At 44.5% G+C, this 135,064-nt stretch overlaps 1 protein-coding gene and 1 non-coding gene across 2 annotated transcripts; one reads left to right on the top strand and one right to left on the bottom strand.

The window, feature by feature from the left end:
- Positions 1 to 19,503: 19,503 nt before the first annotated feature.
- LOC147461806 (uncharacterized) lies at positions 19,504 to 112,344 on the bottom strand. Its single transcript, XM_086509253.1, has 3 exons — positions 112,189 to 112,344; positions 83,437 to 83,736; positions 19,504 to 19,896 (listed from the first exon to the last, which is right to left on the bottom strand). The coding sequence occupies exons 2-3, from the start codon at positions 83,731 to 83,733 to the stop codon at positions 19,711 to 19,713; spliced, it is 483 nt and encodes a 160-aa protein (XP_086365379.1). The 5' UTR covers positions 83,734 to 83,736; positions 112,189 to 112,344; the 3' UTR covers positions 19,504 to 19,710.
- Positions 88,654 to 88,727, top strand: TRNAE-UUC (transfer RNA glutamic acid (anticodon UUC)). Its single transcript has one exon. It is a non-coding gene; the product is annotated as a tRNA-Glu (tRNA).
- Positions 112,345 to 135,064: the final 22,720 nt, after the last annotated feature.

The raw sequence follows: 135,064 nt of genomic DNA, 5'->3' as shown, positions 1-135,064 counted from the left end.
CATTTGTGAGTCTCAGTATCGCATGCTATTGAGTCCTTGGATTTTGATCACCTTAGAACTTGCTTTTCTTGCATTTTCAGCCATGAAATCTCCCTACACACATTCCTCTCCTAATCATGGTGTAAACTCTCAATTGCGATGCTGATTTCCACAATTCTTGAGCATCAAGTCACTTATCATATCCACTCCACACGCACTACATGATATGTTTCTTATGATCTCATAGATTAGATTTGACCTTCAAGGATGATAATGAAAATCTCTCTCTCTCTCTCTCTCTCTCTCTCTCTCTCTCTCTCTCTCTCTCTCTCTCGCTCTCACACACACACACACACACACAAAAGAGATGGGGCTAATTTCTATCACTTAAATAATCCCTTAGAACACCTGACTCTCTACAAGTTGGGTTTGAAGGCTACAACTGGAAAATTTGTATACAACTCACCACATGGCAAAATTGTAAAAATAGGGAAAAAGATTATCCTAAAAAGAGTAAAAAGTACCCTTGCAAGCTAATTAGAGAGAGGATGGAAGTTGCCTTTGAAAGGTAGGAACTTCCATTAAAATCTCACTTAGAAATTGCAGACCATGAGCCAGAACCATAAAACATCCACCATCAGTGATATGAAGTAAGGAACATCTGCAATGGCAGTAGCTTGATGTCAGGCAACGCTCGTCGACTAGTACCATCTCACAACCCAATAATTGATACCATCTGACAACAAAAGCAAGGGAAAAACAGATGAGATCGAGGAGTGTTAAGATATAAAGAAGAAAAGAGCTTGAGCTCTTCCAAGTGCACACACAAAGAGATGGAGGAAAAACCTTCTTCTTTTTCTTCTTCACTAACATAAGGTAAAAGTTTACAATGCATAAAATGGAAAATACATAAGGAAGAACTAGTATAACGGTATAGTGTGAACCAATAATGAGTGAGTTGGATGGATAAGTGTGTCATCACTCTAGTAGGTACACAGTTTTCATAAATAATCTGGTCAACACTCATTATACAGCTGCAGCCATTGCAATAAACATATGAACAATAGCCAAGACAAGGCTAAACATCTCCTCATAATCACATATGTTTGAGCATAACCCCTTTGGTCACAAGCCTTGCTTTGTACCTACACACCTGTGCGCTCCTTGCCGCACTGTCGAAGCAAGGGACTTGCCAATACACCGTGTGCGAGCCACAAACGGCTCCAAGCACACAACAAGCCTAAACTAGCAAGCTCAAGGAAACAAAGGGTGTGTCACTCACCGCTCTACGCTCGCCTTCGTGGTGGATTCCTCGCCGCGATGAAGAAGAAGATGCAGTCGTGCCGCGCTCAACCGCTTCGTCGCCGTCGTGCCTTCGTAATGCTCGATCGCACACACACTCTCCCTCTCTCTCTCTCTCTCACACACACACACACACAAGGAGGTGAAGAAGAAGAAGAAGATGGAGATGGAGCAAGAGCACTCTTCTATTGCACAAATGAGAGAATGAGTAAAAATTAGGTTTAGTTGGCTTTTATAGGAGCTCACCCCATTCACACTTGGGCGCCCATGCTTAACCAACTAATCCCTTGAATGTCCAAGTTAAAGTGCGCCTCTCATCGGCGATCACTCTACCTTTCCCTATTGGTCCGACAAGCCCGGTACCTGACTCTAAATAATACAACGTTTATAGATCATAAGGTGTCCGTGTGCCGTGAGGGTTAACATGCCCCCCTTCCTGATGTAGATTCCGTCCTCGGAAGCTATTAAGTTGAAGCTGGGTCGTCGAGGTGGAAGAGCATTTGAGATGAATGTCCTTAGCCTTCTTCAGTCACTGCAAAATCAAACAACATTGGCACAGTAATTGCATTCTCTTAAAAAGCATATGCAGTTTTAGGTAGAAACATTGATTGGTCAAAGAATTTCAAACAATTTGGTAGCAATGAACATTAAATTGCAATGTAATCAAATGCATAAACAGATGTAAAGGCAAAAAATTAAACAAGTATGGGGTCGCTAATTTGACGGTCGAAAGGTACTAGAGATCGAATATTAATACCATGGGTAAGCTTCTTAATTTTTTGTGGTCAATTAAGTTGTTTAATCGCGAGAGCCAAGTATTGATGTTCGAGGGCTGACTAGAGGCTATATCTAGAAAACCTTGTAGTTAAGCTACCATAAAAGGAATTTCTCATGAAATCATCGCCTGACTGATTACTTTTTCTTTGACCCCCCAAAGTCTTTTCACACTGATTCAATTTTGATGTGTGTGCTTATTTTGTATGCCTTGGGTTTTTTGCTTTTCAAGGAAAAGCGCCCACACTGGGAACCTCTAGGGCTCTAGTACCATAGGCAATACATGTGACTGAAGTACCAAATCAAGCCGAGATTTCTCTTCTAGCTTAAGATTTTACATTGTGGCACTTTGATTTTTTGTTTGTTCATTTTCAGCATTTTAATTTTGTAACTTTGGGGGGTCATATAACACTGTTACCCTCCCCAGGCTCATCACATTAGTAAACTCCCTTTATAATACTTAAGCTAAAGGTCACTAGGGTTAAGCCCACTAGAAAGCCCTAGTACATTTCATACAATGATGCCTAAATCGGATTAAGAACCTAAGTAACCATTGCTTATTAGGAAGGCATTCCCCATGGTATTAAGAAGATTTCTAATACCTAGCTTGGTCAAACTAGCTTAGTCGGACTGCTTGATTTTTACACCTAGACAACTGATTATGACAAAACATTACATTGAATTAAATGTTTGATGGTAAGCAAATGCGCTGAATATTATGCTACCAATCACAATCAAGGCAGACAAACATGGATGCAAAAAGATAAGGGCAATGCTAATGGACAAGAAACACCTGTTTGTGTTGATGGTCGCGCTTGATCTGAAGAGTGAGTCGAGATAAAGATTCCATGAAGGTCCAAATCCTATCAATAGCAACACGCTCCTGTACACACTAGAAAACAAAAAGAATACCTCCAGGAGGCACATTAGTGGAAAAAGAGAACTTTTCTAATCACTCAACTCTAAAACAGAAACACTCTATCGTACTAATCTTACCTACCCTCCATCACTCAAGTGATGAGGATCAAAGGTGTTTTATGGCATAGGTTTGTGTTTCACTGTACCAGATGTGACATGTGTAGGTCTGAGTCAATGTTTTGACTTTTATGTGCATACTCGTTTGCTAATTGCTTTTGCTCTTTATTTTTTTGTTTTTTGTGAGTATAAAGCTTTATATGTACATTCCCTAAGATCGGAGATTGAGAGGTCAGGGAAAAAGGTTGAGAGGGAAACAAATGAATGAGGACTGTCCACAAACACTCCCCCCTTCCTTGGGTAGATCATACCGTTTGAAATGAGCTTGTCACCCTTTGAAACCAATTGTTCCAGTTGGTAATAGGTGAGGATTTTAACCAATAGTTTTCGACCGCCCTATGCGTTTCATCTAGTTGCAAGGGTGGTAAGGTACTCTCCCATGATCGAACTTGAAGTGGTTCATCAGGTGATTTTTGAACACTGGGAGGTGTGGATTCTTTTGTAGCTTCATGGAGGTCCACTACTATAGATGGAGGCTGTGTAGAAGCTTTTACCTCTATGGATGTATTACATGAGGAGCTAGAATCTTCATGGGACTCCCCCCTTCCTGAGCTAGGTGGAACAAATCGTTCTTTCTTTGGTACCCAAACTAGCTCGGGAGCGGGTGTGTAGCATTCCGTGATCTTTTTCTTTCCACGATCATTGATTCGTTTTGGAGCTATGGGATTGGGCTCACTTGGGTCAGGTGATAGGTAAGAGCACAATCTACGTTTTGGCACCCAGATTTGATCATTTCCTTGATAGTAGCCTTGGGCTTCCAATAGTCGTTTAGGGATCCATCGCAACATTTTCTTACTTTTCTTGGAGCAAGTGGTACGTTTCTTACAAGGCTTCTGTCTTTTAGCACTAGCTATGGTCACTAAAGAAGCTTTAGGGACCCACTTGTATGTTTTCTTCGTGACATTAGGATGAGTCTTGTCGGAAGCGATATGCATTGCTTGTAGCATATTTAAGGGTACAGGAATTTCATCCCCCTCAGGTGTGACCCAAGTGGTTCCTCTATTTCCCCAGGTATCTATGGTTGCAGCTAGGTGTACCCAATCCACATTGTCCGACTCAGTCATCCCAGGTAGGATATCCATATAAGGAGAATCTTGGCCAATGTCTGTATCCTTCTTACAAGTGTAACAATATTGTAGTGGGGTCGAGTGAACTGTGGTGTCAGAGCGATGATCAATAATGGTTTTACTCCCTAAGGGGTGTACCTTACCAGTCACCAAATCCACTCTAAGGACAGAGTCTTGGAATTGCAAATAGACATGATTTTTAGACCAATCGTGAACCATTTGTGCTTCCCTCATGAATGGTCGTCCTAAAATCATTTCATATGACATAAGGTGTTTAGAGAAATCCATTACAATGAACGTATGTCGTACCTTGTGTCCTAGAACTTTGATCTTAAGATCCTTGAGCATCCCCATAGCTTTGGCTATGGTACCATTTGCCATCTTTACCACAATGTTAGTAACACTGAGGCGGGGTTTTCCCATGGATTCCCAACAATCTTTTGTAACGATGCTAACTCCCGCACCACCATCAAGAATTCCCTTTATAGTTAATCCCTTGGTAGTGATGGGTAGGGTCGCATTAGACTCGTCGCCTTCAAAATACTGCCCTAATTCGTTAATGGGTACCTCAATCACAGACTCGTGTCCATCTAAGTCAAGTGATTGCACATGATTTTTCTCATCAATCATAATCGAGTCAGGCCTATTTGGTTGCGCAAACTGCGGTAATCCCGTTCGTAGCTCTCCGTTAAGGAATGCTCGAAGTGCAAGGAATAACTCAGGATCTCCATACAGCTTTGCTATGATCGTGGTTCGGACCTCAGAAGACATGAAGTCCACTAGTTTGGCAACATTCATTGGCGTTTTGCAGGGTGTAGGTCCTTGACTAAGAACTGGTGAGGATGGAATCTCATATTCCTCAATGGGATCAGGTATTCCTTCGTTAAACATCCTTTCCAACAAGAAGGGTGTATGCTCACTTTCTGATGTCCCGTCCTCACTCCCTTCTTGGATGATACTAGATATGGCTAACGGTCTATGGTTCATGTGGGGTGGATGAACTTGCGTGGGAAACACTGTGTCATGAATTTTGACCTGCATGGGTTCTGGTTTTAGTTTCCTTTGAGTCTCCTCCACTAAACCTCTTAGATGTTTCACCTGCTCAATCTCGTCTACTGGGTTTGGGTACGTCCCAATCTTCTTTTTATGATTTTTCCCTTTTTGCCCCTGCGGTTTATCTTGGGGGTCTTGGATTGGATTTGGAAACACTTGTGGTGTTTTCAGAGGCTCTTTATGATTTTCTCTTATTCGGTTTTCATTTGGTTCCATGTTACGGTTTTCTTTGTCGGTCTTTCCCTTTGTGGTATTGGTTCTAGTCTCCATTGTCTCGATTGAATCTGAATCATCCTCGAGGTCATTCATATACACGGGGTCATCTCCTGTTCCTATGTTTGTTTTGGAACTTGGCTTTGAATTTTCCGTATTCTGCGACTTCTTCCTTCGTGTCTTCTTTTTCTTTGCTTGGATAACTGAAATGGTATCTCTCTCTTCGAGGATATGGCATGGCCCTTGAAGCATGGACCGTGTAATCGCATAAGCGGGTGCAACGGGTGGTATTGGCGATGTCACACTAGCAATTTCGACCAAATTTAGGGGTGTGATTTTAGGCGCATTTTGGTTATAGGGGCATTGGGAAATCAAGTGATCTATGCCACAACGATTACATGTGAGTATTGGCATTGTAGACGTGCTCCCTTGATTCATTTGCATCTGTGCAGCATTCTTTTGCAGCCTAATAGGGCACTCCGCTACTCGATGTGGTCCACCACACTCGTAGCATTGAAGAGGTGGCCTCCTAGCCTGGGTGTTGATATTTTGACCTCTGGATGCGAGAGCAGCAGCTTGATAAACCGGCTTGACTTGTCCCCAACAATCTTCCATGTAGTATATAGGACACTCTTCCAATGTATCAAGTCCGTAGGCAATACTAGTGTCTATTTCCTCCTCACAGCCATCTGGATAAGCATTTGATGGCTCGCAACCCACTTGGTTCATAGGGGCGACTCTTGGATGCGGGGGCTGCGGTCCTAGCACAGGAGGTGGTAACGGTGTAGCTTGTACAACATTTTGAGATCTAGGGACCATGTGTTGCGGTAGTTGCTCAACAGGTGGAGTAGGCATCAATACAGGAGCTCGAGGCGCATCCGTCCAGGCTACAGGTGGTCTATTTGCCATCTTACGTTTGATCATTAAACAATCCTTAGCTTGGTGACCATACCTACCACATGCGTTGCAAGTTCCATTAAATTTTACTCTAAACGTAGGGCACTCACTAGTGCTATGTGGACCTAAGCAAATGGAACACCATTGTTGCTCCCTTCTTGGATACATGTGACTATTTTGAGGGGGTCGATTATCCTTAAGAGACTCTTGGATTGCCTTGGTGAGGTCTGTCAAGAATGCCTCAAATACCTTTGGCTCATTGGCAATGGGCTTTGCAGTCATGGGTTCATACTCAATGGCTTGTGAGCTAGTGGATCTCGTGTCAGTAGACACCCTCATGCCTGCTATCATCAAGTTGTCCTCTAATTGGATTGCATTGGCAGTGACATCTTCCCAGGTTGTGATACCTCTAATCACTAGTCCATTATAGATTCCTTCATTCCTCAACCCTCAAATGAATCGATCAAGCAGTTGGTTATTGTTGAAGCGCTCATTTACAGGGCAGCGAGAGTTTAAGTGCTTTAGACGACTAATAAAGTCTCTTACTGACTCTCCTTCCTTACGTTCGGCCTTCTGTAGCTGAGATGCTACACCCCAAAGCACACCTTCTCGTATGTACTCCTTTAGAAACAACCTTCGAAGGGTAGGGTAGATTGTTTTCTCGTCCACCCTTAGGGTTCTATACCAATCTCCAGCCTTCCCACTTAATGTCAAGCTTAAGGCATTGCACTTATGTAGTTCGTTGCGTTCCCCTAAGGAATCACATACTTGTTCAAACACTTCAATGTGTTTTCTAGCATCTTCGTCCCCATTGAATTTTTGCGTGAGTTTGGCAATTTGTACTGCCTTACTTCTAGGCTCTCTATCAGATGCATGACGCATATTTTCCGCGATAGATCGACCTATGGTTTGAGCAAACGCTGCCAAGTCACCTATGTGAGGAGGCAGGGCCGGTGGAGGTACTCTTGGAATCATATGTGGGAGAGGAACGGGTACCGGTCTTGGCATATGTGTGGATGATGCAGGATATGGAACATAACCGGGCATAGGTCCACTCGGATAAGAGCTAGGGAGCGGCACTCGAGGAGCATAAGCAAGTGGTACAATTGGAGGTGTGGGGGCCATGTGTGCATAAGGGGCTAGAGGCACATACGGTCGAGGCCCCATATTAGGTACTACGACACTAGGTAGTGGCACTGCGCTAACCGTAGATGTCATCCGTACATTCTCTGTCAGGCTTATCCCTGGAGTGAGCACTGTGTTTTCCTTGATAGAGGGTTGAGCCAAGTTAGGGAAGCTAAAGTTTTCGCTCGGAGGCTCAGATTGCATACAGACCCCAGGTGAAATGACGTAAGATGGGTCCATGGGGCTTATTAGAGGAGTCTCCATTTGTGATAGAGTAGGCTGTTGAGCCTTGCTCGTATCCAGAAATCTCATGGGGCCAGTTGAGAGTATATTTACCCCTCGGTTTTGCCTTTCTGATTGAATAATGCCATGGATAACATTACAGATCATTTTCTGTTGATCTTCGATGCTCGTGGCACTAGAGGTGGATTGTACAATCTCTATCCATCCTACATGGTAGGCATGGCCAGAGTGTAGATCCGTCAACACCTCAGTATGGAGGTCGTATGTCCAATGATCATTAATGAACAATCCTTCTAGAGTCGACGTGTTAACGGTTTCTTGTGAGGTAGAAGCAATATTGCTCCCCGTGGTTTTACTTGTCACCAACGGTACTCTAGAGGGAACTTCTGAAGGAGGCAGCTCAACAGGGCCTTCTTGGTAAGAAGTTGGTAGGATATCCACATGGACACTCTTTGGGGGTGTGGGATCCACGTGCGATGTGAAAGGAGATTCCACTTCCCCACCCCCTTCGTGTGCTTCATTTGCATCAGGTTCCGAGCGAGTAGCTCTACCTAATGTTTCCATGAAACGGCTAAATATACTAGTACTAGGCTGTGGAGCTTCGGGAGGTGCATGGCCTTCTCTCTCAGTGTTTTGGGTAGGGTATGCTTCCATGATTTCTGAGTCGGAGGAGGAATCACTAGCGGCTATTTTAGGGTCTTGGGTGGTGCTACCTTGTGTCCCCGCTGAGGGTCTAGAGCTTATCGTGGATGGGTAATGGGTGTCCGTATGAACAGAGGCACTACCAATGTGATCGTGCTCTAACACTCGCCCAGAGCGTAAGTGCATGTGCTTTTGATACCCTAAGGTGTCAAAAAGCTGCTCTAGGAGGCCTTGTGACTAGTTTTTAGCATGTTTTTTGTTTGTTTTTTTGCTACATTTTTTAGAGCGTGTCGTGGAATGGGCTGTGTGATAGCTCAAAACGAGCGTATCAGTCAGAGGGTCGTGCCGTGCTTTACAGCCCTCCGTTTGGTCACTCTATGCCCTCGGAATCCCTAAAACTGTCAATTTCCAGTAGGGAACTAGGCCCAAACTAGAAGGTCTAAGGGTGCAAGTGGGAAGAGAAAGGAGGAGAGTGGAGGACTTGTCCCACATGCTCTCATTCTCTCTTGAGGGAGTAGGGTATATATATAAGAGTGAGTCTAGTATATATCATAAGATTGAGGGCTTGGGCTTGGGCTTGGGCTTGGGCTTGGGGAACCGATCCCGATCTATCTTTTATACAAACCAACCCGTCCGTTTTAAGAGTCACGTTTTTTATTTTCGAAAAATTTGACCGCCCGCTCACTCGCGTTTTTATTTTCCGTTTTTTTTTATTTTATTTTTTTTCAGAATTTTTTTTTCAAAATTTTTTTTTATTATAAAAAAAATGCAGAAAATACAGAAATTGAAAACGCAGAAATTGAAAATGCAGAAATGCAGAAAATTACAGAAATTGAAAATGCCGAAATGCAGGAAATTGAAAAAACGCAGAAATGCAGAAAATTGCAGAAATTGAAAACGCCGAAATTGAAAATGCCGAAATGCAGGAAATTGAAAAAACGCAGAAATGCAGAAAATTGCAGAAATTAAAAACGCCGAAATTGCAGAAAATTGAAAAAACGCAGAAATGCAAAAAATTGCAGAAATTGAAAACGCCGAACTTGAAAATGCAGAAATTGCAGAAATTAAAAAAACGCAGACAATAGCAGAAATGGAAACTTGACAGCAAATGCAGAAAACGCAAAAAACAGAAATCTCCACACACTCCTTCCCTGCTTTTCCTATGATAGAAATTGCACCACAAGGAAGCGTAAAGTGCTAACCGAGCTTAGTGTAGGGCATATCCCCGGCAGCGGCGCCAAAAATGTGCGCTCCTTGCCGCACTGTCGAAGCAAGGGACTTGCCAATACACCGTGTGCGAGCCACAAACGGCTCCAAGCACACAACAAACCTAAACTAGCAAGCTCAAGGAAACAAAGGGTGTGTCACTCACCGCTCTACGCTCGCCTTCGTGGTGGATTCCTCGCCGCGATGAAGAAGAAGCTGCAGTCGTGCCGCGCTCAACCGCTTCGTCGCCGTCGTGCCTTCGTAATGCTCGATCGCACACACACTCTCCCTCTCTCTCTCTCTCTCACACACACACACACACAAGGAGGTGAAGAAGAAGAAGAAGATGGAGATGGAGCAAGAGCACTCTTCTATTGCACAAATGAGAGAATGAGTAAAAATTAGGTTTAGTTGGCTTTTATAGGAGCTCACCCCATTCACACTTGGGCGCCCATGCTTAACCAACTAATCCCTTGAATGTCCAAGTTAAAGTGCGCCTCTCATCGGCGATCACTCTACCTTTCCCTATTGGTCCGACAAGCCCGGTACCTGACTCTAAATAATACAACGTTTATAGATCATAAGGTGTCCGTGTGCCGTGAGGGTTAACAACACCATCATAATTGTGTTTTGTAAAGTAAACGCACTTACATTCAATTGCCTTCTTTCCCTAGGTAGTGGCACCAACTCCCATGTTTCATTTGCTTCCAAAGCAATGTTCTCCTCATCCATAGTTTGTCACCAGTTTACATCTTTAATAGCATCCTCAAAACAAATGGATTCTACCTCTTTTTGTAATTTTCATCATATATGCATAATGATGAGCCACATAACTATCATAAGTCATTCTCTGCATTGGATTTCTTACTTTCTCAAATTTGTGTGGTCCAAAATCACTTCTACATGTTTAATTCTCTGCTTGTATCTTTCTTGCACTTGGAGTCTCCACAGAGGGTATGTTAAACTCCTAATTTAAACTATGCTTAAAACCACTATTCTCACCATCATCATAGCTTGCACTCAAGATTGATAGCTTAAGGACATCATCAACTTTTTCCTTTCCTTTTGTTGATACATTTGAAGAGTTACAATGACTCACTCTTTCACACAACGTGCAACTCCATGGCTTTTCACCATAACCTATACTAGGTGATCCTTGCAGCCCACTATAAACCCGTGACTACGCACCTGTATTTTCTACGGCCACATTCTCTCTTACATCAATCCCCAAATCATCTTTCCCAATTGCATACCAACTTGCCATTTCATTAAAAAAAACATATTTGCTCACCTTCACTTTAACTTTGACAGGATTGTAATACTTATACCCTTTCCGTTCAAGGGAATAACCAATGAATACACATTTTTGCGTAAAGCTTGCTTCTAAACTAATATGGCACATGCACATAAGCAACATAACCTCACACTTGAAGATTTGACAGATTAGGTTTTCCACTACTAAACTTCTCTTTAGGTGTCATATCATGCACTATAGTAGTCGGGGTTCTGTTCATAATGTAAACACTTGTAGCAGGAGTCTCAGACCAATAACAGTGAGACGTGTTCTTCTCATTCATCATAACCATATCAAATTTTGTTATGTGCCAATTCTTCCGCTTTACAACACCGTTTTGTTACAGGGTATACCTACATGAAAACTGCCTTGAAATTTCTTGTTTCTTCAAAAAACTATTGAAGTCATTTGAGAAGTATTTTCCTCCTCCATATGACTTCGGTCACTTTTGTGCATGTTTCGTAGTTTGTTTTTCAAACATAGCCTTAAAATTTTGAGCATGCATAAATACCTCACTTTTCTACTTTTCATGAAATAGACCTATATCTTCCGCGTGTGGTGATCAATGAGGCTCACATAGGCTTCCACCCGTACATATAGTCTTTGGCGGACCTCATACATATGTATGTACTAATTTCAATATATGCTTGTTTACATGCTTATCAATCATGAGAAAATGATACTTTTGTCTACTTTCCAAATGGACAAGCTTCACTTTTTTTTTTGCATTTCAAGCAACTTTAGATGATGGCAAACCTATAACCATCTCCTTAAGTTTAATCGTCTTCAACTATTGTAAATTCACATGACCAATTCGCTGTGCCAGATTTCTATATCTACACCAACTCCTGTATCTTGTGCAAAGATGTCTAAAGTAAACATTTTGTCCACTTTCTTTTACCAACCTTCCGTTCTTCTTATACTCTTCTACATAAAGACCATCAGAGTTGATCCACAAATGTGCTCAATTATCTATCCAAAAGAAACCAAATTCTTTGTAACACGCGCACACACACATAGATGGAGGCAAAAGTTTCTTCTTACCAACACAAGATAAGAACTTTAGAATGCATAAAAATGAAAATACAACATAAGAGCAAACTAATATAATGGTATGGTGGGAATTGCTAGTGAGTGAGCTGAATAGATAAGTGTGCTATCATTCTAGTAGGTAGACCAAGTTGGTGCAATCTAATTATAGTATCATTGGTAAAGACATAGCCACCAAAGCACGCTAGTGATGATGAATGTCGTTGATATTTAGGAGTGGTACATGTTGAGCTTGACATCTCAACAAACAGTTGGTGAGGAAGATGATATAGAAGAAAACTGCAAAGTGATTTTAGAAGGTGACTAACGAAGCACTACACTGGAGCTAACAAGGAGCTATCGGCCAGGGTAAAGACTCATCCATTTACTAAAAGTGGCTCTTAAAATCCACAGTTGGGGAGGGAATTCCAAGAAGACAATGAAGGAGGCTCTAGTGATGACTTGTGAAATCATTTTGTAGAATCTTGGTAGAGAGACTAGAGCAACAATCCCAAATTCCCATAGCCTAAACACAAACAAACAGAAAAGACACAAAAACAAACAAAAGGGAAGAAACTAAAACACAAAAAACACAGAAAGAAACATAAATATTTTATTGTTGGAATACAAACATAAAATATACTCCAAAGAGAAACTACAGACACCCACACCCACGTATGTGCGTGCACACACACACACACACACATGTATGTGCACGCACACATGCACGCGCACACACACACGCGTGCATGCGCACGCGCGCGCGCGCACACACACACACACACACACACACACGCATGAGTTAGTTTGAGAGTGCAAATGCAAAGCATACAAGACCTTGCTCCACTCACACACACAACACACTCACACTCTCTCTGAAGTAAGGATTTGCATGCAAAACCACAAAAAAGGAGACAAAGAAACAAGATACCCACATAAAACAAGCTAGCCCACTAGATGACCCTCAGGGTAGCTACGGATCCTTCTTCTTCCCCATGAGGTGCTTCAAGGCATCTTGATGTAGGGCTATGATGCTTGGAATGGTCATTGCATGCATAGCCAAGGAAAAAACGGTGAGGCCTTCCAAGGGGTGGTAGCTACAATGGAAGAGGCATCATGAAGGCATCTGTGACAGAAGCACCAAGGGGTATGTCACAAAGACCAAAAGAACAATCGGTATAGGGGTCGGTACAAGAGGAAGATGAAGCATGCCTACCTAGTGTGAGGTAGCGAAGCTAAGAAAAACCTATGTGTAGGTGAGCACATGGAAGAGCTACTGCGGCAGCAAGGCTCTTGCAAAGCAACTATGTGGGCAGATACCACATGAGAAGACTGTAGGGCACGTGCAATGGAAGGCAAGGGGGCATGGATGGAGAGGAACAACAGGCGAGCCAAGGACTACGTGGCACCACAGTAGATCCATGAATGAGAACGGTTAGGGTTCCTCAACTCTCTCCCTCTCTCTCTCTCTCATCCTTTTTCTTTTTTGGAAATATTCCTTCTCATTTCATGTTATATGTTTTGTACAAAGTTTAAATCTTACTCAAAATGAACATGTACTAACCATAAATGAATCTAATGAAATAAACTCTCTCTCTCTCTCTCTCTCTCTCTCTCTCTCTCATTTGAGGGGCACGCATCCAAAAGATCTCATTGAGCTCTTTTTGCTAATGTGGTGTTCGTATCTCTTATAACTGCCTTATTCATAGTGCAAAACAAAAATTGAGCCTTTTGGATTTGGACATTTCACTTTCCTATGACAACATCAGATCCCCCTACTTACTTATCTTCACCTTAAGTCGCACTTTCTAACTGTGGAGCTACTGACTACATGGTTTTGAGCCTTAGAGATGGAAAACCATGATAATTGTTTTTTTGGGTCTTTTTCTATAGTAGAAACACTTTTGTTATGAAAAACTAAGACTTCATGATGCAGTTTGTCTGTTTCTAGTGATTATGGTTCTCCCTTTCAATTGTAATGACATGCTTCTCATAAAATCCCTTCCCCCCCCCCCCCCCCCCCCCCCCCCTCTCTCTCTCTCTCTCTCTCTCTCTCTCTCTCTCTCTCTCTCTCTCTCTCTCTCTCTCTCTCTCTCTCTCTCTCTCTCTCTCGTGCGTCAAGCATGTATCAAGGTCTAGCTTTCACTTCGCTAGACTTTATTATGTAATTGTGGCTAAGTGAATTGCATCTAACATTAAAATAGTTAAAGTTTCTTAGCAATCCATAAAAGGGTTACGTTAGTATCAAGGCAATACAGTTTTCTCTTCTTTACAAAGAGAATTGATCCTAGAATGCACTCCAAATGGTTGTGCTCACTATCTTAACTAGGATAAGAGAAACTCAAAGTTATTATGTATCACTAGGGGAATTTTCTCACACCAAGAGAACTTATATATGGGGTACCCATGTCTTTTGAATGGATGACCCATCAAGAAGTCTTAAAGGACACAACGACCTAGTAATTATAGAGTGAGTCCACCTCCCTATTCTTATTTATTAGTAAAGTGTTGGCCTTGTATATGTGTGCTTAAGAGATCTTTTCTTAATTCACCAAGAAGTGTGAAAAAGTTTTAAACCAAGAAAATCATATGAATTCAAGATTTTTTCCCATAAAAGAGGGAGAATGGAATTTTTGCATAGGGAGCATATGCAATTTGCTATTTTTCTTGTTAAGTGTAAAAAGTACATGATAACCCAAATTGACATACAATTGTGAAATATTATGGTGGAAAATCAATAGGATCACCTATGACGAAATGAGATAATGGTGATTGCATTACTCAAGAGAGACAAGGGTTAAGTGTATAGTGTGCCCAACAAAAAGATTTTCCCCTAGATTTTGCATATACTACTTCTAGGATTGATCTTCATTTTGGTTGTTGTGAGAAAACATCTTCATGATACTGTGATATGTTTGATGCAGCCTTTGAAGAATATGCAGAAAACTTGAGAGCTTGAAAATTTAATCCAATAGACAGCTAAGATGTGCTTTTTTATGGAGATCCCACTAGGGTAGGGTATGAAGCTAGTACATATGTGTGATGGCCCTTGGCAGTTGACTACTTTGGAAGAAGAGCAATAATCAAGAAAATAACGAGTTTTAGAACTTTTCTTATGTGAAGATGCTCTTTAATATGAAGATTCATGAACTTTGTATAGAAGGCCTTTTAGAAGGCAATTTTTGAAAAATGCCACATAGTAAAGCATCTTATTCCTACTAAGGGAAAAAATCAAATATTATCATCAAATGGGTAAAAGGAAATTGATGGTCAAATGTTACAACCCCTGTGCCAACCACATTTATAGTGGGCACTGGGATACCAAACATGATTGGTTGCTCATGTAAAGGGTTATTGCTCCTAGTGGGATTCTATAAAAGAATAGGCTTTGAACACTTGAAATTGCAAAAGATATAGTGTTTCTTGCTAGTTTCATGGTGTGAAAAACTAAAGCTTTGTTGATTTCCTTTTTTGCTTATTTAATAGCACTTTGTGCACACACATACAATGAAACACATGTGATCCTTCCATGAGTCACCAAAAATTAATTTTTTATGCATTGTGCACGTAACTTTTTCTCAACCCATGGATGTTTCTACATTCCTTTGAAAACATCGAACTATTTTCACTACACATTTTCTTTGCACAATTAAAACATAAGGTATGAGTCAGTAACAACACATCAATGGATCCTTTGAGAAACCTAAAACTTGAAAATTTGAAAGCAAAATTTATCGATATTCACTGAGCTAGCAATCAAATGAATTTATGTACCAATGAGGTGGGTTCAGTGAAAGCATATTTTTTATTTCAAAAAATGCTATGTTTTTTAATTTACAAAAGGGATACCATATAAGAAACTTCATAGAGAAATTCATAGATTGAATAAGAGAAGGGCGTGTCATAATCATAGAAAATACGTTGATAAGGAACTTTGATAATACCTCTTGAACACACATGAGATAGTAATGACAACAAGTCCAAGATCTTCTTTGAAGACAACTCATAGTGTTTGTAGGTTGTTTGATAGTACTCAATGTCTTGTGCGCATTTACTAGGATTGCTCCTTGCAATTCTTCCTCATATCTACTGAGTTCATCTCATAAGCTTTGCACCGTTGGAGGTTGATAAAATTGGTCAAAAATCTCACATCAAAATTTTGTGTCATAGAAAGACTTCATCATATGAGACGATTATTTTCCTTCTATCTTTACAAAGCTTTCAATATGACACAATCTCTTGTGCTAGTTTCAATTTTGTTCTTGTTCCTTTTTCATTGCCTCATATTGCCTAATGATGGCATGTAACTCTAATATGGCTTATGATTACCTTCCTTTTTTTCACTTTGCGGTCTTTGAGAAAGGAATAAAAAGTGTACTCTTGGAGAAATGAATCATAGTAACTGAGCTTCATAGTCAACTGATAGATGTACACCAATATTTTTCACTCTTATGGGATAGAAAAGATAGTAAAACTTTACAAGCATTGAGAGAGAGAGAGAGAGAGAGAGAGAGAGAGAGAGAGAGAGAGTCTCCACAAAACGGATGATGCCAAAGTGTAGCCAAAAAAAAACCCAGCATCTAAATTTTTTATTTTAAATTAGAGTCTCTCTTCTCCACAATTTTGAACTTCACCAAAATGCTTAGTATGCTTTTGTAAGATCAAGTAACAACAAAGTAGGATCTTGTAATTAATGAAAGTAAGATAAACGTTGCAAACTAAACAATGGAGAGAATAAAAAAGTTCAATCACCAACTTAAGACAATGTGATGGCGTTGTCCATGCGTGTGCTCACGAGGTAGATCTTAAATTGATCTTGTGCTAAATAAAAATAGAGACACTGTAAACTAGACGATGAAGAAAATTTTAAAAAGTTGATCACCTAATTGATACAACATGATGACACTCTGATGTGCTCTCAAGGTAGAGCTTATTGTTAAAGTTATGGCATCTCAAATGACCTGCCCAATGTGATCCCATCATTTATCTTGGCTTTAGGTATTTATTTTAGTTATTTGTCAAAGTCAAGGTAGGTTCAATGGGTATATATGCAATCCATTGCCCCCATTGTACAAGTATCAATTCAATTAATTACCAAGGTTGGTTGGTTCAACATTCTCTCTCTCTCTCTCTCTCTCTCTCTCTCTCTCTCTCTCTCTCTCTCCCCATTGATCTACGCTTTCACATCGTCGACTTTTGACATGGTATCATAGCTTTATGCTCGGTGATAGCAACGGAGGGGAACCCGCATGGAGAAGAGGGACAAGGATCAGTGTTTTGAAAGAGGAACCTTTCCCATTGGCAAGTTTACCCTCTTGATGACGTCACTTCTTTTCGACAACGTTCTAGAAGGCTACGCGAAATTGGGCACTAGTGGGCGATTGCGTTTTGTTCTGGAGGTATTGCGTTCCGAAATGATGACGAAGAGAAAGCTTCACGGTAAAAACGATTTGTGTCAACTTGATGAGACACAAACAGGGAGGCTCTTTTAGGCTTTAGTGCACCGCGATGGCATTTTTGGTACGGCTTGGGAGGCCAAAATCTTGGGCACTGTGTGAAGCCTCTTTGGAAGGAGAGGAGAAATTCCAATGTTTTCGAGGACTTGTCGCGATGGCACCCCCTTGCTCGAGCGCCAACGAGAACCATGATCAACACCACCTAAAGGCTATGAATAGCATATCAACCAATTCCCCGTTAGTGACCTCTGCACGGGCAAAGTTCTCAAGGGTTAGTGACCTCTGCACGGGCAAAGTTCTCAAGGAAACCATTATGAAGCCAAAAGCAAATGCGCACAAGTTCGCTAGAGAACAAAGGCAAAGGCAAGCTTGGTAAGGGACAATAATACCAGTACTCAGTTAGCTGCATTGGTACCTATAGGTCTGAAAATCGTGGTTATAAATATGACACAATGCTTTGTTTGGCTCAGGAGTTTGAAGCTAAAGACAAAAGCAGGAACTCACAAAGAGACAAAGTCAAAAGGCAAGCTAGACAAAAATAACGGTGATAAAGATTTGACAGAGGAGATCGACATGGCACATGCGGTGGCGACCATAGTGGCCATGACGCCAAATTTCTAGTCCAGAGAGAGGCAAACAGTGCTCCCTATAACTGATTTGGATCCTTGTGTTGGAGTTGAAGTAACTGGTGTTTGAACTCGTGGGTCAGAGTTCAAGACACATGCATGTTGTAAGAACCAATCAGACGCATCTAAAATACTATGGATATGCATGTCAATTCATTGTTATTGGTCGGACTATGGATAGGATGTGTTTCAAAGTTCATTATTTCGGAGTATTTGGACGTGATGTATTCACAATTCACGAACGGGGATTCTTGGACAGTGGTCTACAATTCAATTTTCTAAAAGGCAACCGATGCTCAAGATGGCATTCTTCTAGGGTACAAAGTTGAGGGTAGCAAATCCTAGGTGTATCTAGCATAACCAATGTATCTGTGGTGTCCATGGTAGCTTTTAATCGACTTGGTCTCACTATTTATGTCCACTACGAGTTGCAGAGAGGGTGTCAAAGTTATGGCATCTCAAGTGAACTGCCCAATGCGATCCCATTATTTATTTTGGCTTTTAGGTATTTATTTTACTTCTTTGTCAAGGTTTGGGCAAGGCAATTTACTTGGATGGGTATATATGCAACCCATTGCCCCCCTTGTAAGTATCAATTTATTGCCAAGGTTGGTTGGTTCAACTCTCTCTCTCTCTCTCTCTCTCTCCCCTCATTTTAGCAATGTCCATAAACAAGGTATTTTGTAACCCTTAATTTGCTTCCACCTTGGACTTATCTAGAAGCCCTTTCATATTTCAAAATTCTCGCAGAATTAATACATACATAGACCAAAAAATTGTTGAAATTAACCTTCGAAGTACAAGCTATGTCCATACCCGTCTTTCCTTGAACCATTTCAAGTCTTCATACCAGTACAATTGAATAGCATATGTGCAATACCTCGAGCATCGATCCTCATACGATACCGAGCATGAATGTATCATCAAAGATGACTCACATACAATAACACTTGAATGCAGCAAACGAACCCACTCATGAAACCTCGTTTGTTTGCTCATTGACCCTCTCTTGGTAGATTTAGCAAGGTAAAGCTCAATGCTTTGATGGTGTACTTATGTGAAATGAATTGATTGATCGACAAAAAAGTAAAACTAATGACTTTCAGCATACACATTACATTCCTTTGCACAAAGAAGAACACTCATCTAGACCATCCTCAGTACCCCATGTAAGCCTTAACATTAGACAAAGAGTGGAAGTTCAAAGATGTTTAAGTGGTCACGTTTATTTGGTCTTAAGAAAACCAAATTGTTCTAAATGACCAGAATTCAGTGCTTGAAATTTGAAGTAGGTAATTTCCTCCATGAGCTTTGGTTTGCCCTTGCTTTAATGAAGCAATTGGTTTCAATATTAAGGCTATTGTGTCTACTTCCCATTTCACATGGACTGAATTTCAAGATTACTATCCAATTTTCCAACAAGAGATGATGCGCATGGCATTGAAAAGAAAAGTGGCAGACATTATCTCATATCCTTCCCTATGTGCAAATCAGACCAATGGGCATGCTTGCATATATAGAGATCCTAAATTGAACAGCACCAGTGCTAAGATCTTTTGAGGGAAAGCCAAAGAGAAATAAGGAATTGAATTACTTTCTCAGTAATTGACATGCTAGACTTCATGCTGGAAATGACTGCCCATTCAATTGATCCTATACTTTGAAGTTTTCGAAACTAAATTTGACAGCCTTTTCTCTTCTCATCTCTTTTGAGGCAAAGTCCTTGGCGGAACTCATCTACATAGTACAAAATTGACAAATGTCGATGCTTACAAAGCTTTAGATCTCTGTAGGTTAACAAACTCATCCCAACTCAAACCTTTCTCGATGAATTTAGGAGTGTCTGGGTTGTAAGGACCCTCCATTCTGTCAATGCCATTGATTATTGCATCTGGTGGAAGAAGCTCATCTTCAAGATTGGATGACGTGGTTCTCATCAGTGATGAAGAATGCCCCTGATCATCATTCCATGATACCATAAGTTGCATTAAACCACAAAGATTTTGGAAATTAAACACAGAAAGGTCATAATAATAGCTTTTGATTCCTTTTTAAGGAATTTACATGTCCTATTACAATAGGAGGTTGACCAATGACAACAATTATTTACATAAAACTTGGCATTTCAGCATACTTGTGTGTGTGAGACCTGTCATGTAGAATATGCTTACAGAGTTTCCAGACAAACATCTCTTCCACTCTGCAAGAAACATGGAGCAAGGAGCACCCGAAAGTTAAGGGCATCTTACTTCTTGTTGCATTTATTGGAGGAGGCGATTATGCACACGCTCCACGCATGCATGCCTGCACAAATAGGCACATTGTATCGTGTAACCCACCTTATCTTGAGGAGAAAGGCGAGAATTTCAAATTCAACAATGAGAACTATACGGGCTGAAAGTAGATGGAGAAAATAAAGCCTTATAGAGACAATAAAAGGAAAAGGCCCCAATTGCTGATGCCCTCACTGGTCTTTCTTAACAAAATAGCAATAAGCAAGAAAATCACACCAAAGACTGTCTCCATACACAAATAGAGAGCTTAAAAGCTTGTCGGGAACAAGACAAAATCCAAAACCACTGAGTTGGCTATTTCCGACTGCCCATCGGTCTATGGATGAAACGACAAAGAGAATTTCAGTTGTATACAATATTCTCCCACACTGCTCTCCAAAACAAGCTCATGATCTGAGGTCTCTATTTGACACTAGATTTAGGCATGCCATGTAATCTGAAAATATGTGAGACAAACAGTTAGGCCAAGTGGTCGGCCTTCACTGTCTTCGTTACTGGTACAAAATGAGCATGCTTGCTGAATCTGTCAATTATGGTTCAACTACCATCATGCCCACTCTAAGACCTTGGAAGATGAAAGATAGACCGAATGGCATCACCAAAGACTCGTACAATCCAAAGGATGTCCTAAAAGCACTCTTGTATAGAGCTCCAAGAGAGATCCTGATCTAGTGATAGCCATTTTTCAGGTTGACTTTGTTGAAACATGAAGAACTCTGTAAATTCTCGAGTATATCATCGATCATAGGTATTGGGAACTTGTTCTAGATGATGACTTTGTTAAGAGCTCTGTAGTCAACGCATATTCTCCAAGATCCATCTTTCTTTAAAACAAGCACTGATGAACAAAAAGGTGAGGTACTTGGCTACATTAGACCCTTCTACAAAAGTTCTTTCACTTGGCTCATAAATTCTTCATCATGGGCTTTGCTCATTCCGTAAGGTGGTCGGTTCCATGGCGTACTGCCAGGAATCAAATCAATTGTGTGATCCTTAGGTCTCTTAGGAGGTACCTCTTTAGGCTAACCCTTAGAGAAACAATTGGCTTGAGCTTGGAGAAACTCTTGGCGTCCTAATTCTAAACTGGATAAATTTGAACCTTTATGTTCTTCCAAATCTCTTTGAAAAATTGAGTAAACAAAAAGATAAGATTTCATTACTTTAGAAATGGCCGAAGTAATACAAGTGGGATAGACTCGCCTTTTAACTTTACATCAAGGACAATCTCTTTACCCTTCATAATCAATCACAACACGGTTGTGGTACCAAGGTATCCCTAAAAGTACAGCAACCCACTCAAGAGGAATGATATGGAAGTCCTCACGCCCTAAATACCCTTGACAATGCAACCGAAGTTTGCCAATGACATGTGTAATCGCAATGTCATGTCTTGGTGCCGCTAGAACTGCATCCAACTGTGGTCCCATTTCTTAAGGCATAATTCCAAGTCGAGCCGCCAATTCTGGTGAAATGAAGTTTTCCTACTATCAATTTAGGCCCTATGGATTTCTTCTTCTGTTTCTTGTCTTTCTTCTTCTGCTTGATAGAGTCTTTCTCAAATGACTTAGACGTTGGCTCGTCTATCGCATAAGTCTGTATCGTAAGTCCATGGAGAAACTATCTGTAAGGTGCAGCGGAATGAATGTTGTATTTTCTCAAGATTAGTGATCCATATTTTGCTCAAGGTTCCTTTTAGTTCTTATGGAAGGGAGAGCCTTCCGTTCTTTATGGAGAGTGCTATGATCACGAACAAAGCGAGTGGATATTGTGCGTGCAAGTGTATGAGACTGAGAGAAAGAAAGAAGAGAGATTCGACACCAGAGACGTTGTAAAACCCTCCTCCGAAGGCCCCACTCTCGTTGGCGAGAGTGGTCTACTTATGATTGCACAAAATGGTACAATGATGATGCAATGGACCGATGCAACTTGGGACTATGTCGGTGACGACGATGGTGACGACGTTGACGACTTTAGGGCTGAAATCTGCGGTCTTCTAACTGCTGTCCATAAAAACGCTATGGCTGAAAATCTGGGACTGTTTTTGGTGGCTGAAAATGACTGTTTTGGCTGCGTTTTTGAAGGCGGAAAATGGGGATCTTCTCCAATGGCTAGGGCTGAATCTGCTGCTGTCCATGAAGGCTGAAAACGCTGACCATCTGCTGCGGAATGGGCTGAAAACCAAAAACGCTGGCAGATCTAGAAACGCTAGCAAAAACGCTGGGGCTGCTGCAGCGTTAGTGAAAAGCGCTGGACATGTGGGAGTGATGGCGAGGACTGCAAGCTGAAATCACCAAGGCTTGGTGCTTGAGGCCGGCTTGCGGTGGAAATCTGCTAGAAACAAAAAACGCTAGGGATAGGAAAAACGCCAAGGCTTGAAGATCTCGATGGTTCTTGCTGAGAAGATGCCAGTTGAGCGGGAAGCTCCTGCTCACTGTAACAGGGAACGGGGGGAACACAACCCAAACGTTCCGAAACCGCGTCCTGGACGAGTCCCGTTCCCGAAACGGAGATGGGAACGGAACGCCGTGGTGTAACCGGAACGGTGTTTCGGGATGGGCGAAACACGGGGCGGAACGGGCAAAAGTAGGCATTTGGGGGAAAAAAGGTTGGCTTTTGGGGGCAAATTTAGGGCTGTTCGGGGAACATATTTGGTGCAATTTGAGGGCAGGTTAGGGGGCAGATTTGGGGTTGTTTAGGAGTTTATTTGAGACTAAGCTGAATGGAGGTAATTCAATCCTTACTCTAGGTGGACGTTCCAGCCCTGTTCCCGTTCCGGCCCCCCCTCCTCCTCCCCGTTCCCGTCCCCCATTCCAGACACTCCTGTTTCCGTTCTACGTTCCCGTTCCAGGTAACTATGCTCCAGTTGCCTCTTCTGTCCTTGAGTGCTAGCCTAGGGTTCCTTATATATTAAGTTACCCAATTTGCCCTACCTACTTTCCAACAAAAGTCACTTAAAAATAATAAGTGAAAAATGTCAAAAATAGGTAAAATAGGCTAAATACACTGGAAAATTCTCCTATTTGATTCTAATGGATTCTGATGGGAATGCTTATGAATATGCGGTGTGCAACCAGAGGATATGCATCTATACCAAGTGACTGGGCATGCACGGTCTACGAATAGACTCACAAAAGTGCCAGATCACTTCTTTCGAGACTGACTGGACTGACGGGAACCCCGCTATGGTGTAGCTTGTCCACGGACACATAGAGTTGGATGTGTCACGTGACATCCCCTCCTTTTCAAAGTGAGGTACTGGTACCGAACTGTATGGTGTCGATGGAGAGCGCCAACAGCATCTGGTATCCTGGAAGGGACTCTTCGCCGGCCCACTTTGATGTGTGGGTCGTGCGGTACTTGAACTTCATAAAGGTCTGCAACGCTTGCTTCTTTGGGCCGCGCCGAAAGCGACACAAAGGCTTCTGTGGATCCTTCCTTGCTTCAACTTCGTTTAGAGACCTGCTCCTTTCGTCTTCAAGAATCTCCATGGCTGAAAATTCATGAACCCATCTCCAACACAAAAACATGAACATACCCATTCCATGTAAAGTGCGTGGAAAAAATCTTGTCGTCCTTAAAGATTGTGCATGCAATGTAGATGAACAAAGAGATGGAGTGCCACGCCGTTCATCAAACGCATGCAAACAATGAGATCGAATCTTTCTCTTTTGATCTAGAGCAATCATCTTTGGCAATTCACCACGGAAATGCCCATGCTTCGTGCTCATACTTTCATGTGCTCGTTCTACAAATGTGTCCTGCCAAGGAAGAGACATGGAATGTGACTTCTGTGAATGCAAACATTTCATCCTTTCATGAATCATCCGCATAAATTCGTGCTCATCCATGAGAGAAACGTGCTCAACATACAATATGTCATGCCTAATAAAAGGGATCACATAAAGATGCTGACTAAAAAACAGGAAACGATCACAAATGAAACACTCAAACAATGCGTGCGTATCAATCATGCGAACACATAATACTTCCTGTAAGGGTTCTGTTGACCTAGGCTCGAGAGCCAAGATCGATCCTTCGTGATGGATCGAATCTTCAACGAGGTTAGCTTCGCTAGAAAAAGCATCCACTAACTCATCATCTTTGTGAACAATCACGTCTTCTTCATGCAACTCATCATGCTTGTGAGAAATCACATCTTGATCATGCAAATCATCATTAGCATTCAAATCATCATGCTTCTCATAATCATGCAAATCCTGTGTGTCATGCTTGGAAGAAGAAGAGACTGAGAGAGTCTCCTTTTCCCAAATCCTTTCAATCTTGTCCTGCATATTAGCAATGAGAGATGGAGAATGAACAATGTCCTCTCCATGAATGACAATGGGAGAACCACTTTTGGCATTGAGAGTGAAAGTGTTAGCCTCAAAATCAATGAGAGGGTTATTATCACGAAACCATCGAATGCCCAAAATCATATCACATCCTGAGAGAGGAGAAACAACAAATCTTCTAGTGAAGGCAGCTTGTTGAATTGCAAACAACACATCAAGGCATTCCTCCGTGATGAGAGCGTCCATACTGGGAACAATACCAGAGACCTCGATAGGAGATCTCGGACTAACTTCGAGGCGGGCTCTCTCAACAAGAGAGGAACTGATCACATCATGCATACTACCTGGGTCAAACAATATGACAAAACGTTGCCCCGACGTACGACCATAACATTTAATAAGAGAATCATCAATGGGAGGGTCATGAGAGACATGGGGCACACTCGTGTTGTCATTAATTGCATCGACAGAGGAAGTGGGTTCTGTGGATTCTTTAGATTCATTCAATTCAAGCTTAGGACATGTTCTTTTTATGTGACCCTTAACGTGACAATGATAACGACAACCTTCCTTAGAATAAGTGCTTTGCTCTTCCGACGTGATGTATCCTCCTACAATTTCTTGTGCTACCTTTTCATATGGAGTAAGCTTAGGTTTAGCAATTGTGTTAGCCTTACCCTTAGATTCATTGGAAGAATTCTTTTTTGAGAGACTGTTGAAAGATTGGTTAGAAGAGTTACCATTCTTACCGTTCTTACCGTTCTGGGGGTTCTGAGAAGTCTGCGAGGTACTTGTGGATGTCTTGTTCTCCTTAGGCTTTCCCTTGTTGTGCAATCGCTACCGCCTTGTTGAGATTGATTGGATCGAGCACCTCGACATCGTACTTAATATACTCGTCCAATCCATAAAGGAATGCCTCTTTGCGTTCTTCATCCGACTTGCGTAATTGGGTACCTAACTGCAAAACACGATTAGAAAAAGACATAACCGGCATACCGTCATACTTACTGAAGGTCAACTTCTCTGTGACCGGGTTGTTGGAATCCGAATCGTGGCTTGCGTCACTTGATGAACTCCCACGATCCTTGGGTGATTCGGTCTTCGAGGCAAGTACCTGTCGAATCAATTCTTGAGTTCGTAGTCCTCTTTGGGCTTCACGCTCGGCCTCCAAGGCCGCGCTTCGTGCTGCCGCTTCAGCCTTTCTTAGTTCTTTTCTTTCTTTTCGTTCGTCGCGCTCACGTTCTAAGGCAAGGCGATTTGCTTCTTGTTGTGCTAACGCAACTCGATTCGCTTCTTATTGTTGTATTGCAATTCTTTCATTTCGTTCTTAGCGCTTGCGGTCCAAGGCAATGCGAGTCGCTTCTTGTTGGGCAAGCGCAATGCGATTCGCTTTTTGTTGTGCCCGCATCATGTTCATGCGGGTCTCATCTTGTTTAGCCATCATGTCCATCATCTGCTTGACCAGTGCCTCCATAGGGTTTGGTACACTTTGTGGCATAGATGGCGAAGGGGGAGGGTGGGAAAAATCTCCTGGTGGGGAAAAGTCTTCGTTGCCTCTCTCATGCTCGTCACCTGAATGCAAAGTATCCATTCCGCTTCGAGTGACGACCATGCACTATGATCTTTGGTTCTTAAGTTCACGAGGAACTTGTATTCTTCAGGGTCTTGAGGTTTCCTTTTGCTTGCAAATCGCGTTTGAGAAGGATCTTCCAAGTTCTACTCTTTTCCGCGGGTGCACCCCTTGGCGGCCTTGCGCTCACACCAAGGTTGCTTTTTCCCACCTCACGTCGATTGGCCGGCCGCTAAGTGCACGGTCCGCTCTCAATGAGTGAAAAGAGACACAAGGGGAGGCTGGACAAGCCCTTCTTTCTTGGGATTCCTGTCACTCTTCAACAAAACACGATTAGGAATCGACACGCCCAAGCGAACTTGGGTTCGTGCGACCTCAACAAGCAAAAAAAATTCTTGTGGTTCTTCCCTTGAGTAATACAAAACACTGACAAAGCTCTGATACCAATGTAAGGTGCAACGGAATGAATGTTGTATTTTCTCAAGATTAGTGATCCATATTTTGCTCAAGGTTCCTTTTAGTTCTTATGAAAGGGAGAGCCTTCCGTTCTTTATGGAGAGTGCTATGATCACGAACAAAGCGAGTGGATATTGTGTGTGCAAGTGTATGAGACTGAGAGAAAGAGAGAAGAGAAATACGACACCAGAGACGTTGTAAAACCCTCCTCCGAAGGCCCCACTCTCGTTGGCGAGAGTGGTCTACTTATGATTGCACAAAATGGTACAATGATGATGCAATGGACCGATGCAACTTGGGACTATGTCGGTGACGACGATGGTGACGACGTTGACGACTTTAGGGCTGAAATCTGCGGTCTTCTAACTGCTGTCCATAAAAACGCTATGGCTGAAAATCTGGGACTGTTTTCGGTGGCTGAAAATGACTGTTTTGGCTGCGTTTTTGAGGGCTGAAAATGGGGATCTTTTGCAATGGCTAGGGCTGAATCTGCTGCTATCCATGAAGGCTGAAAACGCTGACCATCTGCTGCGGAATGGGCTGAAAACCAAAAACGCTGGCAGATCTGGAAACGCTAGCAAAAACGCTAGGACTGCTGCAGCGCTAGTGAAAAATGCTGGACATGTGGGAGTGATGGCGAGGACTGCAAGCTGAAATCGCCAAGGCTTGGTGCTTGAGGCCGGCTTGTGGTGGAAATCTGCTAGAAACAGAAAACGCTAGGGCTAGGGAAAACGCCAAGGAGAGGGAAATTGCCAAGGCTTGAAGATCTTGATGGTTCTTGCTGAAAAGATGCTTGTTGAGCGGGGAGCTCCTGCTACCTCTTCTGTCCTTGAGTGCTAGCCTAATATTAAGTTACCCAATTTGCCCTACCTACTTTCCAACAGAAGTCACTTAAAAATAATAAGTGAAAAATGTCAAAAATAGGTAAAATAGGCTAAATGCACTAGAAAATTCCCCTATCTGATTCTAATGGATTCTGATAGGAATGCTTATGAATATGCGGTGTGCAACCACAGGATATGCATCTATACCAAGTGACTGGGCATGCACCGTCTATGAATAGACTCACAAAAGTGCCAGATCACTCTAATCTAGACTGACTGGACTGACGGGAACCCTGCTATGGTGTAGCTTGTCCATGGACACATAGGGTTGGATGTGTCACCTGACACTATCCATCACATGTTCCATGAGTTGCTGGATGCTCTTGGATTTCTGATTTGAATAGCATCGTCGGATCTCTTTGGGCAATCCACAACAATACCGCTCCATCTGCTCCAGAAAAGAGACCTTCCGAAAAGAAGCAACCAGCAAAAAGGTATCCCAAAAATGTTGACCGTAGGTGCGCATCTTCAAATGGTTCCAAGCTGTAATCACATCGGCCTCATAATGTTGTGCCCCACACTAAAGAAAAAAATTTCTTGAATTTCACCCATTTCATCCGTGCTTTGCTATAAAGCAAAAGAGTAGATCACCACATGAGAGCATTCCCCTTCAGAAAAGCTGCCGCCTTTTGTACTTCAGAGGCTTCCGAAAAGTTGCCTCCATAGAAAGCGGTGTCAAACTACTATATGAAAGTGTTAGCTCGAGAAGCATCTTTATAGGCTAAAAAAGTATCAAACTTCACCGCTTGGCCACCATCCTTGAACTCCTTCGTTCACTTCTTCTTTTCCAAGTTATCGTAACAAGTGATTCTTCTTCTTGCCATAAAGGGTACTAAAAGTGTACGTATCCCTATCTGAACTATCATAGGTGGAAGAAGTTTCCTTCTCCTACTGCTAGAACGCTTTTTTTGTGCTTTCTAGGCCCTTTTCTTTAATTTTCTTTTTTTTTTTTGAGAAAAAGATCCTTCTATTAGTTAATGAAAACTGCCCATAGGGCTACATCCACCTCTGCAAGAGAGGGCTACAACAAGCATGGTGGGGAGACTCTCCCAATGAAAAAACAGCATATGTACAATGGGGCTAAATCAAGAGATGGGAGGAGGGAAAAGCCACACAGGTGGACAGTAGTGCCATCTGAGCACCCCCTGGACCATGGAGTAGAACGGGCCAGGGCACCAGAGTCAAAGGAAAGCCTCGCGGCGCTCCCGCATGCGGTCGGAGCTGCCCTGTAGTCCCTCAAGCTGTCCTCTGAGAGTATGGATCAGCTCTAGCCAAAAGTCACGAACAGTCTCTGCTGGTGGTACAAGGCGAGCCTCAAAGATGCGGAAACAACGGGCCCGCCAGATGAACCAGAGAGCTAGGCCGCTGATGAGCTCCCAACACTCCGCTCTCTCAATGCTCCACTCCTGTGGAGTAAGGTCTGTAGCAGGCTGGAGTGTAGGTCGACCCCCCTGTATCACTATCATCTTGCTGGTGGAAGGTAGCTCAAACTGAAGTGCCGGGCCCGTGAGGGTGGACCAAGCCGCTGCCCCCCAAGTGTACTGTCGAGCCGTGGAGAGGGCAGGCATCAGCCGAAGAACTCGTAGCCACACTTGCTGGGCCGAGGGACAGTCCCAAAGACAGTGACGCTGACTCTCCACCAACTGGTCACAGGCTGTACATGCGGCCGAGAGACCACTATGTACAAGCCAGCTCCCTACTGCTGTGGCTCTGTGTGCAACCAACCACTGGAACAAGGTGACGCGCCTCGGCTGTCTGGAGTCCCACAGCCTTTGCCAAAAAGCTGCCAAGAACTCAACTGTGAGACCCTCCTCCTGCCAATGACGTGCTGCAGCGGGGCGGGCCTCACTCTCTGCTGCAAGTATATGACGTCCAAGCCGAACAGTAAACTGAAAGAAAGGGACTCCTGGGCGGTCTGCAGAAGAGAATGGGTCCCTCCATAGCCACTCACCAGGATCCCACTGTACTCGTGCCAGTGGACAGCACTCCCAAGCCCATAGCCTCCAGTGTCCTGTCTCAAGAGCTGCTGGGTCAGGGTCTATGACGCAAGTCCTCCCACAGATGCCCACAACTCGGATCCTCTGGAAACAACACTCTGCTACCTGCGGGGCCTCTACTGCAACTCTCTGTAGTCGTCCCCCACCCTGAAGCTCGAAGAACAGGGCTGGGACAGTCTCTGAGCAAGCCCTGACTGAAATGAGAACCTCCAGTCGTGTGAAGGCTCCCATCCACCGGGGTGCTACTGGCTCGAGAGGCGTGAGCCAGTCAGCTGGAACTGACTCTGAGATGTCCTGACACATGCTCTGAACCCCTCTCATGCCCTGTAGTTGGACAACCTGCACCTCCTCTGACAAACCTGTGAACTCTAGCCAGTCACCTAGAGAGCGCGCTGGACCTGCTGCCATGGGACCCCAAGAAACATGAGGCCTACTCCCAACCAAGTGGCCTCGCTGAGTGCTAACCATGGGGTTCCAGACGAGGGACTGCCGTAGGCGCTCCTCCGTGCACGTCGGCTGTCTCTACTCTAGGCCACGCCGTAATAGCTCCCAAGAACGAAGCAGACTCACAGCGAATCGGTCCTCCAGTCTCCTGCTCAAACCAACTCGACGCAACTCTGTAAAGATCCATCTGGTCGAAGGTTGCCAAGGGCCTCCTGACTGAGGCACCCTGGCACGAAGCCTCTGCAACAAGAACTCCTTCCAGGGCTCCTCGACTGGAAGAAGTCCTCTGACGACGAACTTCCCAAGAAGGGCTCTGCTCTGCTCTGCTGGATCAATGATCCCAAGCCCTCCCTGAGAACAAGGAAGTGTGATGACCGACCAAGCCACCTTGGCTCGGGCAATCTGAGTGTCGCGACCTGACCAAAGGAAGTTCCTGATCAGCCTCTGTACCTGGCTGATGCAAGAACTCGAGAAGATCCAGCAAGAAGTGATGTACCGCATAGTCGCCAACAACACCTGGTTGGCAACTACTACTCTACCAGCCAGCGAAAGTCGGGCTGAGCTCCAATGTAACAGCTTTCTCCTGATGGACAGGAGAAGAGGAGCAATCTGCTGCTCGGGGGACAAATCCAAACCAACCTGACAACCCAAGTACCGAACTGCAGTCCCTGGAGGAATCCACCTGAAACCCTCTCCTGGCATCCAATCTGGCACAGGAGCACTACCAACCGAGAAAGCCACTGTCTTTCTCCAGTTGATCAGTGCGCCCGATGCACAGCAGAAGGTCTCCAAAGCCTGCCCACATCTGTGTAAATTGGCCTCCTGGCCCTCTAAGTACAAGGCTGAGTCGTCGGCAAACTCAGCGTCCAGAAGCTCATCTCCCCGTAGAGGGAGTGCTAAGCCCCTCAAACCAACCTGCTCTGACACCAAAAATCTGCTCATTGCCTCTGCATAGAACAGAAAGAGAAAGGGGGCAAGAGGACAACCTTGTCTGACCGATCGTGTGAGCATGAAGCGCTCACCTCTACCTCCTGCCAAAAGCACCTGACTATGAGCCTGTCTGTACAAAGCTGACACCCCTCTGATCCAAGCCTCTGAGAAGCCCATCCTGCGTAGCGTGCCCTCTAGAAAGTCCCAGTCGACTCTGTCGTATGCCTTCTCAAAATCGAGAAGAAGAATCACAAGGTCCTCCCCACGGAGCCGTGCAAGGGCAGAAGCCTCCCAAAAAGTGAAGATGTTGTCAAGGATACTGCGTTCCTTGACAAAACCTGTCTAAGTCCCATGTATAAGGCTCTCCAAAAGTGGCTGAATCCTCAAACTCAGAGCCTTGGCAAGAATTTTGTAGGCTGAGTCGAGAATGGTGATGGGGCGCCACTGTCGAATCTCATCCAAGGAGCCACCCTCCTTTGGAATGAGGTAAATCAGGCCCTCACTCATGCTATCCGGCATCACTCCTGTGTGCAGAATGTACTGAAAGGCACTACAAAGATCTGGGCCAAGTAGGTCCCAGTACTCCAAGAAGAAGCTGGGAGTCAGCCCATCCTCACCTGGACAGCTACCACGAGGGAGGGCCCTAAGAGCCGTGTGCAGCTCCTCAAGCTGAAGAGGTAACTCAAGCCTCTGCCGCATCTCCTTAGTCACAAGACAGGGCATCTGTGCCCAAACCTGCTCCCTGCATGCATCCTGTCTCTCTGACTCGGGCTCAGCCGACAGTAGCTCACGGTAAAAGTCAGTAGCGACTGCACGCATATCCTCAGGCTCACAAACAACTGACCCATCGGGTCTCCTCAACTGATTGACCTTGGCATGCGAGTGCCGAGGTCCCACTGTCTCAAAAAAACCACATGTCACCCTGTCACCCACCTGAGTCCACTGAGATGCCTGTCGATGAAAGGCAAACTCATGGCGCCTCTCCTCTGTGCAAGCAAGCTCCTGTCGAGCCTGCTGTAACTGCTCCTCCAACCATGGACTGTCTGGATGCTGCTCCTGCATCCTCTGTAGTGAAGCAATGCCTCGTCTGAGACGCTGCTCCTCCTCTCTCGCTGCAGCCCGTCGAGCCAGAGACTCCTGGAGAAAGAAGTGGCTAAGCTGAGCTAGGCCTGAGGCCACTCTGTCTGCAGGTGGAGCCTGGCTGTCCATGCCCTCTGTCCATAGAGCCTCGACCCTCTCTCTGAGTGCTGAGTCCAACAAGACCCGCTCTGGGATGCGAAGCATCGTGCTCCCACTCCTCTGCCTATCTGCCACTGTGAGAATCACTGGTGCATGGTCCGAGAAGGATGTCCCTGCCAGGATGCCCATTGATCCCCCCAAGTCACTGAAGTGGTCACTAGTGTAGAAGCGATCTATGCGCGATAGATTCACTCCTCCCACTCTGCGGTCCGATCTAGAGAAGGCAAGACTCTCTGGAGGCCTCACAAAGCCAGAATGCTGCCATGTATCCGAGACCCTCAGCGTCATACAAAACCTCTCCCAAGCTGCTAACTCGACTCCATGCACAGTAGCATGGCTGCCTCCGATCCTGTCAGAAGGGTCCTCCAACATGTTGAAGTCCCCTCCTACACACCACTGGTCAACCTGTGGCAAAGACTCAACAATCTGTGACCAAAACTCTACACGAGCACTCGCCACATTGGGCGCATAGATGTTCAGGAAACCCACAAGGCTACCCTGAACCTGCATAGTAATCCACTGAGCCCTGCCTGGTACAATAATCCCTCTGCCCACAATGGCCTGCTGTAGTGAGTCCGCAATAGTCATACATACCCCACCTTGGATGCCTCCAGGTCCAAAAGCAGCTGACCAAAAGGTATCATAGCGTCCACGCAAAATCTGACCACATCGCCGAATGCGGCTCTCAGACAAATGGTGCTCCTGAAGCATAAGGAGATCAATCTCTCCTCCCACAAGGCAACGCTGAAGCTCCTGACGCAATCGGCCCCGCTGTCGCTGAAACTGGGCCCACCTAGTCCCTGCACGTTCCACAAGACGATCCTCATGGGGAGCAAGAGAGAACAGATGCTGCCGCAGCAGCAAGACGAGCTATCTTCGAAGCAGGCTTGGATGGGGAGTAATCCGCATCCGAGCGTCCTCTAGATAGGCGAGACTGCAGTGAGTGCCTGGTCCAAGCCCAAGCAGAGCGAGCCGTGCGTAAAGCAACCTCCTCTGTCCAGGAGTCCTCATGAATGAATACATAGCAAGGCAAACACTGCGTATCAGCAAAAAAGTACACCACAATGTGTCTACATCCTGCTGAGTCTGGGGGTGTCACCGCAAACTTGGCCAGTGGCCACAACGTCTGCAGCAAATCTGTAACGCCAAGTTCTCCCATGTGGTGAGAGAACTCGAGAACCTATGTATGCAACCATCCCACCACTGAGTCGAGGGACCACTCTGTCTCAGTCCTGCCACAGAGGGGGAAGGAGAAACCAACTGCCGAGTCCAAGGCCTCTGTCCCCCTAGCGGCGAGGAACAAAGCGTGGACTCTGAAGCAGGCTGCCTCGTGGTCTGCTGCGGAGTCGCCAAGAAAACGAGTAAACCCGTAATCGAAGAAATCCCAGCGGCGTCGGAGGTCAATGCTCGTCAAACCACGCGGGATAGCTGCAAGAGAAGATGTCTGAATCTGCAGAGGGGGCCGCATGAAGGGCTGACCCTCTCTCACTAGGCGACTCGTGGCAAAGGCGCTGCCAAGAGATCTCCTAGCCGCCGGCGAGGGTTCAGTCTCCTGAGCCGACTGAGGTACTGAAGCAGGAGGAGGGGGAGAAGGGGCTGGGGGGGGCGGGGGAGAGAAGAAGCGGGGTGGGGCGGCAGAGACATGGGGGGGGCGAGGTGGGGGGTGAGCGGTAGCAGAGGGCGGGGGAGGGCATGAGGAGGAGGAGGGAAGATCGGAAGGCGGAGCGGCTGGCGAGGGTGAAGCGGAGGTGGAGGCTGGCGAAGGAGGCTCCTCCTGCTCAAGAGGCCCAAAGCGGTTCCCCGTGGGAACCCACTGCTGTTGAGTAGGCACCTAGGGGCCACTCTGAGTGCCAGGCTGTCGCTGTGGCCCCTGGCGTCGACGGCCACGGGCCTGTTGCCACCCCTCCTTCGCTGGAGCCCCAGGCTCGGAGGGTGGCGCTGAATCTGTGCTCTATGTCGCTGGCTGTGGCTGCGGCCCAGCCTTGGCAGGTTGGGGCTGAGGCTGGGGTGCGGGTCGTGGTCTCCTCCGTGGACAGGCCTTCGCTAGGTGGCCCATCTATCTGCAAATGAAGCACTGGTTCGGGATACCCGAGTACTCCACAGTCTGTCGAAACCAACCCCCACTCACCCGAGGCAGAAGGATGACCTTCGGGAGCGTGTGGGTATCTCTGACCAAAACTCGAACTGAAGGGATTCCAGCCGCCTTGGCAGCTACTGATGCTGCCGTAAGAGGTGTCTCCAGGACTGTCCCGATGGCGGAGCCAATCCTGGAGAGAAGTGGAAGGTACTCCCTCCGTAAACCCAGAAAGCAGACTGAGATGGGGATGTCTGCCTCCTCTACTAGCACATCCGAAGTCGGGTCAAAACCATGTCGCCACTGTCGAAAGTGGGCGCGTGATGCTCGGATGGCCAGTGGACTCATAGCAATGACCTTGGAGGCCATCTCGGAAGTCTCGAACTCAATCTGGTAGTACCCCCGTCCGAGAATCTGGACATCCAAAATCTTGCCCACCTCTGCGAGAAGGCGGGCCTGGAGAAGGTCTCGCAGCTCTCCTCTGCTAGGTCGAGTGCCGAGAACCTTGCAGATGACCGAAGTCGCCTGCAAGCGCTCTACCTCTGCGGCAAGGCTCGCTTGCTCTGTCGGCGAAAGAGCAAGTCAAATGGTGGGCTCAGCGGGGTCGGGCGAGGGGGCTTCAGGCGAGTCCCTCTGTGGCGAAGCTGGAGCCTCCATCTGTGTCTACTGCTGTGGCGTAAGAAGAGGACGACGGGAGGATGTTGCAGAAGGGCGTGCAAACACTGCTCCAAGGAGTTGGAACAGATGCCGAGAGTGCCGAAACTGCAGGGAGCAACCGAGGCGGGGGGCCCAAACTGATGGGTGAACGGGCCGAGACGGGGGGGGGGATAAAGCGGGTTTGGGCTAAGGGATGAGGGCGTGAGGCGGCAGCATGGGATGAGGCTGAGGGCGGGTGGCGACAGCAGGGGGCTGAGGGCGGGCAGAAAGGCTGGAACAGGGCAGCGCGAGGGGGGGGGCAGCGGGGGCAGAGGGCAGGCGGGGGGGACAGCAGGCGGGGGGCAGCGGGGGCTGAGGGCAGCACGAGGAGGACAGCGGGCTGCACGTGAGGGAGGGAGGGAGGGGAGGCAGGGGGGGGAGGAGGCGATGGTGATGGCGCAGCGGGAGAGTACAGCAGCAGCGAGCTCTGTCAAAAAATATATATATATAAAATAAAATAATTAAAAAAATTCTTTAATTTTCTTTTCTTGTACTTTCTTCGCTTCGATCGTCTTTTCACATCCTCGTTGGAACTCCAACTAGAAATGGAAGAAGACAAAGAAGAACTCGGGTTGTGTTCAAAGTGAACACATCTGCTGCATTTCTTTTATATCCTTTCCTCCTCGAAGTAAATTTTTTACTTTCGAGGATCAGTAGCGACACACGAACAGAAACTGAAGTGAAAAGTGAGAGGAGTTGACGCACAGCGGGAAAGTTCCGCTTCTAGATGCACTGGCCCCTAGAGTCTGGGCGCTCCTTTCAATACTTCTTTCTTTATTGATAATCACAAAGTACAATAGCCAAGGGAGCTCTGAGTCTGCAAGCATGCAATGATCTGCTGACCTTTCCCCTCTAGGCTCTCTTTTATAGATATAAGGGGCCCCTCAATCGTATGCCCTCAAAAGCTTAGGGTTGCTAAAAATAAGGACCTCCAAAAAGCTGTCACAAATAGCCATGTTGACTGCCGTAGGTTATGCCATGTCAACTGCTGTAAAACGCGAGGCAGTATGCAGAAGCTATGCCATGTTAGCAAGTGTGCATAAAACTGCCACGTCAGCATAATTATTGTCTGGCCTTCAGTTGACCATTAGTAGATAGCATGCCATGTCATCAATTTTGTGACAAGGGCTCTACTAGCCAGAGACAAATGCAAGGAAGACGAATAGCAAAGCTTCCTCTTGTTAGATTGTAAACTTGCTCAAGCTGCTGCTTATAAGACACATCAATGCCAGCATAAAAACACAAGTATCTACAAGTCTATCCTCTGAGCAACCAGGTGAAATTGTCCTGCACACCCCACTAACAGTTCCAGTCAACTCCTACAAGAAAACCAAAAGACTTGTGCTACTTGATGAGTACACCACTGGCCAGGCAAGTAACTAGAGCATCCTGCAATCTGTCCAAAGTGTGGGTCGTAACGTGCAAAGAGCAAAGTGTCATCTGCATACTCCTAATCCGACAAATCTCGTGAGCCATCCAATGGCATGGTAAGACCTCGCAAATGTGGAGTCCTACGCGACATGGCCTCAATAAAAAACAGAAACAACGCGCCAAGGGGGATCCCTGCCAAACACAGCGAGACATATTAAATCTCTGCCCAATGTGGCCTCAAATCGTGACAACACTTGAAGTAGTATGATATAACGTGGAAACTCTTGAAATCCACTGCAAGGGGAGACCCATCTTCTGCATAGTGCCCTCCAGAAAACCCGATCAACTCTATCATAAGCCTTCTCAAAGTCGAGAAGCATGATAGCTATTGGCTGTCCCGACTGTCGTGTCCAACCAACTGCCTCATAAAAGGTGAAGATGTTGTCCCAAGCACACTTATCCGGAATGGGGAACAGGGAACGGAAACCAGTATAAAATATCGTTCCCTGTTTTGGACACTCACATTTGAAACACGGAACGGGGTTTTGGAACAAGAAGCTAGACTGGGAACGGGGAACAGCGACCTGAAAAGGGTCATTCCCTGTAACTATGGTCCCAAGTGCATCAATCTTGCAAAAAACCCTTCTTTGAAGCATGGATGAGATCATGCAAAACAGTCTCAAACGCATACTAATCATTGAGGCTGATATCTTATACATGAAAGACATGAGGGCGACCTCCACTGTTGGAGGAACAATGCATCTCCGCCCTTCGGTATAAGAGAAATGAGCCCCGAAGCATAGTGGAAGGCATCTCTCCTGCAATAAAAATGCTGCAAATCAGAGAGCATAACTGGACTGAGCACATCTCAAATCTGCAAGAAAAACTGTCGTGTTAACGCATCCTCTCTAAGACAAGAGGCACCATCAATACCCCACTACATCATGCATCTCCTGCATAGTGAAAGGAGCTTGCTTATCGTAGCCTCCGTAACCATTCATTGAACATGGACCAAATCTCCCCTCTGGCATGCATAACATCATCAATCAATTGATCTGCAATAAACAAGAGCTCAAAATATTTTGAATGTATGCCAAGGACCTCATCAAGATCTGTGTGCAACTTGTCTGTAGAATCTGTTAGAGGTACACTTCCTGTCCGATGGTGGTTCCAATACCTCCCAGGAGAAAATTAGGGAGTGACAGTTGTTTGTTTTGTGGCCATGCCCAACCATACTTGAGGTAGACATACTTTCTCGGTGGTGACTGACGTGTGTTGTGCCCACCCGGTAGGCTGGCATGAGACAGGACCCCTATTCCATGGAATTTCCAAGGTCAGAGTCTCTATTTGGTTGCATTTTTTTCTTAGATACCTCGCCCGGGACCAGATTTTGTACCCTGGGCAAGTTTATTATCAATTCAGATTATGTGGCATAATTATGAAGCACACACTTATTTATTGAGTGCACTTTGTTAAGTGCGGTTTGTTGGAAAGTAGGTAGGGCAATCAAGGGGACTCCATATATATGTAGACCCCTACCCATTTGTACTTTCACATTAAATCATTCCATCGAGTGCAGTTTGTTGGAAAGTAGGTAGGACAATTTAGGGGACTCCATATATATTAGGACCCCTACCCCTTTGTACTTTCAAATTAAGTCATTCCATAGTATTGCCAACATTTGGGGTTTCTACATCCCTCTAGCGTTTTCTCTCCTATCTCCTCTCTCTAGTGTTTTCTCATGCACTTGTGATCTCTCTCTCTCTCTCTCTCTCTCTCTCTCTCTCTCTCTCTCTCTCTCTCTGCCCTTGCGTCCCCGCGGACCTGCTGCTCTCTCTCGCGCGGACCTGCTGCTGTGCTACTGTGCTGCACCAGCGCGCGGACCTGCTGCTGTGCTGCATCTCTCGCGGACCTGCTGCTGTGCTGCACCAGCACGCGGACCTGCTGCACCAGCGCCCTCCTCCTGCTCCAGGCACATTACTGCTGTACAGCGCGCTGCTGTGTCACCCCAGCTGCTCAGCGCGCCCACCCCACCTGCACAGCACCCCCAGTACCTGCCTGTGGCTGCCGCTGTTAAATCAACCTGCTGCTGCTGCTGAACTGCCCCCCTCCAGCCTCCCACTCACGCAGCCCCTCCTCGCTCCCGATCACACAGCCATCTCTCTCTCTCTCTCTCTCTCTCTCTCTCTCTCTCTCTCTCTCTCACACACACACACACACACACACACGGATACATACCCACACACACACTACACACATACACGCATACACACACGTACTCCCCTTCTCCCCTCTTCTTCACAATATGAAGAGAGGGTAGCTCTGAATACAACCATGTCTTCCCCCATCATCAAGACGCCGACATCGACAATGAAGACAACCTTCATGCTCACGAACAAGAGGCTTGCACAATTGGAGAAGGACATGAAAGAATGGTGGATGGAGAGAGAGATATGGAGGGAGGAGAAAGCCACCTTCATCAAGCTATGGAACGAAGAGAAAGAGGACATGAGAGCGGAAATCCAAAACCTCAAAGAGGAGAAGGAGAGAAGGGCACGGGAGAACGAGAAGGAGAGGGAGAGATGGAGGAAAGAGCAAGAAGAGATGAAGGCACAAATCGACCTCCTTCATGCTTCCATCACATCCCTCACCCCCGAGGAAGGAGAGATTAAAGAGGAGGCTAAGGAAGCCCTCAAGGAGGAGATCACCAAAGCCCTCACCGCAAGCATTGAGGACAAATTAGAAGCCACCAAAGAAGGATGGGTCGAAGTGGTCAAAAAGAATATCAAGAAGGTAGCAAGAGAGGAAGCCCAAAAAGATGAGGTACTCATCGTACACACAACCATCGAGGAGGAGAAGATGCGACAAGCTCGCCGTCTCAATGTGCGAGTGACCGGCATCAAAGAAGAAGAAGGGTCCACACCCGAGAGCGATGGGAAAGCCTTATGCAAGAAAGTGGGATACAAGGAAGAAGAGATCCCTTTCTCCAAAGTTTGGAGAGCCGGCAAAGATCCAAAGAAGAGAGCTCTCATCTTCCAATTCGCCTCCGAGGAGTCTCGAACTTCTTTCCTCCGAAAGAGGGTCATCTTGAGAGGGCTCGAAGGCCCCCCGATTTATCTTGATGATGACCTCACAAAGATGCAACAAGATCACCGCCGCACGTGCATGCCTAGAGTCCACCAAGCCCGCAAAGAAGGGAAGAAGGCAGTATATCGAGATGGTAGGGTTATCATTGATGGCAAGACCATCGCATAGGGACTCGCGGCCTGTGGGACACACGAGGAGATTCATGTCACGGTTTGGAATTGCAATGGAGACCTATGGACACACCCAGAGAGACTTGAGGAGGTGATGAGAGGTCGAGACATGATTCTACTTACAGAGACACACGAGAGCCCAGAGAGAGGGTTACCACGGATACATGGATTCCAATGGGAGTCTCTACATCGGGGATGTATGCGCCAGCACACCACTCGCGGTTCAGGAGGAGTGGCCATACTCTTTAGACAGGGGCTTCACAGTAGACTACAGATTGTTGCCCGGGACCCGGAGGCCCGATACATGTGGATTCGCCTCGAGCTCTCACGAGACAGGATCGTCTACATTGCCCTTTGCTACTTTGCTCCCACAGGCTCCAGATTCGCCCCTATTGAGCAGGAGTCACCGTACGCATGCCTCACGGAGGAGATTATGGAGTACTCCACACTGGGTGAAGTCTTCCTTATGGGAGACTTCAATGCTCGTACGCGCAGTGAGCAGTGTGAGGCATATGACCATGAGGACCCAGAGGCACTACACACTCTAGATGAGGAGGCTACTATGAGAGATACAGCAGACAGAGCTCCAGTCACAGCCTATGGACGACACCTACTTCGACTTGGCTCCCAGCACCGTCTCGTTATTTATAACGGGATGGCCCAGTGGCCCACCTCAGGGGGCCTGACTTGTATGCCACATGGAGTTACAGAGGGAGGGGGGAGTACAGTCGACTATATTCTGGGACCCAGGGAGGCTACACACCTTATCACATCCTTCACCATTCCACCCATACCCATCGGAGCCGACCACACATACCTCTCTTTCTCCATCACCGGAGATACCATCCCACACAGCTCCACAGCACACACTCCACACACCACCATCCATTTCACACATGAGCTAGCCTCTCTTTACTCAGCCGAGGTCGAGCATGGCCTATGCCTCCTCCACCCATCCACACCACTCTCAGTTCTCACATCACATATCTCTTCCGTTCTCCACACTTCAGCTATTAGCTCTTTTCCACACACCACTCACACAGGACGCACTCCCCCCCCCGGGACTATGCCTCAGAACCGCTGGTATGATGATGAGTGCAGAGAGTTATACCGACGCCTCCGTGCACGGCGAGCCTTAGGAGAGATCACAGAGAGAGAGGCCAGACGAGATATGAAGACGCTGACACGCCAAAAGCGGCGAGCATTCGAAGAGGCACAGGAGCTTGAGCTATACCGCCTATTCATGAGCATAGATAGCGCGACGGCATGGCGCACCCTGCGTGAGCCACGTCCGACCACAACTATTGAGGATCCACAGATATGGCATGATTATGCAGAGCGCCTTTATGAGGTGCCAGGGCAGCCTCCTATCCCACAGCCACATGAGCCACGCCCCACGTGCTCCTCCTTCTTTACAGCAGAGATGGTAGAGAGGGCCATACGCCGCATGCAGCACAGACGATCAGCTGACCACACTGGATTACAGAGTGAGCACATCATTTATGCGGCCTCCACTATAGCCCCGTTGATTGCACATGTCTTCAACCGGGCTATAGGGGAGGGCTTCCCAGAGGAGTGGACACAGCACACCATAGTGCCTATCCACAAATCTGGCGACACCCTGGACCCAGGGAACTACAGGACTATCATGATTGGCCACACGATGGCCAAGCTATATGGAGCAGTACTTGAGGCACAGCTCAGCTGCTACGCAGAGACCGAGGGTTTACGAGCTCCAGGCCAGGCAGGTTTCAGACGAGCTTTCTCCACCATTGACCACATCTTCGTTCTGCGCTGCCTCATTGATGGGGCAAAGGCGCGGAAGAAGAGGCTTTACTGCTGCTTTGTGGATTTCCGCAAGGCCTTTGACACAGTCCCACGCGAGAGACTCTTCCAGCGCCTTCACAACATTGGGGTACCGACAGAGATGATTTGGGCCATATATACTCTCTACGAGAGGGTGACGGGTCGGGTTCGTTGCCCAGGCGGCTTTTCAGAGACCATTGCTAGCACCATTGGTGTTAAGCAAGGATGCCCACTCTCCCCGACACTCTTTGGGCTCTACATCGACGAGATCTTCGACTACATACTACGAGCAGGGGGAGAGGGGAGCGACTTGGCAGGTACTCCGGTCCACATCATGTTATATGCTGATGATATTGTGTTGATTTCAGAGTCACCCGAGGGCTTGCAACGCCATCTTGAGGCCTTGGACGAATTCAGCACACACAAGGGGTTGACTGTGAACCTTGGCAAAACCAAGGTCATGATCTTTCACACATCCAGTGCAGTGAGGAGCGCTGCCACCTTCACAGCAGCAGGAGGACAGGTTGATGTAGTCACCTCCTATGTCTACCTTGGCATCACATTCACCAGCCTACCAGGACCCTTCACTATGAGGCAGGCTGCTGCTGACAGGCTCACCCGAGGATATGCAGCTCTGACCATGCTAGAGCGGAGATGCCACCAGGCACACTTTCAGGAGCCCCGCACGAAGGGGTGGCTTTTCGACACCTTAGTCACCCCGGCCCTGATGTACTCGGCGACAGTATGGGCACCAGGATTGACAGCTGACCAGTGGACACAGCTTGAGAGGCCACAGGTATGTATGATCTCACGCTTGCTCCGCAGCAAGAAGACAGTGCCACATGACATTATTAGAGCCGAGCTCGCCACACCACCTATGGTTGTAGAGGCATTATTCCAGACAGTCTGCTTCATCCAGAGGATGAGAGAGCTACCTCCTGACAGACTTACTCGTAGAGCATTTGAGGCAGCTATACAGCTATCAGAGAGTGGGCATGAGAGAGCTTGGTACTCACAGGTCAGAGCATGGTTTGAGGGACACGGTCTTGACATGGAGAGCCTACCACCATTCCAGTACGACCCCCACTCACCATCTGTTCACCTCTCTCGCAGTGAGAGAAACTTGGTATTGAGACAGGATCTGTGGCAGCTATACACTAGGAGAGTCTGGGAGTCACCTGGCTTGGGGACGAGGATGTCAGATTACAGAGACCAGTTTCTCACCATATTGTCTGGGGGGTTCATACAGAGACCACGCTATATGGACACATATATGCCACATAGCTCACGGGTGGCGATTGGTCAGCTGAGAGTGGCTTCACACAGGTTAGAGATTGAGATCGGGAGACATACTGGTGTTCCCAGGGAGGAGCGAGTCTGCAGAGCCTGCACAGAGGAGGTGGAGAGTGAGGAGCACTTTGTATGTAGATGCAGAGCATACACTGAGATCAGAGGCAGGTATGAGGCCTTATTCAGAGGACAGCCCACTCTCCGAGAGATCATGGACTCTCGAGATCAGAGACAGCTCGGACGTTTCTTACTAGAGATACAGAGCCATCGGGACACACTACTACAGCCACGCACAGCTACACAGACAGAGGGGAGACAGTCGCAGCTCACAGACTTCTTTCAGAGGATTGCCACCCCTACCTCACCAGATACTCAGAGAGGAGTGACACTCCCACAGGCGGAGGTGAGCCGAGCTAGACGACGACCACGAGTCCCAGGCTACAGGGGCGCGAGCTCCCACCACCGACAGATCGAGGAGATCCGAGCCCGGGAGCGCCGCGCCACTGAGGAGCGAGTAGCTCAGATGAGGGCCGACCCGATAGCTTTCATCCGGGTAGCCTTGGCACCAGCCCCGCCCATGTACCACATCTTACATCCCCCCATTTGTACAGGATGGAGCTAGATAGCTTGATGCATTCTCATGATTGTACTACCTTGAGCATATAGACATGCATATACCCCTAGAGATAGAGCTCCACCCCTCCTCAGATACTCCATTACCTACATTCAGTTCAGTTTTGTATCAGATCAGTTTTGTTTCATTTGTCTTTCCGATAGACGGATGACATACACACCATGTACATTTGATTTGTCTCATAGGCCGATTTCGGCCTGACATAGACGTTAAAAATCTTTCTTTCTTTCTTTCTTTCTCTCTCTCTACCTGACGTGCTGGTGAATGAGCAGCTACCTGACGCGCTAGTGAATGTCACCTACCTGGCGTGCTGGTGACGGAGCAGCAACTGACGCGCTGGCTCTCTCTCTGACGTGCTGGTGAATGAGCAGCAACTGAAGGAGCAACAACTGACGCGTTGGCCTGAGGCTTCTGCTCGCGCTGCCTCTGCCACCAGCTGCCCTCATGCTTCTGCTCACGCTGCCTCTGCCGGCTCCTACTCGCGCTGCCCTGAAGTCCTACGCATAGCAAGTCCCAGCCTACGCGCCCCGGCATCCCCCCCTTCATCTACGCGTAGGAAGTCCAAGCTATTACATTCAAATTTAAAGAGATTTTTAAGCCTTAAGGTAAAATCTTTTAAGTTTGCCTTATTCTCATTCCCTCACCCTAGTACCCTAGTACCCTACCCCACATTTGCGGCTCGGGTTCGATGGATACGCCTACCGAAGGGGAAGGGCCGGGTGTAGATAGCTACACCACCCCAAAAAAAACAACAGCTACATTTAAGCGGAGAAACAAAGATACTGTACTATCACCAGGATCATTACGAGTGGGGCAAACGTCCAAGATACATGATGAACTAATGATGGAGAAGGTCCAGGTGATGCTCAAATCAGAGCTAAACTACATAAGAGATGACATCAGGAAGGAAATGCACGCGAGCGCTGAGAGCTACAGGAACTCCATGTATGGAGACATGATGAGAGAACTAAGGAGAGAGATCCGGGGGATACAGAATGAGGAGATTCAGATCTTGAAAACGGAATTTCGAAGCCTAATCAAGGCCGAAGTAAATGTAACAAAATGCGTTATGCAAAAGAAACTCAATGAGGCAGTAGCAAGTTTTGAAGCATGGAGAACAAATATGGAAAAGGATGCAATAATCGAGGAGCTAAAAGGAGAACTTGCGGCTTGCAAATCTGCAACTAAGGAGAAGGGAGATGACCAACCTTCAGTGCTGAAGGAGCTCGAGGACATGAAGGATCATATGAAAGCTCTACGGGAAGGAGATGAACAGAAATCGAAAACGGCATCTTCATGGGCGGAACATCTTGTGAAGACACAAGAAAAGGTTGATGAAGCAAAGAAATGGATTGAGGATGCGAAGAAAGGGAAGGCCCAGATGCTCGAGACCACACCTACTTCTACCATTATAAATATGAGCAGAAAAGGAAGACTCGGGCTCTACATGTGCGGGTCACAGGAGTCAAAGACAAAGAGAATGTAGATGAAGAAGTGAAGGAACTCCTACAACGCATGGGCATCACAGAGCCTACTCACACAAGTGCATGGAGAGTGGGCAAGAAAGGAATCAATGAGAAGGGAAACGTAAAGGATAGGGCACTTATTCTCCGATTCCCGAATATAGAAATAAGGAAAGAATTTCTAAAGAAGAGGCCAACTCTTAAGAAAACCGGTATTTTCCTGGGAGATGACCTTACATTGGCACACGTGCAAGAGTTGATGCCAGAGATCAGGGCAGCAAGAGAAAAGGGGAAAATCGCCTTTTATAGAGGAGGGAAAGTAGTGGTTCTGGAAAAGTGCTCAGCATGACGATGCGAGACCTATGGGGCGACACTCCGGATAGCGGCGTGGAGTTGTAATGGATCATATAGGCTAGGTGCCTTTGAAGACAGCTTTAGGGACAAAGACATAGTTTTCTACTCAAAGACACACCAGATACCGGGACAGCGTATGCCGCATGTGAAGGGTTATTTATGGGAAACAGCTGGTCGACCAGACAAGAGATCTCTACAGGGTAGCCGAGGTTCAGGAGGAGTAGCAGTCTTATTTAAAGAGGAGCTGAAACCACTACTACAGATTATCAGGAAAGATGAGCAAGCAAGGTATATGTGGGTGAGAATGAGAGCCGAGACAGGTAGATTTCTATATATCGCTATATGCTACTTCCCTCCGAGTACCTCAGTCTACTCCTCACCTAAAGGACAATCCCCTTTCTCCATATTGAATAATGACATATGGGAGTTCTCTAGAGATGGAGACATCGTTCTCTTAGGAGACTTTAATGCTAGAACGGCCAACTCTCAAGCAGTATTCTATGATACTTCTGAGGAAATGCTCAGAGAAGTGGATTTATCACAGAGGGGGCTTACTAGAAACTCACAGGATAAAGAACACACTGAATATGGGAAAAATCTCATGGAGATGGCAACTATACATGGTTTGGCCATACTTAATGGTCTAGAGAATTTCCCGTTATCTGGGGGATTCACATGCTTCCCGCACAGCATGGGGCCAGTACAGTGGATTATGTCATGACTTCACCAAGCTTTATTTCTAGTATCAAGGACTTTAAGGTGGGACCCAGACCGGTTGGGATTGCAGTGGATCATGCTCTATTGACCTTATCAATCTCCTTCCAATACAATGCCTCTCAAGTACAAAGGAAGAAGACACACACAAGATATACTTTCACGCAGAAACTGATTCAGTCTATGTGGAAAAGATCTATAATAGGATGTGGGCAGCCGAGCCAGTATATATTGTAGAGGAGATTACTTCTCAATTAACAGAGATACTACATGGAGCACCACAAGAGGCATACCCACATACTCAACCTGATCAGAAGAGAGGATCTGGGAACATGCCTCAAAACAGTTGGTATGACGAGGAATGCAGAGAGACGAGAAACCCAGGTCCAGAAAGAGCTTACACTTGGGATCATCACATATAAGCAGTCTCGGATTGCTCTTCGGCGTATAGTACGTCGCAAGAAAAGGGCATTTTTAGCCAAACTGGAGAAGGATTTATATCAGCTCTTCTTGAGTCACGACTCACATGAGGCCTGGCGCTTATTTCACGAGCACTCACCGCCTCCGACGATTACTTCTCCTGAGATCTGGGGTCACTATGTAACATCATTATATATGGTATCTGGACAGCCTCCATTACCAGATCCTCTAGAGCCATGCCGTGCTACTAGTACTTTCTTTACTACGGAAATGGTGGAAAAAGCCATTGATAAGATGAAGACAAGAAGAGCATATGATCATGATGGTTTAGTAGCAGAACATCTGATCCATGCCAGGGATCTACTTTCAGAAGTCCTTGCTCATCTGTTTAATCGGGTCATGTGTGAAGGATTACCTGAATCTTGGAAATTATCTACTATCGTACCTATTTTCAAGTCAGTGGATCCTATGATACCGGGGAACTACCGTACCATTATGGTAGGTCACACTTTGACCGGACTGTACGCATCCATTCTTGAACAAAAATTGAGTAGATGGGCAGAGAATGAGGGCATAAGGGCAACAGGACAAGCTAGATTCAGAAGGGGTTATTCCACTTTAGATCATATTCTTACGCTCAAAGCCATTATTGAGGAAGGAAGAGCAAACGGGAGAAGGATGTATTGTTGCTTTGTGGATTTTCGAAAAGCTTTTGATACAGTACCAAGGGCCAGATTGATGCGCAGGATGCAAGAGTTAGGGGTCCCCAAAGAGATTATTTGGGGGATCATGGCCTTATACAGGTCAGTAACTGGCTATGACGTACTCCAGAAGGGGATTTCGACATTGTTCATTCCACCGTTGGAGTAAAGCAGGGATGCCCACTGTCCCCTACTTTATTTGGTACGTACATAGATGAGGTATCAGATTACATTGATAGAGAAGGTGACAGAGGTGCTCAACTTGCAAGGTCATGGATCCCTTTGTTGTTGTATGCAGATGATACTGTATTGATAGCAGAATCACCAGATGGAATGCAGAGGCAGCTAGATGCATTACATAAATTCGCGGAGGACAGTGAACTGTCGGTAAACTTGGGTAAAACCAAAGTTATGGTGTTTAACACCACACCGCAGTGGGTTAGGAGATCGGCACCTACATTTGCATATGGCCAGGACACAGTAGAGTACAAGGATGCATACACATACCTTGGGGTGGTATTTGCAGGACCGAAGTTTACTCTTAAGAAAGCAGTGGATGCTAGATTATTCAGAGCCTCTGCAGCCTTGGGAGGGTTGGAGAGGATGTGTTCACAAGTGCAGTTTCAGAAACCACGAACAAAACTTTGGCTCTTTGATACTGTGGTGGCTTCGGCTATGCTTTATGGGGTCCAGATTTGGGGACCATCTGTGGATCAGGATAATTGAAAGTAGACCTTTGGTATCTATGATTTCCCGAATGATTAGAGCCAAGGCCTCCGTACCACACGCGATTACCCGAGCGGAACTAGCGGCCCCTCCGATAGAAATTGAAGCTCTTACCAGATCAGTGTCCTTTATACATGGTTTGTGGGATACAAATAATTGCCAATATACTAGACTAGCCCTCGAATCCTCTCGACAATTGGCAATGAAAGGGGAGACATCATGTTGGTATGCGCAACTGTCCTCGTGGTTTCAGAGACACGGGTTCAGTATGGAAAGATTACCCCCCTTCCAATACTCTCTTGAGGCTCCATCACTGGCAATTACACGAACGGAGATTAATAAAATCATCCGACAGGACCTTATACAGTTGGATACTAAGAGGACATGGGTAGACCCTACACAAGAATTGGGCACGAAGATGGCCGACTACAAAGAAAACTTCCTACAACTATCTGAAGATGGATTTGTGATTCGCCAGAGTTACATGGATACCCACCTGTCTCATGGTTTGAGATGTGCTATTGGTCAGATTCGTACATCCTCACACCATTTGGAAATTGAATTTGGCAGATTTAGGGGAATCCCACCTGAGAGCAGAATTTGCAAGTTATGCGGAATGGAGCCGGAGACAAAATTACACTATATATGCCACTGCACAGTGTACTATGAGATACGTGGGCGTTTTCATTGCCTCTTTAAAGAAGGCTTTGGACCTCTAGATAAAATCATGCAATACCAAGATCAAAGATGCTTAGGCTTGTACCTACTGGAACTACATCGGCACAAGGATAATCTAATGAGAGGACAAAGAGCACTACAGCCTCATAGGCAGATCACAGATTTCTTCGGATCGAGAGAAGCAGGAGTGGAAGGGGAAGCAAGAGGCCAGCAGCCAGCACAAAGGAGTACCCACATTCATACCAAAGGCACCCTAATTGACAGAGCGATTGAGCTTAGGAAATCGAGACGACCACGACCAAGATGCAGAAGCACACTTCACCGGAGGAGACTACAACAAAGGATTAGAAGCATTCTAGCCAGACACCCAGAATGCTCCTAAGTGTTGGGTCTAAAGGCCCTCTTATAGCCTCTCTTACTCATTTTATCCATTCTTTTATACTTGGGTGTGTTCACACCCAAAGGCCATTTAAATGGTCACAAGTTTGTACCCTTAATAATAAAACATAGGGCTTTTAGTTGTGTGCCCAAGAAACACAATTGATATCGTACGCTCTCTCTCCCTCTCTCTCTACAACAGCGCTCGCACTCTCTCTCTCTCTCTCTGCTCGTGTGGTCTGCTACATCCATCGCCAGCCCCTCTTGCACTTCAAACTGGTATCAGAGCCAAGTTCCCTACTTCCGCGCGCATTCCCTCGCGAGAAATCTTCATTTTCTCTCTCCTGCGCAGTTCTCTCTCTAAAAACAGCAAGCGCAGGTGTCTTCTCTCTCCTCCCCCGACTCAAGGAAGACAATACCTCAGCCCACAAGTGCTTATATGCTGAAAACAGGTCATTTCAGGCTGTTTCTCTTCAAAAACAGGTTTTTTTCTATTAATTACAGCAAGCACAAGTATTACAAGTACATTTGGGACACTTTGGGCAACACCAATCCACCCGGAGAATTGGGGGCTTTGCCCTATTTGCTGAAATTTCAGTCTGAAATTTCAGTAAATTTCAGCAAGTTGTCACTTTAAACTTAGGGGTTTTGCACATGAGTGCAAGATTATTCAAGTCTACGCCTACAGGTGTAATTACAGGAGAAATTCTCGGGGATTCGAGTTGAGAAATTGAGAGCTTTTGCTGATTTTTCAGAAATTTCAGAAAATTGTGCAGTAACTTTTGGGGCTTTTGCAAATGTGATGCAATTCTGGACATTTTGTGTCATGTATTGCAATTTGTGGTACAATTGAGTAGAGTTTGAGACCTCTCTCACATATACAGGAGGTTTATGTGACAATAAACACATGTATTTACTTGTGGATGCTTCCCATTGAGTCTATGTATTGCTGAAAATACATTTTGCAATAGCTTTTACCTCAGCTGCAGGTTTGAGGTTGTTGCAAATGCACTTTGGTTTTACTACTGAAGTGGGAGCATTCATGCACAGGATGTATGCTTCATGTTTGTGCTGAAATTTCAGTATTTACTACTGAAATTTATCTCTTTTACTGCTGTACACTTTGGATAAAGTGTTTGTAACCCAATGTTACGTTTCCTTGCACTTCTATAGTGTTTTCTGAGCCTGTAAGAGGCTAAAATTGCAACTTGCAGCCTGCTGTTATAAAATTACAGCAGTGAATTTTTGGTCTATTTCGCATCGAAATGGCTTCCAATGCATCTACAAGTAGCAGTGAGTCAAAGTCTTTGATGGAAATCAAAAGATTTGATGGCACTGGCTTTGATTTGTGGAAGGAAAGAATGCAAGGCATTCTATTCCTTAAAGATTGTGAAGATGCATTGCTCGCAGCAAAACCTAAAAACTTGTCAGATGCAGATTGGGCAAAGCTGAACAAAAAGGCTATTGCTTATATCAAAATGGATGTGTCAAATGATATGCTTACTAATATTAAGCATCTTGACACTGCACATGCTATTTGACAGAAGTTGACTAGACGTATGAGAATAAAAATCCTCTGAATCAAGTTCATCTCATGCGGAAACTCGTAAATATGGAATTGGATGAGGCAAAGCCTGCATCTGAGCATTTGAATGCGTTTACAGGTGTTTTGAGTCAACTTCAGGATTCAGGGTTACAACCATTTGATGACAAGTTGAAAGCTATCTTTCTTTTGATGACTTCGCCCGACAGTTGGGAAGTGCTTGTTGTGTCATTGTCAAACAATGCTGCTTTAACCTATGATGGTGTAAGAGGCTCCATTCTCAATGAGGAGATTAGGAGGAAAGCCAGTGGTGAAGGCAGTGGCACAGCTTATCATGTAAGGGGCAGGTCAGAGAAAAGGAACAATGTAGCTAACAGGGGCAAGAGTAGAAGTAAGAGCAAGGGAAAATCTCAAGATATAACTTGCTATCAATGTGGACGCAAAGGGCATAAAAAGCCTGATTGCAGATTTTACAAGCAAGAGCTTGAGAGGAAGAAGCAGCAGCAAGGTAAGAAGAAGAAGAATGCAAAAGATGCTAAAGGTGATGATGATACCTTCTCTTCTCCAAGGATGTTGGCAAGGCCAATGTGGCCTCTAGTGTGGTCATAGAGGAAATTGTTGATGTGGACGAAGCACTTGTCGTAGCTTCGAGTGTCTTTGATGATGTTGTGGCTATGGCAAGTGATATGTATATCACGAAGCCAGATCTTATTGACGCTTTGCTTTCAACACATGATGGGCTGTCCCAGTCTTGGATAGTAGACAGTGGTGCCTCATTTCATGTAACTCCTTCTTTGGAGTCTTTTTCCACATACACTACAGGTAACCTGGGTAAAGTTTACTTGGGTAATAACTATGCATGTGACATTGAGGATGTTGGCACCATTCACTTGGCTTTGGAAAATGGTCAAGAACTTGTTTTGCATGATGTTAGGTATGTGCCTGGCATTAAGAAGAGTCTGCTATCAGTTGGGCAGCTGGATGTAAAGAGCTACTTCACTACTTTTGGTGGTGGCTCTTGGAAAACACAAAAGGGTTCTATGTTAATTGTGAAGGGCAGCAAAAGGGGAACTTTATACTATTTGCATTGCAAGGCCTTATCTGGCAAGTTTGTTGCTATGGCTGAAGTTCATTGTCCAATGGAACTTTGGCATAAGAGACTTGGCCATATGAGTGAGAAAGGACTATAGGTTCTCTCCTCTCTTGGGAGATTTGATGTAAAAGGTCCTTGCCTTGAATTTTGTAAAGATTGTATCTATGGTAAACAAGTGAAGTTCTCTTATTCGTCTGGTGTCTCTAAAAAGTTGCATGCTCTTGATTTAGTACATTCAGATGTTTGCACTATGCCTGTGAGCTCACATGGTGGTGCACGCTATTTTGTATCTTTCCTTGATGATTTCAGTAGAAAGACTTGGGTGTATGTACTTAAAAACAAGAGTGATGTTTTTGACGCTTCTAAAAGATTTCATGCTTTTGTGACCACACAAAAGGGTCTCAAGTTAAAGACCATAAGAACAGATAATGGGGGAGAGTATGTATCACGTGAATTTAATGGTTTTTGTGAGATGCATGGTATTAAAAGGGAGTTAACAGCCCCTTATAATCCATCATCTAATGGCGTGGCTGAGAGATATAACTGCACAATTTGTGAGAGGATACGTAGCATGTTGTCCACAGCTAATCTTCCGCAAGAATTTTGGGGAGAGGCTTTGAAAACTGCAGTTCATGTATGCAATCGTTCTCCAAATCGTGCTTTGGACAATGGCATCCCCGAAGAGGTTTGGTCTGGCAAACCTGCTTCATATGACCATTTGCGTGTTTTTGGCTGTGAGGCATTTGTACATGTGCCTGTAGATCAAAGGACTAAGCTAGACATGAAATCCATCAGAGGCATCTTCATGGGTTATGGAGATGAGGGTGAGATGGGTTACAGAGTATGGCTACCTGATTACAGGAAGGTTGTACACAGCCGAGATGTAGTATTTAATGAGGCTAAATTGCTCCAAAATGCTACACATGTAGACCATCATAAAAAGAGGGTCAAATTTCATAATGACCAGCCAACCATAAAGCCTTGGCTGAAAATATGGTGTCTATTGATGCTGAAAATGAGCAGCAACCATTTGTGCAACAGCCAGAAGAGAATGGACAACAAATAGATGCACAAAATGGGGTAGAACACAATGACCAGCATGCTGAAAATGATTTACAGCAGGGTATAAATGCTGAAAATCAGGCACTAAATGATAACAAATCATTCCTGAGGATGTAGAACCTTTACCGGCAAATGTAGATCATTGGGTGAGGAGATCTACACGTCAAAGACGTCAACTGGAGAGGTTTCAGCCATCTTTGGATTGTGTTTTGTTGACTGATGAGGGAGAGCCTCTTACATACAAAGAGGCCCAGTCTTGTGACGACAAAAGTAAGTGGGAGCTTGCTATGAAATCTGAGATGCAATCACTGTATGCAAATAATACATGGGAGCTTGTGCATTTGCCCAAAGGTAGGAAAGCTATTCCTAACAAGTGGGTTTATAACATCAAATGTGTTGATGACAAACCCAAATACAAAGCGCGTTTAGTTGCCAAGGGTTATGCACAGAAGGAAGGCATTGACTTCCAGGAAATCTTCTCACTTGTAGTGAAGATGTCTACTCTCCGTGTGTTGTTTGCTCTATGTGCTATCTTGGATTTGGAGCTTGATCAAATGGATGTGATCACTGCTTTCTTACATGGTGACTTGGATGAGGAGCTGTATATGCTGCAGCCCGAGGGCTTTGTCATTCCAGGGAAAGAGCATTTGGTATGCAAACTAAAACGCAGCTTGTATGGGCTGAAACAAGCTCCTAGACAGTAGTACAAAAAGTTTGATACTTTTATGCTCAATCATGGTTTCAAACGCAGTCAAGCAGATCACTGTCTTTACACTAAAAAGGCTCCTGATGGTAGTCTTATTGTGCTAGTCCTATATGTGGATGACATGTTGATTGCTGGCAAGCATAAGGAGACTTTGAATGCTTTGAAAAAGAAGCTGAATTCAGCTTTCTCGACGAAAGATTTGGGTGCAGCTGAACATATTTTGGGTATGCGTATTAGGAGGGGTAGAAAGAAGCGTCTTTTATTCCTTTCTCAAGACAAGTACATCAAGAAAGTACTTGAGAGATTTAATATGGCTGATGCTAAGCCTCTTGGTGTGCCCTTACCTACGCACACAAAGCTTAGCAAGCTAGATTGCCCAAAAGATGATATAGCTGCTCATGCTATGAAAGGCATTCCTTATGCTTCAGCTTGTGGTTCATTGATGTATGCCATGGTTGCTACACGACCAGACATTGCTTATGCAGTGGGAGTTGTTAGCAGGTTCATGTCTAATCCTGGCAAACCACATTGGGAGGCAGTGAAGAGCATATTCAGGTACTTAAAAGGTACACTGGACACATGTATGTGTTATGGCAAGGGTACACTATCATTGCGGGGATTCTGTGATTCGGACATGGCAGGTGATCTTGACACTAGAAAGTCTACCAGTGGGTATGTATTCACACTTGCTGGAGGTGCTATTTCATGGTGTTCAAGGTTACAGAAGATTGTGGCACTGAGCACTACAGAGGCTGAATATATTTCAGCCACAGAGGCTTCTAAGGAAGCTATTTGGCTTGGCAGGTTGGTCAGAGACCTTGGTCTTCCTGCATATGCTCCAGTGCTTGGTTGTGATAGTCAAGAGTGTTGTATGCCTGGCTAAGAATGCCATGTTCCATGCTCGTACCAAACACATTGATGTGCGGTACCATTTTATACGACAGGTATAAAATGCTCGTACCAAACACATTGATGTGCGGTAGCATTTTATACGACAGGTATTGGATGATGGCCTTGTCACACTGACAAAGGTCAAGACACAGGATAACCCTACAGATGTTCTCACTAAGTGTCTTGCTAAGACACAACATAAACATTGCTTACACTTAGTGGGAGTTACTTAAAGGTACCACATCGGGCATTTTAGTGGGAGGTTATTGGGTCTAAAGGCCCTCTTATAGCCTCTCTTACTCATTTTATTCATTCTTTTATACTTGGGTGTGTTCACACCCAAAGGCCATTTAAATGGTCACAAATTTGTACCCTTAATAATAAAACATAGGGCTTTTAGTTGTGTGCCCAAGAAACACAATTGATATCGTACGCTCTCTCTCCCTCTCTCTCTCTGCAACAGCGCTCGCACTCTCTCTCTCTCTGCTCATGTGGTCTGCTACATCCATCGCCAGCCCCTCTTGCACTCCACTAAGAAGTTTATTTAATACTTTGTATTTAGTTTTTCACATTTACTTTCACACTTAGTACTTTAGTACTAAGGTACCTAGACATTGTAACAGATTCACCACTTTTGTATCAGTTTGGTCTCATAGGTCATTCTCGCCTTTTGAAGACGTTAATATAACATTTCATTTCATTTCATTTCTCTCTCTCTCTCTCTCTCTCTCTCTCTCTCTCTCTCTCTCTCTCTCTCTCTCTCTCTCTCTCTCTCTCTCTCTCTCTCTCTCTCTCTCTCGCGGAGTACGACAGTCACAGAGATAGATCACAGACTTCTTTGGATTGAGGGAGCCAAGAGACCAACCACCAGCACAGGGTTGTACCCACATTCATACCAGAGGCACCCTCATTGACAGGGCGACTGAGCTAGGGAGATCGAAACGACCACGACCGAGACAAAGGAGCACACTCCATCAACGGAGACTCCAGCAGAGGATCAGAGGCATTCTAGCACGACACTCAGAGTGTCATTGAGAGCCTACTCTACATTTTCACATTTCACATTCATTTTCAGTTTTCATTTTTTACATTCAATACTTTTTGTACTTGTACTTCAGACATTGTATTAGATTCACCACTTTGTATCTGATGGTCTCATAGGTCATTTTGGCCTTTTGAAGACGTTAATATATCATTTCATCTCTCTCTCTCTCTCTCTCTCTCTCTCTCTCTCTCTCTCTCTCTCTCTCTCTCTCTCTCTCTCTCTCTCTCTCTCTCTCTCTCTCTCTCTCTCTCTCTCTCTCTCTCTCTAGTGTTTGTAGCTTGCGATCTCACTTCCCTACTCTAGGCTTCACTCTTTGCCATCCCCTCTCCCTTTGGATCGCATTGCTTGCAGGTGTTTCAGGAGGCCCGTTTCGTGGGCAATCGACACACAAAGAACGTATTGGAGGAGATTTGTCGCAGTAGATTCAAGATCTAGTGGTTGCCCGGTCCCGAGAGGAAGTTTGATTGCGGTATGAGACTTGATCATCATCCGATTCGCCTTGTCTGCTGCACCTATCTCCTCTCTCTAGTGTTTTCTCATGCACTTGTGATCTCTCTCTCTCTCTCTCTCTCTCTCTCTCTCTCTCTCTCTCTCTCTCTCTCTCTCTCTCTCTCTCTCTCTCTCTCTCTCTCTCTCTCTCGGAAGTTTGATTGCGGTATGAGACTTGATCATCATCCGATTCGCCTTGTCTGCTGCACCTATCTCCTCTCTCTAGTGTTTTCTCATGCACTTGTGATCTCTCTCTCTCTCTCTCTCTCTCTCTCTCTCTCTCTCTCTCTCTCTCTCTCTCTCTCTCTCTCTCTCTCTCTCTCTCTCTCTCTCTCTCTCTAGTGTTTGTAGCTTGCGATCTCACTTTCCTACTCTCCCCCTCTGGACCGCATTGCTTGCAGGTGTTTCAGGAGGCCCGTTTGGTGGGCAATCGACACACAAAGAACGTTATGGAGGAGATTTGTCACGGTAGATTCAAGATCTAGTGGCTGCCCGGTCCCGAGAGGAAGTTTGATTGCGGTATCAGACTTGATCATCATCCGATTCGCCTTGTCCATTGCACCTTTGAATGGTATTAGAGTCAAGGTGTGTTCTGAGTCGGATCGGTAAACTGAGCGAGTTTATGGTGCTGATTTTTCGCGATGAAAAAAGGCGTATCATTGGTTTCTGCTGTTTTTCACCCTTTTGGGGCTGATTCGGAGCCGATGGGGGACTGATTTGAAGGTTCCTCTTTATAATAACCCGTCCTAGCCTCTTCAAATGCCCAAGTTTTCGACAATGTCGAGGGGTGATGATTTTGACTTGAACTCGGTCCAAGATGAAGAAGTATGAGAAGAGGAAGTTCATGATGGAGAAACAAGTCAGAGAGTGGGGAGATTGGTCCCAATTCTACTCTGGCTTTGTTGTAGCAACTTTCAAAAGGCAAGGGATACTGGCGGAGCGAAGCAATGGGAGTGTGTCAATGCTCGGATTCGATCATTCATCATCCTTAACAATACACCATTTGTCAGCAGTCACATCTGATTGATGAAGGACGCGAAGCAGATTTGGGATCGACTTTCCTCATTATGTGATCGAGTTTCTCCAATAAAGAGGATTGCTTTGGAGGTGCAGTTGTGGATAACCCTAGATGCCAAATCGACGACCATGAGGGACCATATCAACAAGATACAAGAACTTCATATGGAAAAGAGGATCAGTTCAGAGGATATGTCCATTCAGCTTTTGGCCCAGTGCCTCCTCAGTATTCCAATTCTATTAATCATTGATAATGAGTGGCCGATTGAACACCATTACATGGGACGAGATTGTTTCAATGGTATTGGACCAAGAGGAGCCGTTCAATGCAAGGAAGAAGCCAAGCTCTAAAGCCTTTGCTGCTTCTCCCAACTAAAACAACAAGCAGCAGAAGGGTAAGAAGAAAAGAAACAACAATACCAAAGAGATGAATGCTGAAAAGGATGCTTTGAAAGCTGATCTGAAAGCTGATCGGCATTGCAATCATTGTGGAGAAAAAGGCCATTATTCGCGGAAGTGTCCAGTGCAAGTTGGTGAGGGTACCACTTCTTTGGCTACAGTATATTCGCCAGCCTTGTTCATTTGGAGATGCTACCTACAAAGGCTTCTCTAGGGACATCAGGTTGAGACAAATCTTGCGCTCCAAGATGCTTGGAATTGGATCCTTGATACTGGTGCTTCACGGCACATGACCCCTTCGAAGGATCTATTATCCAACATGCGATGACATTGCAATTCCATTTTCATGGGCGACAAATCAGAGATTCTTGTTCACAACACAATGAGGGTACCATGGAGTTGATTCTAGATGGCAAAGGAATATGCATACCTCCAAGGTTCTTTATGCTCCACAAATGGGTTTTCATTTCATGTCGGTACATGAGTGAAAATTAGGCATGGAGGTGGTCTTCACAGAGGATGTAGTGAAAGCAGGATCTAGACTCTGGCAAGGAGTTCAAAGGGGGCATGTTGGAGCACGGTCCCTACAAGCTCCATGCTCGTTCTTCAGTGACCCGTTCTCCTACAGGTGATTTATGGAATTAGTAGTTTGGCCATTTGAGCATAGATGCTATTCGTCGTGCTTTTGTGAACAATTGATTGAAGGCTTACCAAATGTTGGGAATAAGCATGGAAAATGCATCACTTGCATTCGAGGGAAGTAACAAAGAGGCTATTCAAAATTACTTTACACGCCAAGCTACTGCAGTTTTGGAGATGGTTCCCCTTGACCTTTGTGGACCAATGCAAACTCTGTCTTTGGATAGAGCTCTTTACTTCTTGTTGCTGGTGGATGATTTTAGCCGCTTTACTTCGGTATATTTTCTCCAACGCAAGTCATAGACAATTCATCTTTTCAAGAACTCGCGTACACTCGTGGAGTAGGAAAGCAACAAAGAGTTGAAGACAATTCAATTGGACATAGGTGGGAAGTTCAACACCAATGCTTTTATGCAGTTTTGTGCGGACCATGACATCAAGCGAGAGCTTGCAAATACCAGATCACCCTTAGAGAATGGAGTTGTAGAGCCGAAGAGTAGGACTAGGGTGGAGATGGCGAGGACGATGCTCAAGCATAGAGACATGCTGAAGTCTTTGTTGGTGGACTTTGGAGCCAATGACGACAGCACTTCACATTACAACTCGTCTCCTACGTTTTCAGTTCCAAGGAAGACTCCATTTGAGGCTTACTTTGGTAGAAAGCCCAGTGTTTCTCATTTTTGGATATTTGGGAGTGATGCCTACGTCCATGTACCAAAGAAGCAGAGGGGGAAGTTTGACCCCAAGTCCTCTTTCCGAGGTATATCAACTTTCTAATCTAGTGAAGGACGTATTACTAAGATGCGATGTCTTCGACGAGCATATTCATTGAAAGGGGTCTTTTGCACTAAGTCTTCCACAACAACCCCTGATTTGCCTATCCTTGGAGATCTTGACGATGAATTTTCTCCTGAGGTTGATGAACCCTTTCTCCAATTCTTGTCTCTTAGGCTCCGGAGGAAAATGCATCAATTCTTAATTGATGCTGATGTTGAAGAGGATGTACCTGTAGCTCCCCCCCCCCCCCCCCCCCTTCCCAGGCAAACCCGACAAGTTACTGAAGTGACTACTGGAGACTTTGCAAGATACTTTCCACCAGATTGGCATGAGGCACGTACAACGTGATGGTCTCAACAAACTTAGAATGATGAGACAAATGGGACTTTATTATAGGTAAACTATGGTTTGATGTCCTCAATGATCAAGGACAAACAATTGAGAACCTTTCCACAACCAAAGTGGAAGATGGCCATCCAAAAAGAGCTTGATTCCAACAAGAAGAAGAACACACGGGAGTTTGTTCTATGATCACTAAGAGGGAAGGTCATTGGTATCAAATGGGTCTACAACAAGATCAGGTACAAATCAGATGGATCTCTGGATAAGCACAAGGCACGACTCATTGCCAAGGGTTTTTTGCAGAGGTGTGGACTATGACGAGACCTTTGCACCGACCATGAGGATAGCGACTATTGGGTATTTGCACTAGCAACCTTTTTTGGTCGGCCCATGTTTCAGATCAATGTCGTGTAGGCTTTTCTCAATACACACAATGTCGCCAATGTGGTCCGACAAATACACATATACCACCACTTGACTAACGATCATTAACCGTTGTCTCTCAAAACGTATGAGAGGCGCCAAGCAAGAGCTTACCACATCGGCGATAGCTAGCAATGCACAGCTTATGCTCCTGTACAAGAAGCACAGCCACATCTCCCCGGAGTCTGCACATGAGTGCACAAAACCCGTCTAAGAAACTTTTTCCTCGGGCCACAGATACTAATATGATGCAAACCATTGACATTTTATGTGGCAATGTGTAAATCCATATCAAGTAGCAAAGATGGCAGTTGACACCCACAAAGTGATACATCAAAAGACAATTGAAACCACAAAACCATGCATCTAACAAACGTCAATGTCGCTTAGCCCCAATCAAAGAGGTGTAAGTAACCAAAGGAAGAGCATCAAAATTGAGAGATAGAGGTCGTCGGAGGTGTCCTAGACCAAAAGCACGAGTAACAGTGTACCAAGAGAAGTAATAGTCCCGGGAAAACGAAACGCTCGAACAATTACCAACTCTGACCAAACTCGCACGGTGTGGGGAAGCTCTGAGGTATGATCCACGACAAACAATAACAACTCTCTGTCTCTATCCACTAAACTACTCCCATGACCTTTGTAAGCTGCTCAGTGACAACAAATGCAGGAATGTTATCAACCCATCACTGAAGACCTCTCAAAGTATGGTGAACCACAAAGTCCATGACTAAGCTCTCCGTCCATGTCTCTCCACCCATTGTGACTTGTTTTTACGAAATGATGTGAACCACTCCGAAGACTTTGAGAAATGTTTTCTAGTGCTATTCGACTCCTTGGATGTAAATAAAGCATGCTTGTACAAAGTGTACGAAGGTGTGTGTGCCAGCTGTCTCTACAAATGCAGCTCAGTTGTGTAGGATACATAGTTTTGTTGTTTTTGAAATTTGTACATAGAAGTGTCAAGACTTCAAAGAGTGAGTAAGTGCACTTATATATATAAAAAAACTGAGCTTTTTCTCGGCTTGGAGTCGTGAGTGAAGTGGGGAATTCAACCAAGGAGAAGAAGCTCCATGTTAAGGTAGCCTACGGTGAACGGTGGGGGTTTTGCTGTGGACATGCCCCACTTGCTTTGCGAGATCCCGGTGTGGTGAGTTAAGAGTGTGTCTCTCCTCAAAAGGCTGATCAAAGTGGGTGCTTAGCTCTACATATTGACCTCGCTTCATCTTGGTTTGAGATATGGTATCTATGCTGTGTACAGCTCCATGTGGTGCAGCTAGTAAAGGGTAGACTATGCACTGCAATACCTTGCTTGTGCATGTACAAAAGGGCAAGGTTTCCCCCAAGTTTTCCAACACTTTTTCTGAGTTTTTTTGTTAAACTTTGTGGATTTTCAAATTGGGCTTGATATGAATGGGTTTTGTTCAAGCTATGTGTATATATGGAGTGCCTATGGAGTCTCTACTAGCAAATGGAAGAGCGTTTGAAAAGAAGTGAAGCCCTTGGTTTTATCACCAAACTACAGAGATTTCCATTGTTTTTTCTCTTTTTTTTCTTTGATTTTAGTGATCCCTTTGTGTCCTTTAGTGCAACCAAGTATAATGAGCCACTTCTGTTATATGCTGGTGATATTGTGCTGATTTTTGACTCCCCAAGGGGATTGCAATGCCATTTGGATACCTTACATGTGTTTGCGGAGGATAGTGGATTGTCTGTCAACCTTGGTAAAACCAAGGTTATGGTGTTTAACACCACACCGCAGTGGGTCAAGAGGTCAACTCCCACATTTACCTATGGGCAAGAGATTGTGGAGTATACAGATGCATATACTTATCTGGGGGTAGTTTTCAGTGGGCTAGTTTTTTTAGTGAGAAAAGCAGCAGAGACTAGATTGGCCAGAGCCTATGCAGCCTTGAGAGGATGTGTTCGTTGGTTCAGTTTCAGGAACCTCGAACCAAACTTTGGCTTTTTGATACTTTGGTGACCTCAACTATGATATATGGGGTTTGGGGCCCCTCAATTAGTTGACATGGCAGAGCTGCAACACCAATGGATGGAAAGGGATGGAGAGGCCCTTGGTATCTATGATTTCTCGGATGATTAGAGCCAAGGCCGCAGTACCTCATGAGATTATTAGAGCAAAGCTAGCGGCCGCTCTCGGTGGTGATTGAGGCACTTACTAGATCAGTCTCTTTCATACATAGCTTGTGGGACCTTAAACAAACATGCCCGGCTTGCTCTTGAGTCTTCCGGAAGTTGGCCTTACAGGGAGACACGGCCTACTGGTATGGACATGACTTCTTCTATCACATGCACATCTAGCCTATGTGCATGTGGACAAGTTGTTCCTACTTCTAGGGTTTAGGTAGCCTAGGAAGTGTTCTCGCAACCTTGTGAGCCTGTATACAGGCCGTGCATGTCCAGGCACTTAGAGTAGCTGCATACCCTCTGATTGCACACCTAGCATGAACATTTTTTTACCATCACATGAATCTAGTTGCAATTGCATGTGAACCACCGCTTACAAGGTCATTTTATTACAAGTACCTTCATAAATTAAATCCAAATCATGGGGCTGTTGAGGAGACTGCTCGACCACCCTCTGAAAGCTATAAAGGGAGGCCCTTGGGCGCTAGGAAGAGGCACACGACCAAAAGAGAGCATAGCGCATCAGCAAGCAACAAGCCCTCTAGCGTTTTCTTCACAGCAAGCTTAGGGTTTTTGAAGACAAGATCAGCGTTTCCAGCCGCCAAGCATCAGCTTTTTTCAGCTGATCAGAATTTTCAGCCTTGGTGTTTTGCCCTAGCAGATCAGCCTCTAGTCTCGTTGTCGAGAAATTTGCGGTCTTGCCAGAAAAGCACCGGGCTTATGGCTGTGAGAGTTTGTGAGAGAACTCAACAAAAACTATATGAAGGAGTTAAACCATAGATGCCATGAAGACTAGGGTTTAGAAAGAAGTGCAATCAAAGAAGACTCACTCTTTCTCTCTTGCATTCACACACACAAAGAAAGAACGCAAAAGAGAATGTCAAAACAATACGAAGATGAAAACATCAAGGCTATGGTCATATCGTATCATGGGTAATATGAAAGGGTTAATGGATGAGTTAATGGCATTCAATCTTGGTTGACCAAATAGGCTACGAATTGTTCTTTGGAATTGTAGTTTTGTGCTTACCATAATATATATATTTTGTCTAGTGATTGGGATTAATTGTGTGTACAAATCCTCTTGGTTCATAGCAAGATAACTACGCTTACATCAAAAGAAAAATTATAGTCTATGAGAGGTAGTATGATGGGATCCGGTGATAGAAGTATTTCATTAAGCCTTTCTGGGCCAAAGAGAAACACTATACGTTGTTGAAAGTGTATTTTTCGGCTAATCCATACGTTAATTCTAATAGATCGTACAGAGTGAAAGCGATAGAAATGATCATCATGTGGGTTATTCATCTAGGATAGTATGTGAGAAATGTAGATATGAGAGAAGTGAAGAGATGAGAAGTTTCCCTCCCAAGCCCTATTCTTGCCCGTAGGCAATAAGGATACTGCGGGGAGAGATGTACCTGTAGCAAAGAGAACCTAGAGAGGATGAATTACTAAGAATGAGAGAGATAGGTTTGGTTAAGGAGATGAGATTAGATACATATATATATATATGTTGGATTAAAGATGAAAATGAAAACAACAAGAAATCAAGAAAACATCAATGTAGAACACATCTTACTTGAAACCCTTCGGCACCATTATTGATGGGAGAGAGAAGAAGAGTGGATAATTCCACTGTGATTGATACACCAAGTGCAAGACCTTCTTTGATTAGAGTTGATCTTCCAAGGTTAGCTTGTTGCAAGAATGGCTAGTCTCCCTCTAGGAGAAAGTGTAGGCTTGGGCTTATGTTAATGGCTAAGTACAATTAGGCATTACTACTCACTCCCTCAAGAATTCCTCTCATCAATGGCTTGAATGCTTGAGTTCTTTCCAAGGAAGAAGAGCTCCCCTTTTATAGGTGAAAGGAACCCACAAGGGTTTACACAAGAAGAGAGGAGCCAGTGTGAAAAGGAATTGGAAAAGTTGGAAATGAGCTGTCCCTGCATGATGTGGGCAGACTGGGGTCCAATATTTTGATCATATCTCCTCAACCGTAGCTCCAAATAAAAAAATAAAAATATGGGCAGAAACTTCAGCTCATTAGCTACGATTTTCATTTTAAAATCATTCTCCAATTCGGATTGGAACCTTGTGTAAAAAATTCATCAAAATAGGGTCCATTTATAGCGGCAAAAGTCTTCATGTGGTCTCCTTAGCCTTGACTTTCATTTAATTCCCAAGGACACCTCATGCCATATGAAAGCATGACATTTCTCCTTGACAAAGTTTTGTAACCATGCTTGCAATAATGCATTAAAATAAGTGTATCTTTGAAATCATGCCACCTAGTGTCCCACTAGGATTTGATTCTCTCCTAGTAGCTATTTAAAAAGAAATATAAGAAAAGTATAAAAAATACATAGAATATATATATATTGGAGTTTACCGTAGATATAGGATCTAGCTAGGGTGTGAGATGATAATGAAATAGTAGAAATAAAGAATCAATGCTTTTTGCCCCAAGTTAAAGAGGCGGAGCTATTGACACTTTTCCCATAGTATTTTTTGATGGTAAAGTAAGAATACATTACCCTTGAGATAAATAATAAGATGAGATAGAAAGCTTATTTTTATACTTACATATGCATATATACATTATAGGAAATATAATTATGTATCTAAAAAGTTACAAGATAACTCTTGTAGCATGTGTTCCCACTATGTACATGTCGTAGCACGACATCCACCCCCTCTAAACCTGCACATCCTCCGGTATGTGCCAAATTATTTCTTTGTAAGATCAGCCCTCTTGTACATCTTCCTTGCTTTCATCTTCACTGGATGATTCCAGAGCTTCATTTTCACTTTGATCTTCACCTATGTTTTGCTCTTCTTCCGCATCAGTATTTTCTAGATCATTGTCTCCTCTTCTCTTAAACATTTTGATCCTTTTTCCTGCAATGGGAATCTTTACTTCTGTGCCATCTAGTTCAGACAAGCTGTAAGTAGCATTTTCATGCACATGTTTTACAACATATGGTCCAAACCATCTTTTTGAAAACTTACGCATGACTGTGTGTTGGTTATCAAGGCTACTATCATACACTAAAACCCAGTCACCTTTGTCAATTGCTTTGCTCCTGAGCCGATGTCGCTTATCAAAGTAGTCCTTGTTTTTCAATCTTGCATTTTTGAGTCGTTCTTTTGCAGCCTCAATGTCTCCAGGTCTTCTCTCTAGTTGCCTTATGCGCAATGCAAGGAGATCTTCCCTACTAAGCCCCTCTTGCCAAGGTAGTACATTCCATGTGGGAATTGTATCCTCAATCGGCATCACTGGCTTTTGACCATACATTAGCTCCGCAGGCATGTAGCCAGTTACTGAGCTATGTGTTGTACGATCAGCCCATAAAGCATATGGTAACAGTTTTGGCCACTCACCAACTCTTCCTTCGCAAGCCTTGGCCAAAGCTTTGATGATAGGAGGATGCCCTCTTTCACTCTTTCCATTGCCTTCAGGGTTGTAAGCTGTAGTAAGAGAAAGCTTGATCCCTAATCTAGAAAAGAACTCCCTTGCTTCTTCGGCATCCAGTTCACCTCGATCTGCAGTGATTTTTCCCACACAACCATAACGGCAAATCACCTCATCAAGAAGGAATTTGCACACAGCTTCTGTGGTCTTAGCTCTTAATGCTCTTCCTTCAACCTGGTTAGTTAGGTCCTCTCGTGCAAGAACCAAGTATCTCATCTGCCAGAGTCCTAAAGGCATCGTGACTAGATCCACAACCCATTTATAGTGCATGGCTAGTGGATATGTAGGGTGCAATCCATCACGATGTCGAACATTTGAATACATTTGACAAGTTACACGTGACTCTACAAACTGAGATACATCTTTATACATACCCTTCCACCAGTATTTTTCTTTCAACTTGGAGAAGGTTGCCCACACACCCCTGTGTCCAGCCCATAGACTCTCATGAAACTCTTGCATGAGCTTTACTTGAGTCTCTTTTTTACATATAACCCTTTGTGGTGTAGCACCCTTTTGTTTAGGATGCTTCCACAAGTAACCATCCCTCAGAAAGTAACCATATGCTTTCCTGCGTATCCTCTTGAATTCATGTTCAGACCAATCATCCTGTTTTGTTAGAGTACTCAAGTACCTTCCAATAGAAAGCCAATCACCTTCATAAAGATCTTTCAAGAACAATTCAAGTGAATTAATCATGCAGACATTGTTACCTTTGACATGAGAGATAGAATAGAATTTTGTGCCTACATCATCTCCCTCATCAATCATTTGTGACTCATCTTCATACCTTGCCCTTGATAGCATATCTGCCACTGTATTGTCTTTACCTGCAATGTGCTTAAACTCGGGATTTAAGGACTTAATGTAGGCAATCCACCGCAACATAGCAATGTCTGGTGTTGAGCAGCTTGTAATCATCCCAAGAAGTGGTAGACAATCTGTTTCTACAACCACACATGCACCGATTAGGTACTCTTTCCCACTTTTCAAGGCTGTAACCATACCCCATAACTCTCTCTTTATCTGTGGATAGTTTCTTTGGCGAGCACTTAGTACCTTTGCTCCAAATCTTACCACATACCTGTGTCCTTCTTTGTCATCTTGCCCTATTGCCCATCCAATCCCTGTAGGACTGGTATCTACTGTCACAATCACTGGCCTTTGACACTCATAGTCTACCTTTCTCAAAGTCGTTGCTGACTGGAGTAACTCCTTTAGCTTTTTCATGGATTTTACATGTGCTTCTGTCCATTTAAACTTTTGATTCTTTCTAAGCAGCTGATAAAGAGGATCAGCTACATGTGCATAATGTGGAATCCAAATAACATAGAAGACACATGCTCCCAGAAACCTTCTAACCTCAGTGATGCTAGTACATGTTTCTTTCATTCTTTGGATGGCATCTACCTTTGATGGACAAGGTTTCCTACCATATGACCCGCACATGTGCCCCACAATGAGCACTTCATTGACACCAAACATAGACTTTTTCCCTGACAATGTAAGATACACTTCTTCCAACCTAGACAAAATTTTATCACAATCATTTATGTGATTTACCACAAACCTGCGACATCCCTTGAGATCCAAAGCTTCATCTTTGTCACTTTCTTCACATCCTTTGATAGGCAAATCATCAATGAAAGGCATTGTGATTTGAGGAATAAAGTCACGTAAGACCTTATTCATCCCATTCATCATATGTGCAACCGAGTTGGTTGCTCCCTGTGGCAAGGTACACATCCTTACCAAACCCAAAGGTGTCCTCATGGTTGTCAAGTCTCTGCTTTCGATTGCAAGCTGAAATTGATCATACCCTGAGTAGAGATTCCCCATTGAGTAGATTGCCCTCCCTGCAAACGCCTCTGCAAATTCATCCATAATTGGACCTGTTCCTACATTTCTAATTGTCACCTTGTTCACTGGTTGCATATCTTGGATGAAGCGTAGAGAACCATTCTTCTTTGGAACTGTGAACCACCTGTTTGAGTATGGAGCACAAGAAGGCTCCAAGATTCCCATTTTGATTTTCTCATTCAGTAGCTCTACTAACTTTGGCAAATGAGCCTTTGGAACCGGAATAGGCCGTAGATTCCAAGGCACATGAGGTATTGTGAAAATTACCATAGGAGCTACAATATAAGGATCAACACATCCTATCTCATGTGGCTCAAATGCAAAAGCCTTACCATGCTTTGAAAGCATTTCTTTGAAGCACTTTGTCTCCTCCTGTGTTAGAAACTCCTCGCAACCAATCTGCAACTCTTGAAAAGACTCCTTTGTGAAGGTATGCCCGATCTTTTTAGGATTCCGCAAACTTGGTTGTAAAGAAGCATGTTCAATCTTTTCCCTGTTGTTAGGTGGTAAGGGTGAAGCTACTGGTTTCACCTTCTTTGCTACACTCTTGTATTTAGTTTCAACATGGACTTCAGGGCCTACTGTTTGGCTTTCTTTAAAGGCTTCTATTACTTGATACATTTCCATAGAGCAAACTTCCACAACTTCATTTTCAAGATGCAAACTAGACCTCATTATAGCATCAAGCTCACCCATAGTATCTACAAAAGAAACTTGTTCACACAAACCCAAAACATTTTCAGTAGGCTCTAGCAACCCACTCTTTTTCATGCCTATTTGTACATTATGCACATATTGCTTCTCACATCTCTTCAAATCTTCAAGTTTTGTAAAACATACTGATCCATTCTTTGTTACCAAGGAGCTCGTTGAAAATGCTTCACCTATTTTTGGATCAGGCGAGACCCTTTTTCTTTCTGTACCACTGCAATCCCGCTTTACAATGGTACTTGGCCAAAACCCATCATTTCTCTATGATCATGAAACTCTTTGCTCACCTTTGGTAGAGAATGTTCTCTGAGGTTGTCACGATTTCTTTCATGGTTTACACAAACTGTGAGGAATTGGACAGCTCGTTTACCATCTTTGCTACATATCCTAGCATATGCTGAACCATCGTCCATTACCTTTGTTTCCATTCGAACTCCCACAATGTAGGGCTGTCCAAGGATGAGATGATATGAAGATGTATCCTGTACAAAGAAGTTTTGGTCAATCTTTACATCACCTATTGTCACCTTCACACCTGGACATGCTGCATACAATTCACCGGATGAATTGTTTGCCACTTTTACCATCCAACCATGATCTGTGTCCATTGGCCATTTGCACTTGTTGTAGAGACTCTTTGACATTATGTTTATTTCTGAACCATGGTCAATCAAGGCAACAAATGGCTCTTCAAGATCACCTACCTTGACCAAAGTTTCTGTAGTAGCCCTTGCCCAATGACTTCGTGAATAGTAACTCCTAGGAATATCTTCAACTTCTTCATCATCATTTGAGAAATGCACTTGCTTCACTCTCCCACTAGATTGGTAGCATCCTACCACAGCTCCATCATTCTCCTTATTTTGCAGTTGCATCCCTTGTGTCTTTGAGGTTTCCCCTTCAACCTGTGGACGAGAAACTTCAGCAAGGGTTTGCCTCTTTCTCTTGATGATGTCAATGATCTTCTCATGGAATTCACGCTTTGCAATGCCAAGAACTTCTCCCAGAGTAAACTCAATCTTGCTATTCAAGATCCTTTACTCCAAGACTTTCTTTAAATCTGTAGCAACCTCAATATCAGATTGTAGTTTATAAGTTGGGCCTTTTGTCTTACCTTTCATTGGCTCTTTCTTCTTTCCTGTTGTAGACTCCTCCATGAGTACTTCAGGTGGAGATGCTCCTTGTGTTGAGGGTGTTTGAGAAGGCATTGAGTCGCTTCTTCCCCCACTTCTAGAAGCTCTTTTTGATGGTCCTTCATCAGCATTCTCACGTCTGCGCTTCTCTTCTACAATTGCCTCATTTTGTTGGCATTTTGTAATGTAGGCATGCACTGACAATGAGTCCACTGGATCATTCCATCCTGTTTCTAGACGTATGCAATCACCTGCTTCATGTAGAATCTCTTTTGTAAGCTTCCCCTTTGTAGCTAATTGCATGACATTTGGCAAAATTTGACCATGATGGTCACTCACTTCTTCATCACAAAAATGTTCAATTTTTACTCCATAAGTAGCTGCCTCAACTGAAGAGGTGGCATGCTTGGTTGCCATATCTTCAACTAAGGTTTGCATTCCCCCCTTCCCAAAGTTAGTTCTCAAGGGTAGACCTGTCTCTCTTAAGTGGATTTTACCATCCTTAAAAAAGACAACATCTTTTGACAAAGCATCACTAAAATCATCACAATCCCTTCTTACATGGTTTGTACTATCACACCAAATACATCTATTAACAAACCCTTCTTTGGGCTGTTGTCTTTGCCTAGGAAGTGGCCCTGATGGTTGGCCTTTTTCTTCAAGCTTTGCAAACTTCACCTTCAAGTCACGCATTCCCTTCACAAGCTCATCTAGCATGGACTCATCAAACTTAGGAGCGATAAAAGTAGGCTTTACCATTTTGTCAGAAGTTGAGGTGGAAGGACTTGTAGTGTTTACTACCATCTTGTCCCTTCTTCTTTGTCGTTTGGCAAGCAGTGAGACAGCACCTTCAACCTCATTCCAGTCGGTCTTTAGTCCTTGCTCAGCATCTTTATCTTCAAGAAGAAGCTCCAAATTTTCTTGAAACTCTTTACCTGCAGCTTGTAAGAAAAGATCTGTCTTCTCTGCATCTAGTGTGGCCCTTTCTGTCCTAGTGAGTTGTGCATAGCGCCGCTCAAATTCCCTAAGTAGCTCTGTTATTGATAGTCCTTGCTTTGGCTTGACTACCCATTCTAAGAATGTCCTTTTGGTCACTCTCTCAGAGTCCTCCATGAAATATTCCTCCATTAAAGCTACTTTGAGTTCTTCCCAATTTCTCCCATGCCCATCTTTAATTGCCCTAATATGCTCCCTAATTTCTGGAGCAACATCTCACCTTCTGACACGCGATGCAGCTCCATCTCCTTCACATACTCGCGTAAGTACTTGGTTACATCTTTGCCATTGAACTGATCCATTCTGTTGACGACCGCTTGTATGGCCTTCGTTGCTGAAATCTCCCTTCTTTCAGTAGCATGTTGTTGTTGCATGAACATTGCAAATGCTTGAAACATTTGCATTGTTGCTGGGTCAAAATGCATACCCTGTTGCTCAACATGATCACCCATGGTTACCCACAAACTCTCACCCTAGCAGATTCGCGTCGGGTTCACCAAAAATATGTCGAGAAATTTGCGGTCTTGCCAGGAAAGCACCGGGCTTATGGCTGTGAGAGTTTGTGAGAGAACTCAACAAAAACTATATGAAGGAGTTAAACCATAGATGCCATGAAGACTAGGGTTTAGAAAGAAGTACAATCAAAGAAGACTCACTCTTTCTCTCTTGCATTCACACACACAAAGAAAGAACGCAAAAGAGAATGTCAAAACAATACGAAGATGAAAACATCAAGGCTATGGTCATATCGTATCATGGGTAATATGAAAGGGTTAATGGATGAGTTAATGGCATTCAATCTTGGTTGACCAAATAGGCTACGAATTGTTCTTTGGAATTGTAGTTTTGTGCTTACCATAATATATATATTTTGTCTAGTGATTGGGATTAATTGTGTGTACAAATCCTCTTGGTTCATAGCAAGATAACTACGCTTACATCAAAAGAAAAATTATAGTCTATGAGAGGTAGTATGATGGGATCCGGTGATAGAAGTATTTCATTAAGCCTTTCTGGGCCAAAGAGAAACACTATACGTTGTTGAAAGTGTATTTTTCGGCTAATCCATACGTTAATTCTAATAGATCGTACAGAGTGAAAGCGATAGAAATGATCATCATGTGGGTTATTCATCTAGGATAGTATGTGAGAAATGTAGATATGAGAGAAGTGAAGAGATGAGAAGTTTCCCTCCCAAGCCCTATTCTTGCCCGTAGGCAATAAGGATACTGCGGGGAGAGATGTACCTGTAGCAAAGAGAACCTAGAGAGGATGAATTACTAAGAATGAGAGAGATAGGTTTGGTTAAGGAGATGAGATTAGATACATATATATATATATGTTGGATTAAAGATGAAAATGAAAACAACAAGAAATCAAGAAAACATCAATGTAGAACACATCTTACTTGAAACCCTTCGGCACCATTATTGATGGGAGAGAGAAGAAGAGTGGATAATTCAACTTTGATTGATACACCAAGTGCAAGACCTTCTTTGATTAGAGTTGATCTTCCAAGGTTAGCTTGTTGCAAGAATGGCTAGTCTCCCTCTAGGAGAAAGTGTAGGCTTGGGCTTATGTTAATGGCTAAGTACAATTAGGCATTACTACTCACTCCCTCAAGAATTCCTCTCATCAATGGCTTGAATGCTTGAGTTCTTTCCAAGGAAGAAGAGCTCCCCTTTTATAGGTGAAGGGAACCCAAAAGGGTTTACACAAGAAGAGAGGAGCCAGTGTGAAAAGGAATTGGAAAAGTTGGAAATGAGCTGTCCCTGCATGATGTGGGCAGACTGGGGTCCAATATTTTGATCATATCTCCTCAACCGTAGCTCCAAATAAAAAAATAAAAATATGGGCAGAAACTTCAGCTCATTAGGTACGATTTTCATTTTAAAATCATTCTCCAATTCGGATTGGAACCTTGTGTAAAAAATTCATCAAAATAGAGTCCATTTATGGCAGCAAAAGTCTTCATGTGGTCTCCTTAGCCTTGACTTTCATTTAATTCCCAAGGACACCTCATGCCATATGAAAGCATGACATTTCTCCTTGACAAAGTTTTGTAACCATGCTTGCAATAATGCATTAAAATAAGTGTATCTTTGAAATCATGCCACCTAGTGTCCCACTAGGATTTGATTCTCTCCTAACAGCTATTTAAAAAGAAATATAAGAAAAGTATAAAAAATACATAGAATATATATATATTGGAGTTTACCGTAGATATAGAATCTAGCTAGGGTGTGAGATGATAATGAAATAGTAGAAATAAAGAATCAATGCTTTTTGCCCCAAGTTAAAGAGGCGGAGCTATTGACACTTTTCCCATAGTATTTTTTGATGGTAAAGTAAGAATACATTACCCTTGAGATAAATAATAAGATGAGATAGAAAGCTTATTTTTATACTTACATATGCATATATACATTATAGGAAATATAATTATGTATCTAAAAAGTTACAAGATAACTCTTGTAGCATGTGTTCCCACTATGTACATGTCACAGCATGACATCGTGGTACCACACCTTGCCCGTACCAGATTCCTCGTTGGATTCCCACAACGCCGGCAGTTCAGCCAGCGATTTCAGTTTCCAAGCCGCATTTCAGCCAACCTCAGCCTAGCGTTTTTCATTTTCAACCCTCAGTCTTCGCCATCGTCGTCATTGACATCGTCGTCGTCATCATCGTTGTCAAGTACCACAACATCTAGAAGCATTGTACCAGACCTTTGTGCAATCTAAAGCAAATATCTATCTAGTAATAGAGAGGGGGACCCTTGGAGGGGGGTTTTGGGACCCCATCTGGTGTCGTCTCTTTTCTCTCTCTCTCTCTCTCTCTCTCTCTCTCTCTCTCTCTCTCTCTCTCTCTCTCTCTCTCTTGCACTTTTACTTGGTTTGCATTCCATTCTCTTGTTTTGGTCATTGCACATTCTCTCTCTAAGCTAGGCCTTCCTCTAGAGTAAAAGGACACTGAGCACTCATCTTGAACTTACACCATCATTCACTTCCGTTGCACATTACATCTTGGTTCCACATGCATGGTTTTAGCATGGACGAACTGCCTCCCTTCTAGTACTCTTTGGAGGCCCCTCTCTCATTGTGACACGGACAGAGATTATTGTTGGATTTACTCTTAGTTGGAAGATTATCCCCTTCTTAGTAGCTTAAGTTTCTTGCACCCTTCATTATTTTGTACCTTTGTATTGACTAGAGAGTCTCTAGTCTTTCCCCCACATTCACTTTCACTACAACATTTTGTTAGGATGTTAGTCTTTCTTTCAGCACACAGACTTTGTATTAGATTCACCAGTTGTAACTTGCTAGTCTCATAGGTCATTTTTGGCCTTTTGTAGACGTTGATCTCTCCTCTCCTCTCCTCTCCTCTCTTCTCTTCTCTTCTCTTCTCTTCTCTTCTCTTCTCTTCTCTCTCTCTCTCTCTCTCTCTCTCTCTCTCTCTCTCTCTCTCTCTCTCTCTCTCTCTCTCTCTCTCTCTCTCTCCAGAGATGGAGACATCGTTCTCTTAGGAGACTTTAATGCCAGAACGGCCAACTCTCAAGCAGTATTCTATGATACTTCTGAGGAAATGCTCAGAGAAGTGGATTTATCACAGAGGGGGCTTACTAGAAACTCAAAGGATAAAGAACACACTGAATATGGGAGACATCTCATGGAGATGGCAACTATACATGGTTTGGCCATACTTAATGGTCTAGAGAATTCCCCTTTATCTGGGGGATTCACATGCTTCCCGCACAGGCATGGGGCTAGTACAGTGGATTATGTCATGACTTCACCAAGCTTTATTTCTAGTATCGAGGACTTTAAGGTGGGACCCAGACCGGTTAGGATTGCAGTGGATCATGCTCTCTTGACCCTATCAATCTCCTTCCAATACAATGCCTCTCAAGCACAAAGGAAGAAGACACACAAGATATACTTTCACGCCAGAGACTGATTCAGTCTAGGAAAAGATCTATAATAAGATGTGGGCAGCCGAGCCAGTATATACTATAGAAGAGATTACTTCTCGGTTAACAGAAATACTACATGAAGCAGCACAAGAGGCATACCCACATACTCAACCTGATCAGAAGAGAGGATCTGGGAACATGCCTCAAAACAGTTGGTATGACGAGGAATGCACAGAGGCGAGAGCCCAGGTCCAGAAAGAGCTTACACTTGGGATCATCACATATAAGCAGTCTCGGATTGCTCTTCGGCGTATAGTATGTCGCAAGAAAAGGGCATTCTTAGCCAAACTGGAGAAGGATTTATATCAGCTCTTCTTGAGTCAGGACTCGCATGAGGCCTGGCGTTTATTTCACGAGCACTCACCGCCTCCGACGATTACTTCTCCTGAGATTTGGGGTCAATATGTAACATCATTATATATGGTATCTGGACAGCCTCCATTACCAGATCCGCTAGAGCCATGCCCTCCTACTAGTACTTTCTTTACTACGAAAATGGTGAAAAAATCCATTGATAAGATGAAGACAAGAAGAGCATATGATCAAGATGGTTTAGTAGCAGAACATCTGATCCATGCCAGGGATCTACTTTCAGAAGCCCTTGCTCGTCTGTTTAATCGGGTCATGTGTGAAGGATTACCTGAATCTTGGAAATTATCTACTATCGTACCTATTTTCAAATCAGGGGATCCTATGATACAGGGGAACTACCGTACCATTATGGTAGATTACACATTGACCCGACTATACGCATCCATTCTTGAACAAAAATTGAGTCGATGGGCAGAGAATGAGGATAAGGGCAACCGGACAAGCTGGATTTAAGAGGGGTTATTCCACTTTAGATCATATTCTTACGCTCAGAGCCATTATTGAGGAAGGAAGAGCAAGCGGGAGAAGGATGTATTGTTGCTTTGTGGATTTTCGGAAAGCTTTTGATACAGTACCAAGGGCAAGATTGATGTGCAGGATGCAAGAGTTAGGGGTCTCCAAAGAGATTATTTGGGGGATCATGGCCTTATACGGGTCAGTAACTGGTGATGTACGTACTCCAGAAGGGGATTCCGACATTGTTCATTCCACCGTTGGAGTAAAGCAGGGATGCCCATTATCCCCTACTTTATTTGGTATGTACATAGATGAGGTATCAGATTACATTGATAGAGAGGGTGACAGAGGTGCTGAACTTGAAGGGTCATGGATCCCTTTGTTGTTGTATGCAGATGATAATGTATAAATTGAAGCTCTTACCAGATCAATGTCCTTTATACATGGTTTGTGGGATACAAATAATTGCCGATATACTAGACTGGCCCTCGAATCCTCTCGACAATTAGCAATGAAAGGGGATACATCATGCTGGTATGCGCAAGTGTCCTCGTGGTTTCAGAGACACGGGTTCAGTATGGAAAGATTACCCCCCTTCCAATACTCTCTTGAGGCTCCATCACTCGCAATTACATGAACGGAGATTAATAAAATCATCCGTCAGGATCTTATACAGTTGGATACTAAGAGGACATGGGTAGACCCTACACAAGAATTGGGCATGAAGATGGGCGACTACAAAGAAAACTTCCTACAGCTATCTGAAGATGGATTTGTGATTCGCCCGAGCTACATGGATACCCACCTGTCTCATGGTTTGAGATGTGCTATTGGTCAGATTTGTACATCCTCACACCAGCTGGAAATTGAATTTGGCAGATTTAGGGGGATCCTGTCACGAGGACGTGGCAGTTACTAACCATGTCACAGAGATGTGGCAACTGCTAACCTTGGTTGTTGGTTTCTTTCCAATGGGGTTTATTTTATTTGTTTAAGACCCTCTTTTTGAAGTAGCAAACGGTCGGACATTGTATGGCCAATGTGAACGGTAGATTCACCCGCAGACGGGAAGTGGTCGGCACTGGAATTCGTATGGTAAGAGGATGTCTAGGCTCAGAGCAAGATCATATAGGTCCCCCCGTCGCACTTAGCAAGTTGGTGGATACTAGGAAGTGAACTCAATTAAGGCGTAAAGTCAAGGTGGGACTACCAACAAAAAGTATCCGACAGTTGGGCCACATTGCAATTTTGGATGCGGTCCCAATGAGGATAGATGGTCAGAAGACCAGTGGGAGCCCAACGGAAGCATCTCCTAAAATTTAGGGAACTGCTATTTTGGGCCGTGAAATGTGTTCGCGTCATTACCTCCGGTATGACTAGGGGAACATTTTACAACTCTGCCGCGAAGTCAACTGACACGTCGGTTGGGATATTTTTAAGCGGCGAACCCGAAACGGGAAAATGCTTGAAAATGCGCCAAGTGTCACATTTTGGTGAACTTTCCTCTTGCAGAAAAATGGGCGCTGATTTTTATGCTGGGAGAGGCCTCATTTGCAACCTGTCACAGGTTAAGAGCTATGGAGTGCTTGCTTTCCCTCTCATGTACAATGTGGTGCTAGGAGTGATGCCCTGCACACTACACACTGCTCTCTCTCTCCCCTACGTGCAGTTATGTGATGCCCCACAAGAGGGCTACTTATTTGACTGATGTACAGTTGTGTGGGTTCATGCTTTTGTGCTAAGGCAAGAGCCTCATTGAGCAGGAACAGGGGTAGCTAACTGCTCCTCCAAAGCAGGTACTGGTGAGGGTCATAACCTCACCGTACAGGTGAAAAATCAGCGCTGTGTACGCGCTGTAAATTCACTGTTTTTTCAGCCGTACGGACGCCAGGATCATTGGGAATCGTGCCCCACTGGCAAAGGACAGTTAGGGGACTGTTTGGGGCTGAAAACAGGGCAAAAACCAGTAAATACAGCGTGCTGAATTTACTGTTTTTGGACAGGAATCAGAGGGTATACGACAGTGCAAGCGAGTTCCAGCAGGGGAATTGGTTTCGCGCAAGTTTTGGGGCTGTTATGCTGCCGAAATTTGGCCAAATCAAATGGTATCTAGGTGGATACACGTGAAGGATTCCCAGGACCTTACCTTGTAATTTACCCTCCTAAAAAATAAAGAAATACCGAAAGGGGCGCAAATTTTGGGGCCTACAGGTTGTCGGCGTCTGCTCGGAGCATTCTAGCTTCCGAGCCGTGTGTGTATTCAAGTGTTAACTCCTTCTCTTTGCAAAGTGCTCTGTGTGTGTGTATAAAGTAAAGAATTTCGGGTGAAAGCCAACGCCTACCGCCCTACGGGCCGGTTTCATGGTTCCATTGCCGGGATATCAATCACTTTTTCCTCAAAGAGTGAGCCTGGATTGTTCAGGGTAAAGACACACAGTGCAAGAACACGGGGATTACACTATGGCCGACAAGGGGAAGGGAATTATGGAAGAGGGTTCCTCTCCAAAGGACAGGCAGGAGATTCCTATGGTTTTTGAGATTGGCGAGAGCTCACGGCCACGTCAGTCTGTACCTCCTGTCAACGTGAATGTCCCTCCAGGAGTACAGGGCTTTATGACAGGGCAACTTGAGGATGATGTGTTTAAGACTCAGTTAGTTGCCGCGGTGAATGTCTTTTCGCAACTGGTGCAGAATCCGAGGTCTATGGAATTCTTGCAAGCGCCACCAGTGCAACAGCAAAATAGGCAACCTACGCCGCGTACGGAGCTTGTTGAAGCTCAAGCCCAGGTACTTCATGAGGCGCAGGAGGAAAGGGAACACTCGCATGTTGCGGAGTCGGGGGCTCCAAAGCAGGTTCCTCCCGTGCTTGAACAGGTGGCTAGAACGCCTATTCCACAGGTTATGCCAGTTCAGCCCGCCACCTTTCAGAGCCAGCATGCTGTCTTGAATGGGCAGGGAGCTGGAGCGCAGGCAAAGAAACAGAAAAGGAAGCCTTTTGTGCGCAAGTCGCTAGAGGAAAAGAAGGTCCTAATGGCTGAGAACATTGGCCAGAGAGGACTATGCAAGTCTATGAGAAAGAGCTCTTGGCCGTGATTCATGCGCTTTCTAGCTGGAAGCACTACCTCTTACGTGCTGATTTTGTTGTCCAAACAGATCATCAGACCTTGCGATACTTCTTGACACAATCAAAGTTATCCGAAAAGCATATGCGATGGGCAAACATTCTTTCCATGTTCCACTTCCAGATTATGCATGTGGAAGGCAAGAAGAATGTTGTGGCTGATGCGTTATCAAGAAAGCCACAAATTTCAGCTGTGTCAATTCCTTATCATCATGAGTTAGATGACATGAAGGAACAGTATACTGCTAATGAAGATTTTGCAAGGATCTTTGAACAGTTACAAGAGGCACAACATCACGAGCACTACCTCCTCAGAGATGGTTTTATGATGATGCATGGCAGACTTTGTGTCATTAGGCCACTGCGACATAAGGTCATGGAAGAGAGTCATGTCCCACCGTATGCAGGGCATCGTGGCATTGATGCAACAGTTAAAGCGGTAGAGACGTTCTTCTATTGGCCTACCTTGAGGAGAGATGTGGATGCCTTTGTGCGAGCATGCATAGTTTGCCAAAAGGTCAAGTTTGACAAGCAAAAGGCACCAGGGTTGTTACAACCACTGCCGATTCCGGATAAGCCATGGGAAAGCATTGCTATGGACTTTATCTTTGATCTTCCAAGAACGCCAACAGGGAATGATGGTATATGGACCATTATCTGCAGGTTCAGCAAGCAGGCCCATTTTATCCCTGTCAGGAAGAAGATAAAATCTGATCAGATGGCTGGCACTAAACCTGCCGTGGGTTTTGGCTTCTTGCGAGCAACCTAGTCATATTTCTATCAATTGTCCACAAAGGAAAAGGCCAGCTGACTCAGAGGATAAAGAAGACCAGAACATTCTTCTTGCCTTCCTTTTCTGTTTCTTTGCCTGCGCTCCAGAAGTCCCAGCTGAATCCTTATCTTTGGTGGCCTGTTCTGACCCCTGTGACGCATCAGGAGCCGTTTTCACAAAGGGCTTCTTCGTTGAATTTTTCTTTTGCTGCCCTCCTTTATCACTGCTCGGAAATCCACTGTCCTCTCCTTTCAACAGGGCAAGACCAGTGTTCGCAACTTCCATAAGCTGAGTAAGGGTAGCCACTCTGTTCTTTGTACAGTAATCGCGAAGCCCTTTAGGCAGCCCACAACAATACTTCTCTATCTGCTCTGTCATGGCACAAATCTGTAGGAGGTCACTGAGAGTAATGCTTTACAAAACCTCCTATTGTACTCCAGCAAGCTCTTGCACGAAGCTACCGTAAGCTGGTGCCAATCTGTCAGGACATCGACTTCAAATTCATTTGATAGCCAAGCAGATGTAAACATTTGCTTGAAGTAAACCCAAGTGGCGGGTGCCTGTCCTTGCATTAAACATGTCGTCCACCATGTAAGCGCATTGTCCTTTAAGAAAGTGGCAGCTTTCCTGACCTTCGAGGCCTCTGTAAAATTCCCTCCCGCATAAGCTGTATCAAACTGCTGGAGGAAAGTGAGTGCCTTCGTCTTATCCTCGAAACCACTGAAGGTACTGAACTTTACCGCTGCACCACCTTCTTTGTAAGCCTTCGGCTTCTCTAGTGCCCCCAAGTTGTCATACGGGATGGTCTGCAACATGGGCACTGTAGTAGGCATGATCGGCACGTGTTGGCCATTCACATTTTGCATCAGAGGTGCGATATCTGGCTGCTGTCCAGAAAAACCAGCCATGCCAAAATGAGCCTGTGGCACCCCAAACTGGCCCTGGTTGCCGTGGAAACCTTGCTGCATGCCGATAGTACCATACATGGGGTTTGGCATGATGCCTTGCATACCCCCGAACACTGTTCCTGGCATGTACGGCTGACTTCCAGACGCATAACCAGCCATACTTTGGAACATTGATCCACCCCCGAAATACCCAGGATGTACCGTGGGTGGTGGAAAAACTGAGTGCATAGCCTGGTATCCAGCTCCCTGCCCATTCAAGACAGCATGCTGGCTCTGAAAGGTGGCGGGCTGAACTAGCATAACCTGTGGAATAGGCGTTCTAGCCACCTGTTCAAGCACGGGAGGAACCTGCTTTGGAGCCCCCGACTCCGCAACATGCGAGTGTTCCCTTTCCTCCTGCGCCTCATGAAGTACCTGGGCTTGAGTTTCAACAAGCTCCGTACGCGGCGTAGGTTGCCTATTTTGCTGTTGCACTGGTGGCGCTTGCAAGAATTCCATAGACCTCGGATTCTGCACCAGTTGCGAAAAGACATTCACCGCGGCAACTAACTGAGTCTTAAACACATCATCCTCAAGTTGCCCTGTCATAAAGCCCTGTACTCCTGGAGGGACATTCACGTTGACAGGAGGTACAGACTGACGTGGCCGTGAGCTCTCGCCAATCTCAAAAACCATAGGAATCTCCTGCCTGTCCTTTGGAGAGGAACCCTCTTCCATAATTCCCTTCCCCTTGTCGGCCATAGTGTAATCCCCGTGTTCTTGCACTGTGTGTCTTTACCCTGAACAATCCAGGCTCACTCTTTGAGGAAAAAGTGATTGATATCCCGGCAATGGAACCATGGTATGCCACAATCGATTATCAGTGATCGTGATCCTCGCATGACCAGTTTGTTCTGGAGAGGATTGTTTGAGAACATGGGTACTACGCTCAAGTTCTCGTCTTCGTTTCATCCACAAACTGATGGACAGTCAAAAGAGGCCAATTCTACTGTCTTAGATCTGCTGAAATGCTATGTGTCAGATAATAAGGGCAAGTGGGAACAGTATTTGCCTATGCTTGAGTATGCGTACAATAATACAGTGCATTCGTCTACTGGCAAAGCACCTTTTGAAATTGTTGAAGGCGGCAAAAAGGTTCCTCCCATTTTGCATACAAAGGACAAGATCTTTGAGGCAGATCGATATGTTGAGAACATGGATGAGATGTATAAGAAGATTAAAGTTGCCTTGGAGAAGACTCAAGCAAAACAGAAAAAGGCTGCTGATCGTCACCGTCGTGAATTGCTACTATCACCTGGTGATTGGGTTCTCTTAAGGTTCGAAAAAGCAAGATTAAAGAAGATGAAGGGCAAGGAACGGCTGTTTCCTAAGCTCAGCATGCGATACTATGGGCCTTTTCAAGTGCTTGACAAGATCAGCGATGTGGCTTACAGGCTGAAACTGCCTGATGCGTGGAAGATTCATAATGCGTTTCACGTGAGTCTTCTAAGACCCTTCGTGGGTGATGTGCCAGAAGATATGCCAGTTGAGGATCAGCCAGAAGTTGAGGAACTTGATGAGATCTTGGTACCTGAGCAAGTTTTGGCACATAAGGACAGAAAAGTTAAAGGACAAGTTGCAAGACGTTATTTGGTGAAGTTCAAGAACTATCCACCTATGGATGCAAAGTGGATGGAAGAGCATTAACTGTCAGAGTCACCAAATGTATTGCAGCTTTACCTTGAAGCCTTTCGGTTACAGCCTACTTATGCCCCAACCCAACGTGTGCAAAGGAGGGGTAATGATAGAGCTAGTACATCAAATGTACATATGAATTCAGTGCCATAGATGGAAATGGCAAAAGTATGAAGGCCTCATTAAGTCATTTGTATCTATGTATGTTACGACCTTTCTTGCGGATACATGCGATGATAAAAGAGTGTTAATAGCACAAGATCATCAGTGGCGTGTATTTATGGTATGCAATCGAGGACGTTTGCGATTTCAAGAGGGGGGTATGTCACGAGGACGTAGCAGTTATTAACCATGTCACAGAGATGTGGCAACTGCTAACCTTGGTTGTTGGTTTCTTTCCAATGGGGTTTATTTTATTTGTTTAAGACCCTCTTTTTGAAGTAGCAAACGGTCGGACATTGTATGGCCAATGTGAACGGTAGATTCACCCGCAGACGGGAAGTGGTCGGCACTGGAATTCGTATGGTAAGAGGATGTCTAGGCTCAGAGCAAGATCATATAGGTCCCCCCATCGCACTTAGCAAGTTGGTGGATACTAGGAAGTGAACTCTATTAAGGCGTAAAGTCAAGGTGGGACTACCAACAAAAAGTATCCGACAGTTGGGCCACATTGCAATTTTGGATGCGGTCCCAATGAGGATAGATGGTCAGAAGACCAGTGGGAGCCCAACGGAAGCATCTCCTAAAATTTAGGGAACTGCTATTTTGGGCCGTGAAATGTGTTCGCGTCATTACCTCCGGTATGACTAGGGGAACATTTTACAACTCTGCCGCGAAGTCAACTGACGCGTCGGTTGGGATATTTTTAAACGGCGAACCCGAAACGGGAAAATGCTTGAAAATGCGCCAAGTGTCACATTTTGGTGAACTTTCCCCTTGCAGAAAAATGGGCGCTGATTTTTATGCTGGGAGAGGCCTCATTTGCAACCTGTCACAGGTTAAGAGCTATGGAGTGCTTTCTTTCCCTCTCATGTACAGTGTGGTGCTAGGAGTGATGCCCTGCACACTACACACTGCTCTCTCTCTCCCCTACGTGCAGTTATGTGATGCCCCACAAGAGGGCTACTCATTTGACTGATGTACAGTTGTGTGGGTTCATGCTTTTGTGCTGAGGTAAGAGCCTCCTTGAGCAGGAACAGGGGTAGCTAACTGCTGCTCCAAAGCAGGCACTGGTGAGGGTCATAACCTCACCGTACAGGTGCAAAATCAGCGCTGTGTATGCGCTGTAAATTCACTGTTTTTTCAGCCGTACGGACGCCAGGATCATTGGGGATCGTGCCCCACTGGCAAAGGAATGTTAGGGGACTGTTTGGGGCTGAAAACAGGGCAAAAACCAATAAATACAGCGTGCTGATTTTACTGTTTTTGGACAGGAATCAGAGGGTATACGACAGTGCAAGCGAGTTCCAGCAGGGGAATTGGTTTCGCGCAAGTTTTGGGGCTGTTATGCTGCCGAAATTTGGCCAAATCAAATGGTATCTAGGTGGATACACGTGAAGGATTCCCAGGACCTTACCTTGTAATTTACCCTCCTAAAGAATAAAGAAATACCGAAAGGGGCGCCAATTTTGGGGCCTACAGGTTGTCGGCGTCTGCTCGGAGCATTCTAGCTTCCGAGCCGTGTGTGTATTCAAGTGTTAACTCCCGACGCAGGTTCTCTTTGCAAAGTGCTCTGTGTGTGTGTATAAAGTAAAGAATTTCGGGTGAAAGCCAACGCCTACCGCCCTACGGACCGGTTTCAGATCCCACCTGAGAGCAGAATTTGCAAGTTATGCAGAATGGAGCCGGAGACATAATTGCACTACATATGCCATTGCACCGTATACTATGAGATACGTGGGCGTTTCCATTGCCTATTTAAAGAAGGCTTTGGACCTCTAGATAGAGTCATGCAATACCAAGATCAAAGATGCTTAGGCTTGTACCTACTGGAACTAAATCGGCACAGGGATAATCTAATGAGAAGACAAAGAGCACTACAGCCTCAGAGGGAGATCACAGATTTCTTCGGATCGAGAGAAGCAGGAGTGGAAGGAGAAGCAAGAGGCCAGCAGCCAGCACAAAGGAGCACCCACATTCATACCAAAGGCACCCCATTGACAGGGCGATTGAGCTTAGGAAATCGAGACGACCACAACACCGAGATGCAGAAGCACACTTCACCAGAGGAGACTACAACAAAGGATTAGAAGCATTCTAGCCAGACACCTAGAATGCTCCTAAGAAGTTTATTTAATACTTTGTATTTAGTTTTTCACATTTATTTTCACACTTTTCACACTTACTACTTTAGTACTAAGGTACCCAGACATTGTAACAGATTCACCACTTTTGTATCAATTTGGTCTCATAGGTCATTCTGGCCTTTTGAAGACGTTAATATAACATTTCATTTCATTTCTCTCGGCAAGTTGGTGACGGCCTTCTTTAGAAACGTTGAAGTGTTTCGAGTTTGGTTTCGGTTCAAGGGGGCGAAACAGATTTTCATGTAGCTATGCGCCCCCCGCCCCCACGGCTGGGGTCCGTGGAGAAAATTGCTTGATATAATCTGAAGGGTGGTATAGGATCCACCGTCACTCTCTAACTTGCAAAAAACATTTGCAGCCTCCACCAACACACTAAGAGGAATCCAGTTTTAATAACAACTTCCCTCCCCCTGGATGGTTATGTGCATGCATGTGTGTGTGCGCACACGTGTGTAGGGGGAAGCCATAAATGCGGTGTTCAAATCAAAAAGCTTACTCTGTATACAAGAACCTCATCTTCCTCATCATCTACCATAGCATGAACTAGCAAGAGCTCCGAGGGCACCGTTCGTGTGTAATCTTCAAGTACAGCTATGTTGAAAGGAGGAGAGCCGGATTCTGAAGTAGATGAAAAGCAGCATGTTCCAGTAGTCCTTTTGAGGTTGTTTATCCGGAATGAAAAAAGAGCAGTAGCCTTTTTTGCAAAGTTGGCATGGGTATGAGATGCAACAGCAAGAGGTTGACCAGGAATAGAAGGCTGTAAATGGCATTTCAATTTCAGCAATCCCTCCATGTCCTGCAAGGTGACATAAGCTTTTCAAGGGTGTGAAAAACAAACAAATAATCTTTTACTAATTTTATATGTGATATCCTTGGAAAATGGAGCTTGGTTATACACCTTATCACATGCATGCAAACTACAAACAGAGCGCAACAAATCCTGGAGATGTCAACTGATCAAGCAAAGGCTTCATCAAACTTTCTTCTAAAAAAAGCAAGAAATTTTCCACAGGCAAAGAACATGTAATTTTAATGCATTACACCCACAGGAACTCAAAGATATTACACACTGCTTTCTAATAAGCCCTAAACAGCACAGTGGTCACTATTTTTAGCTGTACAGAAGCATTTCACTGTTCAGCCTTCTTCTGCTGTTTAGAGCCCACAGCAGCGAGATCTCGGCACATTAGCAGCCTTTCTTTGATGTGTGACGGCTCCTAGCCAGTCTTCTCTAGCTTTAATTTGGTGTGGATCTGGTGGTGTTGTGTTACAACAAAGGTTGTTCCTCCTTGCTTATTTGAGCCATGAAACTTTTCTCAATTATTTCACTCTTGCTCCAAACTGGTCATCCATGATTATAATTACTGACAGACCAACCTTTTTCAAAGAACAACCTTTGCAGAAGACAGAGAGACGTTAGCCCTGATTTACACACAAAAGATCAGATCTGTAATAGTCTTGAGCTTCCGATAACTGTTAGAATTTCCATATTGTGGATGATGTGCTAAACAATGCTCCTTTTGCTCCAAGGAATCAAGTGAGAGGGTGACTTAAGACGGAGATCCCGAAACTTAGCGCTACAGGTGTTAATTGTCCCCCCTTCCCATTATGAGACTGTGGCACATGCCATGCAGTTAGATTCTAGAGCAACATGCCCGTCCTGACCTCAAAATGACACCGACTTCCACATTTTTGATTAGGCATCTCGGAAGCAATGTGGATTACTAACAGGGACGCCTAGAGGATCTTCCATACCATCTTAGACTGCATGTCGACAAATGGAGGAAAGGAGACAATGGAGCAGAAAGAAAGACACTAAAAGAAATTGAGGAACCTGAAACAATTCCAGATCAATGCAAGAATGCTTGATATACCAGTAAAGCAAGAATGCCAAGAGATGGTCAGCTCTGTAAGTGGTCGTGGGTATTGTTTAATTGTTCTACCATGTGAAATTGATAAAGGTTAGTTTATTAACTCTTTCTTGATTGCAGATTTCTGTTATATTACAATCAGGTTTGATGCCGAACCTCCCGTATAGGGAATTCATGGTTAATTTATGTAAAGATGAGATAACTTGATCTCCTTTCTTTTTAGCTTCCTTTCTTTCATCATAAATTTCCCTAGCAAAGCTTGGAGGGTTGTACCTTTAAATATGATTGGATCATATTAGTGCATGGTTGCACAATGTGTCACGTGCACATCTAACCCTATGTGCATGTGGACAAGCTAACTCCTATTTCTAGGGCTTAGGACAGCCTAGGAAGTGTTTTGGCACCCTTGTGAGCCTGTGCGCGGGACCTGGTGCCCAGGCACTTTAGAGTAGTTACATACCCTCTAATTGCACATGAGCACAGCCAGTGTATGCTAGGTGTAGGCACTGGGGAGGGTTCCCATAGTCTAGCATAGTACTAGGCCTAGGTAGTTTCACTGAATAGGAAGCACCTCTTATTAAGAGTTCATAAACTTATTAATAAAGCCAGAATTACCAAGTCGTGGGGGCCAGATACTTGTCTAACTCAGCATGATTTCCCTATGTACATAACCCTAGGAGTCACCCTTTGGAAGCAAGTTAGTACCCGTAGTACCCTAGGGGCAGCCAGCCCCTCAGTACCCAATCCCTAGCGTTTTCCTCATCATACCCATGGCATTTTTTATCAACACCATCAGCCATCCGCCTCGTGCGTCAGATCAGCCCTGGCGCTTGCATGACCATCAGCATCAGTAGCGCTTTTGCAGTTTAATCTTAGCACCAGAGTAGAACTACAACCAATCTCCCCGTTCCTCTTCGTTCCTTTGCTCCATCATCCTCTTGTACTTCTCATCAGAAACTAAATTCCTCTCAGACCCTTTCCCCATCTCCATGGTTGAAGAAAATCTTGGCATGTGAATCGGCTAGGACCAATTGAAATGAAAAGGGTTCTTCAAATCAGCCCCAAGAGGATTAAAAATAGCAGCAACAACCATACGTTCCTCTTTATCGCAAAAAAATCAGCACTGGGAATTCCCTCATATCACATATTCAACTCAAGTGCACACAATTGGCAAAGGGGCAGCGAAAAAGGTGCATCGGCGGATGACGATCATACCCATACCTTCCCAACCATGGAAAGCATAGCAATGGACTTTATTTTTTATCTTCTCAAGACTCAGAGTGGCGAAGGAGCGCGAGGCTCTTGAGAAGTCTCAAGCACGGCACAAGAAGGCAGCGGAGAAGCATCAACATGACTTGCTGTTAAAGGAGAATGATTGGGTGCTTTTAAGGTTTGAGAAGGCACGCCTACAGAAACGAAAGGGTAAGGAGCGGCTATCACAAATTGGCCCTAAAACTGAGGCGCATAACACAAATCAACCCTAGAGAGTGGGGTGCCCTTCTTTCTGTAAGCCAAGGGATTGGACAAATGAAAAGCCAAAGGTCACACAAATGAATGTCACAGATCAGCCCTAAAAATGAGGCGCATAACACAAGTCAACCCTAGAAAGTGGGGTGCGCCCTTCTTTTTATAAACCAAGGGATTGGACAAATGAAAAGCCAAAGGTCAGACAAATGAAAAGCCAAGGGTCAAGGTGAAACCGGCCTGTTCAATCCAAAAAGGGCAGTAATCTTTACTTCAAACCTTGATTTAGCTTTCACCCATTATTAATCGTCTATTTTACCTGTACTTTCAAGACACAACAAAGGGGAGAGGGATACAGGCTACTAGATTGCACCTGTATGAGTAGACAGACACCAGATTGGCCCCTAACTTAGGCGCCCCTTTCGGTATTTCTTTATTGTTCAAAAGAGGGAATAAACGCTGTGGTTCCCTACAAGCTGCCCCGCACAAACTCGGCTGAATTTCCACTGTTCCAGCCCGATTTCGGCAGCATAACTGTACTAGAACCCTTCACGGTCAGTATTCCCACGCATTAAATGACTTTCCCGACGCATACGGGCACTTTGCAAAACCTGGCGAGAATCTGCAGCACGTTGAATTCTCTGTTTTCAGCCCTGAAAATGCGCCAAATCACCTGTACAGCGGTCCCCTTGCGTCCCCGAACCTCCTGGGGGTATTAGGGTCCGTTTAGGGCCAAAACCCTAAACCAGCAAAAATACACAGCAGGCTGTAATTCACTGTTTCGGGCTCCGTTTCACGTGCCGGTCGCATCCGTAGCAAGTCCTCGAGCTCCCGCACCTGTAGGGCTACTTGCCCTTTGAATCGGACGAGATTTCTGGCGTGAAACCTCTCCGAATTCACCTGTACCTGCGGGGGGATTAGCCACTAGCTAATCCAGTACCTGTGCAAGAGGCTCTTGCCTCGGCAATCGCGCATGAACCCACACAACTGTACATTGGTCAAATGAAGAGCCCACTAGAGGGGCATAACATACTGCCAAAGGGGAGAGAGAGGGCAGTGCGTAGCGTGCAGGGCATCACTCCTGGCACCGCACTGTACATAGGAGGGAAAGCAAGCACTCCATAGCTCTTAACCTGTGACAGAGACTTGCAAAATGAGCCTCCCAGCTATAAATCACGTTTTTGCCTTCTCTATAAGTAGTAAACTGGCCTCAGAGTGCCAAGTGTCACTCATTTGTGCATTTTCTCGCTTTAGACCCTCGGGTCTAAAAATATCTCACCTGCAGCCTCTGTTGACTTGGCCACAGAGTAACAAAATGATCCCCATGTCAAACTGCACGTAATGACGCGAAGACATTTTCAGGTCCCAAAATAGCAGTTCCCTAAATTTTAGGAGATGCTGCCATTGTATCTTTCTAGGTCATCCGAGCCTCTTTGTACACTGCGGCCACATCCAGAACTGAAATGTAGCCTCTGTAGCAAAGGATTCCACTTTGGCTAGTCAATGACCCCACTTGGCTAACCATAGTCCTTGTCCAACCTTAGTGCTCTCTTGTCCTCAGGCCTGGACTCCCTCTGGACAGTTCCACACTAGCTATGCAATGCAGGGCAGTTAGATTTCCCGAGGGGTGTTTCCAAAAAGTGAAAGTAAATAGATAATAAGAAAGAAATCAACAAAAAGGATAGATAGTAGTCACACGCTGGTGACATACCCCCCTCTTGAAATCTCAAACGTCCTCGTTTGCATCTATGTCGTACATGCTTACTGTCAACACTGATGTATTCAACACCTGTCGACACATATACGGCACATACATGCTCATTGTCAACCCTGGTGTATTCAACACCTCGTCGACTCATGTATTGCCTGCGTGTGAACCCTGTCGCAATGACATAGTGGTAGCTGCGCACTCTGCCATTGCTTTGAGTCACTAACTTTCCAATGACAAAATGGTAGCTGCACATTTTGCCAGTGTCTTATAGTACACGTTGGATCCCGTAACACTTTCGAGCATACCCAAACCGACAGTTTAAGAATGCAGTTACACATGTACTCTTCAATAGAAGCAATCACTGTATCCTTGACAAACTGACAAGAAATACTCACTTCTATAGCACTAACCAAACTTTTGGACATTCCATAAGAGCAATTGCCAAACTGACAATCTGTACAGCTCTAACATTTATGTAACAGGTATTTCATTTGAGCTCACTTTAAATACCATGTACATCATTTGTTTCAGAAGCCATTGCCACACTGACAATCCACTTAGCTTTGAAACTCAAGGGGTCAAGGTAGGTTGCAAATCGAAGGCTTCAAGGTAAAGTGATAACACAGTTGGTGACTCTGCAAGTTCACCTTCTTCCATCCACTTAGCATCCATTGTCGTCTAGTCCGGTTAGGATATCTGGCTTTCACCCAGACGACCCGGGTTCAAATCCCGGCAATGGAACCATGAAACCGGCCTATTCAATCCAAAAAGGGCGGTAATCTTTACTTCAAACCTTGATTTAGCTTTCACCCATTATTAGTCGTCTATTTTACCTGTACTTTCAAGACACAACAAAGGGGAGAGGGATACAGGCTACTAGATTGCACCTGTATGAGTAGACAGACACCAGATTGGCCCCTAACTTAGGCGTCCCTTTCGGTATTTCTTTATTGTTCAAAAGAGGGAATAAACGCTGTGGTTCCCTACAAGCTGCCCCGCACAAACTCGGCTGAATTTCCACTGTTCCAGCCCGATTTCGGCAACATAACTGTACTAGAACCCTTCACGGTCAGTATTCCCACGCATTAAATGACTTTCCCGACGCATACGGGCACTTTGCAAAACCTGGCGAGAATCTGCAGCACGCTGAATTCTCTGTTTTCAGCCCTGAAAATGCGCCAGATCACCTGTACAAAGGTCCCCTTGCGTCCCCGAACCTCCTGGGGGTATTAGGGTCCGTTTAGGGCCAAAACCCTAAACCTGCAAAAATACACAGCAGGCTGTAATTCACTGTTTCGGGCTCCGTTTCGCGTGCCGGTCGCATCCGTAGCAAGTCCTCGAGCTCCCGCACCTGTAGGGCTACTTGCCCTTTGAATCGGACGAGATTTCTAGCGTGAAACCTATCCGAATTCACCTGTACCTGCGGGGGGATTAGCCGCTAGCTAATCCAGTATCTGTGCAAGAGGCTCTTGCCTCGACAATCGCGCATGAACCCACACAACTGTACATTGGTCAAATGAAGAGCCCACTAGAGGGGCATAACATACTGCCAAAGGGGAGAGAGAGGGCAGTGCGTAGCGTGCAGGGCATCACTCCTGGCACCGCACTGTACATAGGAGGGAAAGCAAGCACTCCATAGCTCTTAACCTGTGACAGAGACTTGCAAAATGAGCCTCCCAGCTATAAATCACGTTTTTGCCTTCTCTATAAGTAGTAAACTGGCCTCAGAGTGCCAAGTGTCACTCATTTGTGCATTTTCCCGCTTTAGACCCTCGGGTCTAAAAATATCTCACCTGCAGCCTCTGTTGACTTGGCCACAGAGTAACAAAATGATCCCCATGTCAAACTGCACGTAATGACGCGAAGACATTTTCAGGTCCCAAAATAGCAGTTCCCTAAATTTTAGGAGATGCTGCCATTGTATCTTTCTAGGTCATCCGACCCTCTTTGTACACTGCGGCCACATCCAGAACTGAAATGTAGCCTCTGTAGCAAAGGATTCCACTTTGGCTAGTCAATGACCCCACTTGGCTAACCATAGTCCTTGTCCAACCTTAGTGCTCTCTTGCCCTCAGGCCTGGACTCCCTCTGGACAGTTCCACACTAGCTATGCAATGCAGGGCAGTTAGATTTCCCGAGGGGTGTTTCCAAAAAGTGAAAGTAAATAGATAATAAGAAAGAAATCAACAAAAAGGATAGATAGTAGTCACACGCTGGTGACACAAGGGCACCCAAAAGGCTAGGCTTTTACCTATATAAAGACCTCTTGAGGGCATTTGTGGGGATCATCGGTTTTTGGACGATCTCTCTTTGAGCTTTTCTTGAAGGCGACAAAGGCTCGAGTCTTGTGAAGATCAGAAGGCTTTGAGCACTTGTGATAACAACTTGTATTGGCCATCTTTTGCAATATAAAAGAAATACCCTTCGGGGGCACTCGTCTTAGGGCCAACACTTCTAGGGAAGGAATTCCGCCTTCCTTTGTCTCACGTTCGATCTCTCTCTCTCTCTCTCTCTCTCTCTCTCTCTCTCTCTCTCTCTCTCTCTCTCTCTATCTATCTATCTATCTATCTATCTATCTATCTATCTATTTTCAAGTAGTAGTGTGTGCTATTGTGATTCACCTTCTGTGCTTAGCATACATAAAGGTTTCAGTGGTATCAGAGCCTACTTGATTGTTCTTCTACGAACAATCTGACCCTTCCCACAGTAGCAGAGCACGATGGTTTCAGAGTCTACCTCTCACAAAAGTGAAGAGGAGAACAACAATGAAGAAGTAGAGCTCGGGAACGACATCAAAGAGAAGGATCTTGTAGAGGATGTTTTCTCTGAGGTGGATGATGAAGAAGTAGCCAAAACAGAAACCATGCAACTCAAACAACGGTAAAGCAATGGAAGGCAAAAAATCCACGCCTTTGGCAAGGGTGACTCAGAAAAAGATCAGTTGTAGCAGAGTGGGAAAGGCAGAAGGCCCGACTCAACATGCAGTCAGATAGATTTATGGGGAGACAATCTGTTTTCCTTTAAGCAACCGATGATTTGTGTTCAACTCAACAAAAGGTGAGGTTTCTATGATGCTCATTATGGAAGTCTTAAAGACAAAGCAAGTGATCCTTTTGCTAGACATGAAGAATTTGAGCCACGTGGATTTGGAAATGCTTATGGACAAATATCTGCCATTGGTGAAGTTCGTCTATAAAAACACAGTCTGTACATTGACAAGAGAGGCCTCTTTTAAGATTGTTGATTTATTCTCTCATTTTGACTAATGTCTTATTATTTGATCGAGTATGATTGGATGGAATGTGTGAGGATTCTAGGTACTAATCCTTTATTAAGTAGTTAAACTCATGATTAAGACTTAAGAAACTGAACTGAACTCAAAGAAAAACTCAGAAGACTCTTTGTTTGATTAATTGATATCACTTGTTCAAAACTGAGTACAATAGGCTCCTTATATAGGAGACAAAGAGACACAAATGAAAAGACATGTCTCCTGGTGAAGAGACATGACTTTAGACGTAAAGACACATCCTTTCGGCGAAGAGCTGCAACCATTGGGTGAAGAGTCGCACCCGTAGAGCAAAGGGGTGTGACCAGTCGTCAAAGGAGTGTGGCTTGTGGCGAAGAGGCACGTCTCTTGAGCGAAGGGTCGTGACCATCCAAACGGAGGGGTTCTCCTTGGCATGGCACTTCGTGTATCTGCAACTAGGAGTAGATGTATTACTGTTAACATAGTCACAATCGTGACATTCCCTCCCTCTTTAAATAAAACCCACGGTAGTTGTAGAAACTCTGGGAAGAAGGAAATGTATTGTTGTTATGCTTCTGCATCCAAAGCTCTTTCTATTAAGTCCCACGTCATGGCACTATTATTGACCATGACTATTTTGCCAAACTCAAAATTGATCGTATCTGCAACTTGATAAGTGCCTTTGTCAAAGTCATTTGTAACTTCAAGCTTTGTCCATCAAAAGATTGAATCTATATCTGCTTCTCGTGAAATTATTGGTAAATTGACTTGAGTTTTCTGTTGAGTGATGACCACTGGTTGGAAATTTGTAAGATATTCCATTGGTTTGTCTAGAACAGTAAAATCCTTTTGAAGGGATGTCATACACTGAGACAGAGTAGTGTTTGGAGGTATATCCATCTGTAAAGGCTTTTCTATGGAACGAGCTGTGTCCAAAGATTCATTTACAGCGACTAAAGCCGTGCTGCAAGAGTCTGTATCTACTTTTTTCTTTGCACTGCTGAAGGTTAGGACTGGAGTCTTCAAGTTTGAAGAATTATCATTCACAATAGCATCTATTATCTGTTTAGAGACAAAGTGTCACCAGCGTGTGACTACTATCTATCCTTTTTGTTGATTTCTTTCTTATTATCTATTTACTTTCACTTTTTGGAAACACCCCTCGGGAAATCTAACTGCCTTGCATTGCATAGCTAGTGTGGAACTGTCCAGAGGGAGTCCAGGCCTGAGGGCAAGAGAGCACTAAGGTTGGACAAGGACTATGGTTAGCCAAGTGGGGTCATTGACTAGCCAAAGTGGAATCCTTTGCTACAGAGGCTACATTTCAGTTCTGGATGTGGCCGCAGTGTACAAAGAGGGTCGGATGACCTAGAAAGATACAATGGCAGCATCTCCTAAAATTTAGGGAACTGCTATTTTGGGACCTGAAAATGTCTTCGCATCATTACCTCCGGAATGACAAAGGGAACATTTTCTTACTCTACCGTGAAGTCAACTGGGCAACCGGTTGGGATATTTTTAGGCGGCAACCCCGAAACGGGAAAATGCTTGTAAATGTGCCAAGTGGCACATTCTGGTGCAGTTTCCAATGCAAGAAGGAGTTGGCGCTGAATTTGAAGGGAAGAAGGGCTCATTTGCTGATTTTGTCACAGGTTAAGAGCTATGGAGTGCTTGCTTTCCCTCTTATGCACAGTGCGGTGCCAGGAGTGATGCCCTGCACGCTACGCACTGCCCTCTCTCTCCCCTTTGGCAGTATGTTATGCCCCTCTAGTGGGCTCTTCATTTGACCAATGTACAGTTGTGTGGGTTCATGCGCGATTGCCGAGGCAAGAGCCTCTTGCACAGGTACTGGATTAGCTAGCGGCTAATCCCCCCGCAGGTACAGGTGAATTCGGAGAGGTTTCACACCAGAAATCTCGTTCGATTCAAAGGGCAAGTAGCCCTACAGGTGCGGGAGCTCGAGGACTTGCTAGGGATGCGACCGGCACGCGAAACGGAGCCCGAAACAGCGAATTACAGCCTGCTGTGTATTTTTGCAGGTTTAGGGTTTTGGCCCTAAACGGACCCTAATACCCCCAGGAGGTTCGGGGACGCAAGGGGACCGCTGTACAGGCGATCTGGCGCATTTTCAGGGCTGAAAACAGAGAATTCAGCGTGCTGCAGATTCTTGCCAGGTTTGGCAAAGTGCCCGTATGCGTCGGGAAAGTCATCCAATGCGTGGGAATACTGACTGTGAAAGGTTCTAGTACAGTTATGCTGCCGAAATCGGGCTGGAACAGTGGAAATTCAGCTGAGTTTGTGCGGGGCAGCTTGTAGGGAACCTCAACGTTTATTCCCTCTTTTTAACAATAAAGAAATACCGAAAGGGGCGCCTAAGTTAGGGGCCAATCTGGTGTCTGTCTACTCATACAGGTGCAATCTAGCAGCCTGTATCCCTCTCCCCTTTGTGGTGTCTTGAAAGTACAGGTAAAATAGACGACTAATAATGGGTGAAAGCTAAATCAAGGTTTAAAGTAAAGTCTACCGCCCTTTTTGGATTGAACAGGCCGGTTTCATGGTTCCATCGCCGGGATTAAATCACTTTTTCCCATAGAAGTGAGCCTTGGTCAGTTTTGGACTTGAAGACACAGGGGATCATAGACCAGACACAGGGAATTGCAATTATGGCTGACAGACCAGATGATGTGACTGAAGAGGTTTCCTCTTCACAGGGTCAACAGACACATGAAGTGGGTGAGTCCTCAAGACCACCACAGACTGATGATGATATATTCAGGACCCAGTTGGCTACTGCTGTGGCTATGTTCACATAAGTAATGCAGAACCCAAGGTTTTTAGCCTTTCTGCAACCTCCTGTTCCGTCTCAGCAAGTTGGGTCACTGGATCATATTCAAAAGCCTGTTAAGGCTCGAGCACAGGTGATTCATACCGCACAGTCAATGGAAACACCTGTACACTTGACGGAGAACATGCAGTCTCCACAACGTATGCCTAAGGTGCAAGAACAGGTGGCTGAGATGCCAGTCTTTCAAGCTGTACCAGTTCAGCCCGCCACCTTTCAACAGCCTATAGCTGGTTCTAATGGGCAGGGAAGCAACCTACAGGCTATGCAACAAGTCTTCCCACCACCTTCAGTACACCCTGGCTATTTTGGAGGTGGATCGGTATTCCAGAGCATGGCTGGTCATGCACCTGGAAATCAGTTTTATACGCCAGGAACAGTGTTTGGAGGTGCTCAAACGATGATGCCTAACCCCATGTACAGTGTCATGGGTATGCAACCAGGGTTTCAAAGCACTCAGGGCCAGTTCGGGATGCCACAGGCAAATTTTGGTATGGCTGGAATTACAAATCAGCAGCCAAATATGGCATTTCCATGTCAAGTTAATAGCGGCCAAGGAACACAGATGAACCCTAATAGTGTTCCCATGTTTCAGTCACTTCCATATGACAATTTAACGCCGCTAGAGAGGCCAACTCCGTACAAAGAAGGTGGCAAAGGTGTGTCATTCACGACCTTTACAGGGTTTGATGACAGGAAGAAGGCTCTTTCATTCCTCCAGCAGTTTGATAAGGCCTATGCAGGGGGAAACTTTAAAGAGGCTTCAAAGGTCCGCAAGGCAGCCACTTTCTTGACAGGGAATGCGGGACAATGGTGGACAACTTTATTGCTTCAAGGGCAAGCTCCGTCCACATGGATTTACTTCAAGCAGATTTTTGCAGCAGCATGGTTATCTGATGACTTTGAAGCAGATGTCATGACAGAATGGCACCAGCTAAATGCTGCCACTTGCAGAAACCTGGATGATTACAATCGGAAGTTTTGGAAAGCTCTACTTCCAGTAACTTCCTATAGGTTTGTGCCATTGACAGAACAGATTGAAAAATACTGTTGTGGCCTACCCAAAGGATTGAGAAAATACTGCACGAAGACAAAAGTCACTACTTTGACGCAGCTCATCGAGGTAGCAAACACTGGCAATGGTTTGCTCAAGGGAGAAGATTGTGAATTTAACACTGGCGTCAAGGCAGGATCAGGCAAGAAAAATTCAGCCAAGAAGCACGTTCCCAATGAGGCTCCTAAAGGGACTCAGGAGTCAGCCAACGCAGGGAAAGACAAAGCTACGGCTGAATCAGAAAAAGGACCAGCAAAGAAATGGAAAAGACGTTTTCCTCGCAAGTCAGAAGAGCAAAAGAAGGTCCTGAGGACAGAGAACAAATGCTTTATATGTGAGCAGCCTGGCCACATTGCCTACAACTGTCCTACAAAGAAAAGGCCAGCTGATTCTAATGACAAGGAAGACAAGAAAGGAAAGAAGCCCATGGCTGGTCTAGTGCCAGATATGGTGGGCGACAAGCCAAATTCAGATGCAAGTGAGCTTTGCAGAGCATGGGGAAAGGTTAGGGATCAAACAGTGCTTATCTTCTTTGATCCAGGTGCCAAAGCCAACTTCATTTCCCCAGAATTGGCTTCAAAGTTGGGAATCAGACCTGAAGAGATGGGGTATACAACAGAGGCAGGTTTGGCATGTCCTGGCCATACAGAGGCTGTGACACCCATCATTGGAAAGTTGCGTCTACATATCCAGTCCTATGTAGATGCTGAAGAATTTTACATCATGCCACTGGACGGATGTGATGTGTTGTTAGGTATTCCTTGGTTGTTTCGTGTACAGGGAATCATGGATGCCTACAACAAAAAGATCACTGTACAGAGCAGGGGAAAGACTCACATTCTGGATGTAAAGCTTAAAGGGGAGTCTATTCCTACTGTATCAGCTTCTGCTATTACTTCTGTAATGAAAAAGCATCTTTCTGCGTACTTGGTTTTTGCACGTGAAGTGTCAGATTGTGATGAATCAAATTTATCTGTGCTAGATAAAGAAAGGTCAATGTTTTTACAACAGTATAGTGACTGTTTTTCCGATTCATTACCGTCTCAATTACCGCCAGAGAGACCCGAGGACCATGTGATAGATTTGGTGCCAGGCTGTAGCCCACCAAATAAGCCTCCGTACAGGGTTAGTGCGGCTCAGCAGAAAGAGATAATGGGCCAAGTACAAGAGTTGTTAGAAAAGGGGCTGATTCAGCCCAGTTCATCTCCATTCTGTTCTCCAATGTTGTTGGTGCAGAAAAAGGATGGCTCATGGCGTATGTGCATCGACTACCGTGCACTGAACAAGAATACCATCAAGAATAGGTTCCCTATACCTAGAATTGATGATATTATGGACAAATTAGAAGGAGCAGCTATGTTTAGCAGGATAGATCTAAAGAGTGGGTATCATCAGATCCGCATTAGATCAGAGGATGTGCACAAGACTGCTTTTAGAACGACGTTTGGCCTTTACGAATTTTTAGTGATGCCCTTTGGTCTCACAAACGCTCCTGCTACGTTTAATAGGATGATGGACAGAATTTTCCCTCCACACCAGCAGTTTGTTGGTACATTCTTTGATGACATGATAGTCTACTCAAAGAATGAAGAGGAGCATAGGCATCACTTGGCCATTGTGTTCAAAGAGCTACGCAGTCATAGGTTGCTCATCAATGCAAAGAAAAGTGAGTTTTTTCTGGAAGAGATTCACTTTCTGGGACACATTGTCTCAAAGGATGGTGTCAGAATGGATCCTGCAAAAGTCGAAGCGATCAAGTCATGGCCAAATTTGAAGACGGTGCATGATGTCCGAAGCTTTTTGGGACTATGCTCCTATTACAGAAGGTTTATCCGAAATTTCGCTGAGATTGCTTCACCTTTACATGCTCTTCAAAAGAAGGCAGTCACCTTCAGATGGACACAGAAAGAGATTTCAGCTTTTAATCTCTTAAAGGAAAAGATGACTTCAGATCCAGTCATTGTGTTACCAGATCTTAGGAAGTCATTTGTGGTCCAGTGTGATGCCTGTGGTAGTAGCATTGGTGCAGTGCTAATGCAAGATGGCAGGGTAGTAGCCTATGAGAGCAGAATTTTGCAAGGGCCAGAGATGACCATGCAGGTCTATGAGAAAGAATTACTGGCTGTGATTCATGCGCTCTTAAGTTGGAAACACTACCTGCTAGGTGCAGACTTTGTTGTCCAAACGGACCATCAGACCTTGCGATACTTCTTGACACAGACAAAGTTATCTGAGAAGCATATGCGATGGGCAAATATCTTGTCCATGTTCCATTTTCAGATTGTGCATGTGGAAGGCAAGAAGAACGTTGTGGCTGATGCCTTGTCGAGGAAGCCACAAATTTCAGCTGTGTCGATTCCTTATCATCATGAACTTGATGATATGAGAGAACAGTATGCAAATGATGAAGATTTTGCAAGGGTCTTCGAGCAACTAATGGATGGACAACGTCATGAACACTATCTTCTCAAAGATGGATTCATGATGATGCATGGCAGATTGTGTGTCACAAAGCCATTGCGACGCAAAGTTATGGAAGAGAGTCATGTCCCACCGTATGCAGGGCATCGTGGTATCGATGCTACAGTTAAAGCGGTTGAGACATTCTTCTATTGGTCTACATTAAGAAGGGATGTGGATGCCTTTGTGCGAGAATGCCTAATATGCCAAAAGGTCAAGTTTGACAGGCAAAAGGCACCAGGGTTATTGCAACCACTACCTATTCCAGATAAACCATGGGAAAGTATTGCTATGGATTTTATCTTTGATCTTCCGAGAACGCAGACAGGAAACGATGGTATTTGGACCATTATTTGCAGATTCAGCAAACAGGCTCATTTTATTCCTGTCAGGAAGAAGATAAAGCCAGATCAGATGGCACGCTTGTTTATGAGCAATATTTTCAAGTATCATGGCATGCCACAGTCGATTGTTAGCGACCGTGATCCACGCATGACAAGTTTGTTCTGGAGAGGCTTGTTTGAGAATATGGGCACCACGCTCAAATTCTCTTCGTCATTTCATCCTCAAACAGATGGGCAGTCAGAAGAGGCAAATTCTACTGTCCTAGATCTGCTGAAGTGCTATGTGTCAGAGCATAAAGGAAAGTGGGAGCAGTATTTGCCATTGGTGGAGTATGCATACAATAATACAGTGCATTCATCAACTGGCAAGGCACCTTTTGAGATAGTTGAAGGTGGCAAGAAAGTTCCTCCCATACTGCATACATAGGACAAGATATTTGAAGCAGATAAGTATGTTCAAGACATGGATGAAATGTACAAGAAGGTCAAAGTGGCCTTAGAAAGGACTCAGGCAAAGCAAAAGAAAGCAGCTGATCGTCACCGCCGTGAAGTGGTATATTCACTTGGTGATTGGGTGCTTTTACGTTTTGAAAAGGCAAGGTTAAAGAAGATGAAGGGCAAGGAAAGACTGTTTCCAAAGCTCAGCATGCGTTAATATGGGCCTTTTAAAGTATGCGACATAATCAGTGATGTTGCATATAGGCTGAAATTGCCTGACAGTTGGAAGATTCACAATGCGTTTCATGTGAGTCTTCTCAGACCCTATGTGGGTGATGTGCCAGAAGATATGCCAGCTGAAGATCAGCCGGAAGTCGAGGAACTTGACGAGATCTTGGTCCCTGAACAGATTTTGGCACACAAACAAAGAAAAGTGAAAGGCAAGGTTGCTAGGCGTTACTTGGTAAAGTTCAGAAACTATCCACCAATGGATGCTAAGTGGATGGAAGAAGGTGAACTTGCAGAGTCACCAACTGTGTTATCACTTTACCTTGAAGCCTTCGATTTGCAACCTACCTCGACCCCTTGAGTTCCAAAGCTAAATGGATTGTCAGTGTGACAATGGCTTCTGAAACAAATGATGTACAAGGTATTTAAAGTGAGCTCAAATCAAATACCTGTTACATGAATGTTAGAGCTGTACAGATTGTCAGTTTGGCAATTGCTCTTATGGAATGTCCAAAAGTTTGGTTAGTGCTATAGAAGTGAGTATTTCTTGTCAGTTTGTCAAGGATACAGTGATTGCTTCTATTGAAGAGTACATGTGTAACTGCATTCTTAAACTATCGGTTTGGGTATGCTCGAAAGTGTTACAGGATCCAACGTGTACTATAAGACAGTGGCAAAATGTGCAGCTACCATTTTGTCATTGGAAAGTTAGTGACTCAAAGCAATGGCAGAGTGCGAAGCTACCACTAAGTCATTGGGACAGGGTTCACACGTAGGCAATACATGAGTCAACAAGGTGTTGAATACACCAGGGTTGACAATGAACATGTATGTGTCGTACATGTGTCGACAGGTGTTGAATACATCAATGTTGACTAGGAGCTTGTACGACATAGATGCAAACGAGGACGTTTGAGATTTCAAGAGGGGGGTATGTCACCAGCGTGTGACTACTATCTATCCTTTTTGTTGATTTCTTTCTTATTATCTATTTACTTTCACTTTTTGGAAACACCCCTCGGGAAATCTAACTGCCCTGCATTGCATAGCTAGTGTGGAACTGTCCAGAGGGAGTCCAGGCCTGAGGCCAAGAGAGCACTAAGGTTGGACAAGGACTATGGTTAGCCAAGTGGGGTCATTGACTAGCCAAAGTGGAATCCTTTGCTACAGAGGCTACATTTCAGTTCTGGATGTGGCCGCAGTGTACAAAGAGGGTCGGATGACCTAGAAAGATACAATGGCAGCATCTCCTAAAATTTAGGGAACTGCTATTTTGGGACCTGAAAATGTCTTCGCGTCATTACGTGCAGTTTGACATGGGGATCATTTTGTTACTCTGTGGCCAAGTCAACAGAGGCTGCAGGTGAGATATTTTTAGACCCGAGGGTCTAAAGCGGGAAAATGCACAAATGAGTGACACTTGGCACTCTGAGGCCAGTTTACTACTTATAGAGAAGGCAAAAACGTGATTTATAGCTGGGAGGCTCATTTTGCAAGTCTCTGTCACAGGTTAAGAGCTATGGAGTGCTTGCTTTCCCTCCTATGTACAGTGCGGTGCCAGGAGTGATGCCCTGCACGCTACGCACTGCCCTCTCTCTCCCCTTTGGCAGTATGTTATGCCCCTCTAGTGGGCTCTTCATTTGACCAATGTACAGTTGTGTGGGTTCATGCGCGATTGCCGAGGCAAGAGCCTCTTGCACAGGTACTGGATTAGCTAGTGGCTAATCCCCCCGCAGGTACAGGTGAATTCGGAGAGGTTTCACGCCAGAAATCTCGTCCGATTCAAAGGGCAAGTAGCCCTACAGGTGCGGGAGCTCGAGGACTTGCTACAGATGCGACCGGCACGTGAAACGGAGCCCGAAACAGTGAATTACAGCCTGCTGTGTATTTTTGCAGGTTTAGGGTTTTGGCCCTAAACGGACCCTAATACCCCCAGGAGGTTCGGGGACGCAAGGGGACCGCTGTACAGGTGATCTGGTGCATTTTCAGGGCTGAAAACAGAGAATTCAGCGTGCTGCAGATTCTCGCCAGGTTTTGCAAAGTGCCCGTATGCGTCGGGAAAGTCATTTAATGCGTGGGAATACTGGCCGTGAAGGGTTCTAGTACAGTTATGCTGCCGAAATCGGGCTGGAACAGTGGAAATTCAGCCGAGTTTGTGCGGGGCAGCTTGTAGGGAACCACAGCGTTTATTCCCTCTTTTGAACAATAAAGAAATACCGAAAGGGGCGCCTAAGTTAGGGGCCAATCTGGTGTCTGTCTACTCATACAGGTGCAATCTAGCAGCCTGTATCCCTCTCCCCTTTGTGGTGTCTTGAAAGTACAGGTAAAATAGACGACTAATAATGGGTGAAAGCTAAATCAAGGTTTAAAGTAAAGTCTACCGCCCTTTTTGGATTGAACAGGCCGGTTTCACAAAGACTGTATTCTGCAAGGGCGGTGACGAGGCGAATTTTCCTGCCTGGATCACGGCCAAAGAAGGGGTTATGTGCTTGTTGGTTGTCACCATAAGAACTGCAATCTTCTGAATCTTCAGCTTTCTCAACGGTTATTAAGGCTTCCAATTGAGAAGGGGGAGGTCGAGGGAGTTGTTGCTTCTTAGACCTTTGAAGGATCCTCTTGCACAAGGAAAGGATCAATAAATCTTCAACTTTACCACCATCAGACAAGAAAGACTTAAATGTAGGGCATAGCTCGCGAGGGGGAACTTGTCCAGCGTCGCGGCATTCACGATCGAGTACTCGACTGGGATCGGATATATGTGCCACTAAGTAAGCCCATCTTGATATTGTTGATGATCTGTTGGAAGCTTCATATTGCTGCTTTTGTTGCTAATGATTCCAATAAGAAGTTTGCTGCTTAGAATTGTAACTTTTCCAAGAATATTCATGCTGAGACTTTTGTTGCTCGCACGAAGATACTTTGCGTCTAGTTGTCTCTGAGAAACCATGCTTTGGGTGAGAAAATTTCGGTTCCGAAGGCTTATGTTTGAGTGGTTCTTGTTGGTCGACCACTGCGCGTCGGAAGAAGATGGCGAATAAGCTGCATTAATCGTTCGAGAAGCAGTAGGACGACTCTGAGAAGTGTTTTGCGTCTACATCTGCTCGAAGCGAGTGTGAATTGATGAGAGGCTCTTGGAAAGTGCTGCCATCTGCGCTTTGAGAACTGCTATCGGGTCCTCCGGCATATTATGGTCGTTGCCATCATGTGATCTGGTCATGCGGACTGCTTAGAGGGAATATCGTGGCGAGGCTGAAAAGGTATACATGTCGTAGCGGGAAGGGGTGCTGGCTCTGGGATTGAATCTGGCTCCGGAATAATTATTACTTAAGGTGTAGGAGGATTGTTCGCGAGAATAATGTCGGAAATCTCGTCTCTGTCTGACAGATACAGAACAGGCACGTCGTATGCGTCATCATCCATGAGAAGGTAAAGTGTGCGACGCGTAGTGTGCGGCCAGAAGAAATGATCGCAAGAAGGCCAGCACTGCAAGGTTTTGCTGTGATGTTGGTTCGTTGCGTGGAATCATTTATAGCTACGCTGTATAACTTGGTTAAGTTTCTTTTTTTTATGAAACACCTCTTATGGCCGGTCACCCAAATTTGGGACGGCTGGGCACTTTAGCGCTGCAAGGTTTTGCTGTGATGCTGGTTCGTTGCGTGGAATCATTTATAGCTATGTTGTATAACTTGGTTAAGTTTCTTTTTTTTAATGAAACACCTCTTATGGCCGGTCACCCAAATTTGGGGCAGCTGGGCACTTTAATATTTTATAAGCTTATGAAGGGTCAGCCAGCCAGCGTAAAATAATAACCCTCAGCGTAAAAAAACTCAGTAGCACTTATAAGGCAGCCAACGTGAAAAAAAAATTCAGCCAGGCCAATGTTTTAGCGTGCCGCTTGGAGAGGTGCCCCTTGGTGATGTACCGCTTGGTGATATGCTCTACTGCTCGGAAAAAGGTGCGGCGAAAATGCACAACACTCCATGTACCGGCTGTACACACGAGCCTTCAGGTATACGCCGTGCACAATTCTCCGGGTACGCCACACTCTCGTACACACTGCTGTCCCGTTCTGTTTATGCTGCTTTTATATGCGTAGAATTAAATCAGTTACCTCAGACCATCGGCGAAGAAGTTGAATTCCATCTTTCTTCTGCTTCCATGCAACTCCAGGAAGAGGTAGAGAGTAGCGGCGAGGGTGAGAGGCTCACAACCTTCGGGTCTTAGAAAAAAAAAATTGCTCTGATACCACTGTGAGGATTCTAGGTACTAATCCTTTATTAAGTACTTAAACTCACGATTAAGACTTAAGAAACTGAACTAAACTCAAAGAAAGACTCAGAAGACTCTTTGTTTGATTGATTGATATCACTTGTTCAAAACTGAATACAATAGGCTCCTTATATAGGAGACGAAGAGACACAAATGAAAAGACATGTCTCCTGGTGAAGAGACATGACTTTAGGCGTAAAGGCACATCCTTTCAACGAAGAGCTGCAACCATTGGGCGAAGAGTCGCACCCGTAGAGCGAAGGGGTGAGACCAGTCGTCGAAGGAGTGTGGCTTTTGGCGAAGAGGCACGTCTCTTGAGCAAAGGGTCGTGACCATCCAAGCGCAAGGGTTCTCCTTGGCATGGCACTTCACGTATCTGCAATTAGGAGTTGATGTATTGCTGTTAACATAGTCACAATCGTGACAGAATGACTGCAATATTCTATCTTGATGATGTACTAATTCATCAGAGACATCCATAACGTTCGATTTAGAAGTGGATGTAATGATTAGTATGGATAAATCTAGTGCATCAAAAGTTCCAATTTGGATGAGATAAAACTGGGTATGTGGTTTTTTGCATCGAGACATCCGTCAAAGATCGTTGAGATCTAGATGTGATGGTTAATATTGCTACTCCTGGATATCAAAAGTTCTAATGAGGATGAGATGTCTGGATAGAAATTTAATTGATTCTAGTGCATCAGAGACATCCGTGGAGTTCAAGATAAGAATGACTAATCTGATTGATTTTAGTACATATGGAGTAACTGAAAGTTCGAAATTGAACTAGATAGTTATGCCTAGATATATGTGATGAATATTAATATTGCTACTCCTGGATATCAAAAGTTCTAATGAGGATGAGATGGCTAGATAGAAATTTAATTAATTCTAGTGCATCAGAGACATCCGTGGAGTTCAAGATAAGAATGACTAATCTGATTGGAGTATCTGAAAGTTCAAAATTGAACTAGATAGTTATGCCTAGATATATGTGATGCATGTCATGTGGTTTGTACCATTCATGCATGTACATGATTGATTGACTAATTGATAGATATTATTGTGTTACCCTTGTTCTGTTTTGCAAATGTAATCGAGGATGATTACTATTTTTTTCAACAGGGGGGTATGTCACAAATCAGCCCTAAAAGTGAGGCACATAACACAAATCAACTCTAGAAAGTGGGGTGCCCTTCTTTTTATAAGCCAAGGGATTGGACAAATGAAAAGCTAAAGGTCACACAAATGAATGTCACAAATCAGCCCTAAAAGTGAGACGCATAACACAAATCAACCCTAGAAAGTGGGGTGCCCTTCTTTTTATAAGCCAAGGGATTGGACAAATGAAAAGCCAAAGGTCGGACAAATGAAAAGCCAAAGGTCGAACAATTGAAAAACCAAGGGTTGAACAATTGAAAAGCCAAGGGTCAAGGGCACCCAAAAGGCTAGGCTTTTACCTATATAAAGACCTCTTGAGGGCATTTGTGGTGATCATTAGTTTTTCGCGATCTCTCTCTTTGAGATTTTCTTGAAGACGACAAAGGCTTGAGAATGGTAAGAATGGTAACTCTTCTACCCAATCTTCCTCTAGTCTCTCAGAAAAGAACACTCACAATGAATCTTAGGGTAAAGCTAACACAATTGCTAAACCTAAGCTCACTCCCGATGAAAAAGCAGCACAAGGAATTTTAGGAGGATACACCACGTCAGAAGAACAATACATTTATTCTAAGGAAGGTTGATGTTATCATTGTCTCGTCAAGGGTCACATAAAAAGAACATGTCCTAAGATTGAATCTAACAAATCTAAAGAACCCACATCCTCTGTTAATGCCATAAATGAGCACACTAGTGTGTCCCAAGTTTCTCATGATCCTCCCATTGATGAGCCTCTCATTAAGTGTTATGGTCATGTGAATGGCTAACACATGGTGGTTTTGTTTGATTCTGGTAGTATGCAAGATGTGATTAGTCTCTCTCTTGTCGAAAGAGCCCGCTTGGATGTTAGCAAGACATCTCCTTTCGAGGTGTCGGGCTTACAAGTTTGCTCCCAATATGGTTCACTATTCAACAAGCGTCCTTCCGCAGAGAATTTGTAGTCTCTCCTCTTTCAGGATGTGATATGCTTGTAGGCATTCGATGGTTTCGTGAGCATAACCCTCTTAATGATTGGGCAGCTAATACTTTCACTTTCAATGCCAAAAGTGACTCCCATTGTCATTCGTGGAGAGAAAGTTGTTCATTCTTCATCTCTCATTTCTAATGTGTAGGCGAAGATTGAAAAGAATCAGGAGAAGGAGACTCTCTCAATCTTTTCTTCTCCAAAGCACGACACACATGATTTGCATGATCAAGATGTGATTATTCACAAGCATGATGAATTACAAGATAAAGATGTGATTGTTCACAAGGATGATGGTTTAGTTGATGCTTTTTCTAGTGAAGCTAACCTCATTGCAGATTCGATCAATCACCAAGAACCGATCTTGGCTCTCGAGTTGAGGTTCCAAGAACCCCCACAGAAAGTATTATGTGTTCGTATGATTAGTCAGCACGCATTGTTCGAGTGTTTCATTCATGAAGGTTTCCTGTATTTTAGTCACCATCTTTTTGTGTTCCCTTTCCATAGGCAAGCCATATTGTACGATGAACACGATTCAATCATGCATGAGCATGGATGTATGCGGATTACTCATGATGAAATGTTTGCATTCATGGAATTCACATCTCGTGTCTCTTTCTTGGCATGACACAGTATCAGAAAGAGCACAAGAAAGATTGAGCATCAAGCATCGCCATTTCCATTGCGATTTGCCACAGTTGATATATTTTGATCAAAAAGACAAGATTCGATTCCAATTTTTGTGTGTGTTTGATGAACGGTTTGACACTCCGTCTCTTTGTTCATCTCCATTGCATGCATAGTCTTTAAAGAATACTAGAATTTTTCTAGTCACTTTACATGGAATGGGTATGTTCATGTTTTTGTGTTGAAAGTGGTTTCAGGAATTTTTCTCCTCGGAGATTCTTGAAGGTGGTGAACCTATGTCCATGGATGCAGTTGGACCTTTGAAGCAGACTCAAATGACTGTCACTTTCGACGTGGCCCAAAGAAGCAAGCATTGCAGACCTTTATAAAATTCAAGTATCGCACAACCCACACATCAGAGTGGGCCAGCGAAGAGTCCTTTCCAGGATTCCGGACGCTGTTGGCGATCTCCCTCAACGCCATACAATTCGGTACCAGTACCTCACTTTAAAAAGGAGGGGATGTCACGTGCACATCTAACCCTATGTGCATGTGGACAAGCTACTTCATGACAAGGGTCCAGTTAGCTTAGGAAGTGTTCAGGCACCTTTGTGAGTGTTCGCAAACCGTGCATGTCCAGGCACTTACAGTAGATACATATCCTCCAGTTGCACACAGCATGATCATCAGCATTACCACCAAAATCCATCAGGAGCATTTTACAGTGCACAAAACCTATTTTCCCTTTTTTAGGCATTTTTCATTTATTATTATTAAGTGACTTTGTTGAGAAACTAGGTAGAGCATGTCACAAACGGGAGCGCATAGCAATATAGAATATACTCGGATAAATAGAATTTATCACTTATTACTGAAGCTAGAGGATATAGAGAGAAATAGATAAGAGAGAGAGAAGATCGACAGTACTGGGACCAAAAGATGGGTTGGTTCCTCACCCTCGTAATAGTATCTTTATTACTGAGGAGAAGTATATACAAGCACTTGAACCGAACGTATTACCACGTTCGTTCTAATATAAGACTTGATGGTTCCCGGAAGCCTCGGCTTCCTATTCCTAGGGCAAAACCCTATTCCAAGGAACTTCCGTTCCTTATTCCAAATCCTCGAGAATCAAGGTTCTCGCCTCTGGATCTCACCTTCCAAACTCAGGGCATGGCATCCCTGCAACTCTTTTCTAACTCTGTTTCCGGAGTCCTCTTCTTGCAGAACAACTCTACTTTCCCGGACATGAAGTCCTTCTTTCGGAAATTTCAACTTCCGGATCACATCTTGAGAGTCTACCACTCTCGGATCCGTGGATCTACTTTCCAAACTCGAGTACAAAACCCTTGGGCTGATCTGGCTCTAGTTCCTCAGACCGCTTTTATCTTGCAGAGGCTCATGCCTTTCTCTGCTCCTACTCCCTCACAGAGAGGAAGTCCACCCGCAATCAAATACTCAGAGATCATAAAATGAAAATCGTTACCTTCAAAGTCTCGACGCTCGAAACACAACTCGGTTCTCAAAAGGCAAATCCTCAGAAGAGATCTCTACAAAGAAAATCCTCTCTTCCAATCCTACACACAAAAGAGGTGTGTTCTCGGGTTCCTTCTCGTAAATTTACCCCGTACGACGTTTATGGGCTGAAAACAGAGAAAAACAGCAACTTGTCGCGATGGAAACACGCTCCGTAGGCACTTCTTTGCAAGGGAACTCGCGCACTGGGTCTTGGTGACATCTGGTACACTTGGGGCAGCCATGGGCATCACCCGCAACATCTTCTTTACGACTGAAATCTGCAACAGCATCTCCTCCTTGCAAAGATTAGTCTTCCCTCTGAGTGAGGGCATGTGATGCTTTTATAGCTCCTGGCCACTGGCACGAATAGCTGAGCACGGGCTGCTCGCGTAGAGATAGCGGCCGTTTTTATTTATTTTTTTAAATTTTAATTTTTTTAATGACAGAAAAATAATTCTGAATGAATTGTTGTAAATTGGCTTTATATGACAGAAAAATAATTATAAATGAATTGTTGGATTTATAAGTGAAAGGGTTTTCTCGCTTGGGACGCCAAGAAAAATAATTCTGAATGAATTATTGGAATTTTAAGTGAGGGTTTTTCTCACTGGAGACATCCGAGTACAGAGTATTCCTAGTGTGTCATTCAAAGTAATGACGAGAGCACTGAGAACGGGGATATCTGTAAGGCCACCAGGAACGGGTACTTCTGATGCGTCACATCGGATGGGTGACAAGGAGCATCAGAAAGAAGTATCCGACCATCCGGGAACAGACATCTCTGATGCGTCATAGGATGGGTGACAGAGCATCGTGTAGGAGATTGTACCGTAAGTTTGGTAGGAAAGGACTAGGTGATGGGTATTCCTGATGCATCACACGGTGGGTGACGGGTGTTCAAAAGGGAATGTCCATAGTCGGGAGGAAATTCCAAACTGTGTTGGAATTGTGCACAAGGAAAAGCAAGCACTTGGATGAAGATGGGTTCAGAGGAAACTTTGGGGAAAAACAGATGCTTTCTAAGGAAGCGGAATTGCTTTTCGGGAAAGCAGATGCTTTCCCGCGAGGAAGTCTATGTCTGCATTGCAACTATGCATGTGATTGCATCCAAGGACGCCTGGGAAGTACTGTGAAAGCATTGGTTTTAACTTATAAGGATTTATTGAGTTTTTGGGCAGATTCAGAGTATTTTAAAATACGCCGGCCGCCCACTTAATAAGTGGGCAGCCATCTGATAAATGAGGCAGCAAATCATCCAACGTTTTCTCTCTCTTTTTCAGGCAGAACAGCACAGGGGGGAAAAAAATGGCCGCGATCTCTATGCGAGCAGCCTGCGCTCAGCTATTCGTGCCCATGGCTAGGAGCTATAAAAGCATCACATGCCCTCGCTAAGAGGGAAGACCAATCTTTGCAAGGAGGAGATGCTGCTGCAGATTTCAGTTGTAAAGAAGACGTTGTGGGTGATGCCCATGGCTGCCTCAAGTGTACCAGATGTCGCCAAGACCGAGTGCACGAGTTCCCTCGCGAAGAAGTGCCTACGGAGCGTGTTTCCATCACGACAAGTTGTTGTTTTTCTCTGTTTTCAACCCATAAACGTCGTAAACGGGACTGATTTACGAGAAGGAACCCGAGAACACACACCTCTTTTGTGTGTAGGATTGGAAAAGAGGATTTTCTATGTAGAGATCTCTTCTGGGGATTTGCTTTTCGAGAACTGAGTTGCGTTTCGAGCGTTGAGACTTTGAAGCGATTTTCATTTTATGATCTCTAAGTATTTGATTGCAGGTGTACTTCCTCTTTGTGAGGGAGTAGGAGCAGAGGAAGGCATGAGCCTCTGCAGGATGAAACTTGAAAGCGCTCTGAGGAACTAGAGCCAGATCAGCCCAAGGGTTTCGTACTCGAGTTTGGAAAGTAGATCCACAGATCCGAGAGTGGTAGACTCTCAAGATGTGATCCGGAAGTTGAAATTCCAGAGGGAAGGACTTCGTGTCCGGGAAAGCAGAGTTGTTCTGCAAGAAGAGGACTCTGGAAACAGAGTTAGAAAAGAGTTGCAGGGATGCCATGCCCTGAGTCTGGAAGGTGAGATCCAGATGCGAGAACCTTGATTCTCGAGGATTTGGAATAAGGAACGGAAGTTCCTTGGAATAGGGTTTTGCCCTGGGAATAGGTTTTGCCCTAGGAATAGGAAGCCGAGGCTTTTGGGAACCATCAAGTCTTATTCTAGAACGAACGTGGTAATACGTTCGGTTCATTCAAGTGCTTGTATAGACTTCTTCTCAGTAATAAAGATACTATTACGGGGAGGGAGGGGGGACCAGCCCATCTTCTGGTCCCCAGTTCTGTGTCGATCTTCTCACTCTCTATCTCTCTCTGTATCTATTTCTCTCTATATCCTCTGGCTTCAGTAATAAGTGAAAAAATTTATTTATCAAAGTATATTCTATATTGCTATGCGCTCCAGTTTGCGACAGAGCAAATTGACTCAAGGACTATATAAGAAAAGCTAGCGCTAGCACTTTCTGGCAGAAGAGGCAACAGAGACCAAGTGTTTGACAGAGCACCTTCTCAGCAAGACCCCCCGGCATGACAACCTAGCGTTTTCAGTCATCAAGAAGCCTAGCGTTTTTCATCAACTGCAAAACAAGCCTAGCGTTTTGCAAGTTGCAGTTCAGCCTGGCCGCAGTAGATACCATAGCGTTTTTGCAACAGATACTATCTTCAGCCCTAGCGTTTTGGGACAGCAAATCAACCTTAGAGTTTTGCAGATTCTCGGCGACAAGACCTATTTCTGCATCAACATTTTCAATTTTCAACAGTCCGACTCCGCACCGCAACCCCCAAACCTCGCTAATCTCACCTTCCCACAGCAGATCCTCGCCACACGGTCAGATCAGCCATCGTTTGCAGATTCAGCCCGCTATTCACGGATTTCAGCATCTGCGTTTTCAGCGCGTCATTGTCGCACCATTGTCATCGCCATCGTCACCGACATAGAGTCAGAATCCATCAGATACAAGATTTGCAGATTTCAATCCGTCTCGTCGTCATCCTCATCGTCGACAAGTCCATTGCATTCAAACCATCGTAGAAATTTGTGCAATCAATAGTAGACCGCTCTCGCCATAGAGAGTGGGACCCTTGCAGAGGGTTTGACAACATGCTGGTGTCGTATTCTTCTCTCTCTATCTCCCAGTCTCAACACCTTCATTCACAGTGTTTACCACTTGTTTGTGATCATTTACACTCTCTTACTAAAGGAACGGAAGGCTCCCTTCCGCAATTAAAAGGAACCCTTGAGCACAGTTCGGAGCACTCATCTTGAGCAAAGTTCAACATTCACTTCCGCTACACCTTACAATACCTCTCTAGCAATAGTAAGGGTAACCCTTGGAGGGGGTTTCAGACTCCATCTAATGTTAGCCTCCTCTCTCTCTCTCTCTCTCTCTCTCTCTCTCTCTCTCTCTCTCTCTCTCTCTCTCTCTCTCTCTCTCTCACACACACACACACACAACCTATATTCACAGTATCATTCTCTCTTCTCTCTCTAATCTTTGCACATCTCTCATGAAGTAAAAGGAACCTTGTGTACGCACTCAGTACTCATCCTGAACATTCAACATCAATCACTTCCACTAACCATTACAATTTTGTGCATTCAATTTTCTGGCGGGTGATTTCAGTGATATCAAAGCTGTCTTCTTGTTGTTCTCACAAGAGGACGATCCTACTCAATGGAGGCAAATCCGAATCACCTCTGACTTCAACAAAGGCAACCAATAACCTTGTGTACGCACTAAGTACTCATCCTGAACATTCAACATCAATCACTTCTGCTGACCATTACAATTTTGTGCATCCAATTTTCTGGCGGGTGATTTCAATGATATCAAAGCTCAGTCTTCTTCTTGTTCTCACAAGAGGACGATCCTACTCAATGGAGGCAAATCCGAATCCACCTCTGACTTCAACAAAGGCGACCAATAAACTCCATAGGATCTTTACGCCTTCACAAAATCCTCCTATTTCAAAGATTCATGCAATATTATTGCTTTTGATCGGGAATATTTGGTGGATCTTGTTCGAGAATTGCAGATGGCTATCACTTCGAAATAGTATGCACCTTATGTAGAAGGAGAAGAATTTTGGAATCTCTTTGGAATTTTGGGATGTACTTCATCTTGGTCAATACCTATTTCTCAACCACAAGTTATTGCATCTAATCCTCTTGTTTATGGCCTCCCTACCTTCTCATGCACCCGTTTATTCAGTGCTGAATCCAAAAAAAATTATTTCCCCAATTTCTACTCCTATTGTTTCTTCTCCGCAGTCCTCTTTGATGGACGCACAATGGCTAATGACAACGCGGCTAGTCTGTGGCCTTCAAAGTTGAACAAGCTTTCTCTCAGCATCACCAGAATCAGCAGCTCGTATGGAGAAAGATCCCTACTGGTACAGGCCATAACCTCTAAGAAAGGTCCCCGAGAAAAGTCCAGGCAGACCCCAAACGCAAAACCACTTCCCAAGCATTTGATCAACCTTATGCAATCCTTTGAAAATGGTGGCACCAAAGCTTCTACATGGCTGTTTCTTGTTCTTGTATGACAATCTAGGAAGCCACATTTAGTCACACTTCCTGAAAATCTGAAGATAGAAGTTGAGGCTTTGGACATTTCCTTGAATCAATAATGCTTAACAAAGACTTGTCGAAACTCGGTCGAAAGTCCATGTAAAGCACAGCAAGTGCAAAAGTTAAATGCAAAGAAAGGTTTAAAGAGCTTTTGCATCTCCATGAAGGAATGAATGCAAACAACATGGCCATGGAGCTTACATTCCAACATCATGCCACTATAATGGGCCTTTAGTGATGAAGACCCCAAACTCATACAGCCGGACTGAACGCGATACAACTAGATGGCCATACTGAGACTGAGCCGTTTCAAGCTGGGAGCCAAACTGAACATCACACTGAAGCTAAGTCATGTCAAACTGAGAAGTTGCAGTGTAGTTGCCCAGTTCACAGAGTAGCCTTAGTAAAGTGGCGTACCTTTTGAACGAGGGCGCCCGCAGTAGCGCGCAATCCAGGTGGGTGTGGGTGGGTGCGGCTCAGCACTATCTAGCACGAAGTGGAAGCGATGGAATCTACGGCGCTGAAGTGAAACACATTTTTCGCGACGCTTGGACGCTGTGCGATTTGTCTATGTTTGCTTTTTCGGTCCGTGTCTTGGAGACAAGCGACTCCACGTGGGCGTGTGGTTAGTGTGTGTGTTGAGACGGAGAGAGAGAGAGAGAGAGTTGAAAATGAAAGCAAATGACACTCTCAAGACCAAAAATTTACAACCATAGCGAGACTGATAGAAGTTCATACAAGTCTCTCTAGAACAAAGGAGGAGAACTTCATCTATTTGTCAAGACCGTATCCGCACAATCAAGTCGATCAATCTTGTACTCACTACGTGTTAGGCAAGAAGGCTATGGGATAACCAATCTACCATACTAACAAAGAGAATTAGAAGAGGAGAAGAAAACGGTTGATGTCATAGGAACAAACCCGAGAGATCTCATAGATCTATCGAATGAGTCTTACATATATATATATATATATAGAGAGAGAGAGAGAGAGAGAGAGAGAGAGCTAGTTTTTTATCTACTCAAGGGTGACTTTATCAATAATTTTTCCTAGGCAAAATTCATTTGACCTCACTTGTTATATAAGCTCATGACTAAAGAGTGGCCTCCTCACTTGCTAAGTAAGCTCATAAGTAAAAAGTGGCTTCGCGTTGAAGGGAGAGAGGATATGGTGTGGATGACATATAAAATTCAATTAACCTCACTTGTAATGGAATTGGCCTATGAACTTTGAAAATAGCGGAATTAAGGGAATTAGAGTAAGCATTTTTGTGAGATTACTTTGAGAACATAGAGGGTGAACTTAATTGATGGCAGCAACTAAAAGGGCGGTGGTAATGCGTGTGCTAGTTTCCACCCAACAATGCTATCTTATAGCCTCCCCTAGCGTACACACTGACCGGTCGTGTCGGTGGCCTTTCCCATAGGACCCATGTCCTTACATTACCCTCCCCTTGGAGAATCGTTTTCGTCCTAAAAAACGAACGTAGGAAAATGTTTCTTAAGTACTGAGACATTCTCGCATGTAGAACCTTCTTCAGGTCTATCTAGCCATTTTACCAACACCTGTCGTCTAACATGATGTCTGGTGCGAAGCTCATGAGAATCCAAAATATTTTCGGGCTCATGAGGAATGCTTGGCGGTTCAATAAGGTCAACTAACACACCTGTGTCAATGACGTTATCATTATGTCCTAGCTGTTTTCGTAAACGGCTAACATGAGAAATAGGATGAACTCGTGAGTGCTCTGGGAGAGCTAACTTATAGGCCACTTGACCTATACGTTTGAGAATGGTAAACGGTCCACAATAGCGTGGTGAAAGTTTAGCAACTTTTTCCGTCTTTGGATTTTCTGAATGCTCCCGAACTTTGAGGAAAACCTTGTCTCCTTCGTCGAAAGTAGCAAGACGACGATGCTCATCTACGTACTTCTTGTATCAATCTTGAGCTTTCTTAACATTCTCTCGAGCAACTCGAAGCATGTCAAAATGGTCTTGGAGAAAATCCTTCGCTTGTTGTATCTTCTCCTTAGCCAATCCCATCATAACGGGTGATCTATGTTGAAATCTATATAAAAGCATAAATGGACTAAACCTTGTAGTCACATGCTTTGAACTATGATAAGCAAATTCCAATATAGGTAATTATTCTTCCCAATTGGTTTGCTTCTTGCTAACGTACGCTCATAGCATATCCTCTAGCACTTGATTAACTCTTTCTGTTTGACCCTCCGTTAATGGATGATCAGCCGTACTTAGATTAAGTTTAGTTTCCAGCTTTTGGAACACAGCTCTCCAGAAGTGATTATCGAACTTTCGAATACTGTCACTAATGATACTAGCTGGAAGACCGTAGAGTTTATATATATGCTCTACGAATATCCGTGCTAATTTTGGTGTTTTAACCGTAGTTTTAGTGGGAATGAATCAATCCATCTTTGTGAGACGGTCTACAATTACCCAAATGGCATCATGGCCACAATTTGTAGTAGGTAGTCCTACTACAAAATCCATAGAGATACTCTCCCACTTACCTTGTGGAATCTCTAAAGGATGTAAAAGGCCACCTACCTTGAGGGGCTCTGCCTTATTAACTTGGCACTGTTGGCAATTTAGTGCGTACTCTTGAACATCATGATGTAAGCCCGACCAATAAAATTGCCGTCGAACTAAGGCATACGTCTTACAGATACCTGGATGACCAGCACTTGGACTATCGTGACACTCAAATAAGATTTGGCGCATAGTGTCTGAGTCCTTTGGCACACATACTCTACCTTTATGGAGTAAGTAGCCATCATCAACGAAAAAATTCTTCCGTCGCTTAAGCTCTTCCTGAGTAGGGGTGGAGCTCTGTGTGTTGGAGTTTCTATCTGTGCGTGCAAAGACATGTTGATCTGGCTGTTCAGAGACATGTGAGTGTGAGGGATCCCTTTTTAAAAGTGCACTTCACACTTTAGCATATAATTGATCTTGTGCACACTTGCTACCTAATGACTCCAAAAATCCACTTTAGTTCCGTGAAAGCAAGTGAATTAATCTGAAGCATCCGACTTAGTGCATCCGCCACTACATTATATCGCCCCTTGCAATATCGTAGCTTACAGCCCTTCAAGTCTGTCTGAGTAGTAAACCATTTGATACTCTCATGGTCAAAAACTACTTCAAACTCGGCACCATATAAATAGTGTCGCCACTTTCGTAAAGCGTGAATTATGGCTCTTCAGTCTTACTGTAAATGAGAATGTCATCAAGGAAAACCACAACAAATTTTCCAAGATAGGGACGTAAGACACTATCCATGAGTGTCATAAATGTAGCTGGAGCATTGGTTAGACCAAAAGACATAACCAAGAATTCAAAATGCCCGAACCGTGTTCTAAAGGCAGTTTCGGAGATATCTTGTAGTAGGCTACGCACCTGGTGGTATCCTGAACGAAGATCTATCTTTGTATAGTATCTTGCCCCGTGGAATTGATCAAACAACTCATCCACTTGAGGTGAGAATACTTGTTCTTGATGGTTATCGCATTTAATCCGCGATAATCTACGCACATGCGCATAGTACCATCTTTCTTTTTTACCAATAGAATTGGTGATACCCAAGGCGAAGTGCTAGGTCTAATGAAACCACGGGCAAGGTAGTCAACCAACTGACTCTCAACCTCCTTGGCTTCTTTCTCACTTATACGCTAAGGTGGTTTACTCACCGGTTTAGTGTCTGGCAAGGCATTTATGCCATGCTGCACATCACATGTAGGAGGTAAACCCGATGATAAATCACCTGAGAACACATCACTATACTCCGTGAGTAAGTGAGTCAACTTTTGCTATGCAAAAGTTGAAAGTAAACTAGAGTTATGTTGGGATAGAGAATCTTGTAATTCCTGTAATGTTTATTTTACAACAGTTGCACATTGCTTTATAGAATTAAAATTGAGAACACTTTGCTTGTTAGATTTGTTAATTACTAGAATTCACCACACTTTTCTCTTGAGAATTCATAAGACTTGGAGACAAGCAGTGACACAAAAAGACTTCATCTATTAAATCTGCTTTCTGCAAAATAGAAAGCTCGGTTGTACATATAAGAGGTGAAAATGGTATATTTTTCTCACCAAGCAAAAGCACATGTTTACCATTGGCCATAAAGGATAAGGAGTTGTGTTCATAACTAGTGTGCAATGTGTTTCCTAAACCATGCAGCCACTCCCGTCCTAAAACTACATCAACACGGTCCATGTTCATAACTTGGAAGTCAAGGGTCATCGTATGATCTTGAACAATAAGCTCAACCCCTTGAAGTACCGTGTCCCATACTTCTTTATCATTCCCAGACATCTACTCCACCGCATACTTGTGAGAGCAGGGAGTTTGTGTAAGATTCAATTCCTTGACTAGCTTATAGTTCAAGAAGTTATGAGTTGCACCATCGTCCACTAAAATACAAACATGTTGTCCGTTAATAGTGCCATGGATGCGAATCAAATCATGGGGGCCAAAGGTGGGCTGCCACATTGAAGCAGGCACACAACACTTGTGCTTTTCTTCCATATGAAGAACCTCTATAGCATAATATTTAGGAGATGAATTTAATATAAGGAGTTGCACTGTGTGCATGGCCTTTTCTTTGCCTTGCAAAATAGGACAATCTTTCTTGTTATGTTGGTCCGAAAGACATCTAAAACACAAAGTGTGTTTCTTTGCACGCTCAAAATCAGCAGTGCTGAGAGACCCACGTGGAGTATTTCATGAGTGCTTAGGCTTCTTAGCCTCTTGTGGGCGTGGAGAGGTAGATTGTCTCTTATTCCTCTTGGAACGTGTGGGAGGTCTACCTCACCATTGACTCTTAGCCACATTGCTCTTAGCAAAAGTATTCTTAGAGTAGGGAACATTTCCTTTCCTCTCTTGGTCATCATCATATCTTTGCGTATGAGTGATAGCTTCTTCCAAAGTTTTTGGATGTTGGGTCTTGACATAAAGACGATAGTCTTTGTAAAGACTCCTATTAAAACCTCGTATTTTTTGAAATTCATCTAGACCTTCTAGTTTTAATATGATTTTTCGATACTTCGAAAGGTCCTGTGTGAGAGAGAGGCCAGGCATGCGGCATGCATCCCATGCTGACCAATTCTTATCTTCTTCATTGGAGTCCAAAAAATCTTTGGAGAAAGAAGCTTGAAATGCAGCCCAAGACGGAGGACGAGCATCTATTGGAAAATGTCATCCACCACTTATAGGCCTTGCCTTTAAGAGAAATACTTGTTTCCATAGCAGTCTTTATATCCGGGGTGTGTCTCAATCTATGAATATCACTCCATTTGTATAAGAACGTATTGACTGTATCCTTGTTGCAATCACACTCTTCCCCGTGAAACTCAGGAATGGTAATATTCTTAAGTAATGCATTGCCTCCTTCTGCATCTTCTACAACACTTGTCGCTTGGACTCCTTGAGTCGTGCGAGCTTGGTTCCTTGAACCGTGCCACTTGTGGCTCCTTGAGTCATCTGTGAATTCATAAATTTCACAAGTAACTCCGTAAGATTGGTAGCATTTGCATTGAGTGCAGAGAGGTTGCTTTCAAGTACACTTTGGCGATGTTCCAAAGTCTTTAAAGAAGCCATAGCTACAAGCCATATCTCCTAGATCATCATTATCATGCATATTAGTGTCAGCAGCACCCGTGGTGCCTTGACTTTGATCTACGTGCTCAAAATCAAAAGTGTGTGTAGGTGGGATATCCTCACTGGCCATGGTAAACACACATTAATGCAAAGAGAGAAAAAAAAACGACAACTTGTACCTTGAGAAATTGAAGTCTTTGTGTTTGCACGATTTGCGTTGCATGTGAACCTCGCCTTGCGGGAATTTGTTCACTTGTCGTTCGTTGTAAGAGCACCTTCGTTGATTCTTCACAAAAACCCGTCGTTTTTGTGAAGGTTTTTGTTCACTTTGAAGCTACCTCCTTGGGGCAAAAAGAATTTTTGGAGGAAAACTTGCCTTCCTCCAAGAAGTGAAAAGGAAGGGTGAAGCTACTTTCTTGAAGTTTGAAGCTTTCCCTTTCCTTCTAGTTTTCCTTTCAACACAAGTATTCTATCTTTCCTTGTTATACACAACAAGGGTCAATAGCTTGATGATAAAGTGTTGGCTTCTTACCTTCATGGGGTGGGTTCAACCCTCCTTCATGTAAGGGTTAAGCGGGCCTTCCTACGCACATAGCCAACAGAAGCCTTCGGAGCCTCGGTGTTGTTGAGTTGTCGATCAAGTTTGCCTTGGTCGTGCGTTATGGAGGGCGAGCACGGTCGACTGTTGTTGTTTGTCCACGTGTTGCTCGCACAGAAAATCGTGTCTACCCATCTTTTTGCTGCACAACGGAGACGTCGCTGTCTGCGGAACGTGGCAGAGAAGCCGAGTGTCGCACGCACATGCAACCCGCTTTTTGCCTCCTCCCAAAATAGCTCGGATACCAGTGAAAGGGACGTGGTAATGTGTGTAGTAGTCTCCACCCAACCGTGCTATCTTATAGCCTCCCCCTAGCGTACACACTGTCCGACCATGCCGCTGACCTTGCCCATAAGACCCATGTCCTTACAGCAACATGGCATAGTACTTAATTAACTTGGCATGAACAATACTTTTGCAAGAGAAAGTATTAGAGAACATGACAATAGTTGATGACCGGATTTACATGGAGTTGGTCCTCTCTCCAAAAGGCGTTTGTATTATAGATTCTCCCATCAAGAGAGACTTGGTACAATACAATCTTTGTGTTCCTTGTGACCTAGGTGATGCAATGAACATGGAAAGCTTCATGCATCACGAACTTAACGTAAACTTTACAAAAAGAATTTACTATCCCAAGCCACAGTTCCAAGGCCTCAAACACCTTCGAAGGTGGACAGGGCTAGCAGAGAATGAGGGTAGGGAAGAGGAAGAAGAATCATTCATAGGAGAAAGAAATAGTTCCTCATTTATCATCATTCTTCTTGTTTAGCATAGCATAATAGCATAGTAATGAAGATGAAGAAGATGGCAAGCTTAAGCATTAAAACATGGCTCGTGATTGGATTCGCATTCCATAGCCAGGAGTGTTGGTGTAGGCTCTCAACTTCTCAACAAGCTTGGAGCAGGAGATGGAGCTCTTGCACTTTGCACTTCACACAATGAGTGAGTGAGTGAGTATGTGTGTGTGTGTGTGGGAGACTATACCCCCACTCATGCTTGGTCCATCCTCTCTCTCTCTCTCTCTCTCTCTCTCTCTCTCTCTCTCTCTCTCTCGTATTATTTAATTATATCATTTGGACATGTGTCCTCTTTTTCCTCTCTGAGAGAAAGAGCTTAATTATTTATTTTTATGCATCTAAATTCTCATTGGAATCCTTTAAAGCCTATCCAATAAGATTCAAGCACATCATGAGGGCCCAATGGGGAGGATCTTGACATGTGTCTTTTATGCTCATTAAGAGATCATGTTTGAATTGAACACTTCAAGCACCTTAGTCATTTAAGTATGAAAATCATTTATGCCCGTTGAGAGATCATGTTTGAATTGAATACTTAAAGCACCTTCGTCATTTAAGCATGAAAAGCACCTGAAGCTTGGGCAAGGTTCCCACAAACACCTTAAGCACCTTAGTCAGCAACAACAACGAGCACCTCATGCTTGGGTAGGATTCTCACCTCAAAGTCAACCCTAGCTTGCCTAAGGTCAAAGGACTTTTTAACACTAACTTTTGGAGGTCTTTAATGAAGCTAACCCTAAGGTTTTTAGCTCCATTAGGTAGCATTGATCTTTAACATATCATCTCTCATTTGGACCCCTTTAATTTTGGCCCGTGTTGAGACATATCCATAAGCACATGTCTATATTTTAACCCTTGTTCCCGTTTATTCTCCCACATTAAATGATCGGTTTAATATGAGAAAATAATTTGGGTTGGTTAGATATTAGATTTTATGACATCACTTGTTATATAAGCTCATAACTAAAGAATGGCCGCCTCACTTGGTAAGTAAGCTCATGAGAGAGAAGAGAGGATATGGTGGATGACATACAAAACACAATCCTTCCATAATTAATAGTGAATTATAGTAGAGCGAAAGTGCTTAAGAATAAAGAGAGACTATACAACTCCCTCTTGTGTAGGAAAGATACACCCATCAAATAAACCTTTTTTAAGTCCTTAGGTAACAAGAATCTATAGAGAACATCTTTAAGATTTTTACTGTTTTCTGTTCTTCTTTCCCATGGATGCATAGGCATACAGTAGTCCCATTACAAAGTTCCTCGTTTCTTAATTGAGGTTGTTGCTTGCAAAAACTAACCTGAGAATCAAAACTGATTTTGAGACTCCCTCCTCCCACATGTTGGGACTCCAACATGTGGGAGGAGGGAGATGCCACCACATTACACAACATACCCTCGTATGTCTTCCTAGATTGAGCATAGATTCACAAGATTGCCTCTTAAATGGGATTTCAAAATTAGTTTTTATGATCAATGGCCCCAATTAATTGATGGCGTTGCCTTTCCATTAGGATCATTACTCCAATGGTCATGACCTCATGTTCCCTTACCTTTCCCCAAGCATAGGACAAAGGTGATCCTTTGCAATGAGCATCCTCTTTTGGAGCTTCGATGGTGGAATCTCTAGGAGTCTCACTGTGGGCATTTCTCTTGGGGCAAGAACGATAGCCATGTCCTTGATCCCCACACTTAAAACACTTATGTTCCTTGTGAAAAGCTTCAAGCTCTTCAGGAGAGAGTTTGTTTTTACCTTTGTAAACTCCCTTCTCCTTGGACCGATTGTTGTTGTTGTTGTTATTGGAATTGCCTTGGGAATAATTTTGGGCATTGGTTTTCCCCTTAGATTCACTTTTGTCTTTGTTTTCCATAGTCTTGACATTCCGTCTAGCCCCTTGTTGGAAATCAATGGGAAAAGCAACCATGGTGTGGTGGATTACTTTGGTGACAGAACCAGGCCATTGGGAGTTGACATACTCGGCCATTTCTTCAGGTAATCCCACACAAAGTTGTTTCTTTTGCTTAGCAAAGTCTATCTTTTAGCTGTAAATCGCAAAACTTGTCCACATATATGTGAATAGACTCATGGGAGAGAAGCTTCAAACTACGCCATTTGGTAAGCACTTTGTCCTTTACATCGCTTGCAACAAGGAATTACTTCATGATGGAAACTCGTAGAGTTTTCCATGTCTTTGGGGCCTCGTTGTTTCTATGAAGGCTAGCCCACCATTGACGAGTAGACTTTTGGAAGTGCCATGACGTAGCTTAGAGGACTCTATGAAGCCCTCGTCTCCAAAGGCCGCATCAAACTGCTACATGAAGGCCAATACTTTGTTGGTAGCACCAAAGGTGCCATCACAGGTGAGAAAAGAGATACTCTTTCCTCCCTCTTTGAACTTCTTGAGCTTTTGGGACCTTCGCCTTCTAAGGCAAGATTTGTGATGTCCTCTCTCTTGTATTCTTTAGGAGAATAACTTTTGCTTTTGTCGGAAGAGAGGAAGGTGAAGAAGAAGGAGAAGAGGTTGACCTCTTTCTTGCCTTTTTCTTCCTTTGTTTCCTCTTTTCCCTTTTGAAGTAACAAGGAGAAGGACTATGGATTGACCGTTTCCTCTTGGGAGGAGTCGCCGACCATCTAGTCTGCCATCTTCGTGGAGCCACATCTTTAGAGGAACTTAGGGATTCACTTATTTCTTGTTCTTTGGATTCCTCATCTCTTATGGGAGAGAGTCTTCTTTTGGGAGTCTCATAAAGAGACCTCCTAAGCTCTCTCTCCTCTTGGAGAGGAAGGGAAATCCCATAAGCACAAAGTTGCTGAATAACTTCGGGTTGCAAAGTAGGGCTTGATGCAACCTAATAACAAGATCTAGGTGATGCAATGAAGACGGAAAGCTTCACGCATCACGAGCATAACATAAAATTTACAAAAAGCATTAACTATCCCAAACCTCAGTCCCAAGGCCTCAAACTCCTTCGAAGGTGGAGAGGGCTAGTGGGGAATGAGGGTAGGGAAGAGGAAGAAGAATCATTCATAGGAGAAAGAAATAGTTCCTCACCTATCACCACTCTTCTTGCTTAGCATAGCATAATAGCATAGTAATGAAGATGAAGAAGATGGAAATCTTAAGCATTGAAGCATGGCTTTTGGTTGGATTTGCATTCCATAGCCAAGAGTGTTGGTGTAGGCTCTCAACTTCTCAACAAGCTTGGAGAAGGAGATGGAGCTCTTGCAATTTGCACTTCACACAATGAGAGAGAGAGAGAGAGAGAGAGAGAGAGAGAGAGAGAGAGGAAAATTATACCCCCTCTCATGCTTGGTCCACCTCTCTCTCTCTCTCTCTCTCTCTCTCTTTTGTATTATTTAATTATATCAGTTGGACATGTGTCTTCTTTTTTCTCTTTGAGAGAAAGAGCTTACTTATTTATTTTTATGCATCTAAATTCTCATTGGACCTCTTTAAAGCCTATCCAATAGGATTCAAGCACATCACGAGGGCCCAATGGGGAGGATCTTGACATGTGTCTTTTATTCTCCTTAAGAGATCATGTTTGAATTGAACACTTCAAGCATCCTAGTCATTTAAGCATGAAAACTATTCATGCCTCTTGAGAGATCATGTTTGAATTGAACACTTCAATCACCTTAGTCGTTTAAGCATGAGAAGCACCTCAAGCTTGGGCAAGGTTCCCACAAACACCTTAAGCACCTTAGTCAGCAAGCACGACGAGCACCTCATGCTTGGGTAGGATTCCCACCTCAAGGTCAGCCCTAGCTTGCCTAAGGTCAATGGACTTTTTAACACTAACTTTTGGAGGTTTTTAATGAAGCTAACCCTAAGGTCTTTAGCTCCATTAGGTAGCATTGCTCTTTAACATACCATCTCTCATTTGGACCCCTTTAACCTTGGCTCCGTGTTGAGACAAATCCATAAGCACATGTCTATATTCTAACCCTTGTTCCCGTTTATTCTCCCACATTAAATGATCAGTTTAATATGAGAAAATCATTTGGGTTGGTTAGGTATTAGACTTTAAGACGTCACTTGTTATATAAGCTCATAACTAAAGAATGGCCGCCTCACTTGGTAAGTAAGCTCATGAGTAAAAAGTGGCTTCTTGGTGAGGGGAGAGAGGATATGGTGGATGACATACAAAACACAATCCCTCCATAATTAATATTGAATTATAGTAGAGCGAGAGTATTTAAGAATAAAGAGAGACTATACAACTCCCTCTTGGGTAGGAAAGACAAACCCATCAATAAACCTTTTTTAAGTCCTTAGGTAACAAGAATCTCTATAGAGAACATCATTGAGATTTTTACTCTTTTCTGCTCTTCTTTCCCATGGATGCATAGGCATGCAATAGTCCCATTGCAAAGTGCCCCATTTCTTAATTGTGGTTGTTGCTCGCAAAAACTAATCTGAGAACAAAACTGATTTTGAGACTCCCTCCTCCCACATGTTGGGACTCCAACATGTGGGAGGAGGGAGATGCCAACACCTTACACAACATACCCTCGTATGCCCTCCTAGCTTGAGCATAGATTCACAAGATTGTCTCTTAAATGATATTTTGAGATTAATTTTTTATGATCAATGGCCCCAATCAATTGATGGCGTCTCCTTTCCATTAGGATGAATGATCCAATGGTCATGACCTCATAGCAAATAAAATGGAAGGGATGCATCTCAAGATTAGTTTTCCTTTTGAGGTTAGTGTTTGCAAAGGATCGCCTTTGCATTGGGACCATTGATCCTGTGCCCATGACCCCATGGCAAATAAAGACTAGGGACTCTAAGAAAATTTGTTGGCACTAGTGTGATGCAAACCATTGGCATTCCATGTGATTCAAAATTCCCTGTCAATATTCTCTATCTGTTATTGCTTCTTGTTGTACTCTATATTTTGAGGGCACATTAGAGAAAAGAGAAAAGAGTAGAAGAGGAGCTTTAAATGTCATAGGACCAATTCCAAAAGACCTTATATATCTATCCGTTGAGTCTTGAACTCAAGCCCTGTTGTGTACGTGTGTGTGTGTGTGTGCGTGTCTGAGAGAGAGAGAGAGAGAGAGGAGGTGAAGAAGAAGAAGAAGAAGAGTATTTTAATGTCGTAGGAAACTATCCCAAGAGACCCTAAAGATCTATCCAACAAGAACTCAAGACTTGTTATTCAAGAGGGAAATGGCATAACCAATCTGCCAATGTTGGGTGATAGAAAGGTTATACCATTTTCCTGTTTTTATTAGCACACCCACACACACATAGAGAGATCCGAGAAGAAGAGTATTTTAAGGTCGTAAGAAACTATCCCAAGGGACCTTAAAGATCTATCCAACAAGGAGAGTTGAACTCAAGACTTTGTATTCAAGAGGGAAATGGCATAACCAATCTACCACACTTGGGTGAAAGAAAGGCTATACCATTTTCCTCTTTTTATTAGCACACCCACACACACACACACACACACACACACACACACACACACACACACACGGGGGGGGGGGGGGGATAATTCTCACCTTTACGCACATGCAAAAAATCCTCAATGTTATACTCTTGGTTTAGTTATAGCGTGGAATAAAAGTGGATACATTTTATCTATTTATTTGCTTGTCTTAAGATGAGTGCTTGGAGGGGGGGGATATTTCTAGGTGAGCACTTTTTGGCGAGCGCTTTTTAGGAATCAAGTGAGCAGATTCCTAAAAAGATTCTCTCTTCCTCTTTGTGGACTATCTCTATCTCTCTCTTTGAGAGAGAGAGAGAGAGAGAGAGAGAGAGAGAGAGAGAGTCAAAGATATGGAAGCTACACAAATTGTTTCAAAAACAATATAGACAAGGGTACTTAAAACAAGAACTCCCATTGATAATAAAAAAGTTACATTTTATTAAACTTGCATTACATAAACAAGAAGTGTTCATCTTCTAGAAGGCCCAATTTTAGTAGTTGATGTGCTCCCTTCGATTGGCATATTAAGATTCACCACGTTGCTTAGCTGCTACCTCATTTCCTCCTCATCCTCCTCTGTGATGAGCCCAATCTTCTTCCAGCAAGAGAAAGCTAATTGTTCCGTCTCGTTCAAATTGATTAAGCTCCGCATATTGAATTCCTTGCGGCATTGATAGAGGCGATACACGTTGATGGTTACCTTGAGAGCCTGACGTAACCAGTCGGCTCCATACAATGCCTCTCTGTTTGGAATGGCTTTCATGGCATCACACGCAGACTTTATTTTACTCTCAAGATCGTCGGACATCGTGAAAGAAGGAGAGGTGTGCTAGGAAGCTAGTGGACGCTTTCACAAAAATAACTCAAGCTATGGCAATTTATAGCCACTGTGGTAATATTATATTATTTTTTACACGATTTGACACATAAACAACCAATACTCAAATATGAAAAAAAGTTGCAAATGAATGTATCCAAATGTGGCCATCCTAAGATAAAATTAGAAAGTAGTACAATTGTTTAGGTAAAGCATACTAAGAAAAAATGAGCATTGTCAAATGCTATGCATCCATGCCTGGATAAGTCCGGCTTCGACTCAGTGCCCTGAAGATATCAACATCTGCCAGGATTGGTTGATGGATAAACATGTTCTCATTTTGGCTTAGCCCTAGCACACACAGATAAATAAAATACAAATGTTTACATGCAAGATATGGTTTTTGCTTTGACACCCGTTCCATGAAGTTTGGACATGTGCATGATGGCTGGTTGCTAATACAAACTTTGTACATCCCGACATGACCATCTTCACTTTTCGTCTCTACTTTGAAGACCTCACTAACACCATCTGCTGCACATATCTCTTCTACGACCTTCGCTCTCAGGACTAGTGCTAGACTGATCTTGCGAGCAGCATCCTCGAAAATGGAAGTCCGATACCGTACACGCAGACCATCTCGCACTGTGGCTCTTGCACTGCCTTCAGGAGTGGATGTATCTTTTGACTTGAAATGAGAGTTTGTCATATTTTGTTCTTGAGCAAGTGGCGTTACATTAGATACTCCTTCTTTGCTTAGCTCCGCTTGATACCCCCCTTCATGCAATATTTGCACCTCATCCTCCGATAGGTTGGTGCCCACATGCACAGGCCAAGTGTGTGGTGGATGCTGAGGCTGCGGCTCAATGTTCTGGTCTACTATATGACAATGCAATACATGATCCGGACAAAACCAAAACCATTGACGCACCACACCATTTGGATGTTTTCGATATCCTTCAAACGATGGGGCTGGTATACCAAGGCTAGAACCTGCTATATTGCATCCACACCTGCGTCCTCCTCTTGGTGTGCCGCTACATATGACCCTACTACCTTGTGGAGTTTGACGTATGGCCCACATTGCCTCATTGACCTTGTGCTCAACTACTTACTGCCCACCAGAACCTATACTTCATTTTGGGGTTTGTGATATCCCTTCTTCTGCAAAGTTGATCTTACGTGGTCTTCCACACTTCTTGCGATCTTTGGTGACCGAGTTGTACTCAGGCCTATGTGATGCATCATCTTCCACGTTGATAACCTCATTTGGCTTCCGTTTTTGCCTTGATGTCTCCTTATCTCCTGTTAATGGAGTTGGTTGTTTATACATTGGAGTGCCCTCAGTAGCCGCATTTACTACTCTTATCACTTGGCTAGGACGTTTTTCATGGCGTTCCGTAATCTTTTGTATTGATGGACCCTTCCCAATGTGTTTTCCATGGCTGTATGAAATGGCCTTTGTGCTATGTAAGATGGAATTCGCAAGGTCGGTTGTACATGCATCATGTAATGATATGCGTTTCCGAAAACCCTCCCCTGCTAGCCAGCTGCCATGCTTGCTCTCCGCAAGGTTAGTGCATGGAGTGTTTGGTCCATCAGAGCTACTTATATACGCATGTCATAATGCCACCCCAATGTGCAATACGAATTTCCCACCAACTAAGCCATGAATCCATGTATGTAATGTTACAGTCTATGCAATGACCGTTACGCCACCATTGGCGTATCAGACGAGCCTCTGCTGCTGCAGCCTCTTTTGTTGGTGCTTGCCTCCACTTCTCACACATTTCTTTGTGTGTGTGTTGAGAAGCTTGCACCACATACTTCATTGTGTGTTGATTCAAGCTTTGCTTGCAATGGAAAAGACAAGAACGCTCTCGGCTGCTCATTGTATTGGTCTTGTCACCACCATTGAAAACAATTCGAACTGCATTCCAATTTGCTTGAGCTTCATCAGCCATGTAAATTTTCTTTGTCACACCCACATGATATCATTACATCATTAAGGCACTCCCAAAACAAACATTGCGTTTCCATGTCTTCCTGTTTCACTTCACAAGTTGCGATAGTCAAAAGGTCCTGCATGCTGCAAACAAATTGTTTTAGAGAGAGTAAATGGAAAGCCACAAAGCTCTTAAGGTGTGCCATGTACCTTGGATCATAGACATGACACGCCATAGTCACCCAATCATTAACACGTCTGGTGTGATCAAACTGGATCCACACATGTCAAAGATCACCATCCCGATCTTGTCTCATTCGGTTCACTAGGTCCACACCGGATGCTGGAGCAATTGTGGACATTTTGATGATATAACATTTCTCCCCCTCCATACCTTGACCAGGAAACCGGCTTCCATGGAAAAACTCATATGTGTAGTCTCGCTTCAATTTTAGGAGTGCATCAATGCCAAAAGATTCTTTGTCAACCCCTCTACGTAAAAAGATACTGACCTCCGAAACCTGTCAATGTTAAAAGTGTTTAGATAAAAAAATAATTTAGCATAGAGTTTTGCATCAAAATAAGAATCTAGGAAATGCTCATACCAATTATCTTGCACCAATGGGCCCAACTCCTCAGCGATTGCAAATAGCTGTTGCTCGCCTAAAATACCTTCGCTGGTGTTGTTGCGAAGAAGTGTTGTGCTTATAATTTCTTTTGCCAAACACATTTGAACCTTCCTGGATCCTGCGTGTGGGTCAACAATCAAAATCCTTTGCACCATCAGCTTGGTGTTGTCCGTTAGTGTTTTGGATGTGGCGCTGCTCACATCGTGTCGATGTGTGCCACAATGAATCATGACTCTAGTGGCAATCTCATCCAATGGCATGACATAGTATATTACACAATCACATGTTGCAATACAGAAAGCAATTTCCTTACAACAATGGCATGTAAGGCTCTTATCTCCAATCTTACAATATTCCCTAGGTCCAGTTGTCTTTTGTATGTACCCGTTGAAATGACTTGTATTGGGAATATGGTAATTAACCAAGCGGACACATTGTTCATTCATGCACTTGAGAGATCCTATGCAATGACTAAGACGCACTACACTTGGAAATACAATATTGGATGTAGTAGGCTTCGACCACAAATGAGGATCATACTTATGCTTCATCGCATCCATATGGTGCAACTTTCCCATGGTAGGTGGAAATTCTAGAACGAGATCTCCATTGTAAGACCTTGGAATCTCTGTAACTTGTTCCACTTCTTTTATTTGCATTAACAGCTTTGTCAATGTGCCCTTCTTCTTGGCCTGTAAGAGTTTTTGTCTTGTACTCCTTTTGAAGCTGTTTGAGGGCAAAACTCGAGGGGGGGTACATAGATCTGTTAACTCCTTGACCGAATTGCATCTTTGACGGACTATCCACAATGGAAATGGGAATCATGCTAGGTGAGCCAGCATATTGTGTTTGATGGGATACGTTGACTTCGTATTTACGTGAAAGCTGCTCATCCAATACATAGATGAATTCACCCAAATTGTTGAGAGTCCTCTCAAGAGGCAAATTCATTTCAATATCACCTACTTCGATAACAACATCTAAAGTTGTAAATTGCATTGGAGAAATTAATTCTAAAAGAAATGATTAAGATATTATAAATTTACCATTGTAAAAAGGATAAGAAAACTCTTTACCCAAGAAAAATAAAGAGCAAGTCATAATAATATGCTAAGCAAATAATTAAGCACAAGATCACATTGTATAAACTAAAACAAATTGATTATGTACTTAAGTCTAATAAGTAGCCGTTATAAATTTAAAATTAATATTATTTTATTAATTTAAAAAATTAATGTTAAAAAATATGAAATAAATTTTTTTAAAAAAAATTTGTTACAAAATATTTGTTTGTGACTGTGTGTGTGATCACGTGAATTTAGTAATTTTAATTTCTTTTTTAAATGTTTGTGTAAAAGAGATGTGTGAATAATCGAATAAATTAAGGATAGAGAAACGCTATCTAGAGGGAGAGGGAGACAAGGGACACGGAGAGGAGCGATCGGACCGGGCTAGAGCGTTTTGCATGGGCGGAAGCGAGGCACTAATGCAAGGGGGGCGGAGGGGGAGAGAGCAGGGCAATGGGCGGCCGGGCGGGTTTTGTGTGCAGGGCCGCCAGTAGAGGCGGAGGCGGAGGTCGGGCGGGGGCGGAGGTTTGGAGGGGGGGGGGGGGGCAAGGGGGGCGTAGGAGCGGAGCGGCAGGGGCGCAGAAGCGGGCGGGGCAAGGGGGCGTAGGAGCGAGGCAAGGGGACGCAAGAAGGGTAAGGGGGGCGTAGGAGCAGAGCGGCAGGGACGCAGGAGCGGGCGGGGCAAGGGGACGTAGGAGCGGAGCGGAGGCGGGGGCAGGCGGGCGGGGCAAGGGGACGTAGGAAGGGCAAGGGGATGTAGGAGCCGAGCGGAGGCGGGGACGGGTGGGCGGGGCAAGGGGCGAGCGGAGGGGGGGGAGGGGCGGAGCGGGAATTTGGAAGTGGACGGCCAAGCGCCCATGGCTAGCGCGTTGGCCATGGGTGGGCATACGCTCCACACGGGAGCGTGTGCCCGCCCATGGCCAACGTGCTGGCCGTGGGTGCCTGTGTGTACTCTGCCTCTGGCCATGCGTTGGCCAGAGACAGACACACGCTCGGCGTGTGCCTGCCTCTGGCCAACGCGTGGCCAGAGGCAGAGTACACACGCGTCCATGGCCGTGGCAGTCCACGTGGACACGGCGGCGCGCGTGTCCACGTGTATCGTCGCTCGGTGACAGTACACGTGGCCGGCCACATGGCCTCTCGCACTGCCACACAGGCAGCGCGGTGGCCATGTGGCCTGCCACGTGTACTATCAACGGGCGACAATACACATGGCACGACATGTGGCGCCAAAAATGGCACCACGCGCAGTGCCACGTGTACTGTCGCCCAACGACAGTACACGTGGCAAGACACGTGGCCAGCTCCCTGCCTGTGTGGCACTGCACGTGGCCACGTGTATTGTCGGTTGGCGACAGTACACGTGGCATGTCCACGTGGACATGCGATGGCCACATGCGCCAGCGTGTCCACGTGGCCTGCCACGTGTGTGTGTGTGTGTGTGTGTGTGTGTGTGTGAACACACACACAAACACAAACGCACACACACACACACAAAAGCACGTGCAGTGTGTGTGCACCACACACGCGCGTCCGTACAACGTGTGTGTGTGTGTGCACCACACACACGCGTCTCCGTGCAGCGTGTGTGTGTGCACACACACACACACACACACACACACACAAACAGCAGCGTGTGTGTGCTCGCACACGCACACGTACACCCGCACGTGCACCCGCACACACACGCACACGCCACCACACACACACACGCCACCACACACATACGCGCGCGTACATGGCAACACACACACACACACACACTCCTTTCTCACACACACACATAGTCACAAAAATAAAAATAAAATAAAAAAATAAAATAAAATGAAAGCTTTATAAAGTGACCTTCTCTTCTTGATTTTCTTCTTCTCTATTTTCTTTTGCTACATAGATCTCTTTCTTTCTCTTGTCAAGTTTCTTTTTGTTCACATCTCAAACTCCAACCTACAAATTCTCATAAATCATCCTATATCTATTTCTTATAAATTATCCTTCTTTATCGCAAGCATGAGAACAAGAAATCAAACAAAAAATACCGGTGCAGTAGATGAGGTTGATGTTACTACCTCACAAGAAGTACCTCCGTTAGGCACACAGGATATCCAACAATCTCAAGCATTGAGTTCTTTGGATCGCATTGTATCCATCGTAACTGGAGTGGCTGGAACATCACAATCAAGCGCCGGACCCAGTCATCGTGGAAACACGTACCGCTATTGAAGATGTCAAAGACGAAGCGTTTGGAAACGTTGTCGACTAGCATATTTCTTTGGGTTGGGTGGATTCTCATAGAGTACCATACGATGGAAAACTTCCACAATTGCCTCTATGTCGACGTCTCTCAAACCCCGCCATCCGCACGCATGATGACCATGTGGCCGATTTGCAACTCTCCATTGCAAACAAAAGCTACCAACCAACCATGGCAAGATTTATTGTTAGTGAACAAATTCCTGGGGAGGATCACAAAAATTTTACTCGTCGTGGTCACGCTGCGAGGGATCTTGCAATGTCATATGATTTGGATGAAGAGCTTCGCCAAATTTTCGAGCTTAATGACATGGTCGAGAGGTACTTTCTGGTTTGGGATGGTAATCACCGATTGGAGGCATGGATGTGGTGGATGAACGAGAATGACATTCCAATTGAGAAAGCGCCAAAGGTGGAGTGTGTTCTAGTTGACTTTCAGCCCAATGAGGCAGCAGAGTTTCTATTGGTTTTGGGTATTCTCAATAGGTGAGCCCTTTTTTTTTTACTAATGTAAATGCATCTTATTTTTAAACTATATAAATTACAATCGATTGTTAAACAGGGCCACGAGGGTTTTGAGTGCCTCACACAACTGCTCATGATATTTTCATGATGAGAAAGCTAGGGTTGGCGGACCCTACATCACTTTTGCCAAAATTCCCCGAAAGAGCGCGTTTGGTAGCAGAAAGGGCTTTGAATTTTAGAGGTCCAAACAAGTCAAAGTGGGTAAAATTGCCAATGGCTGTCCTTGCGCAACTACTTTGGAAGGTATGCTTCAAACCAATTGTATATGAGAATATGTTTTGATTACGAAATCTTATTATGTGTATTTTGATTGAGTCTTTGGAAAATGATAGGAAGAGTTCGATCATATGTTTAGTAGTAAAACGGAAGGGCTGCCATCAAAAGGGAGTTTTGACTACGAGTTGGCACCTGACGCATACGAGGAAAGCATCAATCTAGCGCTATCTCAAACGGAGCAATACTTTACGCGCAAAGGGCTTGAGATAGCCACCATTGCAACGATTTTTTCCAAAAATGTATTTCATTTACAGGTTGGGACGAGAAGACCACGAAAATGACACCCTCGAGAGTGGCAGAGGTTGCGCGTGCACGCATTAGCCCAACAGAGTAAGTAAAAGTCGTTTAAATCATTGGATATTTCTCTTTTTATTATGTAGCAAAAAAAAATAAGTCTCGCTTTTCCTTTGATAGGAAGTGCCGATTACTTGATTTGCTCCAAGGCGGTGATGCATCCTTGAAGGAGAAGGGCATCGGTTTGACGGAGAAGGCCTGGATCCAGTGGCTTCGATATCACGTGTACTGGTGGCAGTTGGAAAGGTTAGATTTAGTGAACATCTGCACCAACTAGCAATTTGTTATGTAACTTGTGACTTATTATTTGCTCCTGCAGGAGAGTGCTTGAGATGGCTGAGAAAATCGAGGCCGAGAATCATGATGCTGCTATCCAACATGAGAAGGCTGAAGGTAGGCATGGTTGCACACTTGCCCACACATTATTGACATACAGACACAAGCACTTTGAGAAGGCCTTCAAGAAGTAGAGTGCTCGAATCAAGTCCACACATGAACCCGAAGAGCAACCCCATTTTGCTTGTACGGCATGACGCTTGTTGTACAGGTTCCACATCTTTAATTGACAAATTAAGAATGTAGTAGGATACACTAATCTTGTTCTATGCAAATGAAAACATTGTGGTCTGTCTTGTAGATGGTGGAGAGATGCTCTTGTCTTTCCCATTCCCGAGCACCCCAGTGATGCATGGTGCAGGTCGGAGAGAGAGGAGACGTGCTTATATCCTGACGAGCGGATAGATGACTTGCGGCCAAAGGGAGCGTGGCTCAAGTGTCCTTGGTGGCTGGACTACCTGGACAAGGAGTACCCACCCGAAGAGGAAGAGCTCTACATAGGTATGCCTCTATATAGTTTTTACCTTTGCCATGAAGCAATATAATATGGGCTCAATAACTCTTCTTCTATTAATTAATAGCGAAGCATAGTGCGTCACAGAAGAAAGCGGTTGTGATAGAGGATGCTCTATCTCCAAACACATCAAAGAAACCAGAGAAGAAGAAACAGACCTCAAGGAAAGACTCGCAAACACAACCGGCTGACAAGCAACGTGGGAAGAGAAAGAAGAGGGTTGTAGTTTCCAGCTATAGTGAGAGCGAGCATGTGGTTGCGGAGTATTCTGTAGAAGTCAGCGATAGTGCTCATAGCCTTGGTGCTATGAGTCACAGTGTACCGACACTATCCTTCACTCCAAGACCAGTGGGGGGCATCCAGGAGTCCCCTCCATGTTCACCATCACATGGTAGGGCTGCAAAGGACCTATCAGACATGGCCAGAGTTGTGGGAGATAACCATCCAGGTACGTGAAAATGCTTAATGTTGTGTTGTTCTCTTTAGCATTGCTTGAAATATATATTTGATCTTATGTTGCTACATACAGATATGCATGTAGAGACACGCCAAGTTGTAGTGCATGCTAGTGCCAAAGAGTTGGCAAAAGCTATTCCAGATGTGTTGTGCAATGACAGGTAAGCCACACTTATTTACAATCATAGTTATGTGCACACTTTTGGTGCTAACAAAAATTGCATGCAGTTCTATGCAGTCACTACGTAGATTCTTGGGCTCTCTATTAGGAACAGGGCAGATGAACCCTAGCTTGAGATTGGGTGGCGTACGTTTGGTGTACATGGCCTTTCCCTTACACACTAGGCCACATGCAGCTAGCACGGGCGGGGTTCCTTTATGGAACCAATGGGATAGTGACCTTGCAGATGCTGCATTCCTTCTGGCATCCGAGTTTCTTTTGGTGGATGGCATGATTGTGGTGACATGTCGTGCATAACATCTTTCCATCGTCACTTCGAAGGCAGAGGGAGCTGGTTTCCAGCTGTTGAGGATATTGTACTTACGGCTACCAGAGGCTAGTTGTACGACTGTTTAGGATTATTTAGAGGGGGTAGGCTATTTTTTTTTTGATAATGAATAGTAACTTCGATGTTCGCGGGTCAAAAAATAATGTTTTACTTGCTCCCCATAGGTTGGTACTTTGTTGCTAGCCATTTTTTCACCCCCTAGAACTGGTGGGTGTCGGCTTCCGAGGTACGATCGAGCGAATGGAGAGATTGCAGCAAATGTACATGGCTTCTCTGCAAATGATGACATGTTGTGGGAGAAGCTACCAGGATCAGATTCCACACAGTGGACGCTTGATCGTATGGGCCGGCCTTATCGTAGAGGTGTTGAGAGGAGTCCAGCTTTCGCTAGGTGGTAGAAACTTTTTGGTAGTTTTTTTTATTGTTCCTATAAAATTATAGGTATAATAAATCTAAAGGTTACTTTTTTTTTGTAGATGGCTACTAGGTACCTTCACAGACATGGGAGATGCTATGTTGGATTGTTTTGCAGGAGTTGGGACATTGGCAGCACAATGTTTACTACTACATAGACATTGCATCAGTTGTGAGAAGGATCGGCCAGTTTTCAGTGCTTGTTTGGAGCCAGCTCAGTGCATACCTTCCGATTTAGGCTCGACATTGATGTTTCATAGGAGTTTCAGAGCTCAGGTAAGTGAGCAACCGCAACAGGTGTCCGAGCAGCTTCATCCGCTTGACCCACCTTTCCCGACACCACTCAGCAGTCAGGGCGGGGCAGTAGCAGCACCATATCCCACTTTCACGGCCCCATTTTTGGCATGGCGTGCAACTGGACCGTCTCCTAGTGCATTCATTGCCTCCACATCTGAGGCCCCACCCGGGGTTGATCCATTGCCTCTTTCACTACCTGCAGCCCCCCCCACATATAGTTCGTACCCTTTGCCATTTAGAGGAGTTCCCCCACCATTTGGTGCACTGCCCCCATTGGCACAACCTTTGTTTCCTCCCAGAGGATATGGCCCCCCACCGCCCTTCTTTCCTCCACGTCACCCATGATGTATCACCCCCCATATGTATTTACTTTGGATGCAATGGAACTCATAGATTTGGGGTTCGCTATTTGAAATAGACCGTAATTGTGTGTAAGGAACTTCTATTTCTCTTATTAATAGTGTATTGAATGATTCCATGGTGTTTTTTGTTTGA

Source organism: Adiantum capillus-veneris, chromosome 3, assembly GCF_014529385.1.
Source record: "Adiantum capillus-veneris isolate H3 chromosome 3, ASM1452938v2, whole genome shotgun sequence".
Taxonomy (NCBI): domain Eukaryota; kingdom Viridiplantae; phylum Streptophyta; class Polypodiopsida; order Polypodiales; family Pteridaceae; genus Adiantum; species Adiantum capillus-veneris.
The sequence above is the reverse complement of the archived record's forward strand: the minus strand, read 5'-3'. Positions and strand labels throughout refer to the sequence as shown.

Excerpts from the sequence above, each read along its gene's own strand:
- LOC147461806 (XM_086509253.1), bottom strand. The coding sequence starts at position 83,733 with ATGGAGGGATTGCTGAAATTGAAATGCCATTTACAGCCTTCTATTCCT. Across the intron at positions 19,897-83,436 it reads ATGAGGTTCTTGTATACAGA|GGGCATTCTTCATCACTGAT; the intron begins GTAAGCTTTTTG and ends AATGATGATCAG.